The 124,988-nt window shown below is 38.8% G+C and overlaps 2 protein-coding genes across 13 annotated transcripts; both read left to right on the forward strand.

Annotated features, from left to right (window-relative positions):
- The first annotated feature begins 14,888 nt into the window (after nucleotides 1-14,888).
- On the forward strand, nucleotides 14,889-64,422 carry CPT1A (carnitine palmitoyltransferase 1A). Of its 12 annotated transcripts, none has more exons than XM_041129096.1 (22): nucleotides 14,889-15,046; nucleotides 19,005-19,191; nucleotides 21,318-21,438; nucleotides 28,512-28,603; nucleotides 28,729-28,883; nucleotides 29,990-30,129; nucleotides 30,533-30,704; nucleotides 34,005-34,106; nucleotides 34,802-34,939; nucleotides 35,791-35,868; nucleotides 36,538-36,645; nucleotides 37,677-37,764; nucleotides 41,938-42,148; nucleotides 43,277-43,465; nucleotides 44,511-44,616; nucleotides 46,469-46,585; nucleotides 47,463-47,627; nucleotides 48,916-49,050; nucleotides 54,930-55,082; nucleotides 56,185-56,289; nucleotides 59,656-59,748; nucleotides 61,276-64,422. In XM_041129096.1, exons 5-22 carry the CDS (start codon nucleotides 28,743-28,745, stop codon nucleotides 61,360-61,362), a joined length of 2,328 nt encoding a protein of 775 aa, XP_040985030.1. In that variant the 5' UTR covers nucleotides 14,889-15,046; nucleotides 19,005-19,191; nucleotides 21,318-21,438; nucleotides 28,512-28,603; nucleotides 28,729-28,742; the 3' UTR covers nucleotides 61,363-64,422. The 12 variants fall into 12 exon arrangements, with proteins under 12 accessions (XP_040985030.1, XP_040985031.1, XP_040985027.1 ...); XM_041129097.1 differs by lacking the exon at nucleotides 21,318-21,438 and adding an exon at nucleotides 27,540-27,617; XM_041129093.1 differs by lacking the exon at nucleotides 21,318-21,438.
- A 2,853-nt stretch (nucleotides 64,423-67,275) lies between these two features.
- On the forward strand, nucleotides 67,276-83,427 carry TESMIN (testis expressed metallothionein like protein). Its single transcript, XM_041129415.1, has 11 exons — nucleotides 67,276-67,292; nucleotides 70,651-70,681; nucleotides 71,521-71,579; nucleotides 73,663-73,783; nucleotides 75,504-75,580; nucleotides 77,019-77,110; nucleotides 77,781-77,852; nucleotides 78,443-78,545; nucleotides 80,042-80,179; nucleotides 80,730-80,905; nucleotides 82,350-83,427. Exons 6-11 carry the CDS (start codon nucleotides 77,097-77,099, stop codon nucleotides 82,510-82,512), a joined length of 666 nt encoding a protein of 221 aa, XP_040985349.1. The 5' UTR covers nucleotides 67,276-67,292; nucleotides 70,651-70,681; nucleotides 71,521-71,579; nucleotides 73,663-73,783; nucleotides 75,504-75,580; nucleotides 77,019-77,096; the 3' UTR covers nucleotides 82,513-83,427.
- The last annotated feature ends 41,561 nt before the right edge of the window (nucleotides 83,428-124,988 follow it).

Genomic DNA, 124,988 nt, shown 5'->3' on the forward strand with positions numbered 1-124,988 from the left:
ATTTAACATAGCTAAGCCAAGAGTGCGGCGTGCTATAAGTGCATCCGTCGTTATGCGACCAGACTTATAGCACTGAATTGGATGTTAGTCAGAAACTAAACTTAGCGGGCCCCAGCCCGCTTATCTGAGGATAAGCTGGAATGCAAGAGGGTTTATTTTATGCCAAATTTCTTTACCCTTTAATGCAACATGGGGCCTCCAGAGCTTTCTGTGTGGCCCAGAGCCTTTCTGGTCACCTCTGCCCCTCAGTGGCACCTTCTGTGCAGCCCTAGGGGCCTCCTGATGTCCAGGGACCACGTTATGCCTTTCTATGCATCCCAGGGACCTCTGAGTGTGTTTTGGTGCATACCTGAGGCCTCCAAGTGCCTTTCTTTGTGGTCCAGGGGTCTCCAAAGACCTTTTGGTTCATGTATCAGTCCTTGATGTCACTTTCTTTGTGGCCTCAGGACCTCCAAATGCCTTTCAGTTACACCCATGAGCCTCCTTGGGCCTTTCTGTGCGCTCCAGGGGCCACTGTGTGCATCTCAGTGAGAACTTTTGGCCTCTAAGTGCCTTCTGGTGCATGTCAGGAACATCCCAGTGCCATTCTTTGCTTCCCAGCAGCCTCTGAGTGCCATTCTGTGCAGCCTTTGGGCCTCTCTGAGTGCCCTTTTTGCACCCCCATAGACCCCTGAATGCCTTTCTGTGCTCTTCCCACATGACTGTCAGTGCACCCCAGGGCCTCTAAGTAAGTGCTTTTCTGTGCACCACAGGGTCTCTGAGTTCCTTTCTGTGTGACCCAGGATCCTCACTCAGCATTTCCTAGGACAAGGTTGTTGAATAGGAAGCACCAAGAGTTTGGGATGCTTGTGAAGATGTGCCAGGCATGCAGCAAATAAATTACAAGGGCTTGAGACTGCCACAAGAGCTGGCTTTACTGGATTGCTTCAAATGCCAGTCTTGCTCTCCCCTTTTTTAAAGCTTGCCACGTTTTGTCTTTAACCTGTGGGATTTTTCTGTGTTATAATCAACTTTGTTCACTTAAAGTGAACTAAATATTTCTGGGAACACGTAAGTACTTCCAGGAAGTAGATAACTAACCAACCCCTGTAGTCCATAAGCACACCTTAGCTTAATAAGTCATCAGTTACAAGAGATTCTTGCACAATTTTGTGCCTTTGGTGCTGAGTCTGCATGTCGCACAGCAACTTGTTCTGTACCTCAGACTGTGTTACTTCTTATCCCTGTACCTTAAATATACATATTTTTGTGAAAATGATTTCTGAATATTAACTGGTGGTGGCATCTAGCAGAGAAGGGTATTTCAAATACCAGACATGCATCAAAAATACACATTCTTTGACTCTTTCTGTCTTACTTGTCACTCCCATTAGTGGGGTTGGTGGTCTTGGAAGTTGAACCCCAGGTCCCATTCTCTCTGATTGTGGAACAATCTAGACTGCAAAACCTAAAAGCAGATTTTAGTACAAAAAAGTAGTTGTTGGAGCACTGATAAAGTTCAGCACTGTCATTTAGATGGAAAGCCTGAAAATCTTAAAAGTGGGAAGTTCAAATACAGTATTTTGTATTAATGCTGCTCTTGGTGTTACACATTACACAGCATGTTAAGGACTTGGTGTCCTCTCCAGCAGCCATCAAAATGGAGGTGCATCTGTAAGCACATGAACACTGTCACAGAATGCACATGTAAACGGTTTAAGTGCTTTGCTGGATTGGAGCCAGGTACTCAACACCTCACTCTCTTGGGAAGAGGGAGGATCTGCAACTGACTTTCGTTCTGTTCTTGGTAGGAAGCCATCATTACAAATGGTAAGGGCCTGCCCCAAAAGTCAGACAGGACTACGTTTATTTAAATGTAACCAGGATGCAGGTGCGGTAAGTACAACTAGTCATTTTACTGAAATGCTGCAGATTCTTTAGGCTGTATCTGCACAGTAAGCTATAGCCTGGAAGAGCATGGATGGGCTTGAATGAACTGCTTGGAATAGTCAAGGCAATCAGGTGTTGGAGGCAGGATCTCAGCAAGCTAAATTAGCAGTCTTGCAGTGTGGGTGTAAATCTTTCTGTAGCTTCTTCACCCAGCAAGCCAATGCCTTTCACAGAGCACATCATGTGAAAAGTTCACCCTAGGCTCCCAGGCATTGCCACGCTGTGCCTATAGCCAAGAGAAATAAGTGAACTGGGTTGGATTTCAAAGGAGGCTCCATCAAAGTGCAGATATTTCTTGGGAAGCCCTGTCATTTTAATGAAGTTAAAATGAGTCACTGCAAGTTTCTTGCTTCATTAAGGTAAAATATTTTGGTTTAAAGTTTTGTATCATTTCCTTTTCAAATTAAATGTTTCATTGTTCCAGTTCCTATATAGATACAACACAAATTATAGTCAGAGGATCATATTTGTAGCTCTAGCTCCCACAGCCTAACACTTCACTCACATTAGAAGAAATGGGGCTAACTGTACAGTACTGTGGTCATCAGTGGGAGCAGGCAGGGAGGATTTGGCCATAAATAGACATCACTGGACCAACTTATTTGTGGAGGAATCCATCTCAATTTTAGGTGTCTAAGAATTAATTATGTAAGTGTAAGATAGTGTTGCAGGCTCTTTTCCTAGCCTTGGAGAGTGATGGCAATGCCTGTGGGCCGTGCTCCAGCTGCCTGGGAGAGGATGTGTTGCCACTGCTCACAGAGGAACCTGGGATCAGACTTAGTGAACTAAGTATCAGAGAGACACCATGAGGTAAGACAAACTCTGTCATGATGCAGATTTAGTTGGGCAACTGCCTGGGTGATGGAAGATATTCATTAAGCTGGGTTGCTGGGCCTAAAAAACACCTTGGTTTTATGTGCCCTTCTTTTTATTATAAGGCTTCCCACTTTAGCCTCCTGAATAAACTGTGTTTTCTACTTCCATGGCAGAAATCATAAACTCCCCATGTACATGAAACCATCAGTGCCTTGCCTAACCAGTGCAGACTAGGGTCTGAGGCAGTGCCACCCTGGAGAGCCCCTGAGAGCTGGGGCACCAGCAATGATGCTTTCTCTAGTAATTTTACCAACCAAGCATGTTGCTTGGTTTTCTTTTTCTTTTGACTTGTGTGAACAAATTCAGCAGTTGTTAAACCACTTCCACCATGTCTGGTTGGTATTTGGTGGGATTCTGCTGAAAAAGATGTGATTGAGCCACACTGTTTCTTTCACCTTGTCTGTGAGCAGGCTGGACCATAAACACCAGAGTAGGTCATAGTGTCCTAGTACCAGTATTTACAGAGAGAGAAATAAATAAGTTGCTAAACCTCAAACCATATATCTTGTCCAGTTCAAGAGTCCATTTTGGACAAAGGTGCCAAGTGTTTTTGTGCCTGTGGCCTTCTTTTGAACGGACAGGCTGTTTGAGAAAGACTCCCTCCCTCTGTTTGTCCCCATCATTTGTTTTTAAAGGCAGACTCAAAGGTCTCCACTGTCTCTTGACTGCAGCAAGAATGTCTGGGAGGCAGGGGCAGGAATGGAGAACACGCCTAAATTTTCCCAGTAAAGTCAGGTCATATACCTGATATTTACCCTACACATACACTGTACCATATGCATACCACATGCATTACTTAACATGCCTGGTTCAGGTAAGGAGTGTAGACAACTGATGGCAACCTACACACAAAACTCCAGACAAGGACATCTTTGGTGAGTAATGGCCCTCCATGCAATGCTGTCTTCTCATTACATTTAGAGGGTGACATTTCTATTTGAAGGCTGCAGGTACAATGTGGGAAGGTCAGTCATGAGCTCACAGTAATATTATCAGTGTAATCACAAGGTATTAGAGGAGAACTATGAAGGTATGCACCCGGTGGAAAAAAAAAAAACAGAGATAGTGCAAGCTCATCTGTGTTGCATTATTATTATAGCTGATGAAAAGTAATGATGGATACAGCCAGGAGCCTCTCTACAAAAGCTAGTGATGAAAAGGGGTGAGTCACATTAGCTAATCTTTAAACAGTCCAATCATATTTGCATCAATATTCATGCATTTTGCACATTTTCAAAGGCAGCCCAGCAAAACTGCACACTTTTCTCTTTGGAAGTCATGTCCAGCTCAAATCCCATGAGAGGGGCGAGAACTGTAGGTATCTGTGAGGAGCCTGCAATGTGTGGGACCTTCTATGAAGATAAAAATGAAAAAACAAGAAAAAGCCTTAAACTTTCAAAGGGGCTTAATAGAAGTATACTCTGAAGAAGTATGAGATCAGAGTAACTCTGCAATTAGCTAATTTCTCAAATGCAGTAATCAAAAGGTTTTTAAACACATTTCATGCTGGGTTTTTAAGAATAACATTGACCTCCATGCAAGTAATCCTATGCTCCTGAGAAAATTTTGAAATAGCAAAAGATCAGTCACAAAAATTATAGAATGAAAAAATGAATCCATCATTTCGTTCCTGTCTCCAAACAGAAGAGCTAAAATACCTCCTCAGATTTAGAAGAGCCCAGAAATAGTTGGACAATATAAGATCACTGGGTCATCTAGTCAACTGCTGGGGTATGACAAGTCACAGCTGCTTCAAAGGCAAGAAGAGAAAGTTTCACAATGAGAAAAATGTGCAATCCATGCTTTGTGAGTGTCTGTTCCCAGTAGTTATGTTGGATTAAATCCCAAAGCATAAATTTTCCAGAGCCTCTTTTTTATTTTAGCAATAGCCACACGAGGGCAGTAAACCCTATTTTCTGCTGAAGAAAGTATTTTTTTCCCTCAGGTTCGGAACATGTTGCACAAAGTGCTTGTTCAATAACGTATGCAGCTGATGTTTGCACACTAAGGACCTAATGTGAGACAGGGCAGTACCTCACCAAGTTTTTACAGTGAAGATCACTTTAAAATCCTGAATCAAATTCAGGATTCATGAAAAGAAGGACATTTATTAGGCACCCATTATTATGGCTGTTTTAAAATGGCATTATTGTAAAGCCTGTAATTTTCCCACGTGTATTCGTTCTACAAAGTCATTTTCATTTATTTGTTTCTAAAACCAAAATCTGCTTGCATCAAGTTCATGATTCAAATCATATTAGCTTCCTAGAAAAGCCATGTAAAATCATCACTGGCAGAGTCATTAACACTGCTACAAATATTAGGCCTGCATTAACATACCCTAAGAAACACTGTTCTACTGTTTTCATGGGCTTTGGTAGAAAGCAGTCTTCCCTTGCATTCCGTGATGTTTCACAATATTGCTTTTCTCCACTATTTTTCTTTTTAAATCATTCAGAAAAGTATAGTCTTTGAAGGAGAGGTGCAATTTCAGTCCCTTCTCTGACCAATTCAATTTCTTATATATTGTCATATAGGATAACACTGAGACTTCTTGGCCCTATATGCTTTTAATAATTCTACATACTGATGGCTTTCTTATCTTAGCCATTTTTCCCTTGATCCTTCTGTTCCTTCATTAAACTGCAGGAACATATTTATGTGTGGTGGTATTCTAGACATCAAGCAGGTCATCTTTGTGATTCTTAAATTCATTAGCTTCCCAGTCACAAATGCAAACTAGACTTATTCCCATGGATGATGAGAGTGTAAAGCTCCAGCAGGCAGAACATGAGGCTTTGTAATAGTCATTCCCTGGCCAACAGTATTTTGAAAAGCAGCTTGGCAGATATGGCTTACCTAGGAAGCTGACTTGCCTACAGGTTAGTAAATAGCCCACAGAGTCATGTATATTATATTTCTTCAGGTCCTGGAAAACTTGTTTGTGAAACATGTTGATGGTCTGTGCTTCCAGTCACCTTTTCTTATCTGTTCTCAGCTCTTTATGTGGTTCAACCTGTGTTTTAGATACATATGGGTAGAATTTGTGGTTGGTGTACAACCACAAAACTGAGCAGAACTACTCTGAATTGAACTATTCAGTCACAAATATGGACAAAGTCCTCTGGATGCTTACGTCACTTCAAAGAGCCAGCCAAACAGCACAAAAGTACTGCTTCGTTTACTTTCTGCTGCCCATCTTGATAGGAGCTGAAGTTAATGTTGGTAAATAGGTTAGTCAAACATTTTGCTTTCTGTAACAATTTTTATTACTCATTAGGATGGTTTGATAAACACGAGGTCGTTAAACATGACTAAATACTTCAATCTGACCAGAAACTGAAAAATATTTTGGTGCTTTTCTTAGCTGCTTACCCACAGAGCCAATCTTACAGCTGCTTACATTTAGGTGAAGAGTGCCACAAACTTCACTGCCTCCTGCACCAAGTGCAAATCACTTTTTCCAGACTCACTTTGCTTTTGTATATATAGATACATCAATGTGCTCAGGAAACATTAAATTATAGCAATATAAAGGCAATACATTTTGCCAATTGAGGAAGAAAGACCAACATGACAAATTGTTTGCTCTGGAAGGGGCTTCCTCACGCATGGAGGAGAATGAATACAAACAGCAGAACAGAAGACTATAGAATAAAACAACCCCAAACTAGCTTTTGAACCTGGCAATTTTCCAGCCTTTAAAAAATTTTCCTCTCTAGCAAGGCCTCAGTGGTAAAAACTAGCCATTGACTTTGTTCATGGTGTTGTCAGTTGCTGATGGGGGAAAAAAGGAAAAAAAATCTTTCTTGATGTCAGAGATTTCATGGCAGAGGAATGGAAGATTTGGGCTTCTAATTTAAACATTTATGAGCATTAACCAAGATCCTAGTTTCTCAGCTACAGCTTTAAGCATTATAGTTGGGATCCATCTGTTGTAACACTTTATTTAAAGCACATTATTGGACAGTCTGCTAACTAGATCATCACACTACACTGCTTCACTCTTGGAGAACTAGGGCTGGTATCAGAATGTTCCCACTGCTTCATAGCTGTCTTAGGCAGTTATGAAATCTCAGCATAACTGTGGGTACTGCCTGTTTTGGGTACTGTTTGTGAGTATCTGGCACTGCTTTGACAGCTGTGCTGCCCCTCACCCCCACAATGTTCCTAGACACCACTGGAGAATTTATGGCAATGTTTGCTTGCCTTTTAAATGCATGTTTCCTCTTTTCACAGTAAGGATGCAATAAGATTCAAAGTGTCATCAGGGCCAGCAAAGGCAACTGGGCACAACAGGAGCTGAAAGGGAGGAAAATGAATGCTAGAATCCTGCAACAGAATTCATACAGGCAGTGAGGAACTAAAATACCTTTTTATGCAAGGGTTAGCATTATAAGTCCACAAAAGAGCTGTGATATTTTCTGCCACAACAAGTATACAAGCATACCAGAGTGTGTGATGAGCAAGATGATCAGGTGCTGAGGGCGCAGAGGGTGCTGAGGGCCAACAGTCATGGCAAGGACAACACACAGAGCATCTTGCCATGCTGGACCTGCCCCCAACAGCAGCCGACACACCACTGCTGCAGGTGAGGAGATGCATCAGTAACCTCTATGTGCAGTATTCAGGGAGATTTTTAAACTGCTTTTCTTCCAGTGCAAATACTGTCCATGCCCAAGCTGCCTTGCACTTGCTTTCTCATGTCCTCCTCCAATTTCTGGAGGATTTTTCACTCTTCTTACCCACTCAGCACTCTGCTTTGCTTGTGTTGGTGGTACTATAGAAGTTAAGGGAAACAAATTGCAAATAAATTATGCTTTATTATGGCTACAGATATAGAAAGATAAGGAAATTCAACAGAAAAGGTACAAAGGTAGATTTTAATTGTATGTGTGCACTCAGCTTTTACTGAAGATGGTACTTGGATATGCTGCAAATCTACAGGGCCTTAAAATCTCTTACTTATGCATTATACATCTGAAACAAAGTCTATGGAATTGAGTTCATTTTGCAATCGGTTTATGGAATCTACTCATGCAATAAGAGAGCAACTACAACTCAGCTAGTTTTTACTTTGGCATGAACATCATAAAGAAAATGAGCCCTCTTTCAGGACTTTGCATAGTTAGAATATTATTTTCTCTCCTGAAACAGTGGTTGGGGAACAGTCTTTGTACAGAGTAGCACTGTGGATCTTAGCTTGATTGCTGTGATTGTGGTGTTCAGTACTGGATACTTTACCTGGCTTAGTTTGGAAATAGCTCTGGCACTATTAGATGCCAAGAGAAACTTGTTGGGGGTAGGGTTGATCTGATCCAAATTTCCTGTATTTTCTGGGACGTATTCTGAAATGTAGAACAAGAAAACCACAAAGCACCAGGCAGAATGGAAGAATATGTCCTCACACAGCTGTACTTATCACGAAAAAAGGCATACTTGAGTGAGCATGACAATTAATAAGGCAAATGCCATAATGAAGTGTCGATGTGATTCAGTCACCTATGGATTAACTGCTGGCATTTGAAGGGAAAAAGACTACACTGACACAGCAACACTACATAACTGACAGCAGTCCTAGTGAATGTTGTCTTGCTTTGGGGGTTTATTTTATTTGTTCAAAAGCTGTCAAAAAAGTGGAAGGACAATCTTTTAATCTAATCATGTTGAAGCATGTAGTCTTATCCTGTGCATTTTTCATTCTATCTAAAATGGCAAAATCATGTGAAATAAAGGGGAGTTTCTCCTCCTTACTCCCCACCTGCACAGATCAGTTTTTGCATGGCCTTCCCACGTGCTCTGCTTACCTTGAACTATGAATACCATTGAGGAACTCAGTTGATATGTTTTGTCCCTAAAGTAGAGTAACAAGGAATTGAACTCACTTCCTTTGTTTTAGGCTTGGTCTCTAAACAGCAGTTCAATCTCCTTCAGTTTCTCAACACAGTCTGAAAATTACTGTAAGGCACATAATTGGTATACTAGAAATCAAACCAATAGTCACAAATAGTTAATACCATTGTGCTTGCAGACCTATGTGGCTACCAAACAGTTCTGCTTCCATCCAGTAGAATGCAGCAGGAAATAGTACATACAGTACCTGTTGCCCAATGAGCAAAAAAATCTGCAGTATGAACCCCTTTAGTTATGCCTCGCATTTGAAACTGTTAAGGAAAACTATGCTCTCAATTTGTGAGTGACTGTCAGTCTGAGTGACAGATGTTCTATTGACAGTGGATTATTTTCAATATTTTACAAGTGGACATAACAGTGTCTTCCCAAAAGTATCTGCCAGATCCTTCAGTCTGAACAAACAAACCTCTAAATAACCTTCCAAATAATCTCTAAATAAACCTCTACTCTTTGCTAGAAATGATGGTGTGTATTTTCAGGTCAGAGAGTTTTCTTTCTTGAAGTTTTGCAGAGTTTAGGGAGTGTTACAAACACAACTACTGTTAGGTTGCAACATTAATTGTGGCTTTTTCTAAGATACGGTGACCTTTAGTATTGTATTTTTTACTTGTTCCCTTACCTTAGAAAATTTCCAAGTACATACTTTCCTTTCAAAGCTTGGCCAGGCTCCATTTTGCTACTGTTAACATAACCTTAGGCACATGCTGTGAGGCTTATGAGTAATAATGTCCTTCACACCTGGGATATCACCCATCTTTTCACATCTGGGATGGTATCAGGAGATCCATATTCCTCACCCAATGTGACTGTGAAGGACGAAACCAGGAGTCATAAATACGCAAAGTAAGAGAAAAGAAGTGAAACATCAGAAGGGGAGAAATGAAAACAAGGAGATCTAAAAATGGGGGGGGGGGGGGGGGGCACAGATCTGTCCCTTGCTGTGGGTGTTCCTACCAAATAGCCTCTTGATCTATTTTTCTGAGTGGAGGATTCCCTACAAGCTTGCCCAGAAGAGCTATCTCATCTGTATGCCATGGCAGTACTATTCATTTTGCTCTTACTGGTCAATATGTATTAAAAATAACTTGGAGAGATAGTGAATTGCTTGGAACATGGTGGTTTAAGTATGCAGATGTCACAATTTCTTTTGGACTCTTCTGCCAAAGATGCTCAGGCACTTCTAGAAAATCTCAATGGGATCTACCCATTGTTACTTGATTATGAATTTAACCTTTCCTGAAAAACTTAGGTACCTGCTAAGTTTATGGACGTTTTGGTCAGCAGCATATTAGACCTATACCTTTCCACTTCTCAATGGATACTGATTAGTGCTCATGTTCACCTGGTCCCCTGGTTATCTTTTCGGAGGTAATGTTACAATAGGTAAGACTATCTCAGGTGTGCAAAATAGTAATACCAGACACTGGGAACATAACCCTAGCCATGGAGAATTCTTGGATCAGATCTGGGGAAGTTAGGTGGGTTTTCACGACCTGAAAAGTTGTCATTGTGTCATTTCTAAAGCAATAACAGATTACTTACTGGTTAAATGGCGTCTACAAGTGTTCACTTTCCAAGGAGACTGTAAAGTCTAGCTAGTTTGACAGAGCACTGGAAAGGTACGCTTGTTTTGATTCATAAAATCTAAGCAAAACCTGTGACGTTCTGAGTGATCATTTTTCAATTCCTTAATCAATTAATTTAAAAACAAAATGCTTGTCCCACTCAAGAAAAATTAATACACTAAAAGTGAATAATCAGTTCTAAAAATTATATTGTTTAGGAGAAGACGGGCATATTTATTTTCCCAAAACATCTTTCTGCTTTTGCAATCACAGATGCACACCATATGTTCTCTGCTAGGTCTGACTGCCACAGGATAGGTTGATAACCCTGTTGACACCTCAGTCAAGTGAGGTGAGTAGTATCCATTTTATCTGGTTAAAAAAAGCAGGGCTAAACATGGCAACTCACTCTGTTCTGTTTAAATATCTGTTGAATTGCTACCATATCTTCATGAGAAAGTATTTAAGAATGGACAAAGATCAAACCAGATCAAAGTCTGAGACATTACTGTGCTGGCAAAGCTTGGTGTTACTCAGTATAACAACAGTGGCTGAGATGGTTGACTCATAGCAATAAGGGCTTGGGAGACAGGAGTGGTCTGGAACATGTAAGAAAAGGAGGATGTGGCAAGGCATGGGCTTATTCACAGTATGTGAAATTACTTGGTGATTTTCACTGATCAGTAATGTACACTACACAGTTTTGCAACATTTCGTTCTTGTCAAAAAAGCCTATACCCTTTTGGACACTGCATTTGGTAAGGACCTTCACTGTTCCTGCATCTTCTCACAGAATGGTAAATGTGGCCATTATGTGAGTCTGCGCATGTGTATGTGTGTACACTGCCAGGGCCCTGAGGATGTCCTCCCTCTACCCCTCCTGGGCTTTTGGCTGCCAGACCTCTAGGCCTGCTTAGACACAGAGTGCAGGCATCTGGCCTTGAAATGGGCTGTTGCGGGAAGCTGTGTTGCAAGGCCCCATTGAGGCTCCCTGCTTTGCTTGGGAGTAGCTTTTAAGCTGAGGCTGTCATCCTCAGTGCCCTCCTGCAGCAGCCTTGCACCTGGCCATGCTCCCTGTTGATCTGGACCCTAATCCCAACTCAGTTTTCCAGCTTGACAACCTTGGACTTGACGCATCACTGAAGACGTGTCTAATGATCTGGCTGACCCTGTTTGCTGTCACAGGACCTGTCCTGCTCACCTTGCTCAGGTGCCATGGGAAGGTGCCCTCATCAGGGAGGGCCCTGCCCTGCCTGCTTTGCTCTCACCCTTGGTTCCCTGGCATAGAAACATGCATACGATTACCTATCTACAAAAAGTTACATTTTGGAGCTGTTCTTCAGTTCACATACTACCAATTTGTTTTGCCACTCAGGCCATCAGTGGCAAGTTGCTGTGGGACACTGACTTACCTGTGCCTACATCCTAACTATGAAGTGGAAACCTTCATTTTCAGGTATCGTGGAGATAACATGAAGGAAGAGAACAAATGGTCTTGGTCCTGTTTAAAATGAAACTGCAGTGGTGTTTTGACTAGCAAGCAAACTGGGAAAACATGTGCCTAAGCAACTGAGACTGCACCCAATGAATTTGTGCTCTGAAGGTCTTGAATAATTCAATTCCAATAAGCAGATTAATTCTCTTTCAAGACAACAAAGAGAATCGCTTGTCTGTATTAAAACTGTTTGAATTAAGCAACTTGAGAAACTGAATGAATTCAAATAAATATGCCAAACCAGAACAACACAAAATTACACTGGAGACAGCCAGGTTTCCAGACCAGATCCAGGTTTAAGGTATAGTGCTTTGCCATCATTAAAATCTGTTAAAAAATAGATGAAAGTAAAAATAATGAAACATAGGTGTACTCAATAAGAAAAGCTGCTACAAATGCCATGTTACACGTACAAAAGCCGGGAAGTCTTGAAGGGTTGGGGTAAGATAACAAAATGTATTTAATTCAAGAGATACATATCCATCATGGTAAGCTGAAATTATTTCAGTCTGCTGAGGCACAGATAAATGTGATGTGTCATTGATTATTTTGAGTTCTTTGGATTACAAGGATCAGAATCAATTACTAGGGAGGTCTTACAGCACATGTGGTCTGTGCTGATGATACTCATAATTTTTTAGAAATTAAAAATATTTCAATTACACGGAAAAAATTGACTTACCTTTGCTGAGCAGTGAAAAGTTGCTACAGAAGCACAGGCCACACCGTAGGCCTGCAGATGACTACAGTTGCAGCCATGAGAGGCAGAATCACCTTATGCCCTTAGCTGAAGAAACATGGTTAGCAGAGGGGATAGAACACTTCAGCAGTGCATGTTACCACAATAAAAGATGCACAATGTTCTGATTAGGACCGTCTTATAGAAGTATCTAACTTGCTCCTTGTGAGTTAATGGATTAATAGAGCCTGACCTAGGAGTCAGTGTCAGGACTACTGGGAACTACTCACAGGATTATCTGTAAGGTTTACATTTGCCAGCTAAACAGAGCCGAGTCAGGTTTGGCTAAGTTGCAATCACTGCAGCCTTGTGTAATGCAATACATTTCATGTCTTTACTAAGGTTAGCTGCAGGGGGCTTAGAGTCACATTGAAGTAAGCACTGTATCTTGGTGCTCCCTAATTCATGACAGCTTGCACAATTATTTGGAGAACAAAATAATTAACACCAACATCTGTTCCCAGCTGACTGCTCCCTCATGATTTCATGCGTAGATGAAAATGTTGCCTGGGGACTAAGATGTGTACAAAACTCTTGCTACAATGAGATAAAGCAGACTTGGTTTATTTTTTTTTTTAATATTTCAAAGGTAAAAGGCACCTGGAAGATAAAAAAAAAAGACCTAACAAGACATTTTAGGTTGCTTTTGTGCATAATGAAAAACATACAGATGATTTTTTTCTTTTTAAGCTATTAATTACGTTCTTGTAACTGTCCAAATTACATTCCTATCTTCTGTGGCTAAAGATATGTAGATATGAATGCTGGTGAATCTGGGGATGTAGCTGGGTTTGCAGTGTTTCATTCTTTTGTTTTCTTTCTCCCCCTGGTAATATTAATAGATCTACATCCCTCTTCTTTTTCTCCTCCTCCCCTTGATTTCTTCTAGGCTTTATGTCTCCTTCTAAAAGAATAACATCTTCTTAAAATTTCATCATTAGGCACAGAACACTAGAAGTGAAAATTCTGTCCAGAAGTGGTTTTTATTTTCATTGACATTGCATTATCTTAAGGGTAAGGGAGAGGCTTAGTCTGTAGTGTCCATGCTTCTGGATTTGGTTGTATGTTTGTGTGCTTTGGAGCCTTCAGCCACAACCTGGAAATTGCAGCAGGCAGGAGTGTGTGCCTGGGTGGGTCTGCCCACCAGGGAAAAATGTATGAATCCCAACTTGTACTAGTTCAAAGCAGAGACTTCATACTGACACCACTGTGGTATGACAGGCCATGACCTCCTTTTGGGACCAAGCAGTCTTCCTGCTGTTATCATACTGAAATCAAACAGAGCATCAGATATTCAAGCTCTGAGCTCTTGAAAGTGACCAGCCCATTACAAATTTAAAAAGAACTTATTTCAAATTGAGTGCCATTCTGCCCTGAGACTGACACATAGGCTTTTGTTTGGATTAGGTTCATGATTTTGCATTTTTTAAAGAATGCATTTTCTTTTGCTGAGATGTATTGAGTGTAATTATTTCCTTCAAATCCCAGTATTTGCTGGAGCAGAGTGGGCTGGCTGGTCCTTCCCAGGGAGGCCATCTTGGGTCCATGGCTGCACCCCAAACCTCCAGCTTAGGGCTCCCACAAGGAAGGTGCCAGGACAGAGTGTTGTTTCTGACCCTCACCTTCCCTTTGCAGCCTATTCAGAGGCACAACAGCACTGGGGATCTGTGCTTTCCCAGTGACCCAACATCACTCTCATTGTCTGCACAGCCTGTTTCTGAAATCGCAAACGTCCAGCTAGTTCTCCCAAAAGGAAGGTGCTGTTGCTCCCTGAAAGCTGTTGCTGCTCTTCACCTTCCCTTGGAAACCCCCTCACAGCCCCACCAATGGTGCCGTCCTGCACTTGCTCTAACACCTAACCCTCAAGCTTGCCAGAGTCCGGGAACCTAAAGGACAGCCATCGCGTAGGGCTCCCACACAGAAGGGGCTAGGACAGAAAGCTCTTTGTAGATCTCAATTTTCCTTGGCAGTCCCTTCACAGCACCACTAAACAGGTCGCCCATGCGCCTTGCTTCCCCAGGGTGCACCTTTCCCCCACACTTTTACACCCCCGGGGCCTCTCCTTGCAGCCCCTGGAGCTTCCTTTCCCGGGACGGCTGCGAGACCACGGACACTGTGTTTCGCTGTGCCTCCGTCACTCAGCCTGCCGCAACCCCCGGCCCCGCCCACTTTCCCCATCATGTCCCGCAGAGCCTCCCTTTGGCCCGGCCCCGGCCCACCCGCCAATCACACAGCCCAGCCCGCCCCGCCCCGCCCCGCCCCCGCCTATCGGTGCCCACCTCCCTTCCCGCCTCCGCTCCGTCCTCACGGAGGTGCCGCGCCCTGCACCTCCCCCGCTGCCCCGTCCCGGACCCGCCCCCCCCTGCCGCCGGCAGCCAATGGGGGAGCGGGCGGTGAGCCCGGCTCTCGCAGGGTGTGTGCGGGAGTGGTTGTCCTCTCGCTCGTGCCGCCGCTCGCTCCAGCCCAGCCCAGCCCAGCCCAGCGCGGCCTGACCCGCTGGAGCGCCGGTAACCGCCATTCCCTCAGCAGGTGAGGGGAGGGGGGGCGGTCGCCGGCAGCGGGCCCTGGGCAGAGGTGGGGCACAGGTACTCGATCGCCGGCTTTCCCGGCGCGGCTCGGCTTAGCTCTGCCGCCTGCGGGCGGTGGTCTCCGGCGGTCCCAGGAGAAAGGGGTACGGGGCAGCGACAGGCCGTGTTCCCCTGTGCCCGGCGGATTCACTGCGGGCTGCCGCTCCACCCCTCCCCCCCTCCCCCCTCCTCCCCAGCCGGGACGCGCCCGCAGCGCGCCGCCGTCCGCGCCGGGGCTGAGGGAGGACGAGACCGGGGTCAGGCGGACGGGCTCGGTTGGTTTGTTTTTAGCCTAATTATTATTTTCATTAGGGCGAGCACGAAGTTCTGTGGTAAATGTGCGAGTGCGCCGGGTGCTGTTTCTTGAGCGGGGCTTATCCGTGCTGGAGGAAGGGATGAAAACGCGGGGAGGGTTGTGGGAGCGGGGCTGCTCCTCGGCGGGCGCGGGAGCGCCTGGAAAGGCAAGGTGTCCTTGGCATCCTGCTCGGGTGTTCCCCTGGCGTGGGGCTTAGTGCGTTACTGCCGCAGATAAGGGAGCGGCGTGGGGAGCGGTGTTACGGAGTTACGTGGGGAGATTCACGAAATCTACGCAGCGTGAACGCAGACGACGTTGGTGACCCGCAGCCTTCCGCGGTTAGGGGAGCTGCTTTGACCCGTTAGCAGGACAAGTTTCAGCTCTGTAGAAGTGTGCACGCGGCTTGGTATCAGTGGTGGGGTTTCAAGTGTGCGTAAACTAAATACCGAAGAAGTGTGTGTGAGAGACTCGTCCATATGCTCGTGTGATTGCAGGCTGCGAAACCTATAAAAACCGCAGTCGCTGCAAACTGCTTTTGAGATACACACAGACAGAAAATGTCGTATTTTGTTCATGGCATGGCAGGTTTACTGGATGAGAATGCCAATTAGACTTGTTGCAAAAGGTAGATTTAAGATTTTTGCAGCATCTTGGAACTCCATTTTCTTACTTCATTTTCGCACAACTTTCATATTTTGCACTATCTTTTCTGGTTTAAACTGAAAAATCAACCTAAAATATGACTTCAGTTACAACCCAGTTCTAACAGATCTATACTAGTGTTGATGGAACTGTAACAGGAAGCACCTTTTCTTTGAAAGAGTGCAAAGTAGGATCAAGACAAATATCTCATTCTTCCTCATATCTGGCAATTTGTCAGCACTTAGAGGACAATCGTATTTAAACTCTGCAGTCTAGAGGAGACTACTGTACAGAAAACTACCCTCTTCCTTATCACATGTTTGTAGGAATGTAGCACTGAGAAGATCTAATAATGCCTTCATTCTCCTTTCCTTAAATAATCTTGTTTTCCCGAGTGTCTGACCTCTTCAATTTCCAGATCTACAAGCTCTTTTATGTGTTTTCTGACCATTGTGAATGGATGTTATATAAAAAAAAGTATTGTAGTCTTCAGTGGTTATGAGCATATCAATATACTGATATAAGCTAATAATTACCAATTTATAATAGCACAGGTGTTGTTGTAGGTAAGTATGATATGGAACTCCATTTGTTCAGGAAATGTAACTACATGATTACATAGGTATTGGGCTCTGTCATAGCTGTGACTTAGTTTGAAAGATGAGTTGATCCGAGGGCTCTTTAAAATTTTGGGGCATTACAGCCTTGATTCAAGAGCTTCTTCCAGGAAGAAAACACTATTCTTGGTCAAAGAAAACTGTAACATCAAGCAACTGAAGCTTTTTAGCACTGAGGACCAGAACCGAAGCTTTGAAGTTGCACAAGGGAAGCACACCCTTTTTTCTCCAGGCTTTGAGATACACTTTTCTTCCTCCATCGCTTGCCGTCCTTCTCATGGGAAGCTGTTGTCTGCCGTTGGCAGTGCCTTCATGGCCCGCCTGGAAAAGCCTGGAGCGGTTGGGGGTGCTGGTGGCCCGGGACCGGGCTGCCCCCCCTCCCCCCGCCTACCTCTCGTTGGCCTGCGCGGCGCTGCGACCTTTCACCCACTTCTCGGGAGTGGTCACGTGAGCAGGCGCGGGGCGGGGCGCCTGGGGCGGGGCCGCACCCCGCAGAGGCCCTCCGCCCCCGCGTCGAGCGGGAGCTGGTCTGCCAGCTCACCGCGTCCCGGGGTGGAAATCGGTACGAGAGGAGCCGGAGCAAATAAAATCAAACACAAGTTCTGGAGCGATCGGCGGTTGCTCGGCTGGGGGGATGTTTCTGTTCGCTGTATGCAGAGGTAGTTGGAATGTTGAATCCTGAACATGACTGGTTTTGGAAAATCTTGGGTAAAAGGTGGCTTAAGTGAATGCTTGTATTTAAAAACAAACAAACAAACTGCAAAACAAACAACCCCCCCAACCCCAAAACTCTGTATTTTTTTTAATATTCCAAACCCATTGTCTTTGTCCTGCAGCATGCTGTATCATAGTCCTGAACTCCACATGTTCAGAAAAACAAGATCTAAATGACTGAAAAGCACCCCTCTTTTTCCAAGTCTGGATTAACTTTAATTTGAATGGTCAATTTAAATATTTGTGAAATGTTTGGAGCTGGTTCTTCAGTCTTTGAGCCTTATACAGGCTGAAAGACCTAACTCGGGTCTTTCAACCTTGTACAGTAAATGATCATTGAACTACTGTGAAAGCAATCCATTCAATTTGCCTTTGGTCACCAATCATTGTTGTCCATCTTCCAGGATCTCTGAAGTCCTAAAATGTGACTTCTTACATATCTCGTAAAAGTCCCGCCATTCCAGAAATATTTGTTGTTATAGAGAAGATAATAATTCTTCTTTACTGCATGAGCATAGAAGCTCATTAGTGCAAAGGGAGAGAGAAGGGATAAAACTCATTTAATCTAAATGCCAAAGTGTGTCCTCTATAGCAGTATTAAAAAGAAATACCCAGATCTAGAGCCTAGGTTTTGGGGTGGGGTGGGGGAGGTTTCTGCATGGTATAACTGTGCAGTGTTTTAGTTTTGTATGCATATCTCTCACTCTGCAAGTTTATTCTGAATTTCTAGAAGGTCAGGGGAGGTAGCTTGCTGGGATGTGTACAATATAACATGTATTGCAATAGAGACTAGAATAATCTAAAAGGTCTAGGAACAGTATAGTATATCTTACTCTGTATAGGGGAAAAAAATGTAAATAATATGACAATTGTAAAAGTTTCTGTTTTGATTACAGTTGTGGAGCATGTCAGTGTTTTGGTTTTGGGTTGGGTTGGGTTTGTGGTTTTTTTTTTTGGTTTTGGTTGAACTGTACGTTTTGGAACCATCTTTTACAGGAGCATGCTGTTTGGGAAGAAGAGAGAGGCCATATGATCCAGAAACTGCAGGGATTAATATTCGTTAGTGTTAGCCTAGTAATTAGCACATTGTCTGCTATAGCCAGTCTCTTCTACTTCTTTGCCTGATTATCTCCAGTTTGATCGGGTGAGAAGACAATTTACTATCTGTGGCTTTTCTCCTGGAAGTGCCAGTGAAAACGGTCTGTTCTGTGAGCATCTCTCCAAGAATTCTTGATGGTATCTGTGTTGACTGTAATGGGAGTTTAAAGCCTGCAGGCATTTAAATGCTTGGATGTCTTAAACTGAAAGCTGAAACTAACATTGGAGTCTAGCCCCTGAGATCACCTTGCTTATGGCATTAGCTAGTGATCACTAGTTTGAGCCCTCAGAAATGACTGACTGGGTAGCAGATGAACTTTCTTTCACTCCACAATTCCTCACCATCTCAGACCTGTTAAATGAAGACAGATCGATTAGATAATACATTCATCCAGTGTAATGGAAAACAGTGTTTCAGAACTCCTGTTTGTGACACTTCTCTCCATTTCCATCACTTTTTCTAAAATGGTTCCAGTCTGATTCAGTCCTTCTGAGTGGTTGAAAGCTGTGTGTGAATCAAAGCTCAAACTGTTTTTCTTGACTTCCTATTTCAGAGCTACAGCTGACTGTTTGCCATTGCTGTAGTCTAATGTTTATTAGGAAATAGCACCATTGGAATTAATCTGCCTCTCAGTGTGTCCTAACCTATTCAAGATCTCAGCTGTAGTGAGCTTATGAGACAGAAGATTTCTGTGTGACAAATAGATCTCAAGTCCACTTTTAAGGAGGACAGCTGTTCAGGTATGCTTACGTTTCATTCATTGGTCTGTTATTATCTCTTCCTTTCCATATATGCCCATTGCTCCAGTTTACCACTTGGGAAGGGAATAAAGAAATTGGCCCAAGATTCCAAAGGAGATGCCTGCAGAGGCTAGCTAATATTCACCCACAGGTGATCTTGGAAAGCTGCTGAGGATGGGACACAACCTAATAGGTTTGTCAGTGGGACAGCAAGTTACTGCAAACTCCTTAGCTGTTCTGATTTCAAACTGTCTGCTGTGGGTAAGGTTTGCAGTAGGTCCCAGCGTTGCTGTACCTTGGCAAATACATGTATTCAGTTCTCCATCTTAGCTTGAACCACAGCATTTGTTCATTTTTTAGGTGTGAGAAATCCTTTAAGACATTTGCAATTCCAAGGGGCCACAGCTGTCAGCTGTAGGTGAGGTGGGAAGGATTGGAGCCAATCATTAGCAATAACCAAAGATGAGAACTTGAAATTTACGTGTCAGATGATGGTGGTTGGAGAAGAGGCTTCTGTCTCTTTCCAAGTCACTTTAGCCACTTCAGTCATGGCATAGTAATTTTACTTTGGAGACCCTATGAGAGAGAACTGCTGCATAAACAACAGATTCAGCTTTTAGGAGGCTTAAACTGGTTTTAGCATGTATCAGTCACAACTAAAGTGGCATGAGAGAACCTGTCAGTTTAACTTTGTTTTTGTCAGATCAAATGATAATTGATTGAATGCTATGTTAATTCAAGTTTTAAAGCAGAGTGATTCTTTGATTTCTGTTTTATTTCTATGCCATAGTCATTAGGTTCACCTGAGAAGCCCTGTTGAGTGAATTTAATCCACATGACTATTGCACAGAAACTATTTGGCTTCACTCCTCAGATTTCTCTTAATGATATTTTGTCTATAGAATATGATTGATCATTGTAAGGTGGGTGAGTTATTGGTAAGACTTGAGAGCAGCAAGTATCAGTGTCTTTTTATATGCTGAAGCATCGTTAGATATTATTGAAGGCTAGTATGTAAGGAAGCTATTTAGAAATAGATATTCTCAAGTGAGTAACAGTATCTGATTATTCTTTATAGTAAGTTCAGAAGTCAGTGCCTTGTGGAATATCACACAAACTATGAATAAGCTCTCTACTCTTTCTTAGGCTTTGGTATCTTGTTACCTTTTTGCAGAAGCATAGTATACACTGCAAGAAAGTGGTGTTAGCTGATAGAATATCAAAGAAACAGATACAAGAGAGACCAGACCATCTTTTTTGTCATATGTTTAAATGTTTGATCTGTATATTTTATACTGTTTACTGAAGATTTTATAGGTCAAAACCTGAATTTCCTTTAAAAGGCATAAACCCCTAGACAACTTTGATCTTTGGATTTCTGTTAAACTGCTTTTTGTTTAGCTTTAGTTTTAACTTTGTTCAACTGTGCATCAAAGGAGCACCAGATGCACGTGAGTAAAAGCATTTTTGGCATCCTTCTGGCATTCTCTGGTTCGCTGCCTTACTTAATCGACCCTCTACCATTAGGGCAGAATTTTTGTATTTATGTCAGATAGTGGCGGGGAGGCAGTCACTCACATAGGAGCAGATGGGACCTTGAGTTACTGAGTCAGTGCTGGATGCTGCTATACAGGATATACTTTAGTGTCTGAAACTACTGCATTTACAGCAAACTCCGTGAAAACACTTTACTGAAGTCACATGGTTTTTATTATTAATAATACAGTCTTTCTTTACTTGATAGGAACAGTCAATGTTTCCTGTAGATAGGTATATACATGTAACATTAAATTCCAAGGGTTTATTTTTTATTAGAAGTTTGTACTGTTTCCCACTGTATCACTGCAGTATACGTGACACTTAAGGTCAGCTCCAGAAATCTACCTGCTGCCTTAAGACTAGCAGACTCTTACTGGACAATATAGTGGTGTTTAAAATACCAACATACATTTAAAAACCTTTTATAATGACACACTGGTGCTTTTTAGTGAGGGCAAAGTTACTGGAATAATGTTGAAAAATTCAGATGAATCATTGTCTTAAAAGTTCATGCAAAATCTCTGTAAAAATTCTACTGCAAAATCCAGCTTCTTTTATCCTCCAAACTAATAGTACATTTTTGTCAGTTGCAGAAAACTCGCTCTTTTTGAATGTTTGACTGTTACTGCCAATTTGACTTCCAAGGTTTGCTGTTCCTTTAAAGCAATTGAAGCACAGGATTTCCTGTTCAGGCCTTAGTGTTCTAAAGTAAGTTTATTTTTTGAAGCAGATCTATTATGAACTCCTGCATTAAATTTCATAAAGCATCTCTGCTAGCTATACAGTTTACACTGTATAAAAAAAAAAATAGGATTGATGCTTCAAGTCCTTAATCCTCTTAGTGGCTCTTCACTGAACTCCCTCCAGTAGTTTCATTTCTCCCTTTCTCTGGGGAGCCCAGAACTGGACATGGTATTCAAGATGGGGGCCTCACCAATGCTGAGTAGAAAGGAAGAGTCACTTCCTTCAACCTGGTGGCAACACTCCTCCTAATGCACCCCAGGATTCTGTTAGCTGCCTTTGCTGCAAAGGCACCTTGCTGACTTGTGTGCGACTTGCAGCAAAGTTACTTTCCAGCCAGTTGGTCTCCAGCGTGTACTAGTGTATGGAGTTACTCCTCCCTAGGTGCAGGACTTTGCACCTCTCTTTGTTGAATGTGTTAAGGTTTCAGCCTGCCCACTTCTCCAGCCTGTTGAGGTCCATCTGGATGGCAGTGAAATCCCCTGGTCTATCAGCCACTACTCACAGTTTCAGTCCCTGTGCTTGTAAATCTATCTGCAGTTTGGTTCCTTTTTTCCTTTGTGTTTTGCTGTCTTCAAGCATTTAAATAGGTTTGACAGCTACTACTTTTGCATGAAACATCTGGAAGGGTGTCAAACTGATAGACTTCAGAACCTCTGCAGAATTCAGACAGGTGAAGACATACTTGATGAATGTTACAAAGACAACTACACTTATAAAAAATTTTTGGGAAGACTCTAACCCTTTACATTTGTCTAAGAAGAGATCCTGCTGCTTGATACAAGTATTTGATACACTTTTTGATGTTTGCATGAGTCTTTTCCAACAAAACCAAAAAGCTCAAGCAACCCTGATTATCTGTAGATTGCATGCATTTCTGAGATGGCTGTATAGATCAATGTTGCCATTAAACTGTAGTTGGTGGCAAAGTGTGGAAGTAAATTAACATGGTACCAAGTTATTTTAGGATGTTGGCACTGGCTTTGTTATGCTTCACTACATATCGTTTCATTGCAAGCACACTATCTAGGCAAAGTCAGCTGCCATAGGGCAGTCTGAATTATGTTGTGTAGGTGGTACTAAAGGCTTGGACTGACAGGAGCATCAATAACAGAAATCTGAAAAGAAATTTGGAATAATGCATGAGGAGACTTGGTTGGGCATCTTGGTGTTTGGAATTCTCTTGCTTTTAGTTTAGTATCTGGTATGAAATCAACAGATTTGAGCATAAACAATTATTCATTGATTTGTGTAAAACAAAATGCATTCATAGTTTTAGCTTTCTAGGAGAGCAGAAAATGCAAATTTCTATAGTAATAGCTTAAACAGGTGAGAGAAAATACTTGATCACTGTCTCAGCACAAACACAGTGCAGGTGTTCTAGTGTTTTAATACTGGCTCTGATTTCCTCAAGTCTGTCCTCAGTGATCTATCCTAAAGTGTCAAAATACGTTAACAAATGAACATAGAAATGAAACTTCTTGGATGTCTGTTTTCTTCTAAGAGCTGTAGCAAGCTCATTTCCTGAAGGGAGATCTGATGTGTGGACAATAAAATACTGGATAAAACTTCTTCAATGTTTTCAATATTTAAACAAGTTTCAGAGTTTAAGTCTTTTAAGAGAACTTGTGAGAGCTCCAGAATTTTTTTCCTGTTTTGTATGGCTGCTTGTAACATTCAAACAGTAACTCTTATTGCTTCGCATGTTGATAGAAATGGAATTCCTTCCTCCTGCCTTTTCTTTTTGAAATAAGCTGTTTGGGGGACAAAGACATGGGGGCACTTGCTTGGTTTCCCAAGACCTTCTGAGTTCAACGTGTCTAGTTTTAAATGGAAATTTTAATATAGTTCTAAGTATGTTTCCTAATTAAAATTGGGTATAGTGTACTTTCAATTAATACCTCTCTCCACTTCCCATCTTGAAAACTTCCTTAAACAATGTAATTGTAAATGATTTAGTATCACTCTTTTCTCCTCACCAGTCTCTATTATTCCTATTTGAAACTTGAGTGCTAAGCTAAATTTTGAAGCTGTAAGTTTATTTTAAGAAAGGAGTGAAAAATTCTTCAAGGTCAGGTTTCTGGGTTTGGTGTGGTTTTTTGTTTGGTTTTTGTTTTTTTTTTTTACTTTTAAGCTTGCTAGTAGGAACTTGGCAGGAGTCAGAAGACACTACCTGTGTGATAAGATGCGTCTCATTGTTTTATTGGTAGTACCTTGCATCTGTGTGAAATTATGAGGGTTTCTAGGTGCTTCTGAATGCAGAACTGCCATCATACTTCAAGACACAGCATATTTTAGCTCTTAGCACAGGGACAATGTAAATCTGCCCACCATCTATGAACAGCCTGTGGTTTGGGTGCCGAAGATGTCTATGTGATAACAGTGTGAAACCTGTGCGGGGTGGTATGTAGCAGTGTTCTCGGAGCAGTTGTATGCAGCAGTCACTGCTTTTCTAAGAAAACTGTCAACCTTTGATCATCAAAGTAGAATAATTGGAGATAATTGTTTTGTGAGCTTAGTTTGGTTACTACACAGGTGTATGCCCTGTAACTAAAAGCTAATCTATAAATAAATGTCAAAAGTCTGTGAGGAGAGCCTCAAACTAAATTGTTGAGGTAGCTTGCAAATGAGAGTCATAGAATTAAGTCTTTCAGCAAGGTTTTAGCTATTCTGGGTCATGTGAATAAGACTTCTGTCCAGTTTTTCTCTGCATTTGTTAACTTGCTTCCTTTGCAGGAAGAGGGGCTATAGATGTGAAAACTACATTTAAATATTATGTCTCTTTCCAGTGGATGTTTGTACTGCTGCCAAGGAGAAATGGCAGGGTTTTCTCTATTCCAAGAGGAATAGGAAATGGGGAAAAAAATGGATTGCATGAGCCAAGCAATGTCTGGGAAGCAAGTAGCTAAGATGAGCTCTGAGATAAGAGGTGATGTGGATATCCCCTTAAAGCAGAGGAGTTGCTTTTTTTGAGGTAGATGTGGTGACTTTACTTTTTTTAGCACTGTCATTTTATCCATATAAAGCTTCTGAAATCTACAGAAGCATAGACATACTCAATTACATTTCCAAATGTAACTGCTTCAGGAATTAATACCTTGTTTTGTGCAATGTAGTGTAATACATTTAACTTTAGTATCATGGCCTGGTGCGTTTCAAGAGGCACATGGTAGTTCTTTCACTGTCTTTTAGACACTGTGTTCTGTGTTATGTGCTTCATATAGACATTACCAACCACAAGTGACTTCTTGCGTGCATGACTAAATGGAAGCATCCTGCACATGGGATCTCTTTTAGCTTCAGATTTTCCAGAGCTGAGGCTGTCATCTCCTTCCATGTCTGTAGGAAGGTGTAAGCTGTCATACAAAGTTGACTGTTCAGCATCTGCAACCTGAAGTCATAAGGTCTGTGAGTTGAACCTCTGTCTTTGTAGTGTAAATATCCTGAAAATGCAAAAAGAGCGGTCTGAGGAGGCTTTGTGCATAGTAGGCATAGCAGCATAGTTTTTCAGACCATCAGGTCTATCAGGGCTTAGATCTTCTGGTGTGCTTTCTTGATTTGAAAGTGACATCCAACCTAGCAGTACTTGTTTATAACAATGGGAAAAAAAAAAAAAAACCTGTGGTAAGTTTTGATTGGCTTAAGCAGAGATCTGAAAAGGGACGAGAAGAAACATCTGCAGCTGCTGCAGCAGCATGTTTGAATTGAAGTAAAACCAGAAAAGAGCAAGGAACAGGCAGCTTTCTCCTTTAAAAGGGAAAACAAACAAACAAACAAACAAGCTTTAAGGGGCAAGCGTGTTTTTTAAGATACATTAATATTATGAAAGAACATTGAAAGGAATGAAAATAGCCATTTCAGATTACTTTTAGAAATTATTATGCTCTTTTTTTTCCCCTTTAACTAAGACCTGGCCAAACTGCTAAGAAAGTCAAAAGCTTTGTTTATGGCTCTCTGTTGGGAATGAGTTTAATTGGTATATGCTGTACAGAAATATTTTGCTGACCAAAATGCCTGAAGTTAGAAGAAGTTACTGTTTCAGTGTTAGTTAGCCAACTGATGTGGGTGCTGCCTTACTCACATTGGCAAGTCAAGTTTATAAGTCTAACTCGTGCTCCTCTGGCCTGTGCCCTTTTACCTACTTTGCTAGCAAGCACGTGACAGCAGAGGAATGCAAAGGAGGGGAAGTGTACAGCAGCTTATGATTAAATTTGGCTTTAAGGAGGAAAATAAGTGTTCAAAGAAAGGAACTTCAGGAAGTCTTTGGTGTTCAGCTATCATAATTCAGAACAGTCTTAAAGGCTTACATTTTTCTTAACTAAAGGAAAAGGATATGAAAAGAAACAAGCCATTTGATTGTTTCACATCTTAGGGTCAAGTAATACAGTCCAAGAACTAGACTTGTCTTTGTTTTCAGGGCTTGTTTACTTGATTCAGGGTTAATTCTTGCTGAAGTAATATTTCTTTGTTTGGCAATAAGGAATATTTTCCTTATTGAAGCTTATTTAATTTTATGATCATGCTAAGTTTTAATTCATTAAAATATCAGGTTGACTGTTTATGATTAATGCTATTTATAATCTTTTTCTGCCTCGGACAGTAGAAATGCATATGCCTAAAAAGGGAAGGGTTCCTGAAATTCATCCTCTTCAGAAACAGAGAGGAGGATATTTACAAATTCCCAGGCTGAGAAGTCACAGGGGAGTTGAGGGGTAATAGAAACTAGTTGATCTGCTACTTAAGGCATTGGCATTCCAGAATACAAAGTTCCATGAGTGAACTGGAGAACCTGTTGGCCCTTCTTGAGACAAATCCAGGTGCCTGATTCTCCGTATGGGGGTATGGTTGGTTTTGTTGTGGTTTTTTTTTCCATCCTAGTCTTAGTAGTACTGCTAAACATATGGTGAATTCTTAACTTTAAGTACTTTCCCCTTTTGCAAACCATGTTGAGTCCAGGGTATACCATGTATTACTGCTGCCTGTCTTCTTTTATTGCTGTCTTGCAGTTTTGGTCTCAATGTTGAACTGGTGATGCACAATTTAAATGAATGAATGGACAGATGACTTTGGCTTCCTGATACTTGTCTGCAGCAAGGCCCCTATGAATAAGCAGTTGTTAGTGATATAGTCATAAAGTACTACAAATTGCAGTTGTTACTAGGGCATACAGGGCTTGTCTTAAAGGTTTTGAAACTGGTGTTCAAAGCTGATTTGGTTTCTTTGTTGTCCTAATCAGACACGGTACATTCATAGATCAAATTGCATGCTATCTGTATGATATTGTGAGCTTTAGCTACCCTTCTGGAAGCCCAGAAGCCTGGTTCACCCAGGACTCAGCCTCTAGAACTTGAGCAGTGGCTGATGGATTTGGAAGATCTGTGAATTACCATCAGCCACTGTAGCAGTAGTTGTATTGCAGAGGTTGATCATTGCAGGCTGGTCTGGGGGTAGGCCCTTTAAATATTTCAAACAGCCACTACCTACTGGTCAGCAACCTTACTGAATGCTGCGCAACAGCACTTATCTGTTCATCTCTGCCTAATGCTCCTTCTCCTCCTATATTGTGTATTTATTTCCTAAGCCTACTATTACTGCAGCATTCCCAATATTGTGTATTTATTTCCTAAGCCTACTATTACTGCAGCATTCCCAATACTTACATTCCCTAGTTGTCTACTCATATACCTTTGCACTCCTTCTCTGTGCTCCAGATGACTTTGACATAGTAGAATATTTACAGACTAGAGGAGGAGCACTAGAGTCATAATAAAATGCTTTTGAAGAGCCCAGCTAAACTGCAGTGGTTGGTTAACCCTCAAATGCTGTTCAACAGGGGATAAATGTCTACCAGAATTTAAGTTTAATTATAAAGTCTAAGCTTCAGGTTTGCAAAAGAAATGTAAATTTCAGCCTTTAGGATTCAAAAGGCATGAAGTAGTTGTACTTTCTTTTGGTTTTGCTTAAATAGAAATGCCAGTGCTACCTTAAAACACTTGGTATTGATAATGTTGTGTTTTGTACCAGTAAAAATGTGAAATTAAAACTTGCCCTTGAATCCTGACCTACAGGTGGGGTTATGGATTCTTCTGCCTTTTTGCCATACTTCTAAGAGGATGTTGTTTTTAGGATTATGCACAGAAGTTTTGGTAAGCTAATAAAAGAATGTGGACAAAAGACTTTGGAATCACGATGGTCTCCTCAGGAATATGTAGTTTGCACCATTTCAATGTTATACCTAGAGCCTGTCTGCAAAAATCTATGTTCTTATTGTAAGTGCTTGAACAACATCAGTCTGAATTAATGATGAGTAGGGGTAATTTCCAGGATATTTATGTAGAAATGCTGGTTACAGAAGGAAAGAAGCTATGAAGAGCAGTTCAATTTGAATTGGCTGTATCCTCAGACAGAGTTGAGACATAAATATGTAGACAGAATCACAATTGTATTTCTGTTTTAACTTCTAGTCGTTTTTATTTGAGCCTGTTATGCCTGCCCATTATTATGGTCTTTTGTCAATATTAGCACTGTTGTTGATATTTGTTTGGGTAGTTAAACTGAGCTGCAGTTCAATTAAATTTCCTCTTAATTTCAGATTTGTTTAAGTGAACGTAATTTTTCTGACAGTTGTTATTTGGTTTCGTCAACTCTGCATAGTTTTGATTTTGCCGTTATTTGCCAGCCAGAACGCAGAGCTGCAGGGGCTATAGTGTCTTATTGCTGTGACTAATCAGCTTGAAATTAAGATATGAAAGAAATTTCGGAGGAAGATACGGCCAGAAGCAGCTTTGCTTTGCTAGCTGAGGTGAAAGCTTTAAATACCTTTTGTTTTAAAATGATGAAAAAAAAACGTTTTCTGAATCTCCTTTATCATTATAGCGTTAGATGCTATGTACCCATGATATGCTTTTTCTAAATATTATGGCTGTAATATTCTGCTCTGCTCTGAATTTTTATATATTGCATGTATTCACGATATTCACCTTGCTGCAATCCTGCCAAAAGGCCCAAGTTACATGAGAGTGTTTTGCTTCCATTGTCAGCTGTTGTGGTTAGAAGAGGTACCTTAATTAACATACTGGACGCTCAGACTGAAGTGCAAGCATAGCCTGTAAGGAAGAGGCAACTACTGTATGTAAGTTTGGCATACTTTGAAATATTTCCCAAAATTACTGTGTAGAAGATATCTTGCTAGAAATGGACTAGATCCTAGTTCCTTTGAACAAAAGGAAATAATTTTTTAACTTTGCTTTTTGACAGAACTCTTTCTGAAAATGGCAGAAGCTCATCAAGCAGTAGCTTTTCAATTTACAGTAACTCCAGATGGGATTGACCTGCGAATGAGCCATGAGGCACTCAAACAAATTTACCTATCTGGTGTTCATTCATGGAAGAAAAAGTTCATCAGATTCAAGGTATTTTAAATTTGTCATGTCCACCAAGCTTGAGGGTTATTTAATGTTTTATAGATTTATTGAAGTTTTGTTTAGGCAAAACTTATTTTTTTTTGCCTTTGTGCAAATAAAGCTCCTTATTGTGAAAGGCTTGTGTGGATTTTAGTTAAGACAAGGGATACTGAGGAAGGTAGCACTGAGTGATGCTGTGAAGACTGGAAGGTACATCTTCTTGATTTATTCTATGGAAGCAAGATGAAACAGATGTAGAAATTAACAATAGCTTTAATTTACTTTATTCTCTTCATAATACGTCATGTAATTATGTAATTTTTTAGCACATCAGAAATATAACTAGTTGTAATTTTTAGTGTCATATCACTTAGAGGTACAAGACTCCACTCTTGATTTTGTGTATTCTTTGCCAGAATTAAGTTTTCAAATTAAGGAGAGTGCTTGCTGTTTTCAAAAAGTTACCTGAATACCTATCTTGTACAAGTTATGCTAAGTAGTAATGTTTCTGATGAGATATTTGTTATAGATTGTTGTGAATTTATTGTTTTGTTCATTGGATCATAAATGGAATCTATTTTATTAATAGCAAACTAGATAAGCTACAGGCTATCTTCAACATCTCTTTTAAAAACATATTTTTAACAGTAGTCTTAATAAAATCTTCTCATAAAGCTATGAGAAGGACAGTTTAAATTATATAAAAAAAACTTGATTCTGGTTTCCAGTGTCTTGTTCAGTGAAATATTTTTGCCATGTATTCTTTTAGAGAGGCCTAACTCAGTGTAAGTGGAAATTCTTGAAGTGTCATTTGTTCCAAAGTTGTTTTCTCCTTTCAGTATTTTTGTAAGACTTGCAGCAGCATCAGTGTTGTCTACAAAAGAACTTAAAAGTTCCCTTTATTCTTGATATCATTGTGACAATTTTCTGTAGCAGTCAAACTTAAACTAAATCCATTCCCTACTCCTGAGTTAAGCATACATGAGAAAATGTTGGGTAATCTTAACTACTTTTTTAAAACTAAATGACTTAAATGTGTTGTTTTTCATTGCTTTCCATGGTATGAAGTCAACCACTTTAGTATGAAAAAATTATGTGAAGGCTTTTCTTTCCAGAATGGAATTATCACTGGCGTTTATCCTGCTAGCCCATCTAGCTGGCTTATTGTAGTTGTGGGTGTGATGTCAACAATGTATGCCAAAATTGATCCTTCTTTAGGAATAATAGCTAAAATCAACCGAACACTTGATACAACGTAAGTAGACTGAAAAGTTACTGTTCCTCTAAAGGAAATCAGTTTTATTTGTAGCTACTCTTAAAGCTAATCCTGTTAAAGTGTATCAGTTTTTGAACAGTATGTTTGTGACAGAGTAAGCCCCATAAGCAGATGTATGAGGGTATGAAATAGGTAAGTTGCTATACCAGTATTACTACATTGTTGTCTGAGTATTTGGGAAGCACATTTGGCAACTTCTGTGGCCTTTGATCTTGCTGCATGAAAGGGTGTTTGGAAGGGAGTTTATGAAAAAGGGCTAAACAGGCATGAAGCTTGTGTAATGCTTGCCTGTAGTAACATTAGACTTAGGTTTGCAATATTAGGTTCTGTTTAGAACTTAAACTGACGTTAACTCACACATGCTGGCTTTTGTTTTAAATAGTGGCTATATGTCAAACCAAACACAGAACATCGTGAGTGGAATACTTTTTGGCACAGGGCTTTGGGTTGCCCTTATCGTCACAATGCGCTACTCTCTAAAAATGCTGCTTTCCTATCATGGTTGGATGTTCGCTGAACATGGCAAACTTTCTGCAGGCACCAAGTTTTGGATGGTAAGGATATATTGTCTTCCTGTTTCATCTTATCTTCTATCTGATCTGTATTCAAAGCCCTAAAAGAGAAAATTTTGCAGGTTTTTCCTTGCTCATCTTTTCTGTGTCATGGGACAGGAGGCTGTTAGGTAGATATTTCTACTAATTACTGTCATCCTTCTGATGCTATAATTAAACTATTAAGGATGGCCTTGTAGAAGGAAGAGTAAACGCTTCTAGAATAACTCTAAATTTGCCAATGCCTTGGCACTGTGTAACTCAAATACCTACTTTTTCTTGATGTGCAAGTACAGCTTAAAGAACTTGGGCTGCAACACCAAAGAATCTTGTACTTCCCAGAAAGTGCTACCCTAATTCTTTTGCTGAAATGTTAAGACTTCCAGTCATCCATTCTAAAATTAATCTTAAGCTTGAAGAAAATAATATTGAATGTCCTTTCCATTTGATTTATTGGTATGCCTCCAAAATGAGTTGGAGAAAAAGCATAAGGTAGGTAGCTTGTTATGCAGTTTTTACATAAGGGTAAGATGAGAGCAATCTGGCTCCTGTTGATCATTGTGGTGCTTTGGAAAAGGATCCTTAAAGGATGTGGTAGGTATAAAGTGAGTAAATCTACATATAGGTGCTCTAAGAGATGAAGTGGGGTTTTGTTACTTGGACTGGGTTGTTTCAACTCACTTCTGCCAGTTTTGTATAAATAACTTAAGTGCCCTACTATGATAAAATTAGTCTCTGCAGCCTCAAAAATTAACTGATGTGTGTTAGACTAACAACATGTCATGATTTATTATGAAATATGTTCAAGAACAGGTATCCAGAATGGTACACTAAAATAGAATTTAATGTTCATCTGTTACAAATGAAATTTCTAATTGATAGTTTCTCCTGGAAGCGGTATCAGGAGCCTCATGACTCGAATTTGTACAGTACAGGCTCTGAATGGTAAGGTTTTCTGTCAATTGCTTGAAGCTGTAGCTGTCTGGGTTTTCAGCATGTCCTACCAAATAGATATTTTAAGACTGTTAATATTGCCTCATCAACCATAAACAGTATGAACTGTAATGCTACTTACCATGCTTTGTTGTGTATTGTATTTATAAAATTTTGTCTATTATATATGTTGCATATGTATTTTGTTGTGTATTATATTTTGTTGTGTATTATATGTTTTAAAATACATTCTGACTATAGAGGTGTATGCCCAACAGTCTCATCTATACTTAATATGAAGCTCTATTTTAATGCCTTATTCCTTCTTTAGCTAGTCCCAACAAAAGAGAAGACTGGTTTCCCTAGTAAAACAGTACTGACTACCTTAGCTTTTTAGATTTTTTTAAATCTTTTAATATTGTGTAATTTTCTGGAGGGGTTTTCCTGATGGGGTTGTTTTGGTGGTTTTTTTTCCCCTTAGCTGTTTTTCATGCTGATTAGCAGCATGAAAAATGCTATCGTGAATATACTATCTTCTGTTCAAATAGTCGTGCCTATCAAAAACCTGAGCTCTGATTTCAGTCACAGTACAGTGATTTTCAGGCTGGTTGGAAGGTGGCACTTTAAATGAACATACTTCATCTTCTAAAGTCAAATTTCCTGTACCAAGATTAGGGGAAAAATCCAAGTAGTAGTTGCAGGTTTAAAAAATAAGTTAAAAAATAATAATAATCTGTGAACAGATGCAACACATGCTAGAATGAAATTATTTGCTGTGTCTACATATGAAATCAGATATAATTAAGTATGCATGTCTGTCAGATCACTTTAATGGTCTCAAACTGTTATAAATTCTCTACTACAAGTTTACTTAAGAGATAAATACTGTCAAATGTGTTTGCTGTTTTTGTCAGTTGAGCAGGTACTCTCTGTCTGAAGATAATTTCAACCTTTCCTGGCTAAAGAGTTCTGGAATAAAATTGTTTCCAAGTATGGAATCAGTTTTTCTTATGAAAAGCTGAGCTTTTTTTTCTCATCAGGCTTCAAATTTATCTTGTCATGAAGCACAACTAGATTTCATTGGGCTGATCACTGTGGTGCATCCATGTACATCTGACAGCTCTCTGATACAGATCCATTTGCAGGGAGGTCTTTGTTGCTGGTAATTCTCTGCAATTCTTAATAGTTTTGTGCTGCCTAAAACAACCTCCTCTAGATGTGCTGACCAAGGAAATTGAAAGGGTGGAAAAACTCTACATTTTAACAAATAGTTTTGTCAGCTGGGGGAGGGATAGAAGGGAGAAGTTCTGGGAATTTAGTAGGGAAATGACATCTTCTGTTTTCTTCTGTCTTTAGTCTATTGGCCTATATACAATATATGGTATAGTACATTGGACCTAGATTGGACTTTGACAATAAAGGTTCCACCGGATTGTCGGTGTAATACTTGACCTTACTTTCATGCTGAAATAGGGTGATAATGTCAAAATTCTTTCATGTGTAGCCTAGAAGTTGCATGGTCTAGACTTTTAGCCTAGTGCATGTCACAGCTGAGAAGTAGTCGTAGACAGAAATGCTGCTTCTGTCTTCAGTCTCCCACAGAAAATGGGAGATGCTGTGATATCTGAAGCTAAGATCGGAATTGTCATCTCTGGCTCTTTTGTTTTGTTGTTGGTTGTTTGTAACACAAGCACTGAGTGTAACACTGGCATGCTTGCACAATTTGATGTGTTCAAATCGCGCAGTAGACTAAGACAGACACATGCTTGAAGAAACTCCCTGTAACATTAATACTATTATTGATGTTGAGCTATAACTTTGGAACATATTAAACCACGATTCCAAAGCATAATTATTATTTTTAAAGGTGGCTATAGTTATCTAGGTTCCTTAGCAGAGTGATGGGCTTGATAGTGATCCCTGTTTTGAAGCACAATATAAATATTTTTTTAGTATCTACTATATAGTAAGAGATCAACTGGTAGAATTGCTTTTTTAATCTTTACAGAGGTAAACTTTTGAAGAAAAGAAATGCTAAGTAACTTTGTCTTTATTTTCTGTTGAGATCAAGGTGTACCTTTCATAAACTACAATATTGCGTAATGACTGGAAGATTGTCTGGGAAGTCAGGAATGACTATGAACGTCTTTCTCTTCCACTGACATGTCATTTAACCTTTAGGAAATTAGTTTATGTCAGTGCCTTTTTGATTTGTGGAACAGTGGTAAATACGATATTTTGCTAAATTTAGTACAGTATAATTTACCAGTAAAAAGAACTATGAGTTACATTACACTTTATTACTCTGCCATTTTTCTTTTGTTGAACATAATAATTTGAGGTGTGTATTTTGTTTTTGTTTTTCTTCAGGCACTTGTAAAACTCTTCTCAGGACGTAAACCTATGTTATACAGTTTCCAGACATCTTTACCACGTTTGCCAGTTCCAGCTGTTAAAGACACAGTCAATAGGGTGTGTACATTCATTAATTCATTTTCTTCAGTAACACTGAATCCATATTTAGGTGCCCTTGTGGGTTTTTTGCCATGTCCTATAAAAGTATTGCATGGTGGTATTAATATGGTGTAACGGCTTAAAACCTCTGCATAGAAATTAAAATAAAGGCAATGGCAAACCACTGAAACTGGTGACAATTTGAAGCTGGCATAATTCATATTGGATGATATGATGTCTATTGATGTAAGACTATGCAACAAAATGTGATTTCCAGGGCTTTTGGAACATACTGGGTTTTTTATCTTTCACAGCTTGAACATATAAATGTGTGTTTTATGACACAAAGCCTTATAGCAAAGTGTGTAAGTAGGACAGTATGTCACAGAAACTGAAAGCTTGGTTTTTAGAGATGAAAAAATCTCTCTGCCTGATACTGAAGAAACAGTATGTCTTCCCCTTTTGAGTGGAAAATGTGTCTTTAGAAAAGTAACCTCTTCCACTTGTGATTTGCTGACAAATGTCTGGAAAAAGATCTCATTTTTGTAGTTTGCAGGCGGATGTTTAGAAGAGTATTTTAACAACATAGTATTTGCAACCTTATGAACTGAGTTTGGATAATCTTTGTCTACTGTTCAAATGCTTTGTGTAGGAATGGCAAGAAGCTACGTATTAGTTACAATACTGATGCTGATTCTTTTCCTGTATTCTAGTATCTGGAATCAGTTCGGCCACTTATGGATGATGAAGAGTTCAGAAGAATGGAGGGTCTTGCCAAAGATTTTGCATTTAATTTGGGACCAAGGCTTCAATGGTATTTGAAACTAAAATCCTGGTGGGCCACAAACTATGTGAGTAGATAAACAGGAGGCTCAATTATTCAAATGACATAATTTAATTTGTTCCCTGTTGCCTTTTTTTGGCTTAACTTTCATTCTTTCTTAAATGTAAAAGGTGGCAATTGAAACTGCCTAATATTTTTGTAAAGTGCATCGGAGACCACCTGATTTGCACAGAAATAATTTGTGTGATTTGGTAAACAGTGTGGTGAATGGAACTTGAAAGAATGAATCCTCATTTTGTGTTTGTTATTCTGGAGCAGGTGATTTAGCTTTTGCTAGCTTTTTTTTGAGGTCTGTTTATCTACTTCTTAAACTTGATAACTGAACAATGGGCCTGGCTACCCAGGTAGTTTAGAAGAGTGATTTAGGGCAATTTTTTTATAGAGAGCAGCTAAAACATATGGAAGAGAAATAAAGAATTGTAACAATAAGTTTGGGGTTTTTTATCAAAAGGAAAACCCAAACCCCAACATCATAGTGAGAAGTGTAATATAATTCCTTCCTGATACATTATCTAACATCTAGCTGTACCCGGTAGCCTAAGCTGTCCTGGCAAAGGCTGCAAAACGTTCAGGAGATCTGATACATCTTAAATATTATCTGAAGATCATGACTTCTTCAGAAGCTTATCAGAGAGCTACAGTTGAATTTAATTTCATTCTCTTGCCCCTTTTTTGCTGTTTTCCCTAAAGTTTAATGCAAATTAGGTATTTTTTGTTTGTCTTTTTTTAAGTAGGGAGGCAAGCTAGCAGTTTCCTTCCTGCTTCTCTCTGGAATGTTGTGTTGTGGAATCCTTAACATAGAAGACAAACTGTGGAAATTATGAGATTTTACTGCTTTTGTTTTTCTTCCTGCTACAGGTTAGTGATTGGTGGGAAGAATATATCTACCTTAGAGGACGTGGACCGATTATGGTTAATAGTAACTATTTTGCAATGGTAGGTAAATACTATAAACACATGTGTCAAAGCAGCACTGTAAAATTTCTGCCAGGTATCTTATTTCATGATATCTTTCTGTTTAGAAATCCATTGCCACTGAGTATGTGACCTTTGTTTTTCTTTCGTCTAGTATAACCTGTAGCCAATGTCTTCAAGTTCAGTGCTATCTTAATAATATACTTAGCACATCTGCCACTTAGGCAAACTTATGTAGTAATGTTTTATACAGTTTTGTGCTTACTGCAGCAAGTAATATTTCAAAAGCTCCATGTAAAATTTCATGGGTAACACAGTTCAACAAGGTGTGTGCTCATATTCACAAATGTCTGTATGCGAAGTAAAATTGTAAAAGACCCTAAAATTAAAAGCAAAAAGAGGAAATATGGTAGCCTTGGATGCAAGTTTTAAGTAGCACTGTCTTTTCTACTAGGATGATTAACAGCTAACATGTATGTTTTAGGACTGATGATGTTTAAGGAGATTGTGACTTAAAGAAATTTAAGTTTCAAGTCATCAACTCACTGCACTGGTGCACTTACTATGTTTTAAAGCCTTTTCTATATTGACCAGAAGAAGCTTTAAGAAAGTGGATGAGAAGTACTATCAGTATTTTTTTTTAAATGTAGTCTGGTAATCATTAACTTATGATTCTTATGTACTTTACAGGACTTCCTTTATTTATCTCCCACAACCCTGCAGGCAGCTAGAGCTGGTAATGTTATCCATGCCATCCTGCTCTATCGGAAAAAACTGGACAGACAAGAAATCAAGCCAGTATGTATATCGGTTTAAATGGCTTTTGATCTTTTTTCAGCACAGTCGGTAAGAAGTTGATCAGTTTTCAGAATGGGAGAGGAGAAGAATGTCTTATTGTCAGAACTACATGTAAGATGTAACTAAACTTTTGGTCCCAAACATCTTGGCTATCACCTGAATTGCACATGGGCAGAAATTACCAACTATGAAAAATACAGGATTCTGTCATGCCAACTAATAGCAGTATTTGAAATTAACATATGTGTTTGCCCAAAAGACAAATAGAGGTCTGTACTTGCATATGTTAAGTATTCCATATAACAGATGTTATTCATATGTGCTAGGCATGTAATGGTACTTTTGAGCCACTGAAGTCTGAAAAGTCTGTGGTATCATGTAGTGTGAGCACAAGGGGTGGTTGGGACAAAGGACTGGACCTTGAGGTCAAGAGCGGGCCAGTGGCAGCCTAAGTATAGATGATGATAAAATCCTGTGTTGCATTAATTTCTAGGTAGCAAAGATAGGCAAGGTGAATCCCATTCTGAATTTCTGTTCTGTCCAGTGGCTGTGTGTTGTAGCGAACAAATCTTGTGGAAACAATTAAGCAGTTTTGCTGAAGGTCATGGCAGGGATGTGATCAGTTGTATGTAACCACAAATCTGAGAAATGTGAAGTTTTGTTACTACACAGCCAGAAGTAGCTTTAAAAGAAGAAATTAAGGGGTAACGCATACTGCATGCATAAGTTCTGCATCCGGACCAGCCATTGAGAGCTTTTTGGACTTCAGATGCTAGCTAGCTTCAGTCATCCCTCTTGAAGGGTGAGCTTTTGGTAGGAGTGAAAAAAAAATACAGCTACTGGAATGTCAGTGGAGTCTTCCACATGTAGTTCAAGGAAAGACAATGAATGGGGTGGGTGGGGTCACTGAGTTGATGTATTATAAATCTTAGTGTTCTACTGCCTGTCTAACCAGATCCTGTTTTTTCTTTCCTTTTTAATTTGCTAATTGTGTATGCAAAAATACATTTTAATGTACATTTGCGGCACAGATTCTTCTGATGGGATCTACCGTTCCACTCTGCTCAGCTCAGTGGGAACGGATGTTTAATACCTCACGTATCCCAGGAGAGGAATCAGGTAAGCAGGGCCAGCCAAGGAGAATAAACATCTAAATGGAATTCAGGTTTTGGGGTATTTTCTGCTAAAATCCTGTTTTTCCAGGTAAGGGTCTGACAGACACAAGGACACATCAATACTGTGTTCCAATACTCAGGAAGTAATGAATTGCTACAGAGTGCATAGATGTTTCTCCTTTAAGGGTGATTTTGAAACTTCTGCAGTGTTTTTTGTCTCTTCCTTTACTTAAATTTAAAACTAACTTCAAGAAACTGTTGTCTGCCCTGTGTTTTTAATTTATAAATAACCTTTACTTTTCTGCTCTTTCAGTATCCTTTGATGTCCATGTTTTTAACTTTGTAGAAGTTGTGTTCTCTTATCTGAACCATTTTAAACTCTTTTGCTTGCTTGACTTTCCCTTTTTCCTTTCAGCTTATGATTCACAACATCCCAATGTATTCTTCTCAGTATGAACACATGTTCAACGCTAATTGTTTACCTGATTTAGAGGCAGGTACAGTCTTAGTCCTGTCAAGGTTTTCAATGCCACTGTTACCTTGACCTTTTGTAGGCACTGTAAGACATCAGCTAAGTGAAATCACTTGTAATAAGGACTGTGTCCAAAACTTTCTCTGTAACACATTAAGAAAGTGTATACTCTGGGTTTTGTTAGTTCCTGCCCTGCCCAAACTCCTAGCAATGGTCTGGTTATCCTAAGCTATGAGTAACTAAGTCCTCACATTTTAATGTTGAGGAGCATACCTGTTGACTTACACTCAGGTGAAAATGACCCTGCTGTGTTCCTGCAACTTCTGCTTATTGTGGGAGACTAAGGATATGTTTACATGGTCACAAACAATCATGTTAGCTCACTCCCAAAAAAAAAAAAAAAAAAAAAAAATTGTATCCGTAAGTGACAGTTCATATACAGTTTCTCACGGTCGGTGTACATATGCATGCATCCGTTAACACTGCTTATAAACATAAAAGCATGTCACATTAGTCAATGGCAAACCTTCGATAAATTGTTTGTTGTTGTATCTCAACATAAAAAATCATATTTTTTTGATGGTCAATACATCATCCAAGATCTTGAGGCTAATTCTTTTCCATATGGTTTTATTTTTCTAAAGGTAACATATCCCTAAAGGTTCATCATGGGTTTTTCCCCAAGGTAGCCTCCGAAGATCTCCATCAGTTATCCTAAATTTTCCGGGCTAAAGCTGGTTTTTATGATCTTAGTATTAAAGTGGCTTTTTTTTTTTCCCCTGAGTTTCGTCACTGTAAAAGGAGGAAGGTTGCATCTGGAAATACTGACATTGTAGTCAACAGGTGGAAGAAAATATTGTTATTAATTTTCTCATTCTTTGAGTAACAAACTAATAATTTCACAGCAGATTTGAGTGGAGACTTCTGTTGTTGTTGAGCTTTCTACAAAAGCTTGAGCTATATCGACGTTTCTCTGATATGGTTATATGCTGAAGAGCTTCTCAGAACTGAGTTCACATGTTTATCCAACACTGCATCATTCTGGCAACATTAGAATGAAATGCAGCATTTGGCAGATTTGTCCTGACAGTCATGATTAGTGCAGAGGACAATCACTAGGAGCTTGGAATGCAAGCAGTTATTGGTTAGTCACCTCTGTTGGGAATGTACGTATGGGCTGTCACTTGAAGATAGGATCTATTTTTTAACTTTCTTTGAGATTTGTAACTCACTCTTATGTTTCAAGCTGCCTTTAAGCATATTAGTCCCACTCAGCTACAGAATAAAAAACATAAAAGAGTTTCTAAAGAGACACAGGGATGTGCCCACTCTTTCCTGCTGGAGGTCTGACATTTGCTGCACTGTATGAAGTTGGATAAGGGGGGAGAAGTGGCATTGGCTAGTGGATAAAGCAGTAGGTACATGTGTCAGATAAGGATTTTACTCTCAGTTCTGCTGCTGGCCTTTGGTAGATTATTGAGGATTATTTCCCAGCTATGCCTCAGCTTTCTTCATCTGCAAAATGGAGAAAAACATATCCCTGATGTGATTACTCCCTGATCGTGAACTAGTAGCTTAATTAAACTAGCAAGTTTTAAAAGCTCTGTTGGACAACTAGTGTATTAGCCATTGTTATTTAGAATACTTCAAGTACTGAAAGGGCTACCCTTGCCCCTTCCCTGTTCTCAATAAAATAAAAGGTATGAACTGTTTGCATTTAGCTTTGGATTTGGTGTTCTCTTAGTCTGAAATGAGTTTTGCACAGAAGTGTAAAAGTGACCAATTCTAACTCTAACACCTCTTTGAAATACATCCTGCATATCTTAATGGTTCTCCTCAGTTTCTCCTGCTTAAAGTTTTTCAAGTTAAAGTACAGTCAGCATCATAAAATTACCCTATTTTCCTCCTAAGCACTTCACGTTTCCTCTTCTACTTTTTCAGTTTTTCATTGTTTTTATTTTCCTAAAAGAAAAACAACTTTTGTCATTCTGTATGTGGATAAGTGAGTTATAAAGACAGTTTTTCCAGATTCTCATGAGTAGCTTGATTTCTTGCCCCCTGATTTCAATTATATTTTAAGTATTTTATGTATGTTACAGTTCTTAAAGGAGCAGCATATTTAAAAAAGAAAAAAATTCTGTGGCATGTCTTCATGTTAATTGGTGGTAAAATCTTAACATTGTATCCTGTCACTTGAGCAATTGTTTAATTTTCATGTCTTTTAACAAAACACCCTATGGAGTGAACCCCTTCTTTTAAGCAGGGAAGAGCCTTTATGTCTTTCCATTCCCTTTTTTTTTTTAATAGGAAACCCATGCAGCATGTTACATATATCTTCAGATGTACATAAATGACTACTTGGACTGGCAAGAAAAAGGAAGGGGTTTTTTTTGTATTACAACAAATCTGTATTCCAGGTGCATAAATCTGTATTTAGGCCCATAAGTAAGGTGTCTGAAAGGTAATTGCTAGGGCTCAACAGCTCTTGTGAAGTCAGTTGTTGACTGTACTGGTGGCTAATGATCTCACTTTTGCTTTTTGTACTCGAGGTTGCCTTTTTTTGTATGGGCATCTCGTGTACATAAGACAGATAGTCGAGGTGTCCTGACTCAGGTTGGGATTATAGAAAAAGTTACCTCACTAGCTGATCGCTTTGCCTCTTCTTTTTCCCCTCTGTGGTGTTTCTCCTCAATTCACAATCCTTGTATTAATGTACTTGACAGCTGGATGGATGCATCTGCCAATCCTAGCACTTTTATCACAGGCATCCTATCTTTGGCAGAAATGCAAATTGGATAGCCAAAGGCATGATTAGCATAAAACTCCTGATGGGTAGATGGAGCATACCTACCAAAACTTTATGGATAGCTGAGAGCACCCAAAGTATAGAATTCTTTCCTGGTACAATGTTTCTTAGAATCATGGCTTTTAGGCTTAGCCCTCATTTTTGACATCACCTTTCTTCACCATCTCAATAATAGGTCTTTTCAGATTTACAGAAATACAACAGTTCTTTGGGGTAGTGAAGGAATTCATTTAACAGTTTTCATCAATTGAGGGCTTTTCCTGGCTGCTGTAGAAACCTTCATCTGTGGTTTGATACAGTGCCTTCATGACTAAGTTCAGGCTTATCCCAAGTAAGCCATATAAATAATAAAGTGAGGAAAAAATTGTAGCCTAGGTTTCTGCCTCACTGACTTCCATGACACTACACTTTCTGGCCATAGATGGAGTATTCACTCTGCATCTGCCAAGATAAATGTGAACAAAAGTTTATGGTACTAAATTTTGGCTCTCTTAAGACTCCCCACAGATTGTACTGTGAGTTGTCTAGCGCTTGAATGCAGATGATTTAAAAGTACCTTTGCTCAGTCTCACCTAGCATGTTCTTTTGCTGACCACTTAATCAGACTACACTACTAGTGCTCACTTTCCAGATACAGAAATACAGATTTAGTTGCTTAATATTGGCTTTCACTGTGGAAACTGGAGTTGCTATATATGCAAATGATTATCAAATCTGGGTATTTGACTGTTTCATGCAGGAATCTTTGTGCTGAAATAACATGGGGAGTGGTTTATTCCACACTATTTATTACTTTGTTAAAATAAATAAACTGTGGCTAACCGGTAGTGCATGCAGTAGGTATTTGACATTATTTAGTGCATTAGTGTTTTGAGACTTCAGCTTTGTTTTCACGTAAGTGATTGCAATTCTAGATACTCTCCAGCACGTGAAAGACAGCAAACACATTGTTGTGTATCATAAGGGACGTTACTTCAAAGTGTGGCTGTACCATGATGGTAGACTATTGAAACCCCGAGAAATTGAACAGCAGATGCAAAGAATTCTTGATGATGATTCAGAGCCTCAGGCTGGCGAAGAGAAACTAGCAGCTCTTACTGCAGGAGATAGGTATGGTGGTTATTATTTTTTAAATTCATTTTAGTATTTAGAAATTACTGCATAACATACTAATAGAATATTGGCTTTAGAATTTTAAAATAGTCTGCAGTCAGTTATTATACTTCAGTCACTGATTTTGTATATTGCTAACATGTAACAGCTCTTCAGTCATTTATAGCTACATGGAGTTAAAAGTAATTTTGCAGTGGCAACCCTGTATACAGATTAGCTATAGTTAGCTGGAGAAGTTTGGTTTAATCATAGTTATCATAAGAGTGGTAATAGGAAGCTTTACAGATTTAATTACGCATATTGAACTACTTGAGTTTTATATTTACTGTGGGGCTCACTGGCATTTTAAAGAATATCTTAAAAATTAAGATTGTGAATTCAGTAAGTTACTCCATATTCATGACTTGCACCTACAAAATAAAGCAGTATGTACTCAGTTGGTTCTAAATGCAAGATCACTGAATTCAATTAAATTGTGACAAACTTAGTTCAATCTGTCTAGTTGTTTCTGGACAAGGGAGAGAAAGAGCTGTGGATTTTAATATACTTTCTTACTAGGAGTCTTTCCTTTTTCTCACTTTCTGCTTTAAAACAAACTGAAATATTTTTTCATTGGGAAAACCACATAAATTTATAAATAAACATGCAGCCATACAGAAATTACATTGTTCAGGACTTCTTTAACTTCAGATCTGTTTCAGGTACTTACCATGGAACTTTTTATTGACAATTGTCCAGACTCTTAGATTTAGGTGTTACAACAATGGATATTAGTATCTGTTGATTGTTTTCATTATTACTACTGTTTTCTTCCATATATTAGATATTTTCTTTTGTTCAGGTATAAATGTAGATGAGCTATGCTATACATATTGCATGCCACAGAAGTGTTGAATTTCTGAGGATTAAGCTTCACACGTGTGATGACATGTTGAATTGGTTCCTAGGATTGATTACATTATATGTGTATTTTCAGAATTTTTCACTGCTGATATAGTTTAAATGCAATGCAAGTAGTTGCTTCAAATTTGATAGAAGTAGGAGGAATGTCTCATACTGATCTTAAGGGTGATAAAACATTGACAAATTCACGTAATCTGGCTATAAACCAAATTCTTTTTGCAGAGTACCATGGGCTAAAGCTCGACAGGCTTATTTTAGCCGTGGAAAGAACAAACAGTCCTTAGATGCTGTTGAAAAAGCAGCGTTTTTTGTGACGTTGGATGACATCGAACAAGGGTACAGGAAAGAAGATCCAGTGAGGTCACTGGATGCATATGCAAAATCCTTAATACATGGCAGATGTTATGACAGGTACAGTATTGAGTCTGTGGGAAACACCTTCTCTTTTTTAGAATTTCACTAATTCACGTGGCTAATACATATGAATTAGTGACTTATAAGCTGATAAATTTCATAGAATCATGGAATGGTTTGGGTTGGAAGGAACCTTCAAAGTCATCTAGTCTACTCCCCTTGCCATGGGCAGATACATCTTTCACTGGATCAGGTTGCTTGAAGCCCTGCCCAATGTTATTTTGAACACTTCCAATGACGGGGCATCCACAACTTCTCTGGGAAACCTGTTCCAGTGTCTCACCACCCTCATTGTAAAAAACATTTTCTCCTTTATGATGAATCTAAATCTACCCTCTTTCAGTTTATAACTGTTGCCCCTTGTCCTGTCACTATGGGCTGTGCTAAAAAGTCTTCGTCAGTTTTTCTTATAAGCCCTCTTTACATATTGAAAAGCCACAAGAATGTGTCCCAGAGCCTTCTCTTCTCTGGATGGAACAATGCCAACACTCAGCTTCTCTTCATGGAGAGGTGTTCCAGCCCTATGACCATTTTCATGGCCCTCTCCTGGACCTGCTCTAACAGGTCCATGTCTGTCTCGTACTGGGAACCCCAGAGCTGGATGCAGTACTCCAGGTGGGGTCTCATGACAGTGGAGTAGAGGGTGAGAATCACCTCCCCTCGACCTGCCAGCCATGCTGCTTCTTATGCAGCCCAGGATGTGATTGGATTTCTGGGCTGCAAGGACACATTGCCAGCTCATGTCCAACTTTTCATCCGCCAGTACCTCAAGTCGTTCTCTGCAGGGCTGCTCAATCTATTCCTCCCCCAGTCTGTTGATACTGGGTATTGCCCTGATCCAGGTGCAGGACCTTGCACTTGGCCTTGTCAAACTTCATAAGGTTCAAATTTATGTCTATTTATTTAAATAAACTATTATTTAAAAAAAAAAAAAAGCCAAGAACTACTGCATTTGAATGTGAATTTTTGAGAGATGAAGTTACAGTATAAAAATGGTTTTGAAAGGTATAAAACCATAAGGAAATCTTAATTTCTTTTGCAGGTGGTTTGATAAAACATTCACTCTTATAGTATTCAAAAATGGCAGAATGGGTCTGAATGCAGAGCACTCTTGGGCAGATGCTCCTATTGTTGGACACCTGTGGGAGGTAGGTGTTTATTACAAAAAGTTAATGCAGTAGATAATGTGATATGGTCGGTGCAACAGTCCTGAAGATCAGCAATTACTTTTAATCCCTTGCATTCATGTTGTTGATGAGTGATTATGGGCCTGTGTCTACAGCAACTGTAGAACTTAAAAGAAAAAAGCCTTGCTTAAAAGAAAACCTTGCTGTCCTTTAACTTAAAGGTCTTTATTGCATTTTAATGAGCATAGATGTCTTCACAGAAAAGTGATACAGCTCCCCATCTAACTGGTTTATAATATTTTAAATCAATAGATTGTTGCCTTTTTGATATGGCATTGTATTTTGCATATATACATGCTCCTGAAGCACCTACTCTTTCTTGTGCTATAAAAATCCCAGACTTACTTTCAAAATTTAAAGAAATGGTACAGAGTTTAACTTTTCCTCTAAGGCACTGTTTGATGAGCTGCAGATTGATATGCTGTTTAATTTATGTCTTGTATTTATTTGCAGTGAATGGAGTAAATGCCCTTTTTGTCAGGTCTGTTCATCATTAGCTTAGTTTATTACTTGAAATCCTATTTGATTTTTTTTCTTTTTCTTTTTGAAGCTTAAACCCATAAACAGTTACATGACTCAATGAGTCAAAACTATTTCATAAACATTAGTTAATTCTGATTTTCATTATGTATGCAAATGGGTCTCAGGTCTGACTGGTGCCCCACTTAATTTCCTAATTTTATTATATGAGTGTTCCCATGTGTGTAAGAACAAAAAATCCTCATTGTATTCCCTAACCAGGGAAGAAAGAAGGCCAAACTGATTTGAGATTGACTTGACAGTGCAGTTTAGCTCAATGGAAAAGAGTTACTTTGTTTTCTTTTAATGAATGATGTTATATGCTTTAGCTCATATTTCTGTACTTACTGTTAGTTGGTTCATTTTCTACTAAGAATTAAGATGACTAAAATAAACTAAGTAGGATTTCATTTCCTAAAAAGTTATTTGTTGTTAGCTCTTTTATAGATTGTCTATTTTTAGAGTAGAACGGATTAAGCTTTATTTTGTAGTTGGCATGTTCTGACCACTAAGTGAGAAAATTAAATTAAAAGAAGAGATTTAAAATATATGTGCAGAACATGCAATAGATTTTTGTCAAGCTTTTTCTTTCCATATTGACCAGATTCAAATCTATTGATAATTGTCTAGTGGTTTTTGGTTTGGTTTGGGTTGTTTTTGTTGGTTTTTGTTTGTTTGTTTGTTTACATTGAGGATGTTGTTTGAAATCTTGTAAAACAGACCCTTTTTTGTCTATTGTTCAGGTTGTATTGTTCATCTTGGAAACATTCTACTTCCCTACCCAAGAGCTCTAGTGCACATATAAAATAAGCTGCAATTTTGAGTGGGATGCAAATCTTAAAAATGATTAAGTTCTTGTAGGGATATGCACTTACTCTGAAAAAAACTGTTTCTTGATGAACAAGTTTTGACAGATAACAAACTTGCAGAAATTCTCTAGAATCTAAATTTAACAAAGGTTGCGAAATCCAAGACTTTAAGACTGACTTTTTTTTACTACTAGTAAGTTTGAGGTGGGTTTTTAATTGAAGCATTTTGATGGATTCAATAGCATCTAGCACAATGTACCAGTGTAACTGAACAGGTGTTTGTGCATATCTGGTATTCTTCCCACTCAGAACACAGGTAAAAATGCCTTAAAATAAGAGGTAAAACAGAGAGCTTCACTTGCAGCTGTTTTCAGTATTTGGAAATGGATTGTATATTGTATTTCACCATGTGCTGAAAATGGGTTATATTGATTTCACACTGAAATCCTAATGTTGCAATTCTGAAGAAGTATCGCTCTTTGCAGAATGTAATGGCAACTGAGTATCTTGAACTGGGCTATTCAGAAGATGGGCATTGCAAAGGAGATACAAATCAAAATATTCCTATTCCTACCAAACTACAGTGGGAAATTCCAGAAGAAGTAAGTACAGAACAGCTAGTGGTTTGATGAAGAAGCTCCTCTTTTCCTGAGTAATCAAATAATTTAAGTAATTACTGATAAACCCTGTAAGTCAGCTTTAAATTCCTTTTGAGTCCTGTAAGATGTGTATTTCATGTGTGGACACTACTCAGTTTGCTTAAAAAGATATCAGAGGTTTTTAACATCTCTCTTTAAAAATTCTGGCCAGGAAATGCCAACTTTTTACTAGAAACTTTCTTGGTTGGCAACATGTCAAAAATAAGTGGCCACGTATTTTAAATAGTAACTGTATTAAAATGAGGTTTAAGTTGCTGAGATTTCATTACTATTGTCACAAAAAATGCTTGTGTAATAGTTCCTTGAGATTAGCTATCTTTTTTCTGTCCAAAATTCTGTATACATGTCTAATAAGGTTTGATTCTTTTTTTTTTGCCTGAGTTCAAGACAAACTGCCACCACCTGTTTGGATTTTAATTTTGAATAAAAAGGTAATGGCTGGTGATATGTTTAAATAAGCACGTGTGGTAGATTGGAAGCCACACAACTATTGCCATTCTATCTCTGTGTGTCATTCTTTTATGTTCTAGTGATCCGAACAGTCTTAATGCTGATGTTTTTTAAAGTGTAATTTTTGGACTTCAGATGTGTATTGGCTTAAAACTGACTTATTAGCTGTTTTGAATTTTAACTTTGCCAGAAAGATAGCTTCTCCCCTTTCTCTAAAGTTAGATTATTTAGATAATGATGTTCCTGGCATGCATAAAAGCAGCATTTCTTACTTATCAATTAAAAATACTTACACTTTTTCAGCAGTTCTCTCAAATGCATATATATACATGTATGTGCATTTATTTATTTATTTATTTATTTATTTTAGTGTCAAGAAGTGATTGAGAGGTCTCTGAGCACTGCCGTAGCTCTGGCAGATGATGTGGACTTCAATTCATTTTTCTTTGATGCTTTTGGGAAGGGACTAATAAAGAAAGCAAAAACCAGCCCTGATGCCTTCGTGCAACTTGCCCTGCAGCTTGCTCACTATCGGGTAAGAAGAACAGACTTTCTGGCTCACAGAATCTCATTAAATAGGGTATTGCATGTTTGTGATTAAAACATGTGACTGTGTAAAGTACTTTAGAGTAATCTTGCACTGCTTGTGTAAGGTTATTAAAGACATTCAATGGACATTGGTACAAACCCTAAACAGATTACTAGCTGGAAATTAATAGTCCAAAGGTTGGCACATTGACACTCGTGCAGATTTTTCTCTTCTGTTTAGTTGGTCTATCCCTAGGCATTTTGGACTTGAAAGAAGTGGATATGAAACTTCTAGTAGCTGTGTTTATAATCTAAATTATGTTGTTATCTAAACAATGTTAAACTTATCTTTTAGTTTGGAGTCACCCTTAATTCAGTAGTCATGAACACTCCCTAACAGAATTAACAGAAATGCCTGCCTACGTTTTCTTCTTCACCTTTTTTATGACATGCTTTCAGAAAACACCAGTGTAGCAACATGCATGGTTTTCATTTTGCTTTCTAGTTGTTACTGTTGAGGTACTGTTCCACTTTTTTTTTTTCTTTTTTTTTTTTCTTTTAAAGTAATACCAAATGGTTTTGCAAAGCATCCAGATTTCCTGGCTACTATCACCACTTACAGTCTTTCTTACCTTTGGTTAGGGTAGTTACATGACAAATAGTTTGATTACTCATCCTCTTAATCTAAAACTGAACAGTCTGTCATGATCTCTTCTGATGTATATTTTAGACAGGTATAGTTCCTAACATGTTAGATAAACTTCTATCATTTGGCAACTTTTAATCTGTAGATTGTGCACATCTACAGGAAATATGGAAGCCACGCTTCCTGGATTTTGCAGACTGTTTTCAGTTCTCACATTCTTGAAATTCCCCACACTGGCATGCATCTCCATGCTATTAAACTTTTAACTGAAAATACTTTTAAGGATGTTACAGTTTGCTTGATTACTTACTACATCTCTGTTAATTAGGAAGGTACTGAACTTTCAAATAGTTTTTTGATAGCCTTTAAATCAACTTCTGTTATAAACTGAAGAAGACCGAATATAAAACACAGAGGGTAGTCCTTCCTAGTTTGGTTGTTCTATTAGCTTTTATCAAATCCTACTGCTAATCTTCTTTTTTCCTTTATTATCTTTAGGTAAGACTGCTAATGGTGGGCTACTAAAAAATTAACGTTGAGTTTAATTTCTGGAGTGATTCATATCCTGTGTGCTTACCTTGAACTGTTGATTAAGGAAGAGGGGCTAAGTCTGGCTAAACCTTTAAGTTCTTATTTTTCCTTTTTCAAGGACATGGGAAAGTTTTCTTTAACGTATGAAGCTTCTATGACACGCTTGTTCAGAGAAGGCAGGACCGAAACTGTTCGTTCGTGTACTGTTGAATCATGCAATTTTGTTCGAACCATGGAAGACCTAACTGAAAGTGTAAGTTCATGATGTTGTTGCCTTATACAATCCATAAAGCACGTGAGTTATCACTAGATATCCATATAAGTTCCCAAATAGTTTTTAAACACTTAGAGTGATGCCTTTGTTTTTTAGGAAGGAAGTGCTGCATAAGGTAATTGTCCACATTTTCTATCAATATGGCAGATATTCAAGGCTGAACTGAAAGAGAATGGCAGTAACATAGCCAAATATGCCATTTCTTACAGTTCCTGAACTCCAGAAAACTGAGATGACTTGTGAAATTTTTGTGACTTGTAACTCAAACATAGGTTTGTAAAATAAGTAATCTCATATCAGTTAGGCTTTCCTTTCTGATAGGGAAGAAAGTATTATTCACAGGAAATAAGTAGTTCCTCTTACATGTTGATTTCAGTGGGCTTTTTAATCTTGCTTGTGATGTTCTGATTAGCAAACAAAGCAAACATGGTCTAGGGGAAAACTTCTTGGTTTGGAAAACTTGGACAATACTGGTTAAAATGTTTGCTATCAAAATGGAAGGGCGGAGGACAGTAATCTTGAGGGCTGTCTGTTCTTTAATCCACTGCTAGTCACAGATTTCACAGATACAGTTGATGAAATAGAATCATTTATGTTGGGAAAGACCTTCAAGATCATTGAGTCCAACCATCAACCATGCCCACTAAACCATGCCCTGAAGTGCCTTGTCTAAGTGCTTTTTGAATATCTCCAGGGATAGTGACTCAACCCCTTCCCTGGGCAGCCTGTTCCAACACCTGACAACCCTTTCAGTAAAGAAGTTTTTCCTAATATCTAAACCTCCCCTGCCACAACTTGAGGCCATTTCCTCTCCTCCTATCACCAGCCACCTGACAGAAGAGACCAGCACCCACCTCACTACAACCCCCTTTCAGGTAGTTGTAGAGAATGATAAGGTCTCCCCTCAGCCTCCTTTTCTCCAGACTAAACAACCCCAGTTCCCTCAGCCGTTCCTCATAAGACTTGTGCTTCAGGCCCCTCACCAACTTGGCTGCCCTTCTCTGGAAATGCTCCAGCACCTCAACATCTTTCCTGTAGTGAGGGGCCCAAAACTGAACACGGTACTCAAGGTGCAGCCTAGCCAGTGCTGAGTACAGGGGAACAATCACTTCCCTGCTGCTGCTGGTGGCACTATTTCTGATACAGGCCAGGATGCCGTTGGTGGTCTTGGCCACCTGGGCACACTGCTGGCTCATATTCAGCCGGCTGTCAACCAGCAACCCCAGGTCTTTTTCTGCTGGGCAGCTTTCCAGCCACTCTTCCCCAAGCCTGTAGCGCTGCATGGAGTTGTTGTGACCGAAGTGCAGGACCCGGCACTTGGCCTTGTTGAACTTCATACAATTGGCCTCAGCCCATCGATCCAGCCTGTCCAGATCTCTTTGTAGAGCCTTCCTACCTTCCAGCAGATCAACCCTCCCTCCCAACTTGGTGTCATCCACAAACTTACTGAGGGTGCACTCAATCCCCTCGTCCAGATCACTGATAAAGATATTAAACAGAACTGGCCCCAGTACTGAGCCCTGGGGAACACCACTTGTGACCCGCTGCCAACTGGATTTAACTCCATTCACCACACCCTTTGGGCTCGTCCATCCAGCCAGTTTTTTACCCAGGGAAGAGTACACTTACCTAAGCCATGAGCTGCCAGCTTCTCAAGGAGTATGCGGTGAGAAACAGTGTCAAAGGCCTTGCTGAAGTCCAGGTAGACAATAAATCATTACATTTGCAGGTTTTGCTAAGCTGAAGGGGATTTCCAGTTCTTCAGTGTCAATAAAAATTTGACCAGAAAAAGAGGATTTTGTTAAATAGGAATGTACTCAAGGTATTGCATCCAGGCCTGAGTAACAGCTGCATGGGTAGAAGTTCTAATGAAAAAGACCTAGGATTGTAATAATCAGTAACTGAATACTAACATAACACATTCAGTGCTATGCCATTGGGAAAAATGGAGCCCTCAGTTAGTCTTGCCCTTTATTTTTAGTAGTCTTTTGTCTCTGCACTTTTTTTCTAGTACAGCATTAGCTGGGGTGGTGTGTCCAGTTTTGGACACTACACTTGATGTATGGATGGATTGGAGACAGTCTAAAGGAGAGCAAGAAGGATGGTTAGAAACCTCTGAAGACGATCTGTGAGGAGAGTTTGAACTTAATTATTCTTGCCTAGTCTAAAGAAGAGAGAACACTGTGGAAGAGGTGGGGAGCCAGGTTGTGCTCAAGATGATAAAAAGGCTTATGCAGAGATTATAGGAACAATCTGTTCTCTGTCCCAGGAAGTAATGGACTTAAATTTCAGAAAGAAACACATTAGGGAAACATTTTCTGCTGGTAAGGATAATGAGTAAGGAGGGAAATAGTGAGAAGCCTGAAACAGATTACTTGAGGAGGTTGTGTTTTCACTTTGAAAATCTTTAAAAGTAAGTTACATAATGGTCCTTCAGGACAGAGTTTTAGTTGATCATATCTTAGGGCAGAGAAGTCTAAGCAGATGAGCACATTAGCTTTCTTTAGAAAGAAAGAACCCCATGATTCTATGAATAAATGTTGCTGCAAGAAAAGAGTTGCACAGAGAAAGAGAGAAACTTTCTTCTCCCTCCTCTTCCTGGAAGTTCTATGTAGGTAAAATCCCCCTGGATTTATCAATGTGCCATGCTGGGAGCTGTGATCAGACCAGTGCAAGTCTGGAAATCCAGCCATGTCAACATGTCATACATAACTGTATTGCACAGCTACTGTACAACTACCCTGTGTATAGAAAGTAATTTTGACATAATCCTAATGTCAGAATTAACTGCTATTACATCTCTGCAGTTAACATCTGCATTTTTGTTAAAGGCATAAGGTAGCCCTATACATGGCAAGATCATATATATAGCAGACTTCATTCTGCTCTCTTTATTTTTCCAATGGTTACTACAAATGTGTTTCTTTTTCAGACTTGTTGATTCATTACTGCCCTTCACCTGGAATGATCAGCAACAGATCAGCACAGGAACCCTGCCTTCATAATGCAATTTTTAGTTTTTATGTGTTATGAAGATTATATTATAGGCATTTGTATATTATTTTAAAAAGAGTTGTCTGCCTTTACTGCTTGCTTCTACTTTTCTCTGGGTTTTTCCTTAGAATTTTTCCTGAGCACTTGTATCCTCCATGGACTATCCACAAAGCTTTACTCCTGAATGCCAATGGTAGGCATGCCTAGTATGACTACAAGTGATTTATTAGTTTATCATGCTGGCAGCCAATAGGCTGCTCACTGTGTCCCAAAATAAGTGGTGTAAAATGCAGTGATGCTGGAGATAAGAAGTGACAGTTTGCCATATACTTGGTGTGTTGCATTCCACATTATAAAATTTTAATAGAATGGCTGTCTAAGTGTTTTGAACAGACACTTTCTTTCAGCCCTTGCAACATTCATGCAGTGTTCGTAGAATCATAGACTATCTCAAATTGGAAGGGACCCATAAGGATCATTGAGTCCAATCCCTGCTCCTCCTGGGAATACCTAAAATAAACCATATGACTAAAAGTGTTGTCCAGATGCTCCTTGAACTCAGACAGGCTTGGTGCTGTGACCACTTCCCTGGGGAGCCTGTTCCAGTGACCGACCACCCTCTCAGTGAAGAATCTTTTCCTAATGTCCAATCTGAACTTCCCCTGATGCAGCTTCATTCCATTTCCTCATGTCCTATCGCTGGTCACCAGAGAGAAGAGATCTGCACCTCTCTCTCCACTTGAGGAAGTTGTAGACTGCGGTGAGGTCACCCCTCAGCCTTCTCTTCTCCAAGCTGAACAAACCTAATGACGTCAGCTGCTCCTCATAAGTCTTGCCCTTGAGACCTTTCACCATCTTGGTTGCCCTCCTGTGGACACACTCTGATAGTTTGATGTCCTTATATTGAGGTACCCAAAACTGCACACAGTACTCGAGGTGGGGCCACACCAGTGCAGAGTGGGACAGTCACCGCCCTCAACCAGCTAGCTATGCTGTGCTTGATGCACCCCAGGACACGGTTGGCCCTTTTGGCTGCGAGGGCACACTGTTGACTCATACTCAACTTGCCATTGACCCAAACTCCCAGATCTCTTTCTGCGTGGCTGCTCTCCAGCCTCTCGTCTGCCAGTTTGTACGTATAACCAGGACTACCCTGTCCCAGGTGCAGAATCTGGAACTTACTCTTGTTAAGTTTTGTACGGTTGGCGATTGCCCAGCTCTCAAGTCTATCCAGAGCTCTCTGAAAGGCCTCTCTACCCTTGAGGCAGTCCACAGCTCCTCCTAATTTAGTATCATTGGCAAACTTACTTAATGTACATTCAAGTCCTGTGTCCAGATTCATTATAAAAGCATTGAAGAGCACTGGCCCTAAAATTGAGCCCTGGGGAGCCCCACTGGTGACTGGCCACCAGCCTGATGTAACCCCATTTATTATAACTCTTTGAGCCTGACCCATGAGCCAATTGTTCACCCAATGTATTATGGACTTGTCTAGCTGTATGCTGGACATTTGTCTAGAAGGATGCTGCGAGAGACAGTTATCAAAATCTTTGCTAAAATCCAAACCATCCCACATCTACTGGCTTCCCTTGGCCAGCTAGGTGGGTGACCGTGTTGTGAAAGGAAATTAAGTTACTTAAACAGGACTTTCCCTTCACAAACCTGTGTTAGCTGTGACCAATAGTTACATTGTGTCTCAATTGTTTTTCAATAACTCCCAGAATGATAGTCTCCATAATTTTGCCAGGCACTGAATTGAGACTGACAGCCTGTAATTACCAGGGTCTTGCTTCTTACCCTTCTTGAAAACTGGGACAACATTTGCCAGCTTCCAGTTGATGGGGACCTCTCCATGTTCCCAAGACCATTGAAAAATAATGGAGAGAGGTCCCACGATAACATCGGCCAGCTCTTTTAGTACACTGGGATGAATCCCACTGGGCCCCATATGCTTATGTGCCTCCAGCGGGAGCAGCAAGTTTTGAACAAGTTCAGAGTTGGCTGGGAGTTTATCCTCCTCCCCAGTCACAGTCTTGCAACACAGGGCTCTGGGGGTCCCAGGGCCCATCATTGGTGTTAAAGACAGAGGTGAAGAAGGCAGTAAACATCTCTGCTTTGTCTATGTCCCTATTTTTGAGGAGCCCTTTTTGTTGTCCTTCACAGTACTAGCCAGCTTGAAGTCTAATAAAGCTTTGGCCACGTGAATTTTCTCCCTGCAGTGGCAAACAGCATCCCTGTAGTCCTCCTGTGTTGCCTGTCCTTGCTTCCAATGTCCATATACTTTCCTTTTCAACCTAATTCTAGAAGAAGGTCCCTGCTCAGCCAAGCAGGCCTTCTACCCCTCTTGCTTGACTTCTGATGCTTTGGAATTGCCTGCTCCTGAGCTCTTAAGAGAAGGCTTTTAAAAAAAGACCATCATTTGGGGACTCCTGTACCTTCAGTGTTGTCAGTTTGCCTTCTAAAGTGGATGTTGCAGTTCCAGCTTGCCTTAAATCATGCTGAGGTTTGCTCTTCTGTAACTTTTTAAGACTAGGGTCTCCAGAAACTAAATGTACAATAATGTAGTAAACTTGACTTGTAATCATGTTTGATTCTGGTTTAGATCACACTTAAAATACAAATTTGTTTTCACTATGCATTGTTTACAGCAGGTAATGGTTGACACTTGCTAATACCTGAAATTGAATACATGAGGTTGAAAAGTCAGAGGATACTAGTATTTGGTGTTAGTTGCACTCATCGTCTTGTACTTCTACCATGAAGTGCTCTAGGCTTGAGAGCCATTGCTGTAACTTAGTTTCTGCACCTCCATCCTCAACCCAGTTCACTTAACTGATTTTTCTTCATCTTTTTTTTGTTGTTAGAATGAAAATAAGCTTAAGTTCTTCCGGCTTGCTGCTGCCAAACATCAGCATTTATATCGTCTCGCCATGACTGGTGCTGGCATTGACCGCCATCTGTTCTGCCTTTATGTCGTGTCCAAGTACCTTGCTGTAGATTCTCCTTTCCTTAAGGAAGTAAGTGACTTTTGATAACTATTAATTACAGTAAATAATCCTTTGTTTACTTAGTGTTTCGTGGTATCTGCTTACATGCTTGTAGAACTCTGGTTTTCCTAAGAAAAAAGGTAACAGTTTAGCTAGCATTGCTTAACATCTGCTGGTAGATTTACAAGTTAGTTTCATTTTGCTTTATGTATACACTTATTAATAGATCTGTAGTAATGCTTTCTGTGAGGTTTGTAGTATAATACATGCTATCAAGGATTGCAAGAAAGATATAGTCAGTATTACAAAAAAAATATACTGGTTGCTTCTGGGTTTTACATATTTTCAAGGCAGCACAACAGAGGCTGTGTGTTTTCTCTCAAGAATTTTCTTTTGGAACTGTGACAAAATCACTGTCTTTTAAGTTACTGTGAGTTAAAGGAGCTGTATATTGTGGGTTTTGTTTTGTTTCTTTTAATGCACAATGTTAATGTTACTGTTTATTACCATGACAAATACTTCATTATTTAAACTAGGTTTTAAGGTTGGGTTTTATAAAAGTAATTAGATTACTCTTGTTCATGTTTTCTGATTAATAAAAAATGTGTTCCAGCTTGCCTCCAAATTAAACCACTCACATTTGTCTGCTTGCCCTCCTAAATGTGAGTAGTGGCTAAGTCAAGAATAGAACAACTTTCTACAGCTTCCACAGACTTTTGAGATACATGTGTATTGTTAGAGATTTTTACAAGCTTTTAACTTGATGTAGTATTTTACCAGGATTTGAATATTGCCATTAATGATCTTGTTGTTAACAAGACCTGTTATGCAGAATTTACCAGGCTATAGACCAGATTAATCTGTTTTGAAATAGCATTTCTATTGAAAGAACATTTTTCTCTTTAATATATGAGATCGTGATGTCAGTTTCTCAATGGTTTGCATATCAGGTCAAGTTTAGCTGTTTCTTTTAACCTTCTTAGTTGTTCATTCCATTGAAATGGGAACTGGAGTTATCATTAATATTGCTTTATTGAGTGCTTTCTAACTTATCTTGACTAGTTTTTGAGAAAGTTGCATGTTCTTAAATAGTGTATTATACTTGTTTGCATCTCTTTCATATCTAATAAAGGTTTTGTCAGAGCCTTGGAGGCTCTCAACAAGTCAGACACCACAGCAGCACATTGATCTAAAGAAGAACCCTGAGATGTTATCCTGTGGTGGAGGATTTGGACCGGTATGTTTGCTAAATACAAGTACCCCTTTAAAAATAGTTTTATTTTGAATATACCAGTCTAAAAATTTCAGATCTGTAATACCTTAATGTTGCACATCAAAGGTGCAACACATGCTTTTAAATGCATGTGTTTAATGCTTTCCCATGATGTGGATTGCTCTGAAAAATCTGCATCACCTTTTTCTCATCTCCCACTACAAGAATAGATTATTCTTAAGGAAATACATAGTTGTCAAATGAGGTACAGGGTTCCATGGCAGAGAGATCTGATAAAGTGGGGGATTTTATCACATTACTTACGGTAATGGTCCTGCACACGGGTCAGGGCAATCCCAAACACAGATACAGGTTGGGCGATGAGTGGATTAAGAGCAGCCCTGCAGAGAAGGACTTGGGGGTGCTGGTTGATGAGAAACTCAACATGACCCGGCAATGTGCATTAGCAGCCCAGAAAGCCAGCCGTATCCTGGGCTGCATCAAAAGTGGCGTGGCCAGCAGGTCGAGGGAGGTGATTCTCCCCCTCTGCTCTTGTGAGACCCCACCTGCAGTACTGCCTTCAGCTCTGGGGCCCCCAACATGAGGGACATGGACCTGTTGGAGTGGGTCCAGAGGAGGGCCACAAAAATGAACAGAGGGCTGGAACACCTCTCCCTTGAAGACAGGCCAAGAGAGTTGGGGTTGTTCAGCCTGGAGAAGAGAAGGCTCTGGGGAGACCTTATAGCAGCCTTCAAGTACCTAAAAGGGGCCTACGAGAAAGTTGGGGCGGGACTTTTTACAAGGGCATGTAGTGATAGGACAAGGGGTAATGGCTTTGAACTGAAAGAGGGTAGATTTACATTAGATATAAGGAAGAAATTCTTCACTGTGAGGATAGTGAGGCACTGGAACAGGTTGCCCAGAGAGGTTGTGGATGCCCCATCCCTGAAAGTGTTCGAGGCCAGGTTGGATGGGGCTTTGAGCAACCTGGTCTAGTGGAAGGTGTCCCTGCCCATGACAGGGGGCTTGGAACGAGATGATCTTTAAGGTCCCTTCCAACCCAAACCATTCTATGATTCTATGCCCAGAGCTACTGTACATCAGGCAATTATTACCATGACAAATGCTTTATTACTTAAACTAGATTTTAAAGTTGGGTTTTATAGAAGTAATTTTTTTGCTCTTGTTCGTGTTTTCTGATTAATAAAAAATGTGTTCCAGCTTGCCTCCAAATTAAGCTACTCACATTTGTCTGCTTGCCCTTCTAAATGTGAGTAGTGGCTAAGTCAAGAATAAAACAACTGTCCTAGTTTCAGCTGGTGTAGAGTTAACTGTCTTCCTAGTAGCTGGTACGGTGCTATGTTTTGAGTTCAGTATGTGAAGAATGTTGATAACACTGATGTTTTCAGTGTTTAGACTACTGTCAAGGATTTTTCAGCTTCTCATGCCCAGCCAGCGAGAAAGCTGGAGGGGCACAAGAAGTCGGCACAGGACACAGCCAGGGCACCTGACCCAAACTGGCCAACAGGGTATTCCATACCATGTGACATCCCATCTAGTATAGGAACTGGGAAGGGGGGGCAGGGAATCGCCCCTCGGGGACTAGCTGGGTGCCGGTCAGCGGGTGGTGAGCAATTGCACTGCTCATCATTTGTACATTCCAATCCTTTCATTATTGCTGTTGTCATTTTATTAGTGTTATCATTATCATTATTAGTTTCTTCTTTTCTGTTCTATTAAACTGTTCTTATCTCAACCTGTGGGTTTTGCTTCTTTTTCCCGATTTTCTCCCCCATCCCACTGGGTGGGGGGGGGAGTGAGTGAGCGGCTGCGTGGTGCTTAGTTGCTGGCTGGGTTTAAACCACGACAACAACTTTCTACAGCTTCTGCAGACTTTTGAGATACATGTATGTTGTTAGAGATTTTACAAGCTTTTAACTTGATGTAGTATTTTACTGGAATTTGAACATGGCCATTGATGATGATATTGTTCTTAACAAGATCTGTTAAGCAGAGTTTATGGGGCTATAGACTAGATTAACCTGTTTTCAAAAAGCATTTCTATTAAAAGAACAATGAGAGGGATCACAGAACTGCTCTTTGCCACACAGAAATTAGGACAACAAATACAGTATATTTTGGCTGGTTTGTTAAGCTGGAAGTTGGTTTTTGTGTGGTTTTTTTTTTATTTATTTATTCATGTTTCTGATACAGCTTTCAGTAGTTCTTGAAGTTGGAATGAGTTTAAATTGCAGTATCAAGGAAACCTAGCTATTGCAATGCTGCTCATTAATGAGAAACTGGCTTGCTCCAGCAGATTATAAAGTCAGTATTTAGAATCCCCAAAAAGGTGTGGTCTGGCAATAAAATAGCTTTTTGGCTGCAGGAATGTCTAACACTTTTTTTCTTTTGTTTTTACTAATGCTACATTAACTGCTCCCTTTTATTATTTCTTCATTCCTTTAATTTCCTTCCTTAAGTTGTCTGCCTTTCCAAATAACCCTGTTTACATTTCCCTTCATCATTTCTTGTATCCTTGCAAAAACTGCTTTGGTTTGCTGAAGGAGCCGAGAGATTCAGTACATCAGGCTTTCTGTGCATGTTGTGTGTGTTGGTTTTGGGGTTGTTTTTTTTCAGCATTCTGTAGAATATAGCCCCGTAGCACTAATGGTTGGAAGACTATCGGGCTGCTTGGTAGAAGTGGCAGCAAAGAGCTTGAAGGTTGTGATCCTTTGAGTTAAGAAAAAGAGGAAGGAGGGTGGAAGCAGGATAGTCATGGTTTACTAGGCATACTTTAAATATTATATCAGACTGAAACTTGGGACAGTTAATGCTGCTAATGTTGAAATCGGACCAGAGTTCCGTTCATGGTATGCGTGTTCAGAAACATATCTTTGCTGTAGAGTCAGATGACTTCACCTTTGGGCAAGTTTTCATACTACGAGGCTTGTATACTCTGTATTTATATACTGTATTTGTTTACATCTGCAGAGTGATCCCATGAAACAGGATGTTTAGGTATACAGCTGAACTATTTTATTCCTTTCTGCTTAAGCACTGAAGCTGTATAGCTGCTTAGGACCAGACCTTGATAGAAGGTCTTTGAACAAGTATTCTATTTCAAAATACTAAAACTGAGAAATATTACAGACATGTATTCAGAAAATGTTAATTCCATGCACTTTGGATGAGACTAGAACCATTTCCTTAAGTGGAATAAATCTTCAGAAATGATGCATTAAATGTAGAAGCTTAATTTTTGCTTGAGGAGAAATTGCAACTGATTTTTAAAACTGCACAGTAAGAATTGTGTAATTATGTATAAGATAATTTAGGAATGGAAGAAAAAAAAAGTTTAGAACTTGTTTTTTCTCTTCTTTCTTCCCCTAGGTGGCTGATGATGGTTATGGTGTTTCTTATATTATCTTGGATGAAAATTCCATCCATTTCCATGTCTCCAGCAAAATATCTTGTTCTGAGACGGTAAGAGTCAGTCCTTTCCTATGGTTTAATAAATCTGTTCTGATATCTGCTTATAAAACTGTTCTAGTCATTGTCCAAAAAAATTTAGTAGGACTTGCAACATACAGTTATAACGTGTTTTTTTCTTTCTCAACATACGCTGTTTTGTTGGGGTGGTTTTTTGTCTCCACTTCTATAAATTTAATAGCTTTATGAACCAAGGAAACCATATTCTATTTCACTTATGCTTTCAAGCATAAAGAAAGCACGTGGCCCACAGTCATCTTTACACATCTGTAGTTCCCTGGAACTTGTGTAAAATGACTCATATCTGTCCCATAAACAGGAAGATGGGTGTCTCCTGTTTTTTGTTATTATAGTTTTGCTTTGATTGGTCTCTGGCTGCAGTTGTAAAGGCAGAGCAAAATGTATGCTCCCTATTCTTTAAATCTTCTTGGTTTAAATAATACTGAAAGAAGCTGGCCCATAAGTTGTAGTCTGTGCTTGAGAAACATAATTAATCAAAAATTTATGAGAATAAGACCCATTATTAGAATGTAGTAGATGTCATCTATTCACTGTCCTGCTGTTGCAGAGGCCTGCTTTGAGTGAGCTTCAATTCATCCTTCCCTTTAGATTTTTATGACCGTAATAAACATGCTGAGTTTGTTCAAGATTACATACCTGACCTAGTTTTCCTCTTTTGACCTTAACTTGTCCGAGAGATCTTGGTGCCTTTGGTTAATGATTAAAGATTAGGAAATACAACGTTGGTTTTTTTTTCATAGTTCAAATTGTTCTTCAGATGTCTGTTAGCTTGTACTTTAAATTTCTCTGTATTTTTTACTTACTAGTCAAGTCAAAGGTCCATACAGAAAAGACAGCATTTTATGTGCATGGCCTTGATATTAGTAGGGTCTTTGTAGTAGGTCCTGTAATGTAGCTAATAATTTATATTTGTAATCTTAATTTTTTCCTTGTACCATTCGTCTGACACTTAGAATAAATGGAACAAGTTCATAGTTTGTTTACACTTAGATAATTGTGATTTTCATTTTCAACACTTTATGTAATTTTTAATGGCAAACGATTCAGGATTCTGATAGGAACTCAAATACAAAATGTTTTTCTGCTCTTTCAGTACTTCTAGGTCATTAGTCATACATTTTCTGAACCTTCTTTTGTTTTCTGAAAATTAGCTTTTGCAAAATCTTGTATAAAAAAACAATATCAAACCCCAGCTATTTTAAAGTAACAGAAAGCTATAGATGCATCTGATTTCAAAAGGAGGTGATCTCAGTTCTGTCTGTAGGAAAGTAAATGCATGATGAAGAACTCATTAGTCAGTAATATCATAAACCTGGATTAATTTGTATAGCATTAAAATTCTTGTGGTTTAAATTCCACATTTTATGGTAAAATACATGCCCTAATTCTCTAAGCTCCAAAATTACAAAATGTTAAAAGGTTCCATCTTTTGCCTAAAACATAACTGTTGATTGACAGTACAAGTCTTTGGTTTTGTTTTTTGTTTGTTTGTTTTTAAAGGATTCTCATCGTTTTGGAAAAAACATCCAAAAAGCAATGGTTGACATCATGGGTTTATTTAACCTTAGTAAAAACTGTACCAAGTGATTGCCTTATTGGTGCCAACCAATCTCCTGTTGTTGGGATGAGAACTCTTCTGCACAGTGAATGAGAGCAAGGTTTCTCAAACAGCTGATGAAGAAACTGAGTCAACATCTTGATCACCTATGAAAACCTTAGCAGTGTATCGAATGTTTCTTTTTTTTTTCTTTTTTTTCAGTAGTTTGGAAGAGGTTATTTCCACAAAGGATGACTTTTGAAATCTTGTACATTTCTAGGGATGAAGTATATTATCACTGCATGAAGTCATGTATATTCTTAACTCCTGCAGTTTTCTCTTAATTTGTATACACTTGCTCTATTTTTACTTAAAATTAGTCTACTTGTATTCCAGAATCAAAGGGATAAAACACACTGTCTTAAACTCAAATACTAAGTTCGATTTGCTATGTATTAATAGCAGAATGTTCTTCAGTGTATCTGTTGCTTTATGTCAATGAATGACAGAACTTGTGGCTGTTTACTTTCATTGTTTTGTGGGGCAGGGTTTAAGGTAATTTCTGTAAAACATAAAAAAAAAAAATCCCTGATATTACCCACTGTAACATATCAAGTTGTAGAAATTTTTTGGTTTTTGGAAAAAAAAACCATTGGGTAGTGCTACATTGGGTACTAAAATGTGTCACCTAATTGGCAGGTATCACATTTTTCTTATTGCTCACAAGCATATTTGCCACATCATTGATCTTATTTCCGTATAAATAATTGAAACTGTGTGCTTGTTCATGTGAGTGCCTTAGAAAAAGAAAGATCCTAAACCCAGGAAAAAAGCTTATGCTGGGAGTTGGTTTTACACTTAGTGGTGAAGGAGGTGAAGTAGTAGTAATGCAGATCTAGTTTTCAAATTATAAGATGGGTTGATGTGGCATAAGTAGACTTGAATATGTTGCCATATGGTGCAGTTAGGCTTAAAGCTCTAATGAAATGCTCCCATCTTAAATAGCAAAGAGCAGTCCCTATGAAATGCAGGAATAACGTTTTTCAGAGCTACAGTTACTCATGTGTTTATTTTGGTGAATGGTATTGGCAGTCGTTTGAGATAAGAGTTTCTGGGTCCCAGGGAATGTCAGTTTAGTTAAATGCAACCTGTTGGATAGTCTGTGAAGCAATGCTGCCTGTAGAGGCTGATAATTGCAGTTTGCCTGCTTTCAGCCTGGAAGGACCACTACTGCATTGGCAACTATCTGCACGAGAAGGGCAAACTATTAAAGCTGTGGAAAATAGCTCCAGAATGGGAAAATCCTGGCCTTCTCAAACCCCTCCTGGGAGATGCTCTTGGTCAAGCACAGTTTCTGAAGGATACAAGGAAGGAGGAGGGGAAAGCTATTTCACTCAAAAAGAAGCATAATATTTCCAAGTCCAGAAATAAAATGGCTACTACATAATGGAATAACTTTGTGCGAGATGCTTCTCTTCCCCAGGCTTTATAGGTGTGGTTACTTTTTACATCCTGCAGTGCAGTAAAGTGTACCTGTTAGCGTAACAATTTTATGTTGGTTTTTTTTTTTTTTTTAAATGTAAGGTACATGGTATTTAGTAGTACAGTGAATGCTGCTCCAGAGCTATGCTGATTTTAAAAGACCTTTGGGGTTGATATAAAACTTCTCATTAGACTTTGAATGTTTTCTGGCCAGTATTTCTAACTTTCCATGCCTCTTCATGTTTTTTTTTAACTCTAATGTAACTATTGAAACACCTGTGTATGTATGTTTGAGGTGGGAAGCCTCATCCCAGATGCATCCTTAAACAAATGCATGCTTACATAAATGTAGGAGCCCTCACAGGAATTGGCCAACGACACTCATCATTTGATTAGGGTACAGTGTGTGGGAAAGGACACTTTGAATAAGCCTTACTGCAGATGGCAGGCCTGGCATTTATCAAACTACTCCAACAATTTTGTAGTGATCTATTCTTTTGGAGCTGCAGACATAATGCACAGGTTTTTTGTTTTTTTTTGTTTTGTTTTTTTTTTTTTTAATTGACCAGTGACCAGTCTGTGCTTAAATTAACATTAGGGCATGTGAGCTTGTAGGATTTTCTTTAAAAAAAAAAAAAAAAAAAAAAAAAAAGCTTAGATTTGACTCTCAGGTTTTGAATGTTTCAAGTCTAATTGTAGTTAGTGCAGTTATCAATGCAATTTTACGTTCTTAGAGAGTAAGTATAATTGGCACAGAAAGCTGTTTTTTATTGTAAATGTTTTAAACATTTTGTTGTGTTAAATGTGTCTTTTTTTAATTTGGGATAGGTCATAATTCCTAAGCAGATAAGACTATTTCATTTTCTTTAAAATGTCAACAGCATGTAAATAAAATATGCTTTTTGGATGTAAATCTTAGAAATCCACAGTGAATGTAGGTTATTAATAAATAACTAATTTAAATCTTGATGTTCAATATTGTGTACATACAGTAGAACTGCTTGCTTTTTTGCTCAAAAGCCATAGGAATGTAACTGATATTACCTAGATTTGAATGAACCTTCTAGTACAGTGTACTTTATAATAAAGTAAAATGTTCATATTCCAGAAAAACTATTAATTTGTTACTAAAACCTTGAATCACTTATTCTCAATTAGTGAGATATTAGTGATTTAAGAGCTCAAGTTAGGGTTGAGTAGGTGGGTTGGATGATAATAAATTGACCTGTTTATTAAATAGCAGCACGGAATTGGTGGAATACCTCAAATGTGCATTTTCCAAATTTCTTATTTCAGCTATTTCTTGCTTGAGATTAGGAGAGCATTAAAAGTGCATTTAGAGGCTACCATTGTACAGGATTAATACCATTCCAAACTAAATATTCTTTTAAGGGTGGGGTTTTTTGAGGGACTGAGGAAGTGTGTGCCTGACCTTGAAAATCATGGTTCTGATTCAGCCTTTGTACCAATTGTTTTTCTCATATAAAATATATTAATTTAAGCTAGGGGTTTTTTTTAATCTTGTTCAATTACTCTGCATCTATGGTTGGTTATTTACATCCAGCACTTTGTCCCTATTTTCTACCCTCTTCTGGAACTTAAAAAAATAAAATAAAATTTCACAATTACCACTACTTAGTACCATGTTTAATATCTTTTGTATCTTCTTCCTAGCTCCCTTGCTGCTGTTTCTGGACTTGTGAAATCATTGCTATTAAATCAAGTTAGGAATGATAGTAGCAGACTATTCAGTTTATTTTAGCAGTGATTTATATATGTCTTGCTAGTTAATAGGGAATGTGTTCATGAACAATTTTTCTTTTTCAGGTTCAGTAGTGTGCTGGTTTTGGCTGGGATAGTTAATTTTCCTCACAGTAGGTGTTATGGGACTATATTTTGGATTTGTGCTGAAAACAGTGTTGATAACACAGGGGATGTTCTCATCACTGCTGAGCAGTGCTTACACAGAGTCAAGGCTTTTTCTGCTTGTCACCCCACCCCACCAGCGAGCAGGCTGGGGGGCACAAGAAGTTGGGAGGGGACACAGCTGGGACAGCTGACCCCAACTGACCCAAGGGATATGCCAGACCATACGATGTCGTGCTCAGCTTATAAAGCTGGTGTGAAGAAGGAGGAAGGGGGGATGTTCGGAGTGATGGCGTTTGTCTTCCCAAGTCACTGTTAGGCGTGATGGATCCCTGCTTTCCTGGAGATGGCTGAACACCTGCCTGCCCATGGGAAGTGGTGAATGAATTCCTTGTTTTGCTTTGCTTGTGTCAGCGGCTCACTTTACTTACTAAACTGTCTTTATCTCAACCCACAAGTTTTCTCACTTTTACCCTTCTGATTCTACTCCCCCATCCCACTGGGGCGGAGTGAGTGAGCAGCTGCGTAGGGCTTTGTTGCCAGCTGGGGTTAAACCACAAGTAGAAAGAAGAAACAACCTAGGTCTTACTTTAGATGAGCTTTTTTCATGAGATCCAAATAACTGCTGGAATGTTTCTGTGAAACAGTCTGTCTGCAAGGTAGTGGATACCAGTGGTTTGATCTTTACAGTGAATAATCCATAGAATATGAATGGTAAGGCAGTGGAGAACTAGTTCAGGCACAGAAATTTAACATTGTTAAAATGTTATTTGCTTCATCTGAAGATTCCCAGCACCTGAAAACTCCTTTGAAATAGCATTAAAACTGGGGACTTCTTTGAGACAGTTGAAGATTTTTTTTACCCTTTAAAGGTTCATGTTCTGTTTTTTAATTGCTGTTTAATAAAAAAAAAAAAACAACCACCACCAAACAACAACAAATCTCTCTCCCCCTCCCCCCCCGCCAAACCCCACCAAAGAGTTTTTTGTGATAGACCACTTTCACAGTTGTTTAACTCACTGCTTTTCTGGATGTTGCAGCCTTTGCTACATGAAAGAGCAGTGTGATTTGAATTTCACGCTTCATCTCTTAGATACTGTTATTTCCTGGTTTTATTTCAAACATCTCCACCAGGGCTGGATACTGAAGTTGTAAATTGGTATATTCAATCTGAACAGACATTCTGTATGGAAACTCTAGGCACAGAAAATACTGATGTATTGGTTTGGGGTATTTTCCTTCTTCCCTTTGCCTGTGTTTAAGGGTGGCAAGCATAAGATGTATCTTATGCGCAGAAGGTGTTGCTGTAGTTGTACATGATGCATGGGATTAATCAGCTCTGGCTGAGACTAATGAAGTCCTGTTGGGAAGTACTAGAATAAAAAACCTAGCTGTTAGATGAAACCTTTGAGAGGAGAGGAGAAAGTGTGAGGTTTCTTTGTTTTATTTTGTTCCGTTTTTCCCTAACTTTAATGGCTGCAGACCTGGGCCAACAGGGTGGAAGTTTGTAACCACAAGCATAAGGAAGAAATTTATTTTGGGTTTTTTTTTTTATTAATTGTATGGCACCTTATAAATGAAAGGTAGCTTGAAATTGTTTTGGGTGGTTTTAGTTGCTGTGTTGTTTTTTTTAACACACAAAATTCCCTGAAAATGAAGACATTAATATCCAAAATGAAAAGTTCAGGTTCGATTTCTGCTTTCAAGGAAACCATCTTTTATCTTAAATGGCCATAGATAGTGGCCTGGCAAGTTTGGAGTGTTTTCTAAACTCAGTGCCATAAAGATTTCAGAGGTGACAATTCCAAGATTTACATGGTGAGCTGTAGAAAGGGCTCTTAAGAGCAGAAGCTGGAAGCCAGCTATTTCACAGAATCACAGAATGGTTGAGGTTGGAAGGGACCTCTGGAGGTCATCCTGACCAGATCTGGTCATGTCCAGATGGCTTTTTGAGCATCTCTGAGGGTGGAGACTCCACAGCCTCCCTGGGCAACCTGTGCCAGGGCTCAGTCACCCTCACAGTGAGAAGGGGTTTCCTGATGTTCAGAGGGAACCTCTGGTGTTTCAGTTTGTGCCCAATGCCTCTGGTCCTGTCACTGGGCACCAACGGAAAAAAGCCTGGCTTCATCTTCTTTGCACCCTCCCTTCCATTTTGTATTTCTGGGCTGAATAGTCCCAGCTCTCTCAGCCTTTCGTCATAGGAGAGATGCTCCAGTCCGGTATTCATCTTCATGGCCCGTTGCTGGACCCTCACCAGTGTGCCCATCTCTCTCTCGTACTGGGAAGCCTGGAACTGGACTCGGCACTCCAGCGGTGGCCTTACCAGTGCTGAGTAGCACTCTTCTACACGCATTATCACAAGTAACCTCTCACTCAGAACCAGGGTCCTGGTTAATCTTTTACTCCTTGTAATGTGAGATAATTTCCAAGGGAAATTATACTTTAAATACAAAACAAACAAAAAAATCCCCCCCCCAAACACCCAAGCTAATTCGGAGGCCGTGGGTGTGCTCGTGCCTGCCTGTGAGGAGTGCGAGACTCGCCCGCGCTGGCAGGGAGCGGCTCTCTGGCGCGTGCCCTGCCGCCATTAACGGTCTGGGGACTGAGTGGCGGGCGGCTGCTGCGGGGGAAGGTGAATTGCCTGAGGGAAGGGGCAGGGACAGGCACTCTACTGAGGGCCCGGGGTGGAGGTGGGGCCTCTCCCTTTCCTCTCTGCCCTGGAAACCAGCGTGATGAAGTGGGGTGGGGTGGGAGGGCAGCCGGAGCTCCCGGGCAGGGCTGGTCTCCTAGCCCGCTCCGCCCCAGAGCTGGCAGCGGCTGATGCATAGGGGTCAGAGACACTTGAGCCTTCAGAGGGTTGGTATATCCCGGTCCCATCGGGGGGACATGGGTAGCTTGACCCTCCCCATATTGTCGTGGTCTAAATCCAGAAATATTAGTGATGACAGTGCAGGTGGATCTTGGCCTATGTCTTTTTAATGGTGGCCTTGTGATACTCTGGGCAGAGGTGCTTTGGCTTGCGTTGTCGGGAACTGGCAGTACTGACATGGAGAGTACAGGCAAGGTTTGGTCTTAACATGCTACTTACTAACACAAACTTAAAACAGTGTAATTATAGCTAAGTACTACATCAAATTTGATTGATTTTTTTTTTTTGACTACTAAAGCCAGGTAGCAAAATTCTGATTCAATTCTGAATGCTGTTAATGTGTTTAAAAGTTAGAAAGAATGTGTTCTTATGGTAAAAGCAGCTTGTTTGTGTTGGCATGGTGGCCTGTATTTTCTGAAAGCTAGATTCAGAACCCCAACAACCTCTTCCAGCATTATGTTTTTAAGTTTCACTGTTACATGTTAATTGGATTAATCTTCAGTATTCTATATACATGTTGTTTGGTTATGACTATTTTATTCACTTCTAGATAGAAAAACTATTCAGAAGAATACCGAAATAGAAAATTTAATTATCTTCAATGAGAAAAACAAATATGAAACAGTTGACAGTCTGTCCGTGACTATGGAGAATCAGATATTGCTTGATATAAGATCAGTAATAGACAGTGGACTTGTAACTGAAATATTTACTCAAAATAATCCTGTTAGTTCTGAAAACTTTGATCTGGAAACTGCAGTAATTAATAATCCCATTGAAGAAGGATTGCTATCTAGCCAAGACAATCATTTATGCACTGTAAATGTGGGAGAGACCTTGTTAGATCACTTCAAGTATCCACTTACCATTGAAAATCAAAATACAATAGTAAAAGTTGAAGTACATCCACATGGAAACAACAGCTGTGATGATGAAGATCTTGAAAAATACAAGGAATTAAATCTTCCAGAAGAAGCTGAACGTATGCATTCACCTTATCTGCCTTCAAATGGTGTCCACTTTCTTTCTTCTGTAGCAATGCAGCATAAAAATTGCAGTGCTCCAACTTCAAGCATTTTCTCTCCAGAAGGAACAGTCAATCAAAATGTCAGAATGATGCCAGTAAGATTAAGTGAAATAGGAATTTTTATATATTCATGCTTGTTTGTGACTTAAATGTGGAGAACTGCCACATGAAAACTTACATGGGATCCACATAATATTTACAGTTATGTCATAAATTTTATACTAGAACAAACTTAGTAGTAAATACAGAAAAAAATTTCTGGTTTATATTGCCAGAAACAGCATGCAGTGTGAACATATGGTTCTGACTGCTGTTCTTTTTTGTCCATGTTATGAACCATATTTTTAAATGGCTGGGTAGTTATTTTGCTTATTAAAAAAAACTTACCATGTCACAAATATGCCCGCTTTGCTTTTATATATTACCATCTGTATTAGCAACTATTAGATAATTGTACAAACTTTTGTTCTTTAGTTCCACAGGTGACACACTTGTCATCTTAATATTTATAGTCCAAATGAGTTAAAAAGTAATTTATTTGCAGCAGTAAACTGTAGCCTGTATTGTTAAATCTCCATGTGGAAAGTATTTTTGTAAGAGAGAGGAGTTTCCCATTGCTTACCATGTTTGGCAGTTTTTCTGTATAGTTTGAAGTTACATTTTCTGTGTTGGATCAATTACTATCTAGAAAGGTATGCAGCATAAAACTTCTTGTGATGTTCACAGGATCAAATCCATCTGCTTAATGCAGGCTATTCATATGTAGAATACTTACGTGTCCTTGCATCTTTGTTTATGGCTGTAAAATATCGTCTGAAGAAATCTCCAAATCTTAAGTTTGCACTGTGGCTGCTTCTAGAAGGGCACTGAGGTTTCCTTTGAGAAGCTATCTTGAAATAATTAAGCATACCAGTTGACATTTTTTTCCATGTAAGTATTTTGACAAACAGTGCTGTTTTCACATTCAAAAATCAAAAGCATTAAAAAACCCCCAAAATCACAAAAATCACTTGGTTGAAAAAGAGGTCTGGTTTTCCCTTGCAGTATTCCACCGAGGTGCCAGGCTGAAGCCAGGTGGCAGCTGTGGGGCTGTCTGTGCAGGAAACCTCCTATCACAGAAATCATTGCTGACGCTACCCAGCCCAGTGTGTTTCCCAGTGGCGTCCTGAGATGCTTGAGGTCTACTGTGACATTTGCCTTACGTGTTTTGGTTTTCTTTCTGATTTCAGGTTACGGTTATAATTTTAAAGTATCTCTGGCTTGGAAGGTTGTTTACACACATGCTCAATATTATCAGTAGTTCTTTAATAACCAAGACCTTCAATCTTTTGAACCATTAATAAGATTCAAAAGACTGGTGGAAGCCTCTAGAAAATACAGATGTGATTAATGCTTAACTGTTGCTTTCTTCAAATTCAAGTTGAAGATAATGAAAATTTGTTCGTCTCTGTACAAGGAGCTAAAAATGACATTTAGAAAATATCTTTCTGACCAGCTGTCTTCCTAGTATCGTTACAGTTTATCACACTAAATCTGCATGTTTTCTTAATCTGCCTTGTTTCTTGAAGGTATTAGAACAAAATTCTAATCAGGTTATAAACAATTTTATTGAAATAAAGAAAGCTGATTCATTTCTACACTGCTTGCTTACCCTCCTGAACTGCTGTCTATATTAAAAGGAAGCACAGCACACACAAATAGAGAGCAAATTGTCTATTTCAAAAAAATCTCAATTCTAATTTGAAACGAGAAAATAGTTGGTTTCTGTCTTTGTTCCATGTTCTATTAATTTGGTTTGGTTTTGAAAATACAAATGTAGGCATTAAGTATGATGCTATTATAGTTGTAAATGCATTAGATCTTAACCATAACTATATGTTGAGCAGAAAAAGCAGAGATAATATTCAAGGTATATAATGGTATCTGGTAATCCTGAATAGGCCACAGCATTTATGTGCTTGATTATGTCATGAAAATGTAAATAACTTCCAATTTCCAAGGCCTCTTTAAGTCAGTGTTTTTGTTTATTCATTTGGCTTTTTAAAAATTAATCATTTAATGCATGAAATATAAATAAAACATTCTTTTCTTCAGGTGTTCAGATCATTTATACCTCCAGTTGCAGGTAAGAATAAATGTATTTGTATGACCGATTTAAAGGAATCCAAAACAGTACTATGCAGTTACAAAACTTGACCAATTGCTTAAGTGGTAAGTGCCCTAAGTGATTGAGGGGGATTTTTTTTTAATATTTATTTTTCTCCTCTTATAAGTTTAGGGGAGGATTTAAATGGCTAAATAAATTAATTTCTGGATTTGGCAGAGTGCAATACGACCCTTTTTGGATAATGTTAATATAACTAAGAATGTTTGAAAGGAGAATGGACCACTGTTCATTCATGTATGTTCATGTTGCTTCAACCACGTACTTCAGTCTTACTTTTGATTTTCCCTTCCTCTCATACCACCTCCCCGTTCCTTCAGGGGACTGTGAAGAAGATATTCCTTCTTGCAGCACAGTTTTCTTTTTTTCTTTGAGTTGAACAATGTTTTTATTTCCCTTTCAAGTTTGCCCACCAGTTATGAAAGTTAGGTGGTTTGCACTGATGCTGCTGATGACAGTAACCTTGTGAGCAGTTGTTTGATGTATTCTGCCCATAACCTGTTCACAATCCTGCTCAGGGTTAAACTGACTGCTAGATTTGATTTTACAAGGTAGTTTATCCTGAAGCTAAATGAATTTGTGCCAAATGGGCACAATAAACCTTTTAAAGACATCAAAAAGACACAGAGTGAAGTCTGTTTTTCCCAGCAAGGCTGTTACAAAAGAATATTAAATATTTCTTTCACAAGAATGTCGTGCTGTAGTGACATCAAAATCTCTTTCATTGATGCTGTAAAGGAGTTCTTGGTATAAAACACTGATCTTTTTGTAAACAAAACATGCTTTATTTTATGTACTAGAATCTTCCAGTGATATCTGTGGCTTACCTCAGACTAGTGCTTCTGTCTATGATGAAATAGTAAGTATGCATGCAAGATTTTATTATTATTGGAAGAATCTGTCCAAGTGTTGAATATCTAAAATGGGATTTATTCTAAGTGCCAGAGGGTAAAAGGTTCTTTCAAACACTGTGCTATCTGATCTGTTCACAAAAGACAGGAAGAGAAAAATGTTGCTGCGTAGATTTCTACACTGCTACATTGTGGAGGAAGGGAGAACAGCATCTGGGTTTTTCTCCTGTTTCCGTTCCTGTTGGCTCAAGTCTAGTTGGCTCCTGTCTGCCACTTGCACATTCTGGTTCCCATTCAGGCCAGTTAGGGAGCGGGCTTCTCCTAAGGCCGCCTGAACACAAACTGCCTGGTGGGGCTCTGTCAAATACCCTTGGGGAGCTGATTAGTATTTGAGCCTTTATCACATGTGCAGTGTATATAAAGGAACAGAGCTGGGGATGAAAATCTGGCTTTAACATTAGCATTCACTGCCTATGGAGAGATGTTCTTTGCAACTTAATTATTCTCTTAAAATGCTTGAATTTTTCAAATATAATTTCCTAGATCTGTGCAAGACAAACTATAGAAATGCAGATATTTCATGAAAGGGAGATTTCTGAAAATTACTGGAATTTTGTAGCCAGGTTTTTCAAGATTGTCCATTCAGTTTTTTAAAGTGTGTACTGAGAGGGGCAAGGCCTCATCTGGAAGTGTGACTTTTGTGAAGATGACACTGTAATAAGGTAATGGATCAGCAAGAAGGTGATAAATTGGTTTTCAACAAATGCAAGTGGCACCACATCTATGATGGAATGCCATGACACACAGTAGTTGATCACCATAACAAAAGTTAATTTTGGAACAATCTAATTTATAGGTATAATTGAATTTGCAGTCCAGTCTCCCATGACTACTTCTTACTTAGACTAAATCCCAATAATCCCCAGTCAAGTTATATAATTCAGGATTAATTCTTGTTTTGTATAATTTGCTGTGACTATTGCCTAACTTCTCCAGGGCAGTTTAGAAATCAGTTGATGCTTCATGATTTTGGGGACACTGAATGCCATTGTTACTGTAAAGTATGTTACTGTTCATTGTTATTCTTCAGGAATATTTTTACTTGAAATATGAGCAAAAATCATTCTGCCATTGACAAGTAAGTTAACTATTCTCAGTATTACATTTGAATATAATCCTTGCTTTAAAATATATGATTTATGCAGATAAATTTTTAAATTTATTGTATTTGCTTGGAATTTAAAGTAGATTTTAAAGCATGCCTGTTAAGATTTAAAACATTGTATTTCAGGCTGAGGTAAGAGAGGCAGTTAGTACTGTTATCAAGAATCACCAAGACGGAGCAATTTTTCAGAGTTCAAATATTGACGAGTCTGGCTGCAAGTTATTAGCATTACACAGTGCAGCAGAGGAATCCAGATGTTCACACAGAAATGATTCCAACCCTGTGGTAATTATATCCTGTAATTGATAGCAAAATCATATGCTAGAGAAAATTAACTTATTTGTACCATGCTAGCATCAAGAAGTCCCACTTAGTAAGTGCTGTATCAAGAATAATAAGGCAGTCCCTTCCTTGGATTCATAGTCTAAATCTTATCTAGTTACAGTGCTACTTTATATATATATAAAACACATTACTTTCTATTTAACAGCTGGAAACCAAAAAAACAAATGAGAAGATTACTTCCTCCAATGGAACAGTCTTGATTTAAAATCACGGCTAAATAAATGAAATGAAACATGAACAATTACAATGGCATGTTCTGGTTAGGGAACTGAATCTGAAGCCAGCGGACTAGTAAATAGCTAGAATATGCTCTCCAAAGCCCCATGGAGCAATTTGGAGAACCAGGAATCCATATGACCTAGGTTGAGGAGCTACAGTGATAGATCTCAATAGCTGCTTCCAAAAATAAATTAAGGGTCAAAAACCAAACATCTTAATACATAATGATCCCATTTGAGAGATTCCAGTTTGTGATTAGGAAGCTTTATAAGACAGGTGGTACTCTTAGGAAAACTTTTATATTTATATGCTTAGAATTACAGTTTCTTAGGTGAAACCTAATCATTAGTTATTCATTCCAGGTTATCTGTCAGTTGGAAGGAGGTACTCAAATACTCTGTATAAACAGTTGTGGCACACAAGGACTAAAACCAGTTCATCTAATTCCTGAGTATCATGACCAACATAATTATCTTCAATCAGGTACAATAAAAATGAAAATTCTCTCTAGCCTGTCAGATGGTATATCATAGATAGATTGTTAATATGCAAATGCATGTGTTTATGTTCTTAAGCAGCAACAGTGGGAGATGAGCCAAAGCTAGTGTAGCTATCACCAGTTATTATTTTACTTCATTTTATAATTAAAAAATTGCTAGGCGCTTCAGTGTAATAAGAATGATGTAATGGATATGTTGAATTTATTGAAAGTTTTTAATATGCAGATTATTTTCCATATAAAGCACATTTAGCATAAACAGCTGCATACGTTTGCATTTACCCAAGCTTGCCACCAAGTGTCACTGTTTGTCCATAAATGAAGAGCAGCGTTGAGGGCTATGGGTGTACTTTCGCCTTGGGATTCAGAATGTCTCCCTAATATTTACATAATTATGTGAACTTGAAATGCTGTGAACTTGAAATGCTATCAGTTTTTAAAGAAAGTAATTTCTGAGGTCCTAAAGTTGATCCTGTTTAGATGGAATAACACATTTTCATCTGAGCAGTGACAAAGTATTTGAGTATAGTTTAGTTTAAATTTAAATAAATATTTCTTTACCTACATATAGCTTCCTCAAAAACATTATTGACGCGGTTTATTTCATTATTTGTTATTATAATTCTATTTCAGTGGTGCATTTTGATGGCACTGTGAAAACAAAGCCTTTTAATATTAGACACTATACAAGCACAGATATTGTCCTCAATATCAATAGGTGCTGAGTGTGAGCATCTCTTAGCAGATGCTCCAGGTATGAAGCCTGTTTACTTATATGTCAGAAGCCATCAGAAGAGTAAACCAGGCACATTCAAGTTAAAGGTCATGTTCCTTCAAACTCTCTTTCATTTGCTGTAATGGTAGGGAAGAAAAAGCTAAGCAGTGCACTCATCTTCATAGCAAGTAAAAGAATTTAGTATAGCAATTATACCTAAAAGTTTCTAGGGACTGATCTCTTCAACTTTTGAATTAAGCTGTCCTTTGGCTTCCATTTATTTTTCTTTCTTTAGATGGGAAAGAAGTAAGTAGAGGTATAAGATTCATCTTGTAATCTTACTATGACTGATGCTTGCTTTTTTCTGCACAGGCCGGGATGCTCACTTAATGCAGTTCTTCACCAGGTCTTACACAAAGACTCTTACAGCTATGGTTTTCTCCATGGGTTTTTAGTAATTTTTTTCATAAGCTAAAGACCTATATTCCAAATGCTCTCTCAGAACTCTGGAAATCTGTAAAATATGAACTCAAGATAAATATATTTAATAATTTCTGATATTTTTCTTATTTTATCAAAATATTTTAAGTCTATGGCATTTGAATTTAAATGTACTTGATGTCATAGAGTAAAATCCTATGCTCAAATTCCTAGCTAACAAATTGATGGTGGGTTCTTCTGTCAGGGGTATTTTTGTGTGGTCAGGTTTTTATTCTTGTTTTTTTGCAATGAGAAAAACATTTCTGGAGAAAAAACTTCTAAGTCCTTCATAGACACTATTTATTGTAGAGTAAGTTTGGATTCAAAACTAAGTTGTAGGAGAAAGTGCTAACAGAGGACAGACAGCCTCAGGTAATTTTTTTTATTAACAAAAGAAGTTGAAGATACCAGTTTACTTGTATGCTGAAATCAAAAAATATTTATGCATAAATGAAACTTTATACACTGTGAGTAGTTCTGCTGTCTTCAGATAAATGTCTTCTTTCCAGATGTGGACAACCCTGTGACAGGTGTACTGGGGCAGGTTTTGCCTGTTCCAGGTGAACTGGTTCTGAATGAACAAGAGGTAATTAAGCTTTATCCTTTAAACTTGTTAAGTACAACATACACTATTCTCCCTTGTCTTAAAATGGGTTGTGAAGTCTATGTTGGGAAGTAACAATTGTATGCATTTTCTAAAGACAGTTTAGCTGGTTTGGACAGATTAGTTCTGCACGCAGTATTCTTTCTGCATATAAAGATTTCTGATTTCAACATATTGTAGAAGTAATACCAGAATTAAAAATACAGTTTTCCATAAGAAAAATAAATTTATTCCAGTTTTGAAACCTTGAATTTGGTATTATATAGATTATGTTATTTCTGAGAACCATTTTAAGACTCTTTTGTGGTGAAGGAAAGAACATTGACTTTTGCCAGAAGAAGGGGACTATTTTCTTCCAGTAGGATTTTTTACACTCTTTTGTCTTGATTAGGAATTAACAGTCATTAAGTCTTTATAATTTTTGTTGATTATCTTTTTTGTTGATGAAAATTGAACAGAAGACTAAAAATCTTTGCAGATGTTTGGCTTCTCACGTGTTACTTCCAACAGAGGTGGCAGCAAAAATCACTGCAAATTTTTAATTGTTAACTTTTGATTTGTGAAGTGAATATGTGATGTCGATACAAACACAGCAAATGGTTTGTGGATATTAGCCACTATCATAAAAGAGGGAAGAAAAAACCCAAGGGTCAGATTGAACATTGACCTAGGGAGTCTTTTGTCTCTAAAGGTGGTATATCTGCAAATTAGTTCCTAAACATTCTGGAGCAGTGGTGTAGACAGGCTTGTAATTCTTCTCTAACTTTATCCCAAATTAGTTGTTTCCTAGATTTCTTCCCTTCCTTTAAATACATTAATTTTCCTCTTCTTTATGGCCATCTAGATTAATTACCTGTTAAAATAGCAGTGATTTACAATTATTCACTGTCCCTCCATTACCAGTAATAACAGCGTAATCCTAATTGTTCTTCCCTTGTCTCTCTCCATAACCAGGCCCATATTAATTGTATGTCTGAAGATACAACAGTGTGTTTTCTTGGCCTGTGAGCTGATTATTTTTTTAAATTTTGCTTAGTTTTCAACCAATTAGATGTCATATTGCAGCTGATCATAACATAAATCATCAAGTCACTAGCCAGTTTCAACTGATTACTGGAATTAAAATCAACTGAACCTAGAATTACCAGTAAATTGAAAATAGTGCACCAACACTGCGGCACTGAAAGCTGTTCTTGGTTCTTTGCATTGGGAGAAATGGGATTCTTGACATACTGAATAGTTTCCAAGAGGAGATGCATGCAGTTTTCATGACTCTTTACTTCCATGAGTTTTTATCAGTAACTTTGGCGATCAAATTATCCCAGAAACATTTTCTTTGTGTTACTTTTCTCTGTTAACTTACAAGAGTATTTTTTTTAAAGTTAACATAAACAGGATATATGCATTTTATCTTGAACAGTTTGAAAATGGACCCTTACAACCAGTAGCTAGCTCTGCCACATTCCATCTAGAACCAAATCTGCACGAGTCAGTGAAAATGACCTCAGAGGGGTAAGAAGCATGAAACATCTTACATCCATGATGACTTTTGAATTTTAAACTGGCAATGACACCTAGACAATTTCACGTTGCATAGCTGCTACTTTCTCGTAACAAAAATGCAAATCTGTAAGAGTGCTTTGTGTATATATCTCAGTAGTCATGATGTCAGTTGCTGGCGGTCAAGACTATGTAGCATGGTTTCAGGTTTTCTTAGGATCAGTGCAATTGTGCTGTCCATTTGTCTGAAAAACATTTAATTTTCTAAGTTAATTTATATGTTTCCAAATCTAATTAGCATGTGTTTAGCCTGTATTTCTAACACTAATGGAATTATTTTAATAATATTTAATTGCAGATCATTTTTAAATAAGAGGCAGGTGCAACCCCAGTGTGAAAGGTGAGAGAGCTTTGCAGTTGCACAACCATTACCAGTTTGTAGGACTAAGGGCAGACCTGTCCCAAGTAGTGACAGCTAGTGGATAGAGGGAGATTACAGGTTGCTTATTCTCTTTTTCTCATGTATTCTGTGAGGCCACACTTGTTAAGTAGCACCAATATTGGTGTAAAAAATAAGATCAGTATTTATTGTTTCAAAACTATAGAATAATTAGTTTTCATTGTAGTTATATTTGTATTTGTGTATTTTTTTCTAATTTTTTTCCTTTTTCAACTTGTGTAGCCTATCTTTTGGTTCAGGGGTTACAAAGTATAAGAAACCATGTAACTGCACAAAATCTCAGTGTCTTAAATTGTAAGTAACAGTTTTTCAACATTTAATAAATGCTAATAATAGTGTATAGATGAAGGGATAAACATACAAGAAATGTGTGCTTTCAAATGAACAGTACATACGTTTCAAAAATTACTCATCTGATATTGAGTTAGAAAGATCCACAGCTGACATAAACTAGTGTCACACAAGCTTGGTGCAGAGGTGTAGATGACTGCATATAATCCAAAGTATGAAAAATAAAAAGAGAAGCTAGAAGAATTGTTCAGAGCATATCTGGAAAATCCTATGTAGAATGTAAATTCTGTATACTAAAATACAATTTCTCTGTCTTGCTGCTGCTTTCTTTCATAAATAATATGCACAGAGATGTATACACAATAATTAATGTTTGATTCATTGATGGACTGGGTGTATTTTACAAAATGCAAAACTGAAAGAGAGAGAAGCTCTTTGTCTAGGTTTGGATGTGATTAAGTTGCAGAGGAAGGAACATTTTTCATGAGAAGAAACTAAACATTCTGCAATAGAAGTAGAATTTAAATTTAAAAATTTGCACTTAAACCAGTTAATCTTTTCATTTCTTATGTTATTTTACATGTTAATCATAGATATTGTGATTGTTTTGCCAATGGTGATTTTTGCAACAACTGTAACTGCAATAATTGTTACAACAATCAACTTCATGAAACTGAGCGATTTAAAGCCATTAAGGTAAAAAAAAAATAGAATACACATTGGTATCAGCTTCTTGTATGAAAAATATAGCAGTATTGTTTTTTCCACTAGTTACAGCATTTGAAATATGTTATTTTTAACATAAATGAAGTTATGTGTTGCGTCTGTATTATTCTTACATAAAGAAATTTAGGGATTTATTTCCTTCCTTTTATAGAACTTCTGATACTTTGGATTAAAACTAGTGATGTGTTAACTGAATGATAATCTTTATTCTTGGAAGGAAGTATTCAAACCCAAATTTAAATTCAGAAAATTTTTTCATGTGAAGGAAAATTTATTGTATCCCAAAGTCAGACAGTAGTTAAAGGAAAACAAATTATTACTATCCGAATTATTATTCTCATTGACAGATCTTCTGCAGTTGTCTCTGTTAGTCTTACTGGTTGACCCATGCAGCAATGCAAAGTTGGCTTTCCTGGCAGCGACACTGAACACTGCACTAGTGAGAAGCAGGTTGCTTCTACATTTGGAGATTGATTTTACTAGTGGAAAAAAGAATAATATGTGGGATAATTTTTGCATGTATGTTGAACTGCACAATCTGGGCAATAATTTAATCTAATATGTATGTTATGTTTTGTAAGTTTTAAAGTGATAATGAAAAGTCTTACTCCACTGCAGATGCTTTAAGGATATATTAATGGCTTTGCGCTTCTTGTATGCAACTCTCCAGAACAATCTTTGTATCATTCACATGATTTCTGGATTGTACAAGACATTGATATAATTAGAGTTAGAGCTTTGCCACATCCAACCAGTCAAAGCCACAGCAGTTTTTGCTGTCAGTATGTAACAACTAGTTTTCAAATCAGATGCTCGTCTGTAGTTCAGCTGATGGGGTTGTTGGTGTCTAAGCACTCCTCTCACTGCTGTAGATGGCATCTTGTAAAGCATAATAGATCTTGTTTGTCACTGACAAAAGCATACCTGTGCCATCCATAAATATTGTACGTAAAGGGCATGTAACCTCTTTAACCTGCCTTTTAGTAGTCCATGGTATTGCGAGGTCTTGGGACCTAATAAAAACCTGCTGTTCCAATCCAATGCTGATTTCAGTGAATGGTCTTTGTATTGGGCCATTAATAAAAAAAGATATGTTTAAAATTTCTGAGATGTATGTAACTATGTATGCAAGGGTTCTTTCTTCACTGAGAACTTTTTATTTCTGGTGAAAGTAGTGTCAGCAGTGAAAGGAAACCAGCCCCAAGAGAAGAGTAGATGGGTCATTTACATTATTCCATAAAAACAATGTATGTTGCTTCCCGTGGTAGAGCCAACTTGGCTTAGTGTTTTGGAATCTTTGAATTCCTGCTCTCACATGCCATGGAAGACTCCTTTATCCATGGGCTTCATATCACCAATGATGTGAGTGGAAAGAAAGGACTTCTTTATTAAACATTGGATCACAGTCATTCAGGTGTTTAAAAACATTTCTTTAATTTCTCATAATCTAGCCATTTTTGTTTTAGGCCTGTCTTGATAGAAACCCAGAAGCTTTCTTACCAAAGATTGGGAAAAGAAAACTAGGAGAAATTAAACCTCACCATAACAAAGGATGTAATTGCAAGCGCTCGGGATGCCTCAAGAATTATTGTGAGTGCTTTGAGGTGAGTCAGGTGAACTTTCCTCTCATCACTTACTACCTTAACATTGACTATATTTTGTAACTAGTAGTTGCAAAAAAGAAGCACTTCTCTTCTTTCTTTGCATTTTTCATCATAAAAGTTTTTGAACATAGGAAGCACAGTCTCTTTCTTGTCATGTCTTTAAAGAACTGAATCTGGCTGAAGTTGGTCAGCTAAAATTTTTGGTATCAGGATCTCTCAGCCCATGACTTGCTCCAGAAGAAGTGAGGAATGGTTTTCTGCTAATCCCGGTAGTTTCTATCTGTAGTATTTTGTTATCTTGCAAAGTTATCCACAAATTGAGGGGAGGAGTGATTTGTCCATGTACAGAACATCAGTCTCCACAGAGAATCCATGGAAAAAAACCTGTCTTGCTTCCTTACTGTATTGATACTGATGGTTTCGCTCTGGGAGTATCCCAGACCAGCACATCTAGAATAAGTCCCTGGTGGTATAGCTCCAATGGTTGCTCAAATGTATGTTTTATTTAAGATTTATACAATTTTTATTCTAAATATTCTATATTTGCCAGGCTAAAATTATGTGTTCCTCTATTTGCAAATGCATTGGTTGCAAAAATTATGAAGAACGTCCAGATGAAAAAAACCAGTTCAATGTGCTAAACTACATGGACATTGGAAATGATGAAGGAAATAGCCCAGTTTTAACATCAACGTTTGAAGAGTTACCAAAATTGAAGACAGCCAGGTGAATACTTGGAAATAGCACTGCATAATCCATTGGTTTGACTTTATTAATTTTTTGTGTAACCATTATCATAATTATCTAAGAAATAGTGATGAAAATGACAGATGGCTTATATACAAGGAAACACTTCACATAGTATATGCCATCTTGCTTCTATAAATAAAAAAATATCTAAAGGAGAGGCTATAACGATCCTTTAAGAATATAGTATACAGAGTTCAGGGATATATGTATTAGTTCTGCTTACAAAACAGCAGTTATTTATGTACAGAGCACATATTTCATTGTCTCAACTTTTTTTCCCCCTTAGCTACTTTATGTTTTTCCTTCAGTTTCTCTGTTCTTAAATTTTTCTGTGTTCAAGCATTCATTTCTAACAAAACCTTGACCAAAGAAGTACTAAGAAAATTATGTTATTAACATGTTTGTGATGTTCAATTAATAAGCATGTTGATATCACTGCTCCTTTGCCATCTCTCCCATTCCTTTGGTCCACCTCCTGTCAATTTTATTTGTGTTGGCAATTTGGATTGTAAAATATCCTAATGTTGTTATGCTTTCTAACACAGTTGTAGCCTAAACTATATTTTTGGTTGGTTTATAGTCATTTGGTTAATAAATAGAAACACCTGTTAATAATAATTAAAATTAATTAAACCACATCTTAATGGATTTTAGGGAGCTTTACTCCAGGCTCTAAAATTTTCAGTTTGCATATATAATTTTCTTTGCTTCTTTGCATCAAATGTTACTTTGAAATTCTTATCTTAATTCTATTTTTAAAATACTTTCTGATGATATATTTTAAAAATATTTTATCAATTTCTGCTGTTGGTAGTATATTGATGGGGTAGATGGTGCCAAGTTATGCCTTTGCTTGAATCACACAGTATGATGAGTTACGTTATTAATGTAGCAGAATGAGTTATGATGTTAACGACTGGTATTTTCAAGAGTTTATTCAAAGCAAGACTGCTAAGGTGTCATTCAGGGAATCCTTAAGGGGCTTGGTGCTGTTTCCTTTAGCAGCAATAGACTGAATTTACATTTAGTACCTCTTAGACCCTGACTAAGCCTTTTTAACACATTTCCTTGTACATAAGGCAGGATCTGATTATTGCATGCAGATGGAGGAAGAGGCTTGTTGTATAAGCTTTCCCTGTCTGCACCTATTGGGCAGCATTTGCGTAGATTTGTTATGTAGTGTGAACACAGTCTTCCATGTGATAAATTAGAAAAACTCAGAAGCAATCTGTCAGAAGCTGAAGCTATTCAGTGTAGAACAGTGAAGTTCCTACAAGGATGTATCTTACAGTAACAGTGCAGCTACTCTGATTCAGCTCTGTGCATTCCAACTCTTAACTGAGTTTTGCAGTTTGTCTTTTAAATTATTTTGTGTATTTAAAATTGAGACATTTCATACTAGTTTCTTTTCCTCTGTCAGGCAACCAGCTGTATGTATATCTTGGGAAGAAGTGGAAGCAGTATGTGCTTGTCTCCTGATGCAAGCTGAAGAGGCAGAAAAAAGAGGTTACTCTGTTTGTCTAGCTGAGCGGATGATCATGGAGGAATTTGGGAGATGTTTATCTCAGATCCTACATGCATAATTAAAATCTAAGGGACTGAAAGTTGAATAATGTTCAATGTATTATAAAGCAAATAAGTATTAATGTTTATATGTTGCCATAGTCTCAACAATTTCGGTACTTAATGATCTTACTTTGATCTTTCATAGGAATAATTTCATTGACTTCAGTTGAATTCTTTCTGAATTATGCTGGTGTAAGTGAAACCAGCACCCCATCCAGCGTTTTTCTGAGTAACTTAATACTGTAGAAAGCTTATTACATTTTGTACTAAAACAGATTTTCTCTGTAGTTAGGGCTTTCTGAGCCCATTCTTCAGTCTTTACCTAGACTCTTATTAAAAGCAAGTTTAACTTAAAATTACTTTATTGGATGTTTATGTGAGTGGAGATGCAGTAAAAACTGAGTAAGCATTTGCTATCTTAGTTTGGTTATTTTATGAATTGTGAAAAAATTCCATTTCCAGTGGTAGTAGGCAAATCTACTAAGTTTAGCTTCGGGTCTTCTCTGTTTTGGCAACTTACTTCTGCTGTCTGTAGATGTGCTATTTTTGGAAAACAGCGCAATGTTGTCAGTAGGTTTGGTATTTACTTTTGGAAAAAAAACCCATGCTAGACTTTGTTCAACATTAGATTTGTTAGACAGATTAGCCTCATAAAGAGTAGGAGGAAGATGACCTCCTTTTTACTCCTATTATAAAGTACAATAGTTTATGATGGGAAAATCTTTTATGTACATAGCATTTGGGATTGAAATTTGTGGAATCCTACATTTGCAATCCAGTTTCCCTTAAAGCTTGGAATAGCTTTTATTTAATTACTCATTTTTCTTATTCTCTGTGACATTTCTTCCTCTTCTCATTCTTACTGTTGGGATAATAGTAGATTTTATCTTCTCTAACAGGAGTAAGATATTTGCTGCTGTGTTTCTGGAAAAGAAAAAAAAAATTAAAAATTGTCATCTAAATGAATTGACAGATATATAAATATTAATGCTTTTCGGTTTTAGACATTTTATGCTAAGTTAATAATATATGCTTAGATGTTTTTGGCATTTATGCTTAAAAGAATAAAGATATTCCCCATGTCATGTTGATTCATGAAAAATTCTTGCCAGGACAGCAGGTGAGACTGCATGCTATCTTAAAATTTTGTTTAATAAGAGGAAGGGCTTTTTTATTGGTGGTAGTTGATATATGAATGGATTGCATTTTATATCTTTGCTTTTAACAACTGCTGCTGGAGATTGCTGAATGTCATAGGAGAAAATGGAATTTAAAGTGCTCCATAAGTGATATGGCATCATCTGTATACTTCACCCCTTCCTGGGCCCTTCAGTTCCTAAGATGATTTCTCTTGATTTTGGAATTAATACCTACATAAAGGCATCATCTTAAAAAGTATTTGTCCCCAGATAGAGTTACTGAGGCCATAAATCAGAAGAGTATACAAGGGCTGTAGAGTCAATAGACACTCCATAAGGAAGCAAAGCTTGAAGAAAAAGAAGAAACCAGCCTGTATTGCTAAATCATACCTTGAAATCAAACCTCAGAAATCAACTCACTAAAATTCCCAGTGGAGGTGAGGTTCAGTAGGATTAACACTAGTAAACAAGCAACTAGGGTTAGGACTAGTGATCTAAGTATGGATTAAAAATAGCAATTAGAAATAGAAATGCAAAATAAAATTAAAAATTATTGTGAGGAGTAGAAAAGATAAATGCATTGTAAGAGGAACTGTTAGAATCCTTGAAAAACTGAATTTAATGTAATAATACAGTCTCATCTTCAGTTGCATCTTAATTTGAATAAACACAGCAGAAGACAATGCCACAATATAAAATGGCAAGTTATTAAGCCCAAAAGAGAGATGAGCTCAAAAGACGAGGAGAAAACAGTTAGGAAGAAAAATCGTAAGAGTTTGACTAGTCAAGAGGTTGAAAAATAATAAAGAAAGAGGAAAAAATCACAGGGAAAATTAAAAAAAAAAAATTAAAAATGGAACTAGAGTGGCAAAAGTAAGAAAATTCTACCTCCAAAAGTAAAGGGTAGGAGTGCAGGGGAGAGATACAAATAGTATAGTAAGGGAAATGAATGAAGAAGACATGAGCTACAGCTTTGAGCAACATCTCTAGGCTCTCATCTCTGGTAAACATGATATCATATATATAATGCTGAGACTTTCACCCAGGGTGCCAGCTAAGAAGCCTTGAGGGAAGGTTTCTGAATTTTCAGCATAACTGTTCTAGGGAATATTAGAAAAGATATTTTTAGTAGAGAGAGGAAAATGTATTATTTTATAAAATGCTGCTAAATCTTCCTTTGGAATACTGTGTACAGTTCTGGTCATCTGTGCTCAAGACAGATAAACAATTTGGAACAGATGCAGTTCTCAGAAAGGCTCCTGTGACAAATGAGAGAATGGAATATCTGTCTTTAGGTGGAGAGAACAAAGGAGTTTGATTTAGTCTAGGCAAATAAAGGCTGAGAGGAGATATGATTCCTCTTTATAAATAAATTCAGGGGATAAATATCAAAGAGGGATAGAAGCTGTTAAAGATAAAGTATACATATCACTTAAATTTGGAATGAAAAGTAAGTTTTCCTAACTATTAAGAAAATAAGGTTCTGAAATGGCCTTGCAGATAGGATAGTGTGAGCCAGGAACCTAAAATATTTTAAAAAGGAACTTCAAAAATTGCATAATTAAAACAGATTTCCTGGAGACAATAAATTATGTCTGTAGTACAAGGCTTTCAGTGTCTATATGTTGGCATATTCAAGGGATTTTGAAAGGAAAGACAGTAGATTATGCCATATTTCCTTTCATTAATCTCATACTTCAGGGCTTTTGCTAGTCACCTATGGCACCTGGAAAAATTTCTTCTCCTTGATATGTCATTCTTAGAACCCTTAAGTACTGAACACTAACAGATGCTGAGGCAAAATGCAGGCAGTGTGTGTTCACCTTCCTAGAGATATTAAATTTCCCTGTTTAAATGCTCAAGCTTGAACTGATCAAACTTACTTTGGGATCATGAAAGAATTTTCAACAACATGAGAGAGGGAATTTTTTTAGGATCTTCTACGAGGATCATCTATGTTTTTTAATGTTCTGCCAATTCAAAGATTTGCTTGATGTTGATGCTCTCAGTTTCTGATTCTTTCTGTAGCATAGTATTGTTTTGCATCTCTTGATTCATGTGTGAAATATACAAGAAAGTGCTGGGAAGTGTTTGGGGAATGTGAGGTAGATGTTCTGTGATCCCTTCTAAACCGGACACAGATGTTGCTTATCGTCAACAAGGGACTGAGTTTGAAGAACCAACCCTGCGTGCCTAAATTCCACACCAACAAAGTGCATGGTACCTGAGCAAGAAGAGCTCTGGTGATTGTAATAAGATCAGCCTGCAGTCTGCTTGTTGCCAGACAAGTCCACAGTGATGAGGTAAATACGATGTCAAACCAGGAATTCAAATTAGTGAGTGAGGATCAGCAGGGTATATAACCAGGTATAGATATATCTATGAAGTAGCTCAGGAAGGAGCAATGCCTGAGCTTAAATGCAGCTCCTGAGTGAAGGGGTAAGGTCCCCAAAAAGGCTTCTCGCAGCTCTTTCTCACACAAGTCTGATCCAAGGCTACAGCTGTGCCATATCAGAGCTGGCCTCCAGCACAGGCAGCCAAACCCCTAGGAGGGGAGGAAGAGGTTGCAGAGTCTGTTGGTGCGTGGGGCTCCTGAGAGTATGGTCAGAACAACAGGTTTATTGTGCTGCTCCAGGTTCTGTGATTAGGCAGAGACCTGGAAAGCAGGTATCCTTTTTTCTCCCTCTCAAATAAACAGCTTGTCCCCATTGTACAATTTTACCATTGTTCCCGGTTTTATTAAGGTTTGGGGTTTGGTTTTTTGTTGGGGGGGGGGGGGGGGGGGTGGTGCATCCTTGTTTGGTAGTTTCAGCCTTTGTCAGTGACCCCAGTAACTCAACACATGCCTTTTCACCATCTTTTCAGGCTTCACCCAAAGGGAGTTCTGGATAATCCCTTTTCAGTATTTTATATCTCAAAATTTCTCCTTTTACTGCCCTATTAATTTAACCCCACGTTAAGTTTGGCCAGCTGATTTTTCCCCTTCCATTGTCTGCAGTATCTGGCAATTTCTCACACCCTGTTGGGTTAACCCTGGCCAGGTCTGGCCTTCTGTATGCATACCTTAACAATTAATGAGTATTACTGAAAGTGATGAACTTTGTACTGTTATAAAATTATTATATTCATTGCATTCTATTTTACTGCACCGATAGTGGTAGCAGTCATTTCTTATTGGATGACAAAACTCTAGTGTCATCATTTAATCCCTGTGTTTAGGTGATTTTGGTTTATATTTTTCAGTTGCGGGAATTAAAAAAAAGAGAAAAAAAGAATGACTATACCTGTTGTAGTGACAGTTCTATGTATGTTTGGTACTTTGAGCATGTCTTTATTTCTGCTTCTGAGGTAAAGCAATGGTAAGTCAGCTCATTTTGTAGAGCTACTTGTAATCAATTAATAGAGCACATGGGCAACTGTACACAAATGGTCTTCATTCCAACTGTTGCAGCGTGACAGCCTACTGTGGCATACTTTATGTTGCTTATTCATTATAGGTCTTTTTTACAATCATAGTCAATAACTGATTAAACCATGTCAGACAGGTCTTTTGAGAGGTGCTAACAGTTAACAAATTTACTATTAAATTGCATACCACAGAGCTCCATTTACAGAAATGATGTGGTTTATGGCTAAGGAACTAAAGAGGGACTTTGGAGACCTGAGTTCACTTCTTACATCTGCTACATGCTTCCTGGCTGGTCTTGAGAGATTCACTGCATTTCCATGCCTTGATTCAGGAAAATATTTGAGTGAATACTGAATAATAAAGTCAAGCATATTGTCAAGGACCTTCTTGAATTAGGACTCTTGGAAGCGGGATGACAGGCCTGTCCCTCCTCCTTGTTTTCTTTTAGTCTGCCAGATATTTAGGGCTCAGTCCATAAGCCATCCAAGGTCTCTCTGTTTACTTCAGCAAGCTCTGAGTCAGGCCTTTAGAAAGAATAAGAAATATCAGACCCTGAGCAGGTACCTAACAGAATGGGGCTCTGATCCCAGCTGGGGCCTCTACTATAACATAAATTACAGAAGTACTGCTAATATGTTTGGGAAAAGAAGAGGTGTATAGCGAATTTGCAAAACCCAGTAGCTATCCTATATCCATACCCCAAAATAATGCTTTCATAAATCTTCATCATAGTGTGGATATTTGCCATTCAGTATTACCCGCCTTAGAGGCCAAATGTGACTCATTATTAAATTACTTCAATCTCTGCTGATGTAGAAGCACCCCTGACACATGTCTTTGTGAGCAATTTCTTCAGAGTAATTGCATTAGTAATAGCCGATTACACAGCAATCTTATGTTCCTAGAAAATTAAGGTAATTACTGTAGCTAGAAACACATCTCTCTGTATTCTGTCCTAGCAAGGAAGCTGGTAAAAGGCAATTCTTTGTAACAAGAGAAACATTAAGGTATAATTATATTATTGATGTGGCATAGGAGAAGTTTTCGTATCTGAAAGGAGCATGGAAACAAAATCATAGTTTGAAGCTACAAATTCCTAGTCCATGAAAGGGAAAAAAAAATCTTTTGCATTTAGGTTCCTTAACAATTATGGAGGAAATGTATTTGAAATACATGAATGAGTTTGTGTTCTGTACTTTGAAAGTACTAGATGTCTGTCTTTGAAGTAGATTTATTATGCAAAAGGTGCATTTTTCTTTGAGCTGGATTGTCCAGAGAAGCTGGTGTGGATTTATTTTTATACTGAAGTAAAAAGGTATTAATCTGTTCATATGGCAAGCCTCCTGAATACTAGGGTCAGCTTCTAATTAGTCCAAATGCTATAGAATTTAATTTGTGTTTAAATTTTCACCTTTCTTTGTGTCTTTGAGGGAAACCTGACGTTTCACATTTTCTTTAATACAATATTAGATGTTTAATATAACAGCTGAGGAAGAACAGACAGGCCATTCTCTGTAAACTTAGCTAAGTAATTCAATCCTAAATAGTCTAGAAGGGATACTGAAAAGCCAATCTCTTCACAGGTATTATGCAGTGTCAAAATCCATAGACAGAAGGTGCCACTAGGTCATTAGAGAGTGGTAGTTTGAAAGTGTGTTGCATGATATAAGTACTCCTTGCAGGTTTTACTTTCTGTTGCATTAATGTGCCATGTTAGAATTGCTGAGTGCAAGCTGATGGCCCTGGAGTAGAAAAGAAATGTTCACTTGTGGAATATTTCTTGCAATATATGATATGCAGAACTGATAAAAATAGCATGGTGCTCAAAATTGCTTTGATTACAAAGGTAAAGCCCAGAACTGAGTATGGATTGTTCAGTTAACATAGCAGAATATGAGAAAGTCAAGTGTTAGGTTAAGCTAAATTCCTTTGATGCAAGGATCTTAGCAAATCTTGTGTATAGTTGCCATTTATTAATAATATTTATGGTGAATCAAGTGTCTCCTTTAAAATGTCTACAAATGAGAAACCTTATGGGATCAGAGTACAACTTTAAAAAGATCTTTTTTTGCAAGAAGAGAAATTAGGGAAGAAAATACTGTATTTTTCTCTTACATACCAACAGGACTGGGGACAATGGAAAGCAACTTCAGTAGGAAGCTGTCTAAATTTACAATTTTGTCACATTTTCATATAATTAATCCAGCCTCATTTCATTGCATGTCTTTTCTCTTGTGTCTTGTTAAGAAGCATGTTAAGATGTACATACTGTCAAAAGCAGTAACAGGCAGTCCTCAAGACAGATTCTGACTGCAGTGTGTATAGTGACAATAATAATAATCGTCAGAGATTGCTGCAGGTCTGCCATGATTTGGAAGCTGTCAATGCTAGTGCAGATATAATTATGGAAAAGGGGTAAGTGATACATTGTCAGAGTGTGGTAATCATATCTGAATTGTTAACAGAGCTTGGTTAGGCACTGCTATTTGAAAAATTAGAAGATTAGCAACAAAAACATCAGTATTGAAGTTTATCTGTTTTGTTTGCTTGTTTGTTTGTTTTTAATCAAGTGGAATGCAGTACTGCTCCTCTGTCCCTGGGAGTAAGTCTGTGTTATTCATAATTTCTATTGTTTGTTCCAGTCACAGCAGTGTTTAAGTAATAGTGCACATCAAAATTGGGACCATTGTACTAATGCAGCAAGAGAAAAATCTTGTAAAGAGCACAGTCTAGTTCACTGGTGTAAATGGAAAGTATATGGGAAGTAAGTGAGAACAAATGTTATGAGGTCTATTTTTTCAGACTGGGAAGTTTTTAAGTTTCAAGCAACTTTTCAATTTAGAGCAATAAATATCAGACTATGTGTAGCTTCACAGAGTGACCCTGAGAAACCCAGTTTTGCAGTTTTCTGTATGCACTTACTAAGTACTAAGAAAATTTGAGATAAGCAGGTGAATACAGAATAGACTTCTTCCCTGGAAGTGAATATGTGTGTATACACACATCACTTTTTTTTTTTTTCTTCAGTAGAAATGAGTAGGCATTCATCTTTTTTTTGTCACTACTATGTTTTAACATTTTTGCTTCATTTGCTTTCATTTCACTTTTTTTGGAGCTTCACACTGTTTTGCTGAGAATCTGTCTTGTCTTGTAGAATTGCTTTCTTTGGTTTTACAACATACAAATCCCTTTTCTTTGCTCCAAGTCGATATGAGCACATGTAACAGCTGTGCTCTTTATTGAAACAAGAGATATGGAGCATTGAAAAAATTTCCTCCTTGGGAGCTGTCCTTGCAATTGGAGCTGCTAGTGGGATTTTTATAGCCAAATGGGCCATCTTGAATATGTTTTCTTCTGCATTATAGTACTGGGACAGGCAACAAGGGAAGATTTCCCTTTCTGATGCTGGGGCAGGATTGACCAGTCAGTGAAACCAGCAGAAGTCTTTCCCTTGACTTCAGTCAGTTAAGAAAGGCAGTGGTCTGGACTTGTCTATAACCTGCTTTGTGCCTTTATATCTCACCCACCTGTAGCTCTGTGTCTTTTGGTGATAAAAGCTTGTATTTGTGCAGTGTCATTCACTGTTTACTTTAGCTCTGCTAAAAGAAATAGTTAAAAATCAAGTCCAGTAATTTTTCCTGCTTTGCTAGAGCACAGGAGATAGAATAGGTACATGGTTAAAGTGGCAACAAACTTCACTGAATGCAGAACTGAGAGCCAAGGCACTATCTGGTATTTATCAGGAAGGCTGTGCAATCCTAGATGGTTATTTCAACTATAAACTATGCAGAAATGGTGAAAATTATCACAATCTATTACAATTATAATATATTAAACTTAGACTAGGGCACCTGGATTTCAGTTTTATTCATATATGTTACCATTGTGCCTAGGACCCTTGTAATGGAGTAGGACTAGGACTCTCTTCAATGTCAGAAATTGCATCAAAATCCCATCATAATAAATTAAAAACTAAACCAAACAGAGATGATTAAGTACATTGTAAACTAGTGTCAGCACTGCAGTAGAGAAATGGTAAGATGTCACAGAGAGAGCAGAACTCAGGTCAACATTTGAACCTTCTATCATCTTCATACCCAAACAAAGGCCACAACTGTTTGCCAGATGATAGCAATGTAAATAATTAGATCTGTTTTATGGAAGTGAATGTAGCAGCTGTCCTGTGTCAGTATGATGGGTGAGCATCTGAGGCAGCTTTTCAGTGGGTAATTAACAAAATTCAACATTTGCACAGAAAAGATCAGAAGCAGCTTTCTTGTGAGATGCTGTTATTTTTCTAGATCTTATGCAAGAATCCAGCATATTTTTTAGGAAGTTTCATGAAATTGACAGCAACAGCATCCATTATATATCTGTTCAGATTTCTGACCTCTGTTATAATGAAGTTGGAGAAGAAAGCAAACACTGTAAGTATAATTGAATTAAAATATATGAAATAGTAACAGATGAGACATATATCTACTTATTAATGTTTCTGGCAATTATCTGAATGAGGGATAGACACACTATATTGTTTAACTTCTTTTTAAAGATAATGTGATCACTTGCACGTATTGTGTTGTAGAACATATTTGGCACTTTCTGTGTTGTGAGAATCACAAAGACTATGTCTACATGGAGATGCCTCATTCTCTTTAGCAACTTTGTATGTGAGAGTGATAGGCCCAGGCACAGAGAGAAGATGAATATAATTTGTAGAGTTGAGTGAATATTGTAGCATCACATAAGACAGGTTTTGGAAAGAAGCTCTTTGAGGACAGCAAAGAAATGTTTATCTGATATTTTGAATAATACTTCTTCCCACAGAAAATTATGAAAATTATAAGTGGAATTATAAGCTTTTCATTTACTTACATTGTCTCTTGCACATAATGTAAGGAAAAAAAAAGATGACCCATATTAGTAAGCCTTTATCTTTCATAACTTGCAGATATAACTTTAATGACATAAAATTAAGATTAATCTTGGAACAAGCTGATGTAACACTTTCTGGTCTTTAAAGAGGCTTACACTGTGACATTTACAGTAGTTACATGCAGTTAACATTTTTTTGTTATTGTTTTTCAGCATGAGGAGCTGTTTGCAGCAAACAGTAAGAAAGCTTTGTTTTATTTAAAGAAGCTGATGTCTGTATTTTGGTCTGTAATTTTCTTGTGATGTTCAGAAAGTTCATTGGTGTTGAACTCAGCCTAAAGTTAAAAAAAAAGCAAAAAATGTATGTATTCTCTGGACATTCTGCAGAAAGCTGTGCTTGGTAGCTGATTAATTTTCATAACCTATTCTAGGTGCACTGAGGACAAGATCTTTTCTCTGACATAAGCAGGTATTGGCTTTGGGTCTTACATCTGTACAGCAGCTGCTGCAGATGTATATCTGTCTATCTTACAAACCTGGAATATTGTTCTTGCTGATCCAGCCTTGAAAGCATGTACTTAGCTAGTCCCATACTAGAAGTTTAAAGCTTAACCTTGAATGTTCTGCATAGGCGCAACCGAGCTATAGCGCTTTCTTTCCACAACAGCAACCCAAGTGTAAGGGATAGGTTGCCCATGCAGGAGAATTGGTTTTCCATTGCTTTGGTCTGTTTTCTTTTAACCTTCCAGCAGCGTCCCTATGAGCTAAGTCAATGAAACCAAAACTAAGTGTTCATTTTCTAGGGCTGGCTGAACTGGCCTTGCGAACATCCTTTACTTTTCCATTTAAAGCTTAGTTTCTGCCATTAATCTTCTGGTAATGATTATTTCTACAGGCACTATTCTAGGAAGATTCTGGAGCATATATTTAAAGTCTATCTCCACTATGTATGTGCTTAATCACCTTTCTTGTACAAGAATGTTTTCCCTAAACTCTTGACCTGGTCCGCGAACTGAACTTGTAATGCTACCAATTTCTGATGTTTCTCAGAAGCAACTGAAGAACTAGGGATTATGCTGAAGCCTTCCATATCTCTTTCTTAGGACTACTCCAAATTCATTTTTGCCCCAGTTAAAATAGTAGGAATGTAATCTGCGTGGCCCCACTCCAGAAAAAGTGGAATCTTCAGATTGTGCTGTTGCATTGTGAGACAGTGGTGCTGTATCTCCCAACAGCCACTTTTCAACAGTATAACTCTGTTTTGTACTCACAGAGAGGGACTGTAGTGTCATAAGCACCGAAGAAATTCTACTTGCCATAACACTGAAATGGCTTTTTCTTTCTGCCACCTGACATCATCTCATCCTGTCTCTATGCGGTACTTGCACTACTTCACTGCATCCTTCTCTTGTCAGGGCTGCTCCTGTTCCCTGCTGTCATCCTGTTGCAGACACAGTTCTTTTGGGTATGGGAAATGCACTAAACTGCTGCTGGCCTTTTCTCAACTCCAGATACACAGAAATATCACCAAACTTCTGATGTGTTTTTTTTTCCAATAAATAATTGAATTCTTAAAATACCACTGGTTTTGGAGGGAGGGCAGTGCTGTGTGCTTGGTTAGTTCTGGTCTTAGAGAATTCAAATTGTCACAGGCAGCAGAGACAGAATAATTTTGAACCACTTTGAAAAATCCTGGCCTCCATCTATTTTCCCTTAGATTTCAGTAGGTGTACCAAACGAAGGAATGGATCATCTGTAGCTTAAATAATATGTGGAGTTAGAACTACTTACAACAGCAAAAAAGGATTTTGCTCTTAATATGATAAAAAGCAACAGATATATATCTGTAGCCAGTATAATGGTAAATGATGTATATATTTAAAAAAAAAAAAACTTCCTAAAAATGCACTAAAGTCCTCCAGACTAAGCTTGTAATACTGTCCATTGTTGTCAGAGGCATATCTCCTGCCATCTAGTAAAAATGAGAGAGAGAAAAAAATCAGGAAAACCATTCCATCAACACAGCATCCAGTTTAAGGCAACAGGTATTAGTGTACTGTGTGTATAAGAGGGAGACTGGATCTGGGCAGAGGAATAACAGTGCAGCTTCTTGCTACAGAATGTCAAAGCTTTAAAAGGCAAGGCTCTGACCCTGGCTCCACTAACCTCAAGGTTATTGCAGTAACCCTGAGTTGAGATTTGCATTGCCCCGGTAATTCTCACATGAAATAGTTCAAATTCCTCATGTAGTGTTTTCAACAAAGAAATTACATGGCCCCTGGGTTCCACTTATCACTATGGGTCAAAAGATACTGTAGTCTTGTACAGCTTTTTGTGCCCCTAGATTGAGATTCAGCCTGCCTGACTTTAGGCATGTCTACAGTCGGACATTTACATTAAGCTAGTTGCACAGGGTCTTTCCACCATCAATGAAGAAGGAGAGCAATAGGAAGAGAGAGAGGACTCCAAAGACAATTAAATGATTTCTGGACATATTTCTCTCTCTCTCTCTTCATTGATGGTTTGATCTCATCTCAGGATGGGATACATCATCCTCTGGAGGTGCTTCTTTTCCTCTGCCTGGAGAGGAAAATTGGACAAGTGGCTTAGACTAGATAACTGACTTCTATTTAGCTGAATTTAGGCAAGATTCATTCCAGCCCTGCCTCAACTCTGCTATCTCAGAATTACAGTTAAATAACAGCCTTTCTAGGCTTTGTGATGGAATTACTTAAGCCATGTGTGTGGACCTTTTGGAGGGTGAAAAGTGAATAGCGCAGGTCAAAGGAGGATATTTCATATAAAACCTCACATGTCGCAGTTTCTCTGTATAAAATAGCCAAGTCATGATACCCTGCACTTTTCAAACATCTTCACATTCTGTACAGTGGCTATAAAATTATAGATACAGGTAAGGAAGAACCTGAGAACTCTGAAAAACCAGTTCTGGGAGCTTGAAGTCAGCTCCATGGTTTGGTGTGATTAGAACTCGCAGATGTCTGTCTTATGTTTTGGAATCTCTTGCCCTTGAGGTGCCACTCTCAGTTGTATATGTACAGTAGAGGTACATTGAATAACCCAGAATATATCTCCCCAAATCATAAAATGAGCAACAATTACAACATCCACCACAATTACTTATTCCCAGTGCCTTTTCATCTTCAACGTATGATAGTTCAGATCACTTCTTTGGTGTGTTTTGGAGAAGAGTCTTGGTTTTCAGACAGTATTTAGAATGGAGATGAGGTCAAGGTTACTATTTTTATGAGGTTATCTTATGAATAATGTAGGTTGGGAAAGGAATCACATGCTTGTGGTACTTAGCTATGAGTGGTCACATGCTTTTGCTCTGATTTTATTCCTCTGAGTTGACAAACAAAACTTGTGGCCAAATGGCTTCTCTTGTATAATCACTGTCTGTAGATTAATATGTAAATATAGCCTATTTACTGGTGCTATTTGATTGTAGAAAAAAGGTATGGTTCTTCAGAAATATCCCATGATCTTAGATGGCACAAAAAGATGCAGATGAGATTGTTGGCTTGCATCTGAAATATTTAAATCTTTGCAATTTTTGAAGCACTAACACACATTTGGCTTAGAGAATTTTTAATTTTTTTTTTTTTTAATATTACAACAACATTCACCTTGGTTTTTCTGGGTTTTTAACTGCTGATCCCTATTTTCAAACTCCAAGTCTATATGGAAACTTTTCAGAGGAACATGAAAAAAAGTTACTGAAGTAATAGCAAACTCAAAGACTGTCGCTGTGGTGTGCTTGGTAAATTTAGAACCCTAACAGAAATAGGTTTTGTAGTAGTGCTAATACTGCTGGAGAAGTCCATATGGTGGTACTTCTTCAAGCATGGTCCTTTTTATCCAAGATGTCAGTGTGACGAGGTTTTACATTAGGGTCTTCACTGTTTTGTTTCAGTGGGCCCAATGCTGGCGTTCAGCTGCCAATCTAATGCAAACTAGATGGACTAGGAAAGCAAAAGTATTTTTTATTGCATCTCCTTATTCCTTTGATTATGGACTACCTGCTGCTGGCCTGCACTAGTTTTCTGCCAGCACAGATTCAAAAGCATGGAGAAGATATAATTTGCTGCAATTCCATAAAGTTATTCTGACACCTGGAGTAAAAGTGGAAGAATCATTTGCTGTTTTTCTTGACTTTCCCTGTTCCAGTGAGAGAGAGGCAACTGGAATACAGCATTAATGACATCTCAATGCTAGCTGAAGATTATCCTACTCTGAAGAATAATCCTGTGCCTGGTTAAATTCAACTTGGGCCTATTGTGTATGCACCTCCAAAATAGTTTGATTTCAAGTTGAACCACTCCAAGATCATTCTAGTAATGTCTCAACCTACAATAAAACTTTTTAGGCAAGGCTGACTTCAGAAATTAGATACCCGGGGGCATATAACATTATGAAAATGACTCCTGGGTCACTCTTTTAAATTGTTCCTGAGATATTGTACATAAATCCTTAAAGTCAAGAGTAGGTCAGGTGTAGTCCACAATCTCTAGAGCAAATGCCACCTGAATAATATCTGAATATACCAAGTAGGTGTACTATTCTCTGTTCTTTAAGTGCCTTCTTAATTCAAATATCTTGTTTTCAAAGATATTTGTAGAGGGGCTGCATACTCAGTGACATTCAGTTGTCAAACAGAAGGAAAATCCACATTCCACTTAATCATTACTCACAAGCGCCTGTCTTTTTGCAGTTATTTAAAATAACAAAATGATTGTATACCATGTAGATTCCTCTAAGTATCAGCAAAAAGTAAACCACCTATTTACTAACTAGCCTTAAAAATCATGAGAACTGGAGTTTAAAACCCTGCAATAAAATGCATAGTTCAGTTTTTAGGTAGAAGGGCAGGTCATTATATTTGTTTATTTTTGAAAGCTTGAATACAAGCAGAAATATAAGATAAAAGGTATGTTTTAGCCATGTGCCATCAAACTACCACATGAATTAAGAATCTTGTAATTCTGCAAATACTGCTGGACAGTTTCTCCATGAAAAGCACGTGTAAAATAAATATGTATCGGAATAAAGTATTATGGCATAAACATACAAAAATTTCTGCTACAGACAATTTATATATAATACAAATATGCTTACAAGAACTTTCTTATGGTAATTTTCTAATAGAATACATTGATTTGCATAATTTAATTTAGCACAGCTGTCATATCATAAACAATTTGATTAACATGCTTTGATTTTCTGTGATAGTTTAAATATCTATTAATGTTTTTAACGTCTTAGTCCAAATAAGCATATATCTTCATTGTTCACAGGACAAGTTTTTGAATATAACTTAGAGTGTCCTTTGAGGTATAGCATTGATTGTGGGCCCCAGCTTCTCAGTATGGCTTCACTCTGCAAGTTACAGAAAGAAAGTAGGTGTTATTTCACCAGAAATGAACCCTCTCATATGAAAAAGACATTTTTAACACAGTGTTTACCTTTGGAGCACACCCAGTTTCAACTATCAGAAAAACCATGAAGATGGCACAGGCACAAAGCACAGCAGTTTTAGTTTTCTGAAAGAAAATAACAATAATTCAATTATTTTTTTCCCCTGATGCAGTTAGCAAAAAGGAGCAGTGAGTATGATAAACAGCTGTATGCATACACTGTAATCTTACCATTCTATTACATCTGCTGTCACTCCTTTCTATCATCCAAATACTCTCAAAGATTTGCTTTGCAACTCTTTCACCTGTAATGAGATACTGAAGATCATAAAATATACAAATCTCAGTTCAGTTGGTCATGGTCCTTTCCAGCTGTCTGTCTTAGAGGCAACAATGTTTGCATGCAGATTAGTTTGTGAGAATTAGTATTTACCTTCTTTTGTGATAAAAGCTATAAAATTATGTGTCAGACTCTTTTATATCAGCATAGTTAACTATAGTTGGCCCCAGGAGATCTGGAAACAACCTGTACCTGAAAGAAAAAAACCCACAACATGGAAGTTGACTAAATGTCAAACATTCTTAGTAGGTGGTACATATATGTAATCCTCATCTTCAGTCCTGTCTTCCACTACAACAAACAGCTGAAGATTTAAAAAAGGTCTCCTTTCTTAACTGATTCCATTTATTATGTGTGCATTTTTCTGTCACATTCTTATTTTCAGTTTTTATAAGTTATGCGGTGTCATAGCATCCATGTGTCTTTAAAGATTTTATTTTACTTTCAAAAAAGCAATGACTGTATACATTCACGTGACTATTATAATGGCAGGTTTCATTAGGAAAGTAGCTTGTTCCTGTTAAAAGTGGCCCCATTGATCACATAGGATCAATAATGGTAACTGTACTGTTATTGTTATGATTTCTAGATTTAATAATGATGAGATGAAAAAAGGCAAAAAGTTATTTAACATCTTATTCTTACAGAACTCTCCAAAATTAAAATGTGTTTCAACTACAAAAGAAAGGTTGCTTTTTTAATATACCCATGTATGAAAATGAAGCTAAGGGTTGTAGCAAAATGTTTTGCCCAGAGTAAAATAAAACTAAGGGACAAGGAAGTTATAGTATCTCCAAGATTCCTGCCTTTGCTCTTAAGTATTTTTAGAAGCACAGCCTGAAAGAATGACATTTGGTTATCACTGCATGGACATGTTTTTCCCTCCAGCTCTCCAGTTGTTAAACACCATTGCCTATGTCTCATTTGCAGAAAGGCCACTTCTTACTTTTCTGACCTTACAAAAGGCTTCCCAATGGATGTAAGTTTTAGTTCCCTCTTTTTAAGTTTTTGGATGCCAGAATAGTTTGAAGACCTGTTTTTATTATAAGATGAAGAATATAGAATCTGATTTTGTGTTTCTTTTCTCACTTGAACGTTCCTGTTGTAGTTAAATGGAATTTAGGAAAGGCCTGAAAGATTAAAGGGAAGACAGGCCAATTTTTGCTCTAAATTTTAACTTGCACAGTATTGAATTAACCAGTTTTATACCTTGTGGAAACCAACGCTGAAATAGAACCCTAGGATCTCAGAAGCTGTGTTACCAAGCAGTGGCTCATCAACCAGTGAACTTAGAGATTCACTGTGTTTGTGACTACATACAGATAGAGAAATTATGTGAAGTCTCAATGTGCATGGTATTTAGGCATTTTTCTGCTCAGAGCTGCCTTGGATACCATTAGTCAGGACATCGAGGGAGAGAGAGATGAGGTGAGCATGTTCAGCAAGTAGAGTTCCACTGCAGTTGCGTGCAGAGATGTAACAACCCAAAAGCTTCAGTAGCACCTGTGCCCCTACTCTGCAGCTGGATCAGTGGGTTTTGTGTCCACATGACCTGGCTGGAACTCAGAAAACTACCCCAGAATTTGTGTTTATCAACCAACAGCGTTCTTGACCCCCTGCATAGAGACTCTCTTGTAATGTGGAGTTAAGCTAGCTGTCTGTTCCTCCTCTTTTCCTGGCTTCCTCATCTATTCTCCAGGTCCAGAAAACACAGGCAGATGCATCCCTATGGAGCAGAAACCTAGTTTAAATATAATTTCTTATGGTGAGGCAGGGGGGTGTTATTTTCAAATCTGTATCTGTTCAAAGACTAAATGTATCAATACATGTGTTCATTCTTTCTCAAAGTGGTAATATTTTAACAAATTGTAGCTGATGTTATTTTTGTGTACAAGTAATTAAAGTGCTTTTTAGGCTTTAACCAAATTATTTTCTTTATTATGTGTGTTCAGTTACAGTGTCAGAGAGTTATTATCCACTGTGTGGTAAATAACTTACTGAAACTGTTCCAAGACAAATGTGGACAGTTTTACAACTATTTACCACTTCAAACCAATGATTTAATTTTAAAAGATCTAATTGCTTTATGGCTTCACCACTTGCCTTAATATTTTAAAGACATGTAGATTAAGGTGTTTTTCTTTCCAATTATGAGCACTACTTTAAACATATGCAAATTGCTGAACTTAAATCTAAGCTTCTCTTATATTTCATGCAAAACTTTGACTCTTGTGTTTTCAAGGCAGCAATTCTGAGTCATCTTGCACACTATCCCATATTTTACAATGGCTAGTTGCAGATATTTTAGGAAAACTGTGCAAGGAAAAAAACATTTGTAGAAGGAGACTTCCCTCTATCCTCTAAGCCTCAGGAGATCACCAGAGTTAAAGAATGCATCTAGATAAAGCACGTTTACTAATCCCTGATGGAGTCTGTCTAATTATATTGTAATCTGCTTATACATTTGTTGCAGTCTCTTGTGTTAATAAGTTCTGCAATGTGCTGTGTGATAATTTTTTTCTCCATTAGCTTGATTCTAACTTGCCCTTCCTAGCTTTTACATTATGAGAAATGTGTAAGTGTTATTTCCTATTCAACTTTTCTGCCCTCATGTGTGATTTTGTAGACCTGTGTCCAATTCTAATAATCTACCTTTCTTCTAAACAGAAGACATATATTCAATTTCATTTCTCCTTTTAATGTAATCTATTCCATACTTAGCTTTCTCAGTACCTGTTCTACCTCCACTGTTTCCTTCATTAGATGAGGTGACAAGACCTGCATAGTGTTAAGCAGCGATAAGCACATCAGAGATGACCACAGTGCCACAGAAGGTTTTTTTTGTCTCCTCCCTCTCCATTCTTTCCAAATAGTAATTCACAAAGGTTTTAAGAACAAAACAGCTTAAATCTGCATGTTAATATGTTCTTAGAGCATCAATTGCCAGTGAAAGGCAAAGCTTACATTTCAAGGAACACTATTGATTTGAGTAGGTAAATACAGATTAAAGGATCTTGGTTTCAGAGGACAAATGCTCATCAAGTTGAGAAATTCATTCCTTAGGGCTTCACAAACTTCTTTTTGAAAGTTAAGTCTACAGGTGAGTGTTTGTTATGTGTATATCAGCAAAGCAAGGGATTCTCTCAACTTTTAAAAAAGCAGACAAGGGAATTGGTTCATTTTGCTTTATTTTCAGCTTTCAGATAGAGAAAAATATTGAAATCTGGAGATCATCACTGCAGAAAACTTGAGGTCTGATTTTTCACATTTAACAATGTAAAAGCCTTTGTTTTGTCCACTGCTTGTAACTAGAAATAAGTAAATAAGTAAGCCCTTTGAAAATCAAGCTTCTTTTTTTTTTTTTTTTTTTTTTTTTTTTTTTTTTTTTTTTTTTTTTTTTTTTTTTTTTCCCCCTCCATCAGTCAGTCTGCTCAGGCTGTGAGGTCTTTTCTGTTCCTTGTCTGGACTGTGTGCATTAGCTATGTTTTCTTCAGTTATAACAGACTTTGAGAGGCACTCCTTTTAACAATTTGTATGTCTCACTCCATTGATTTATGTGACATATGTTGTTAGACAAAAATACCATACAGTGGTTTTAATGTTCATTAGTTCTTTGCACAAATTTGTATTGTTTACTGAGGATCAGATCATGGACATTATGTTTAATATTTTACTCAGAAGGTTACTCTTTGTTTGAGGGGAGAAGTCAGAAGTTTCATTTTAGGGTATTGCTGAGATAACTCATTGCAAGAGATATGGGGTCACACATGTAAGCATGCTACTCATAGGCTTCTAAATATTGCACTTGTTATGTAGATTAGAGGGGTACTTTTGCCTGAAGCAGTTAGCTTGAGCTATCCATTTGCTTTATTTACAGAAACCTGTGCTGCGCTAATGTGAATCATATTGACAATACAGTGTAATTACCTGTTCTCCCATGTGTTTCAGGGATTATGTACTCTGATGTACAAAGTGTCACTGTGTGCAGTGATACAAAAACTGCACACAAAATAGAAAAAAGATACAAAAAGATACAAAAAGAGTGAAAACTGGTTCACTTTCTGTGTCTTAACTGCTACATGTGAAATTCAGTGTAGCTCACATTTTTATTTCTCTGCTAGCAGACGTGCTAACAGAGAAAAGGCAACAAAGATAAGATGAGGGGAATACAGGAATATCTTCCTCCCAAAATTGCCACACAACTGTTGTCTAGCTGAAGTTCTGAAAAAGAACTTATTTTTCCAAAGCTTCTCTTCCCATGCTTAGTGGCAACATGAATTCAGAAAATTTGTAAGAGAAAAATCATATCCCTGAGGGAAACTTTGGTTCATTTTAACTAACTAGAATGATTTACAAAGTTCCAGGAGTTGGGGTAGAGACAATAAACATAAACAGACTGCCTGAGTTCTATTGTGTAGAAGATAATTGTGGCTGCTGAGCAGTTCGTTCTTTATTGAACAAACCTGGGATGATATTTCATCATCATTCAGAACCAGTCCTTGAAGAGATAAAGTCTGGCCTCAGACAAGTCTTTCCTGTATTATGGGTGGTAAAATGAAGATTTGCAGGTGGCTTGTCAAGCACTCAGCTGTTTCTTAAGGGAGAAATAATGTCAGTTTGGAAGCAGCTGTTACTTATGTTACAGGGTGATGTGACAGCCAGAAACACAGGAGGATATTCTGCATAAATCTACTGTGAGTTGAATCATTAAAACTACAGTCAATTTACAGCTATGGAGATTTTTAACTCTCTATTAACCCAAATAGCTTTCTCAAATCAATGAAATACTTCAACTGTCCATGTTCTGCTTTGTTCTGCTTTGCTAAAAGTTGAACCAAAGCTAGGAAAATCAGCTTTGCTCTTCATCCTGGCCAGACTCAGACCCCACTGAATTCAGTAAGTTTTTCATGGGCCTCAGTTTTGATCTGATCTACAAACAGTATTGGTCTTGCCAGCTTTCATAATTTTTCTTGAAGTCATGTCTACTGGAAGCATCTGATTGGGGAAAATCTTTTGATATATATTTTTAAAGTAAGCTTTTAACTTTCATGGTTGTGGAGAAGATGATAAAAAATGTAACTCAGTGTGTTCTCTCAACAATAACTTTTGATTAGGATAGACAATAAATCATGTTTTTTTGATTTCTAGGCTGGCAAATCCTGGGAGGTAGGATATAGCCCGTGGTTGACTCTGCGTTGGCTGTCTCTTCCATTTAGCCACGCACTATACTTTTGTCATTCTCTGTAAACACAGAAGTACCTTCTCTTTTTGTCTCTCCTGGTTTTTGCTAGTTGTGAACTCTTTTTCACTGCTGTAATAATTGTCTCTACATGCTGGTGTTATTTATCTGTACTTCAATTACGTGTCCTTTTCCTTGCTTCTTGAACAATTCATTTTAAGTAGCAAGATTAGTCTTTTGCTGTGTGAATAATTTTCCCTTGTCTTGGGCTAATTTGCCCTTGAGTATTAAATGCAGTGTCTATTGCTGCTTGCTTGCTACCTTAATGCCCTTTTTGCCTTAGATAATATTCGCAAGTAACTCCACTTGCCAGATCCCAAGGATTGTCTTCAACTTCCTTTCATTAGAAGAGTGAACTGTGTGATTGTTTTTACCCTTATTACATTCTAACAGTTCCTCTCCAGCTGTACAAATCTAAGCCACCTGCTTCCCAAATAATTTCCCCCCCCTTTTGAAATTAAAGATGTCCTCAGTGCACTCTAGCCATTTGATGGTTTGTCATGCTGTTTTCCCACGTATGGATGGTGTGACAGTCTGACAAATTATAGTTAATGTCTCAAACATTCATTAAAGAACTTTGGTGGAGAAGATGGCCTCTGTAAAAGTGCTGGAGATGTGTGAACAGGAAAATGTGGCTGGAGGAGAGGGAAAATGTACTCGCACTTGAACATTATCAAACAGGCTGGATTACGGTTTGGGAATTCCTACTATTTGCCCCAGGCAAATCTTTGAATACACCACACCACCTTTTTGAAGGAAAAAACTGAGAACTTGATGACCCAAGTACCTGGGGACAGAAGGTATCGTTAGAGTTAGAAGCATTCTTTGTGCCATCTGGGTATATTATTTGGCACCAATGGGTGCCAAACCTAACCTGGCAAGTACATTTATTAAGTAATTGGACTGGGTATGCTTTTGGAGAATTAAACTTACAAGTTCAATAAGTGTCCAAGATGACCCTACAAAATAGGTTGGCTTTAGATATGTTATTGTTAAAAGAACAAGGCATGTGTGGTATGTTAAACTTGACTGAATCCAAATGTTGTATTACCATTCATAATGCCACGACCTCCATTGAAGAAGCACGAGCCAAGATGCCATGCAATGCAACCAGCTGACTGGTTTGATGGCTGGAGTCCAAACTCATGGCTACGTTCCATTTTGGGATCCTTGGGACAGAAGGGATGGGGAAAATGGCTGTTAAATAATTGGATTTATATGTTTAATAGCAGGCCTTGCCATAGTAAGATGTATGATTAGCCGCTTACTACACTCACCTCTCTCTCTCTCTCTCTTCTACTGTCTGCTATATTAAAATCACCACAGACAAAGATGAATCAAAGTCCAGCGACTGAGCCATGGGGTGGTGTGACAGTCTGACAAATTATAGTCAATGTCTCAAACATTCGTTAAAGAACTTTGATGGAGAAGACAGCCTCTGTAAAAGCACTGGAGATGTATGAACAGGAAAATGTGGCTGGAGGAGAGGGCCCCACAGAAGGCCAAAAGCTGCAATTCCTTATCTTAAGCAACCATGAGGAGAAGCACAGTGTATGTGCCTGGAGGAGGGGGCCCCATGGAGGATGGGACTGCATTTCTGTCTATCTTAAGTGGTCATGCCAGCAGGGAGAGAGAGGCAACCCCCCAGTGACACCCCTAAGTCCACCAACCAATTCCAGAAAACCCCGTGAACGTGAACTGCGCATGTCGAGACCACCAACTATAAAAGAAGTGAGAACAAATTCTCAGTGCGTGCCCTCCAGAACTGGATCTCTAGGCTGGCCGGACCAACACTGGACCCAGGACTGGTGAAACCCCTTTCTTCTCTCTTTCTTCCCCTCCCTCTCTCTCTCTTTTTCTCTCTCTCTTTTCCACAGTCCCTACACCTCATCCTTTTAAACATAAACTGTTGACCAAGTCTGGGACTACGAGTGGATCTAGCTACCCTTGGGATCCTCTTTGAGAAGGAGTCCAGAAAGCAAGAGGGTCTGCTCTGAAACTTGTGACTCAAGGGGAGGGCTCTCCTTCGACACAATTTCATGTTCCTTTTTCCACTTCTTTTTCTACACCTCCCTTCTCTTTTCAAACAGTGGCTTAATGGTATGATGCAAGGTTCATATTAATAAGTTCACTTATACTTGGGCAAGGTTAGCTTGGTTGAATAAATATTGATTGTTGTTTGAACTCCCCTGGTGTCATTTCACCTTAATTCTGACAAAGGAAATCCATGAACCTGAGTCACTCCAACCTTGGGCTGCAACAGGTGGGTACAGGCCTCACTGCTATAGTGTTCAATTCTTTAAATGCTTCAGTGTGTGTATTGGGTCTCCATGGCAAGTTTTTTGGGGGGCAGGGGAGGCAGCAGAGGTGGCTTCTGTAAAAAGACACCAGAGGATGCCTCCATGTCAGACAGAGCCAGTTCCAGCTGGATCCAAGTCAGACCCATTGCTGGCCAAAGCTGAGCCAATCAGCAACAATGGTAGCACTTCTAGAATCATAGAATATCTGGAGTTGGAAGGGATCCATAAGGATCATTGAGTCCAATCCCCTGCTCCTCCTGGGACTGCCTAAATCTAAACCATATGACTATGTCATCCAGATGCTCCTTGAACTCAGACAGGCTTGGTGCTGTGACCACTTCCCCGGGGAGTCTGTTCCAGTGACTGGCCACCCTCTCAGTGAAGAATCTTTTCCTAATGTCCAATCTGAACTTCCCCTGATGCAGCTTCATTCCATTTCCTCGTGTCCTATCGCTGGTCACCAGAGAGAAGAGATCTGCACCTCTCTCTCCACTTGAGGAAGTTGTAGACTGCGGTGAGGTCACCCCTCAGCCTTCTCTTCTCCAAGCTGAACAAACCTAGTGATGTCAGCTGCTCCTTATATGTCTTGCCCTCTGCAGGGCTGCTCTCCAGCCTCTCATCCCCCAGTTTGTACGCATAACCAGGACTACCCTGTCCCAGGTGCAGAATCCGGAACTTACTCTTGTTAAATTTCATATGGTTGGTGATAGCGCAGCTCTCTAGTCTATCCAGAGCTCTCTGAAAGGCCTCTCTACCCTTGAGGCAGTCCACAGCTCCTCCTAATTTAGTATCATTGGCAAACTTAATGTACTGTGATAACATGTTTAAGAAAGGGTAAAAAATGCTGCAAAACAGCTGCTTGGAGAGAGGAGTGAGAAAATGTAAGAGAAATAACCCTGCAGACAGCAAAGTCAGTGCAGAAGGAGGAGGTGCTCCAGGTTCTGGAGCAGAGATTCCCCCTTCAACACCCCATGTGGTGAAGACTGTGGTGATGCAGGTTGTCCCCTGCAGTGCGTGGAGGTCCATGGTGGAGCAGATATCTACCTTGCAGCCCATGGAGGAACCCATGACAGAGAGGGTAGATGTGCCCTGAAGAAAGCTGCAGCCTGTGGAGAGGAGAGCCCTCGCTGCAGCAGGCTTCTGGCAGGAACAGTGAACCCGGGGGAGACCCATGATGGAGCAGTCCATTCCTGAAGGATTGCACCCCGTGGAAAAGCCCCATGCTGATGAGTATGAGGAGGAGAAACAGCAGAGACAAAGCATTATGAACTGTCTGCAACCCCCACTCCCCATTCACCTGCACTGCTGGTGGGGGGAGGAGGTTAAAGAGTTGAGAGTAGAGTCAGGGAAGAAGGGAAGGGTGGGGGGAAGGTGTTTTTAGATTTGTTCTTATTTCTCATTATCCTACTCTGATTAATTGGCAATAAATTAAATTACTTTCTCTATGATGATTCTGTTTTGCCTGTAATAGTAATTGGTAAGTGATGTGCCTGTCCTTATCTCGACCCACAAGCTTTTCATCCTGTTTTTCTCCCCCTGTGGTATGAGAAGGGGAAGGATAGAGCAGCTTGGTGGGCACCTGTGGACACATATTTAGCTAACAGTCGCAAGAGCATTTCAGACGCCTTTAGAAGACCTTGAACAGAATAAACAAGAAGACAAAAAAAGAAACATGCCAATTAGAACACAGGTGTGCATTCCACGATAAAGGGAACTTGGCACAAAGAACCTCAATTCGGCACTTTATCTTGACCAATTAGACTGAGACAAGTTTCGCATGTTTTAGTTGGTATAACCAATTACGTCCTATGTTTATGCGCGTGTACAGAGTTGATATAACCAATCATATTTTATGCTTGTGCGCATATACAGTGACTTTGCAGAATATGTGATTATAAATATGTGTGTGTTTTAGCAATAAACGTCATCTGCTTTCAACTTTACAGGCGTCCGTTTATTTCTACCTCCTGCAGGCACCTGGCAGCCAGCCAAGGTCAACCTACCACAGTGTGGTACTACAGAAAGCCCCCTCTCCCTAAGCAAGAGTTTTTGAATAGGTATCCTGTTATAGCACTGCTCCTTTTATCTTCCTGTGCATGTTTTAAACAAGTTTTCTACTCACCTCCTCCTGAGTTTCAGGATGGAATAGATACAGTTGTTACAAACAGTCCAAAAACTCTTCCTTCTTCTCTTTTCCATCTTTTCCTAAGCAAACTGTAGCAACCTGCAACAATTTGCCCAAGCAAGGGCCTGTAATGTCATTTCAGTCATAACTTTCATAATTTATTAAAAATTTAATCCCATTCACATCTACCCCATGCACTAATACTAACGTAATTGTTAAATGGAATTGGCAAGATATTCCCTAGTACCCACTCATAAATTCTTTTCTGCCTTGTTCAGTTTAGTCCTCTTTTGATACTCTTAATGCTGGATTGAAAGGATTTTTATTATCTTTCTATGATGAATACAAAAGGGACATCAGATGAATTATGACAAAGGAAGATGTAACTTTTTAGATAGCTATTTCAGAACATCTTTATTGTGATGACCACTCGGGACAATAAGAACTCTAATAGTATAATGTAACACAATACCAAATGTATTGACTGTGCAGAAGAAAGATGTGGCATTTGCCTATGCAGCATATGCTTTTATAAGGAAAGAGCTGAGGGCACCCACATCCCCTTTAATCTCTGTCAGAAATGTCATGTCTTGAAAGAACTCTGCAGAGCTGTTGTTTGATTTAACCTTTTCCAGGTAGTCTATCTTGGGTATGTATAGCTATAGTGAGGAATAACATGTAGGCAGCTCTGTCCATTTATGTTCTGCATTCATCTATGTACAGCACTGATTCCTGGGGGCATAGCTAATTCTACTTATTGCTCCTTAGCATGTTGAAATCCTTGGGCTGAGAAGCAGGGCCAATTTACCTGCGAGGAACGGATGGCTCTGTACAGCACTTCCTTGTATAGTGCAGACAAACCTGTAGCACAACAGGAGGTCAAGACCTTCAAAGTGTCAGGTCTCAGAGTGCACACCCCCACCCCTCCTGTGGTTTTGGCTGTTTGGGCTGAAGGCAGCTTAAACATGGTACAAGTACTCTTTGCTCAGGAGTAGCTTTTCAGCTGAGGTTCTCATACAAGGCCCTTGCCTAAACCATGTTTGAGCTGTTCCTGTGCCTGGCTGATGCAGACCCTGACTTCGACACATGATCTTGACTTCCTGGCTTGATCCCAGACCTGCTTTATTGCTCTGAGCTTGTCTGGCAATGATGTCGACTGTTGGCTGAACCTGGTTACCAGCACCGTACCTGCTCTGCCCTTCTTGCTCAGGGACTGTGCCCTTTTCAGTGTGGACACTGCCTCTGTCTGCCTTCTTGTCACCCTCAGGTCCCAATTGGTTTCCCCTGAGGCTTAGCCTGCCCTTGCTGCTCCCTGTTGTTACCGAAAAGCTCGGAATGAAGAACTTATCAACACCAATTTAGTGTAGATAAGCAGACACTTCTTTATTGACGGCCGGGTGCGCGGGCGAGTCCTCTCACGAACCACGCACACCTGTCTTCAAAACAATACACCTTATATTAAGACTTATCGATACATATTCATTAGATTTCCAAGAAAAGTTATACATATTCATTAGATTTTTGGGAAATCATTAGCATATGTGAATATCTTTTACGCAGGCGTAGTGAAGGTCTCTCCGAGGCGTGGTAAGTCTTGGAGGCGGGTAGCTTTTGACCAGGAGGTGTGTTTTGGTATTATAATGAAGCAAAGTTCGTCTAGAGTTTATGATTTCTTCATCGATGTTATGGCAACAGGTGCAATCCATCCTTTTTGACAGTAGCTATGCAGTTATCTCTAACGGCTCTAGCCAGGGACCTTCCAGGAGCTTTGTACTGCACATTCTATCTTTGGGGATCGGCCGCTGCGTTCCAAACAGGCCGTTGTCAGGTAACGTACTGACAACTCTTACACCACCCCGTTGTCAGGTATTTCTTTATCTTGTTATTAAGTTCTAAATGTTCCTACTAGATGATTTTAGTCAATTTCTCCGGCCTTGATACGGGGCTATACAGGGGATTTTACAGCAGACACTGGTTGGTGGTTAAATATATAAAATACAACATACATATGATTTTGCTAAAATATTAAAACTAAATATGATTAATTCTAACTAATAACAAATTAATGACAAATCAGTAACATTTCCCCCCTTTGAAAGTGTTGAAAATTATTTCAATACTTTCACATCATCTATCTAATATTTATTTATTATTATTCTGAGAGTCAATATTTGTTTCGGCATATACTGGTGGTGGACTGTATTCTGGTGAAACAATTGGAACCTTTCTCATGATCATGCAATTTACTGTAATTCTATTGGTAAATTGTTTCTTCAGACATTTTTTTCAGGAATGCTAATCAATTGTTTTGTTTCTACTTGTCTTTTTGTTCCTGATTATCAAATCAGTCCAGGTTTCTATATCATTATCTGCTAACTAATATAAAAAAACAAACACAAACAGATATGAAAAATTAGACATGTTTCAGAGTCAGTTTTAAAGTTTTTGGATCCCGGCTAATTTTTCATGGAGTAGGTGTTTTCTTCACTTGAATGTAGTATATCCAAACATCTGATTTTGTAATTCTAATAGCTGTAAGGTGGTTAACAGTATCTGGAAGGGTCTTTTTCAATGTTCCTGCAGGGTTCGGAAGTCCACGTTTTCACATAGACATAGTCTCCTGGTTGTAAGTTATGCACCGGAACTTCCAGGGATAATGGTCTATTCTACACCACTGCTCTCCGAATTGCAGTCAAAGTTTTTCCTAAGGAAAGCAAATAGTTATACACATCTTGTTTTCCTTTTACCTGCATGTTCGGGTTTGGTTCTGGAGATTCATAAGGTTTCCATACAATAATTCATAAGGACTGACTGAGGTTCCACTCTTTGGCTGTATTCTGATTCGTAATAATGTCAATGGAAGTGTTTGAGGTCATTTTAAATTAGTCTCTTGACAAATTTTGCTTATTTGTCTTTTAAAGGTTTGATTCATTCTTTCTACTTTCCCACTGGATTGTGGCCTCCATGGGGTATGTAAATCCCATGTGATACCTAGAATTTTGTTAACATTTTGGACCACTTCTGCAACAAAGTGTGGACCTCTGTCAGAAGAAATTCTAATAGGAACTTTAAACCTTGGAATTATTTTTCGTAGTAACTATTTTACTACTTCTTTTGTTCGTGTGGAACGACAGGGAAAAGCTTCTGGCCATCCTGTAAAAGTATCAACTCCCACCAGGATGTACCGATACCCATTCTGTCTAGGTAGTTCTGAAAAATCTACTTGCCAATAATCTCCAGGCTCTGTACTAGATTTTATTCGACCTCTTTGAACTTTTTCCTGATTATTGGATTATTTTTCAAACATACTTCACATTTTGCAGTTATTTTTTTTAGCTATTCTAACATTCTGAGTGATACCACTTGTTTTTGTAAGGAAGTTACTAAGGCCTGTTTTCCAGTGACACTCCTGATGCTTTGTTTGAATTATTTCTCTCATCAAAAAGGGTGGAACTACTACTGTCCTTTAGGTGTTACCCACCATCTGGCTAGGTTTTTCTTAGCATTTAATAATTGACCTAGCTTATCATCTTCCTCTGAGTATTTTCGTTTTTCCTAGGGAGAGTTACTGTTTTGGAGGGAATTAATGCTATTTGCAATGTTCGTTCTTTTTTGTTACTTTCTTGTTGTTTGGTCGGCTAAATTATTTCCAGTGATTTCTTTGTGTTTCTAATTTGATGTGTTTTACAGTGTATGATTGTTACCTGATCTGGTTTCTGAACTGTTTGTAATAATTGTAAAATTTCATCTTGGTGTTTAATATTTGATCCCTGGGAGGACAATAATTTCTTTCTTTCCACAATGCTGCATGGACATGTACCACTCAAAAGCATACTTTGAATTTGTCCAAATATTTACTTTCTTCTCTTCGCTTAGTTCTAAAGCTCGAATCAAAGTAATAAGTTCTGCTTTCTGAGCTGAGGTGGTACTTGGCAATGCTTCTGTTCTATAACTGTGGTGTCTGTTGTTACCGCATATCCAGTGTATCGAACTCCTTGTTCTATAAAGCTGTACCATCTGTATACAGGTCTCAGTCCGGTCGCTCCAATGGTACATCCTTCAAATCTTCACGACTGGAATAAACATACTCAATAGCAGCCAGGCAATCATGTTCCAAATGTCCTTCTTCCTGTATGGAACTTAAAAACACAGCTGGATTTGCCAGGTTAGTTGCTTTTAAAATTACATCATCTTGTTAATATTACTTGGTACTTCATCATTCTGCTCGGAGATAGCTAGTGTCCCCCCTTTTGTTCTAGAACAGTTTTCACCATGTGTGGGACATAGACTGTTATTGTTTTTCCCAAAGTCAATTTCCGAGGTTCTTGTATAATCATCACTGTTGCAGCCACTGTTCTAAGACAATTTGGCCACCCTTTACTCACTGTGTCCAGTTGTTTGGAGAAGTAGCCAACTGGTCATTTCCAGTCCCCATTTCTGGGTTAACACACCAAGTGCCAGGTGTTGTCTTTCATGAACGAACAGCTGAAAACCTTTAGTTAAATCAGGGAGGCCTAAAGCAGGTGTAGACATTAAAGCGCGTTTTAACTCTGTAAAGGCCCTTTGCTGTTTTGGACCCCACACAAAGGAAGAGTTCTTTTGGGCCTCATATAACGGTTTAGCTATTAGACCGTAGTTCATGATCTAAAGACGACACCACCCTGCCATTCCCAAGAACGCTCTAAGTTCATGGATATTTTTCGGCTCAGGTATACTACAGATGGTTTCTTTGCGATCTTTTCCCAATTGTCTCTGCCCTTTCGAAATCTCAAAGCCCAGATATATCACAGTCTGACATGCTATTTGAGCTTTTTCCTGGATACTTGTACCTATTTAGTCCCAGAAAATTCAAGACATCAATGGTTACCTGTATGCAGGTAGATCTTTCTTCTGTAGCAATCAATATGTCATCCACATATTGTAGAAGGAAATGTTCAGGCCTTGGTTTGTCCTGTTTCCAGATTTCAAGCTCTTTTGCCAGCTGGTTTCCAAAAATTGTCAGGCTATTTTTAAATTCTTGGGTTAGTCTTGTCCATGTCAGCTACATCTTTTGCCCAGTTTCTGGATTTTCCCATTCGAAAGCAAACAACTTTCTGCTTTCCTTCTCCAAGGGTATGCAAAAGAAAGCATTTTTTTAGATCAAGCACTGTAAACCACTGATGAGTCTCCTTTAACGCTGTTAACAATGTATAAGGATTTGTAACCACAGGATATATGTCTTTGGCTATTTGATTCACTGCTCTCAAATCTTGCACTAACCTGTATTCTCCCGAGGGTTTTCTAACTGGTAAAATAGGAGTATTATATTCAGATTCACATTCCTCCAAAATTTATACTTCAAAAATTTGTCAATCAATTTCTTTAACTCTTGTTTAACTTCTGGTTTAATTGGGTATTGTTTAATTTTTACTGTTCTTGCATCTTTTTTTTTTTTTAGATCTCTTTTTTTACAGGTGCTGTTAATTTTGATTTACCAGGAATATCTGTTTCCCACACTGTAGGGATCACTGCAAAATCTACCTCTGGTGGAATTTCTGCTCCTCCACTTTTTCTTGTATCATTAGGATTTCTCTGTTTTTGACTCAGGTATCTTCAAAAAGAGTTTCCTTTCTTAAAAACAATTTGTGCATTTAATTTAGATAACAAATCCCTTCCTAACAAGGGTATCGGGCATTCTGGTACATACAAAAATTCATGTGTAATTATTTTATTTCCAAATTTCATCCAGAGGTTGCAGGAATGGTCTGTTTTCTTCTTTCCCTGTTGCTCCTACTATGTTTGTTGTTTTTGTTCTAATTTTTCCTTTACAAGTATTTAATACCGAAAATGTCGTTCCTGTATCTATTAAGAATTTAATTCTTTTTTTCAGCTTAATTATAACCAGAGGCTCAGCTGGGTTCCCCTCCGGTCCTTCATTCATCCAAAACCATCATTCTGGCTACCTTCTTTTGAATATTTCCTCCTGAACACTGCACATTTTTAGGACAATCTTTTCTCCAATGTCCTTCCTCCCGACACAAACACACTGATTCACTCCTAAGGGGGTGTTAAAATTCCATTGCTAAAATTCATAAATCTCTCCGTCCACTGCCACCTCGTCTTCTTCTTACCTCGTCTCTGTCTGCTGTTCCTGTCATTACGGCCAGTAATCTATTTTCTCTGATTTTCCTTTCTCTTTTCCCTGTTATTATATACTTTCCATGTTGTCTCCAACATTTTATTCAAACTCCTTGAATCCTCTCCCCAGCTTCTGAAGTTTCTTTCTTATGTCTGGTGCCGACTGCCCCATAAAAATCAAAGCCAACTGTATCTGAGCCGCCTCTGTTTCTATCTTAAATCAGTATATTTTCTGGCAGCTTCCTTCAATCTTTCCAGAAACGCTGAGGGAGATTCATTCTTATCTTGTCTCACCTCATATAATTTAGACCAATTCAAAGATAGCATGTTTAACTCCATATAAAATCTATTTCTGATACCCACTCAGCCTTTCTCTATGTTCCACGTTATTTGGATCCCACTGCGGATCCCCAGACAGAAAATTCTGTTCTAATGTTCCACCTATTGTCCCACTCAATACTGCCACTTCTGCCTGTGCTTTGCCAGTTTTTAGTACCATCTGCTTTTCTGTATCATCCAACAAATTATCCAAGATCACCTGTAAATCACTCCAGTCTGGATTCTGCGTTCTAATTATAGTATCCACTACTCTGCCAACTCTCTCAAGATCTTCTCTATATACTCCAGCTGCCTGCTTCCAAGCCATCAAGTCCACAACCAAAAAGGGCACTTTACATACACTGGTCCATTGTTACTAACTCCCTGCCTCAAGGGAGCTATTGTTTGTGCCTGCTGTCAGGTTCTTCGAGAAATGGGGGTATGAATCACAACTTCAGACGGTCCTTCCCCTGTATCCTCTATTCCACTGCTTGTTTCTTCTTCCATCTGTTCCCTATGCTCTCACCCCCAATTCCTTCCTCTCCTGGGAGGGGATATATCCAACTCTGGCCCTTCATCCTCTTTGGGGGCAATATCACATGCCAGACAACATTTCTTCTCTTTCTTATTATCAAAAGTTATAGCCATTACCAAATTGTCCCTACTAACTAGCTTGCACTCATTCTGCCAATCTTGTCTCTGCCTTAAGTAAAAAAAATAAATCCACATAAGGTACTTCACTCCATTTCCCCTCTCTTCTACAAAACAACATTAACTGCAGAATGGTGTTATAATTCAGTGTCCCATTCACGGGCTACCTTTCCTGATCCTCTAATGTATACAGAGGCCACCAATGATTACAATATTCAATCATTTGATTTTTACGTAAATCATCATATAATTCACCCTAATGTGCCAACAAACATCCCAACGGAGATGTTTTCGGTATCTTTCCATCAGTGGACAAATTTCCCATACTCTTACTCTTAAATAATTTGGCAAATGCCATTATGTTTATACCCAATACTAAATATCTATTAAATATATAACAAATATCAAAATCAATAATCAATTGTCAGATGTTAAATACCAAACCAAATACCAAATGCCAAATATCAAATACAAAGTTTCAAATACCAAATACATATATCAAACACCAAATATTAAATAAATACAAATAACAATTGTTGCCAGGTAATGGAGTCCACCTACTTGCCTAGGGCACGGACAAAGCCGACTTCCCTAAGCAAGAGTCATAACCAATATCCCCTGGCAAATTATTAACCAGCAAATATATTCACACTTTATAAATTCCAACTTCAATAAGAGACACTACAATTGTTGCCAAGACTCACTTCATGCTCAATTGCACATCCCACACTTACAACACTCACGATACTTCCAAGTACACAATATATCTCACTTTTTTTTTTTTTCCTTTTTTTTTTTTTTTCCTTTTTTTTTTTCCTTTTTTTTTTTTTTTTTTTTTTTTTTTTTTTTTTTTTTTTTTTTTTTTTTTTTTTTTTTTTTTTTTTTTTTTTTTTTTTTTTCTTTTTTTTTTTTTTTTTCTTTCTTTTCTTTTTTTTTTTTTTGTTTTTGTTTGTTTGTTTTTTCTTTCTTTAGAATTTGGGACTCAAACCCAAAATTTCCAAAATGCTTTTGAAGCTGGGACTCTAACCCAGAATCCTCAAAAGTTGTGGGACTCTAACCCACTCCCAAATTGTCCAACCCAGCAATAGCTTTCGCTTATGTCTTACGGGCAGACGCCTAGGCTTCTACTTCCTTCAGGATCCTTTTGTCCAACCTTGCGCAGCTTTCGCCGCGTCTGACAGGCAGACGATACTGGTGGGACTCTAACCCACTCAGGGGGACTCTAACCCCAAACAATACCGGTGGGACTCTAACCCACTCGGGGGGACTCTAACCCCAAACAATACCGGTGGGACTCTAACCCACTCGGGGGGACTCTAACCCCAAACAATACCGGTGGGACTCTAACCCACTCGGGGGGACTCTAACCCCAAACAATACCGGTGGGACTCTAACCCACTATCCTTAATATTTAAAAGAAGTGTCTTACCAAAATCCAGGGGACGTCGCAAAGAGCCTTATGGATCGGGGATCGATGGGTATCCCCGAGAAATCCTCGGTGCCGGCAGGAACCGATCGGTCCCCGACTCCTCCGGTCTCTCTCAGCGAGGTCCCATCTGGGTCGCCAAAACTGTTACCGAAAAGCTCGGAATGAAGAACTTATCAAACCAATTTAGTGTAGATAAGCAGACACTTCTTTATTGACGGCCGGGTGCGCGGGCGAGTCCTCTCACGAACCACGCACACCTGTCTTCAAAAAATACACCTTATATTAAGACTTATCGATACATATTCATTAGATTTCCAAGAAAGTTATACTATTCATTAGATTTTTGGGAAATCATTAGCATATGTGAATATCTTTTACGCAGGCGTAGTGAAGGTCTCTCCGAGGCGTGGTAAGTCTTGGAGGCGGGTAGCTTTTGACCAGGAGGTGTGTTTTGGTATTATAATGAAGCAAAGTTCGTCTAGAGTTTATGATTTCTTCATCGATGTTATGGCAACAGGTGCAATCCATCCTTTTTGACAGTAGCTATGCAGTTATCTCTAACGGCTCTAGCCAGGGACCTTCCAGGAGCTTTGTACTGCACATTCTATCTTTGGGGATCGGCCGCTGCGTTCCAAACAGGCCGTTGTCAGGTAACGTACTGACAACTCTTACACCACCCCGTTGTCAGGTATTTCTTTATCTTGTTATTTAAGTTCTAAATGTTCCTACTAGATGATTTTAGTCAATTTCTCCGGCCTTGATACGGGGCTATACAGGGGATTTTACAGCAGACACTGGTTGGTGGTTAAATATATAAAATACAACATACATATGATTTTGCTAAAATATTAAAACTAAATATGATTAATTCTAACTAATAACAAATTAATGACAAATCAGTAACACTGTCACAGAGCTATTGGAAAGTGAATAATTGTGCAACACAACAAGACTGAAGATTTTTACCTACACTGACAGTGTTATCAATTAATACATATAATATGATTGAAATAACCAGGGAACTGCTAAAGTCCTGTATACAGCCCCTATCAGTTAATATTTAACATAGGAAAACTAGACATAATTTAGGGTTTAAGAACTAACTATTAGACAATGGGACTTTATGTCAGAAAAGGTAATGGATTGTGGTCTGATCAACAAACCTTGAAGAACTGCTTGGAACTGCCAAGACAGAGTAAGAAGTAGGTAAAAGGTAATTCCTACAGGAGGAGATTGCAACCACCAACTTATTGACCCCTTACTCAAAAGAAGACAATGAAGGAAGAAGACAGTGTCTGCGCACTAATTTACATGAGAGGTGAAGGAGAAAGAACCAATCATTAAGGGAAATAATAATGAATATGTATTACTTAAGTATATAAATGTGGGAATTTTTGAGACAAAGGTGTGCTGTCTTGAGATAGGCAGCCATTCATGTGCATCAATGAAATGAATTTGAAACTACCTTGACTCTGTGCGTTATTGGCTTGGATACTGGGTAAATGAACCCTGTTTGAGGGTTTGTCTCCATGTGCCAGGAAAAAATCCATCTTATTAACAAGCATCTGATACTTTGCAATGTAGGAAAGGGTTTATCTAAAGTGGTTGCCAACAATAGCAAAGGACTGAACTTGGTGGGCCAACAGGTTTGTGTTTTCTACCATCCCTGAAAGTAAATCCTTTAACCTTGCTCTGAAATTCTGTATGCTTATTGCCCAGTACTAATGTCTGACTCACTCTGCCTTGGCCTGTCTAAAAGCTGTTTATTCTGGCTGCGACTGGGTCTGGTGAGAACTAGAGGCTGTTGTTCTCAGAATCAGTCATGGACTTCAAATCCAAGTGTTAGGCACCCCATATGTAATCATCTCATTTCTCCCTGTTCACTTGCTTAAAGGCCACTGCATTTTCACCTCTTTTACAGGAAGAGGTATTGTTAAGTCTTAGAGTGGTTAAAACCAAGATCTCTAAATGGGTCAATGAGGTCAGGAGAAGGAAAACAACAAAGCTATAGAATGATAATTAAATCTCAAGAGAGAAAAATATGATTGAAGGGAAAGAGCATATGTGAGTTTTTTTGAAGGAGAAGAGAAAAAAAAAAGAAAGCCTTGTGAAAAAGTAGACTAGCTGCTCTCCTGTTATATGCTTAGGTGAGACTCTCTTTGTATCAAGACAACAGGAAATTGCTGTGGGGCAAAGTAGTGTGATTTTTTTTCCACTGACCTGCTACCTTCTGAAGAGATGGCAAGCATCAAAAATCACATCATTACATAGTCTGTTTCTTCAGACTGAAGTGAACTCCCACATGAATAGGGAGTGATTTATGAGTTGAGTCCTTATGGTGAAGAGTGCATGAAGAGCACTCATTAACCATGAATTAGATAGCTAGAAGATGGGTGAACTTCTACTCACATGATTCAATCATCTAATTGTCACAGACAATTGGTGCAATCATTCTACTTCATTTGGTCAAGGATAAAAGGCCTGATTCTGATACTTTTAGTGGAGGTAGCCTCTAATTGTGCAAATAGTGCCTTGACTTTACAGGGGCTGATTTCCAAGTCTGGACTCAGAAGCGATGAATGATTCACTCTGGTAAAATTTAAATTCATAATTTTCTCTTTGTTTCACACAGAACAGCCTATGTAGAACACTGTATGCTGTAAAGTCTCCCCTGGCAAGCAGTGTTTGAGTGAAATGGGAGAATTACAGATCCAAATTCCCACATGGTTGCTTCCATTGATCTGAAATAAATTTTAAATTGTAATACTGTTTTTCAAGTATCAGTGTATAGTCAGTAAAACCTAGTAATAAAAGTGTTTCCCCACATAATAATAGCTAAGCTGCATGATTAGAAATGAAATGTCTCTTTGCATATGTCATAGCCTTTATTCTGCATGAATGTAACAGACCTCCATCTTCTGGAAATTCCTTGTTTCCATGCAGCTTTAACATCAATGTGTCCTTTGGAGTCCACAGACATACACAATGTTTTAGAAACATGTTTCTGCTGATTTATCTGAATGATCAGACAATTGACTTATTCCTGGGAATGATACAGTCTCCAAACCCAAGTATCCAAATTTATGACTCTCTAAATTAACACATTTGCCTTAAAATAAAAAAATATACATATTGGAATTCTTTCTAGTGCTTTTGAGCACTGAATGTATGCTCTTTTTTTTCCTTGTGACCACTAAGATAACACGAGTTTAGTATTTTGTATTATTAAAGGATGAAATTCTCACATTGTCATACGGCTTCAGGACCCAGAACTTTAAACAGATCTCTAGAGACAACAAAACTAATGGTAGCATCCCAAAGATTTGGAAAAACTGGTGTCCACTCAAGATACGGCAATACAATTCCAAAGAGTGACTATTTTTTCAGAATGAAATGACTGTTCAGGCTTTGCTTTCCTTTGCCCTTTCATTTGGCAGGTGACATAAGTAGCCTTGAATCAAAGGCTGCTACTTAATATTACCTTGCTAGGACAGGTAATGTAGTAATGCCAGGTTCAGTTGGGACAGAACTTCAGTGCAGGAGCCTGCAGGGACATCACATCTGTCCTATCTCCCTATTTCATTATACATCAGTCCTGCCCCTAAACTCCTAACTCTCCAGAGCAATAGAAGTCAAGTCTGTCCATACTGGGATATCCTCTTGCAGACAGCCCTGTTTTTTATACCTTCAAAAACCACATTCTTGTTTTATTTTATTTAGCTCAGCATGCTTTGAACATTGCTATACTAATTCCCTTTTGAAATCTAACCCCATCTCCAAATCTTCTTGCAGATCAGTGGTTACCAGAGAGTGGTATGTGCAAACTGAGTCCCTGGAACTGAAGCCTTTTATTGCAAACACAGCTTTGAACTTTTGTCAGTGTCTGTGGTGTTAGTCCACAAAAGTAAATCTGGGAATCCTTAGTGTGGAGAAGAGTAAGTCACAGAATCCAGAGAACAAGTGCCAAAGGTATGACTGTCATAAAAAGTTATGCCAAAATCCAGAGGTTCTCTGTCTCATCCAAATCACCAACCCCACATTCTGCTGCTGATAGACTGTGCTCTTCAGATGCAGCTTGGGATTGTTGGCTGTGCTCACAGTGTTTTCAGAAAGAGAGGGACCTTAGAGCTCTTCAGATGAGTAGGCACAGTAGTGTATAGGGTGCTGTTTGCCTCTAAAAAAAGGTTTGGTTGCGTGTAGCTGACCAAGTCATGAGAAACACAGAAGCAGATATCAGCTGCGTGTTTTCACTTTTCCGCCCAGGCAATGTTCACTGATCACTGTGGATGGTTGTGACTGCTCTCTGCCATGTACTACACTTTTTTTTTTTTTCCATGAAATACAAATACATTTTCAGTGTTGGAATTTCTCTGTTGTAATCTTGCTTCAGCACAGTCCTGGGAGTTGCATATCCCTGAGCAGGTATTTCTTCCCTCGTAGCATCTGTGACTGATGCGCAAACCTCCACATATAAGATTTTACACTGGCCTTTCAAAGAAGCCCAACTCTAAATGGGCAATTGCCTCCAAAGTGATATTGGCATTTACAGCTCCAGGCTGTTGCAACCATCTCAACATTAATAATGATTACAGTTACTTAGGATGACACTTTTCAAATCCAGAAGAGGAATAATTTTTATTTTCTCTATGTAATTTCTTTTTCTGTATTTAAGCTGATGCTCTGACTAGCAAGGTATTATAGCTCCCTCAAATAATAACTAAAATAAAGGAAATATTCTCATGCAGTCACTTGATGACAGATTTACAAGAAAGCTTATTTGCAATGTGAGATTTGCACTGACAAAAATATATACTTCTGAAGACAAGTTTGTTTTCCAAAGAGGGGACTATACTGTAATCTTCCCTGTTCATAGTGTAAAACTTATGTGAGTTTTTCCCCACTATTTCTCACTAAAACATTGGTAAAGCATCAAGACAACCACTGCACAAGACTCTTGTGGGTTTTATTACCTGACTTTACTCCAGTGATGTTCTTAATTTTTGCCATGCTAATACAAGGACATTTTTAAAATAACAGTTTACAGTAGGTATGTATTACTTAGCCACTGCATTTCTCTCTGTTAGGCAGCACACAGTGTTTTCTTAGTTGTTTTCACTTCCTCATTTCTGTGAGAGAGGGCATAGTAACTGCCTTGAAACATACTGGTTTAGTAACAGCAAAGGGAAAAATTATTCCTATGTCCATGGTCAATAAAATAAATACTTGGTAGAAAAGGCCGAAAGAAAACTTCAGTTCTATATCAGGAAATGCTTTCTAATAGTAGAGGACACTGAAGCACTCACTGACTGGTTTGTTGGAGGGTTTGTGGAGACTTTAACACTGGAGGTCTTAAAAAAAAGCACTCTTCAGATATGGTTTACAAGCCCCAGATCTCGCTGTGACCTACAGAATTATTTCGATGCCTTCTTGCATTTCTTTCCTGTCCAACAACTTTATAAGCTTAAGAATTACTGGGCTTGCAAGTGGGAAAAGGAGCCTTTATGAGGAATTCTTGGCATTTCCTTGGTAGATTGGTTGGTTTGATTGTTTATTTATTTATGTTAAGAAAGAATACAATGACAGAATAATTTCTTGTCATGTAAGAACTGGCTTCTGAATAAAAAGTTTTGTCTAGAATTTCTCCATAGGTTTCTTCTGTCTTTTTTCTTGTATAAATTAATAAAGTTGCAGTTACTGAAGCTACGAGAAAGTTACCAGCGGCCATCTTCCTGCTTGTGTTAGAGCCTCTTGACACAACTTTAGTAGCTGCACTATGTATCTCATGCAGTCCACCGACTATTATCCACTGCTTTTGTTTCATGTGGGCAGCAGTGATACAGCCAGCAGTGGTCTGAGGAGTATCAAGAAGGATTAGAGCCCTGGGAGCGGCGGTAAGGGACTCTGGAGCACAGGTAGTTTTTTCATCAATCCTCCCAGTCAAAGGGAAGGGGTTTAAAAGGGCCAGTCAAATCTGGCGAACCAACAAATGGTTACAGGAGTGGTGCCACAGCCAGGGGTTCAGCTACCTAGACCATGGGACTCACTTTGAGAAACCTGGTCTACTGGGGGCTGATGGGGTCCATCTGTCAGAGAAGGGGAAGAGCATCTTTCTTCAGTCATAGGCTTGTGACGGTGGTGAAGAGGGCTTTAAACTACAGTTGCCAGGGGAGGGGAACTTCAATCCATCCCACTCCCACCAGTTTGATGCCAGTGCCAGCAACAGACGCCCAGAGCCTGGAGAGGGATCACAGGTCAGCAGGAGAGCACCTGAAGAGCAGCACAAAGAAATTCCAGCCAGTAAGTCAGCTTCATTGGGGGCCCAACGTAACTGCCTCTATGCAAAAGCATGTAGCATGGGGAATAAACAAGAGGAATTAGAGGCACGCACACACCTGCAGGGCTATGATGTTATTGGCATCACGGAGAAGTGGTGAGATGGCTCCTATGACTGGAGTGTTGGAACGGAAGGATACAGACTCTTTAGGAAGGACAGGCAGGGGACATGAGGAGGGGGTGTCACCCTCTACGTCAATGACCAGCTGGAGTGCATGGAGCTCTGCCTGGGGATGGATGAGGAGCTGATGGAGAGCTTATGGGTCAGGATTAAAGGGAGGCCAGGGACAGGTGACATAGTGGGGGTCTGCTACAGGCCACCTGACCAGGAAGACTGAGCAGATAAGGCCCGCTGTAGACAGATAGGAGCAGCCTCACATTCACAAGCCCTGGTCCTCAAGGGGGACTTCAACCACTCTGATATCTGTTAGGGGGACAACACAGCAGGGCACAAGCAATCCAGGAGGTTCCCGGAATGCGTTGATGACAACTTCCTTCTCCAAGTGATGGAGGAGCCAATGAGGAGATGTGCTATGCTGGACCTTGTTCTCACCAACAAGGAGGGGCTGGTCAGGAGTGTGAAGCTGTCATGGTTTCAGCCCAGCCGGTAACAGAGGACCACGCAGCTGCTCGCACACTCCTCTCTTCCCCCTCCGGTGGGATGGGGAGGAGAATCAGAAAGGAGAAAAGAAAAAAAACTGGAACCTTGAGGGTTGAGATAAGGACAATTTATTGGGACAACACAAGAAGAGAAGTTACAACAACAACAACGGTTCTAATAAAAGAATATACAAAATGAGTGATGCACAATGCAACTGCTCACCACCCGGAACCCGACACTCTGCCACTTCCCCCACTGAAAGCCAAGAGAGCCCCCCCCAGCCTGCTCCCCATTTATATACTGAGCATGATGTCACATGGTATGGAATAGCTCCTGGGCTAGTTCAGGTCAGCTGTCCCGGCTGTGCCCCCCCTCCCAGCTCCCTGTGAAAATTAACTCTATCCCAGCTGAACCCAGGACAGAAGCTCAAGGGCAGCCTTGGCTGCAGTGACCATGAAATGGTGGAGTTCAAGATCCTTAGGGCAGTGAGAAGGGCACACAGCAAGCTTGCTACACAGGACTTCAGGAGAGCAGACTTTGGCCTCTTCAGGGATCTGCTTGGTAGAGTACCATGGGATAAAGCCCTGGAGGGAAGAGGTGTCACAAAATGGAGTGGTTTGGACCACTAAAAGAATCACCTCCAACGGTACTAGCAAAAAATTATTTACTAGGAATTTATATAAATGCACGACTTCACAGAATTTGATGGCAAGTTTCACTCTAATACTTATGTATTGGGTTCATGTGGCAAGGTTTTGGCCGGGGGGGGGGGGGGAGCTACAGGGGTGGCTTCTGTGAGAAGCTGCTAGAAGTTTCCCCTGTGTTCCATGGAGCCAATGCCAGCCGGCTCCAAGACAGACCTGCCACTGGCCAAGGCCAAGCCCATCAGCGACGGTGGTAGTGCCTCTGGGAGAATGTATTTAAGAAGGGAAAAAAAAAAAAAAAAGTTACTGCCCAACAGAAACTGCAGCCAGAGAGAGGAGTGAGAACACGTGAGAGAAACAACCCTGCAGACCCCAAGGTCAGTGAAGAAGGAGGAGGAGGAAGTGCTCCATGTGCCAGAGCAGAGATTCCCCTGCAGCCCATGGAGGTCCACAGTGGAGCAGATATCTGCCTGCAGCCCATGCAGGACCCCACGCCGGAGCAGGTAGGTGCCCAAAGGAGGCTGTGACCCCCTGAGAAGCCTGTGGTGGAGCAGGCTCCTGGCAGGACCTGTGGACCCTTGAAGAGAGGAGCCCACGCTGGAGCAGGTTTTCTGGCAGGACTTGTGACCCTGCAGGGGACCCACGCTGGAGCAGTCTGTGCCTGAAGGACTGTCTTCTGTGGGAAGGGACCCATGCTGGAGCAGGGGAAGAGTGAGGAGTCCTACCCCAGAGGAGGAAGGAGGGGCAGAGACAACGTGTGATGAACTGACCCCAACCCCCATTCCCCGCCCCCCTGCACTGCTGGCAGGGAGGAGGGAGACAAAATTGGGAGTAAAGTTAAGCCCAGGAAGAAGGGAGGGGTGGGGGGAAAGCGTTTCAAGATTTGGTTTTATTTCTCATTATCCTATTCTGATCTGATTGGCAATAAATTAAATTAATCCTCCAAGTCGAGTCTGTTTTGCCCGTGACAGTAACTGGTTGAGTGATTTCTCCCTGTCCTTATCTCGACCCACAAGCCCTTTGTTATATTTTCTGTCCCCTGTCCAGCTGAGGGGGGGAGGTGATAGCACGGCTTTGTTGGGCACCTGGCCTCCAGCCAGGGTCAACCCACCACAATTTAATATATGGATGAAATGTACACAGGAAAATTGAGTTAGAATCAAACTAAAACTATGAAACCCACAATGCAAAAGGTTGAGAGAAACATACAAAGGAAAATTGGTCTGGAATTGATTTATCATGATTGGTACAGAGATCAGGAATGTAAAAAGATAGGAGAGACCCTCCCGCTGAGTCACGAGGTTCAGAGAAGACCCCCTTGCTTTCTAAACTCCTGATGGAGACTAGGTGCAGCTGGATCAACTCCTAGTCCTACGCTTGGGCAACAGTTTTTATCTAAAGGGATTATGAGTATAATAGCATCCTGAGATTCATTCACAGTTGAATGAAGTTCACAACAGTAACTTATGTATAGATTTGAAAAGCAATATCTGTAATATACTTGCTATAAAATATTCGGATTAGTACACACACATGCA

Source organism: Aquila chrysaetos, chromosome 16, assembly GCF_900496995.4.
Source record: "Aquila chrysaetos chrysaetos chromosome 16, bAquChr1.4, whole genome shotgun sequence".
NCBI lineage: Eukaryota > Metazoa > Chordata > Aves > Accipitriformes > Accipitridae > Aquila > Aquila chrysaetos.

What these genes read in the sequence shown, in the direction of transcription:
- CPT1A (XM_041129096.1), top strand. Translation starts at nt 28,743, where the DNA reads ATGGCAGAAGCTCATCAAGCAGTAGCTTTTCAATTTACAGTAACTCCA. An exon ending in TTAAAGACACAGTCAATAGG is followed by an intron (nt 34,107 to 34,801) that starts GTGTGTACATTC and finishes CCTGTATTCTAG; the next exon opens with TATCTGGAATCAGTTCGGCC. An exon ending in CCTGGTGGGCCACAAACTAT is followed by an intron (nt 34,940 to 35,790) that starts GTGAGTAGATAA and finishes TTCCTGCTACAG; the next exon opens with GTTAGTGATTGGTGGGAAGA.
- TESMIN (XM_041129415.1), top strand. An exon ending in AAATCTCAGTGTCTTAAATT is followed by an intron (nt 77,853 to 78,442) that starts GTAAGTAACAGT and finishes TGTTAATCATAG; the next exon opens with ATATTGTGATTGTTTTGCCA. An exon ending in ATTATTGTGAGTGCTTTGAG is followed by an intron (nt 80,180 to 80,729) that starts GTGAGTCAGGTG and finishes TATATTTGCCAG; the next exon opens with GCTAAAATTATGTGTTCCTC.